Genomic DNA, 144,179 nt, shown 5'->3' on the forward strand with positions numbered 1-144,179 from the left:
TGGGCCTCTGACTATCAACACGATCAATGCCTCTCATCATCTTATACACCTCTGTCAGGTCACCTCTCATCCTCTCTCATTCCAAGGACAAAAGGCTGAGTTCACTCAACCTATTCTCATAAGGCCTGCTCCCCAATCCAGACAATATCCTTGTAAATCTCCTCTGCACCCTTTCTATGGTTTTCACATCCTTCCTGTAGTGATGCGACCAAAACTGAGCACAGTACTTCAAGTGGGGTCTTACCATGGTCCTATATAGCTGCAACATTACCTCCCAGCTCCTAAACTCAATCCCACGATTGATGAAGGCTAATACACCATATGCCTTCTTAACCGCAGAGTCAACCTGTGAAGCAGCTTTGAGAGCCCTATGGACTCAGACCCCAAGATCCCTCTGATCCTCCACACTGCAAAGAGTCTTAACATTAATACTATATTCTGTCATCATATTTGACCCACCAAAATTAACCACTTCACAATTATCTGGATTGAAGATCTGCCACTTCTCAGCCCAGTTTTGCATCCTATCAATGTCCTGCTGTAACCTCTGACAGCCCTCCACACTATCCACAACACCCCCAACCTTTGTGTCATCAGCAAACTTACTAAACCATCCCTCCACTTCTTCATCCAAGTCATTTATAAAAATCACGAAGGGTAGGGGTCACAAAACAGATCCCTGAGGCACTGCACTGGGGACCAACCTCCAAGCAGAATATGACCTGTTTACAACCACTCTTTGCCTTCTGTGGGCAAGCCAGTTCTGGATCCACAAAGCAATGTCCCCTTGGATCACATGCCTCCTTACTTTCTCAGTAAGCCTTGCATGGGGTACCTTATCAAATGCCTTGCTGAAATCCATATACACTACATCTGCTGTTCCACCTTCATCAATGTGTTTAGTGAATCCTAAAAAAATCAGGCCCGTAAGGCACGAGTTATGCTGTGACTGAAGGTTGTCAGGGGATTTCTCCCATCTGCTTCTCAAAGACTTCACTGCAACATGTTCTTTGGTCATACAAATTCGAGAGAGACCAGTCATCTCATCTATATCCGGATTTCCATCAAAGCACGGCTGATCCAACTGAAATGTCAACTCTGTATTTTTGCTCTTTGTGAAGTAATCTTTCAAGCCCCGCCCTCACGCCGCTTATCAGTGATCTTCCTGTTTTCGAAATATTGAAAGACTCTCCTTCCAGCGCCATTTGTAAAGAGATTTCAAAAACTAAAATCTCAGGAGAAACAGCTCATTAACCTCAGTTCTTCTGTTTTACATTCTCACGAGAGAATAATCTCTCCACGTTAAACTTGGCAAAATTCCTCTGGCTCTTAAATGCTTCTGTCGAGTCCGTCTTGGTCTCTTATCTGTCTTTCTCTCGATTCCAGTCTCTTCATCTCCATCTCTATCCGTATCTGCTTCCGTCTCTCTCCCTGCATCTCGCCATTTCTCTCTTTCCAGTCTGTTCCTGAGCTGCATTTTGTATTTTAAAAATGAACTCTATTCATAATAAAGCATGTACAAAAGACAAAACATGGTGGAAAAATTGTTTTACATCATATGGTCAATATATTCAGTCATGTTAACACTATATACTATATAAAACATTACCACTCAGGTTGCCTCGTGGACAATGCACCGAGTGCAGTACGGAAAGAGTCTCGACTGTGGTCCTTCCCCACAGGCTGCATTGAAATTTATGGCATCGCAAAGCTCGTCCTCCTGCAGCCTGGGATATCCTAGTCGGCAACGTTCCCTTACGAATACCTTGCTGTGCTGGAAGACCAACTGGTTTCGGGCAGACCAAAGAGCGTCTCTCACTGAGTTGATGATCTTCCAGCAGCAGTGTCGGTGCTGAATGACTCAATGACACTGATCTTCGGAAACAGGAATATCAGTACCGAGGGCGGCAGCTTACATGTCCTGTTTTGATAGGGAGGCTAAAATATTGCAATCCTGGCCTTACTTGAGGGTCCTGCATTCAGTAATATTCCATGTTGTGGAAGAAGTGAGTTGGGTTCAGAGTTGTACAGGTGAGGAGGGGTAGAGGGAATCGGAAGGGTGGACGGAGAGAACATCGGAGTGTTGGGAGGGCGTCCTGTACAAAGTTGGAAGAGGTTGGATCAGACGGGTCACGAGGAGCTCGTCATGGATTATGCGGGCATGTCACATGAATGGCAGCAATAGACAATAGGTGCAGAAGTAGACCATTCGGCCCCTCGAGTCTGCACCGCCATTCTGAGATCATGGCTGATCATTCACTATCAATACCCAGTCCCTGCCTTGTCCACATATCCCTTGATTCCCCTATCCATCAGATATCTATCTAGTACCTTCTTGAAAGCATCCAGAGAATTGGCCTCCACCGTCTTCCGAGGCAGTGCATTCCACACCTCCACAACTCTCTGGGAGAAGAAGTTTTTCCTCAACTCTGTTTTAAATAACTGACCTCTTATTCTCAATCCATGCCCTCTGGTACTGGACTCTCCCAACATCTGGAACATATTTCCTGCCTCAATCCTATCAAATCCTTTAATTATCTTAAACGTTTCAATCAGATCCTCTCTCAATCTCCTCAATTCCAGTGTGTACAAGCCCAATCTCTCTGCGTAAGACAGCCCTGCCATCCCAGGAATCAACCTAGTGAATCTACGCTGCACTTCCTCAATTGCCAGAATGTCCTTCCTTAAACCTGGAGACCAAAACTGTGCACAATATTCCAGGTGTGGTCTCACCAGGGCCCTGTACAAATGCAAAAGGACATCCTTGCTCTTGTACTCAATTCCCCTTGTAATAAAGGCCAACATTCCATTTGCCCTCTTCACTGCCTGTTGCACTTGCTCATTCACCTTCATTGACTGATGAACTAGAACTCCTAGGTCTCTTTGCATTTCTCCCTTACCTAACTCTACACTGTTCAGACAATACTCTGCCCTCTTGTTCCTGCTTCCAAAGTGGATAACTTCACATTTATTCACATTGAATGACATCTGCCAAGTATCTGCCCACTCACCCAGCCTATCCAAATCTCCCTGTATTCTCCTAACGTCCTCTTCGCATGTCACACTGCCACCCAGTTAGTATCGTCAGCAAACTTGCTGATATAGTTTTCAATGACCTCATCTAAATCATTGACATAAATCGTAAAGAGCTGTGGTCCCAATACAGAGCCCTGTGGTACCCCACTAGTCACCTCCAGCCAGTCCGAGAAACACCCATTCACTGCTACCCATTGCTTTCTATCTGCCAACCAGTTTTCTATCCATGTTGAAACCCTGTCCCCAATGCCATGAGCTCTGATTTTACTCACCAATCTCCTATGTGGCACCTTATCGAATGCCTTCTGAAAATCTAGGTACACTACATCCACTGGCTTACCCTCGTCTAACATCCTTGTTACACCCTCAAAAAACTCCAACAGATTAGTCAAGCATGATTTGCCCTTGGTAAATCCATGCTGGCTCGGCCTAATCCAATTACTGCCATCAAGATATGCCATTATTTCGTCCTTAATAATGGACTCAAGCATCTTCCCCACGATTGACGTTAGGCTAACAGGGCGATAGTTCTCCATTTTCTCCTTCCCTCCATTCTTGAAAAGTGGGATAACATTAGCCATTCTCCAATCTTCAGGAACTGATCCTGAATCTAAGGAAAATTGGAAAATGATTACCAATGCATCCGCAATTTCCTGAGCCACCTCTTTTAGAGCCCTCGGATGCAGACCATCTGGACCCAGGGATTTATTAGCCTTCAGTCCTATCAGTCTACTCATCACAGTTTCTTTCCTAATGTCAATCTGTCTCAATTCCTCTGATATCTTATGACCCTGGCCCATCCATACATCTGGGAGATTGCTTGTGTCCTCCCTGGCGAAGACAGATCTAAAGTACACATTAAATTCTGTTGCCATTTCCCTGTTTCCCATAACAATTTCTCCCAATTCATTCTTCAAGGGGCCAACATTGTTCTGAACTATCTTCTTTCTCTTCACATAGCTAAAAAAGCTTTTGCTATCCCCTTTTATATTCCTGGCTAGACTGAGCTCATACCTAATTTTTTCTCTCCGTATTGCTTTTTTAGTTAAGATCTGCTGTTCCTTAAAATTTTCCCAATCATCTGTATTCCCACTTATCTTAGCCCTGTCATACTTCTTTTTCTTTAATGCTATACAATCTCTGACTTCCTTTGTCAACCACTGTGGCAGCAGTTCCAGAACAGTCTGGGAAACATTGACCATGTCTGTACGGAATGGAAAGGCATGGACTGGTTTGTCCTTGTAAATTATATTATTACGAATAGATTATCGTCTGTTAATAATAAAAAATAAGCGGGAGACTGCGCCCCACACCACTCAGCCTCGACCCGTCGTGAAAGCAGCCGCTGTTGTGGAACCCCCCTGATGATCAACTGGGCGGCAATTGGGGAAGCCTGTTCTCTGGAGATGAAGAGGTTCAAAGAATAGGCTGAGGGAAACGATGTCCACGCGTGGGCACAGTCTCGAACAAGACCGGACCTTTAATTGGGGCCGGGCCGGGCCGGGCATGGGTGAAGTCAGGAAACTGCTTCATATGATGGGCAGTAGAAATCAGGACTTCACCGAAACACCAAATGTTTTCTGCCCTGTGATGTATTATGACCAGTCCTGTGCTTTCTCCTGCAGCCACATCTCGGTCATTGCCCCCGGCATCTGTGTCCTCACAACACAATATTCTCTCAACACCCCCAGTTTCATGGAATTAACTTATTTAATAGTTGCTGTAAGACTACACTTAACCACCGTTTAACTCACTGAGTCTGAGGCTACATCCACACTACACCGGATAAATCCGTAACTGAAGCTTTCTCTCTTCGTTTTTACCCTTCGTTCACACTAAAACGGCGTTTTCATCCAATGAAACTGGTGTTTTTCAGAAACACTTTCCAGGGTGGGTATTTTTGAAAACGCTGCTCGGGCAGATCAGTGTGGACGGGGTAACCGGAGACTTCTGAAAATGCTATCTGATGGCAGCGCGCTGTTTCATTGTTTTCTTGAATGCAACCTGACAATTTCAGAACTGCCAGCAATGAGCTGAAGACAGAAGAGTTAGAAATGTACTCACCAAATACTTTAACCCATAGTTTACTGAATAAATAAGTATATTTTACCATTTTCTGTCCTTGCTCGTATGAAGCTGGTTTACCTATTTATGCAAGTACTTCTCTGATGCAGACATTAAAGCATTTATACATTTAACAAGGTTCTTGATTAATGCAACAGAGTTAGTCAGTTTTTCAATGTTCGTCGTCAGCTGGGTCAACCTGTCCGTGAACTCCCTGTTGGTTACTGCCGCACGCTCTAGTATTTGTTTTTTTTACTTATAAGTTCTCCTGCGCGAGAGTCAACAGCTGTCTGTCGTTTTAAATTTTTCTCGTCTGTAACTACACAACCACGCACTTTCACAGTGAGATTCAACACCAAACATGTCACTTGTTTTCGGTAGATGTGTCCTGCACATGCCCAGTAGGAGGAGATTCGCCAAAGTCTCCGTTTCAATGTGGATAGAGATATTTTTAGAAATGCATAGTGTGGACGCCTAACGTTTTTACGCAAAACCGGCATTTTCAAAATTATCCGGTCTAGTGTGGATGTAGCCTGACTCTCCTTGGTCCTGTTAAAAATTAACAGAAGGCAAACAGCGGGTCAGGCAGGACCTTCGGAGGGAAATCGACAGCCAACGATTCTGGTCGAGATCCTTCATCTGAAAACTGCCTCGTTTTTCACGAATTGTCCCTTTGAGACCTGTCTTACAAAGAGCCAGCCTCTTCTGTTTCTTTTACATTCTGACTTGTTCGCTGTGTTTCTGATCCCACCTGGATGTAGAAATGGCTCCGATTCCTTCACCTTGAACACTTGCACCAACATGATGTTTGTTCAAAATAGAACCATAATAGAACTGAAATAGAACACACAAAATAGAACCATAGAACTCCGCGGCACAGTACAGGCCCTTCAGCCCTCCATGTTGTGCCGACCCATATAATCCTTTAAAAAAAGTACTAAACCCACACTACCCCATAACCCTCCATTTTTACTTTTTTACTTATTATTTCTGTTTTTATAATATTGCAATATTTCTACACTATTCTTGCTTGGTGTGACTGTAACGAAACCCAATTTCCCACAGGGTCAATAAATTATGTCTGTCTATCTGTCTGTTTTCTTTCATCCATGTGCCTGTCCAAGAGGCTCTTAAATACCCCTAATGTTTTAGCCTCCACCACCATCCCTGGCAAGTCATTCCAGGCACTCACAACCCTCTGCGTAAAAAAACTTACTCCTGTTGTCTCCCCTAAACTTCCCTCCCTTAATTTTGTACATATGTGTTTGCTATTGGTGCCCTGGGAAACAGGTACTGACTATCCACCCTATCTGTGCCTCTCATAATCTTGTAGACCTCTATCAAGTCCCTCTCATTCTTCTACGCTCCAAAGAGAAAAGTCCCTGCTCTGCTAAGCTTGCTTCATGTGATGGAGGAACTCGGCGGGCCAGGGAGCATCTATGGAGAAGAGTACCGTGGGCATTTCGGGCCGAGCTGCTCCAGCGGGACCGTTCATCACTGACCCGGCGCCTCTAGTGGACAGTGTCGGAACTGCAGGGATTCAGCAGCTCCCCGGAAGTGAAAGCAGTCTGAATCTGGAAGTTACCGGGAGTTAACATGGCTTCGAAAGAACAGGCTGAGAGTTTAACCGAGGAGGTAATTTGTCCCATCTGCCTGGATTTCTTCACTGAACCTGTCACCCTGGATTGTGGACACAACTTCTGCCGCTCCTGTATCACACGGTGTTGGGAAAGGCAGGAGAAAATCTGCCCGGAATGTAGATAGGAGATTGCAGACCGCACCCTCAGGGTCAATCGGGCCTTAGCAAATCTGTCTGAGAAAACTCGGAAACTAAACCTGAATCCGAAAGAGAAGGGAAGTAAACGTTACTGCGAGGAACACGAGGAAGAACTGAAGCTGTTTTGTGAGACGGACAAGACTCTGATCTGCCTGATCTGTGCGACTGCACGGGAACACAAGTCTCACAACTTCATGCCGGTTAAGGAAGCCGTTCAAGTCTACAAGGTAAAAACAAACCACTTTCGCTCGTCTGTTTCTGTTGTGCCATGTATTGTGTCTAATACATTCAGTCTAATTCCCAGGATCGGGTTAAATCTTCCTTCGACTCTCTCACAAAAAGCAAAGCAGACTTTGAGGAAATGGAGCAGCAACAGAAGGAGAAGATTTCCGTAGTTCGGGTAAGGCTTCCTGAGCTGAATTTACAATCCTGTTGTGTAGGTTTGTTCCTTTAGAGTAGAATAGCTGAATATCGCTGCTCCCAATGACCTGGGTTCAGTCTGACATCTGGTGCCGTCTGTGTGCAGTTTGCATGTTCTCCCTGTGACCACATAGTTTCAGTCACGTCCCAGGGATAAGTTGTTTGAATGGTTAATTGTTTCCTGTAATTAACCGTGTTGACTTCTTCAAAGATGGTACCAGTGAACCTCAGCAATGTTCTGCGGGCTGCTGACAAAACTTATGAATGTATTTCTTCTAAATGTACTCCCACAGCAAACTGTAGTCTGTAATTTCCTTTTAAACATCGCACTTTTCAAACGTTTTAATTAATTTGCAATTTTTTAATCTTCTGAAGCACTCTGCAGATAAAGCTGTCAAACATGTAATTATGGAACGTTTAATTGGACGAAGGTTCAATTTCTCACTTTTCACCCAGAAGCCATGACTTCTAGTTGTATTCCGACCCAACCTCAGTGGCAAGAGCCTCCTTGCACTGACTCTACCTATACCTCTCGTAATTTAATTATGAGACGTTTAATCTTTCCTGTAGATAGGTGACTGAAATTGCACGCAATACTCCGAATTATGCCGCAAAAATGTCTTCTAATCTTCAGCATAACATCCCATCTCCTCTACTCAGTTCATTAATTTATGAAGGTGAATGTGTCAAAAGCTTCCATTGGACCATATCTACCTGGGACACTACTTTCAACGAATTATGGGGTTGTATTCCCAGATCCCTTTGTTCTACCAGACCCCTCAGTGTCCTACATTCACCACGTAGGACCTATGCTGGTTGGTCCTACTGAAGTGTAAAACCTTGTACTTGTCTGCATTAGATTTCATCTGCCATTTTTCAGCCTATTTCCCAGCTGACGCAGGTCCCTCTACAAGTCATGATAGCTGTCCTCACTGTCCACTCCCAATCTTGGGGTCATCTGCACAGTTGCTGATCCAGTTAACCACATTATCATCCAGATCATTGAAATAGAAGACAAACAACCATAAGACCCAGCACCAATCCCTGCGGCACACCACTGGTCACAGGCCTCCAGTCAGAAAGGCGACACTCTACTACCATGCTCTGGCTTCTCTCACAAAGCCAGTGTTTAACCCAATGTATTACTCATCATGAATGCTGAGTGACTGAACCTTCTTGATCAACCTCCCATGTGTGACCTTGTCAAGTGCCTGACTAAAATCCATGTCAACAATTTACACTGCCTCACCTTCGTCCACTTTCCTGGTTAGTTCCCGGAAAAAGTTTGGCTAACCATGACCTACCACACAAGGAGGCATGTCAATGTCCTTTACGAGTCCATGTCAATCCAAATACCTATATCAGGTTCATTAGAAAACATTCTAGGGGCTTTTCCACAACTGATGTCAGACTCACCGGCCTATCATTTCCTGGTTTCTGTTCAGAGCCGTTTATAAATAGTGGGACAACATTGGATATTCTCTAAACTTCTGTTACCTCTTCTGACACTAATGATGTTCTAATAACCCCTCTGCTGGGATCCTGGCAGTTTCGGCAGTAGCTTCCTGTCGGGTCCAGGGCAATCCTTTTGCTCTCAACAAACCTGTAGATTCCCTTGGGTTCACCTTCACCTTGTCTGCCAGAGCAATTTCATCCCTGCTTTTTGCCTTCCTGATTTATTTTTAATGTTCTCTTGCATTTCTTGCATCCATTCACACCTCAGTTGTTCCTGTTTGCTTATAGCTGCTATGCACCTCCTCTTTTTGAAAACCTCCCACTTTCTAAGTACAGTTTTGCTGGAAAACAGGGTGTCCGTATCCACATTTGTTGCTCATTCTGATGCCATCAAAACTGGCATTTTTCCAATTTTGAATCTGATCCTGTAGACCAGACATATCTTTTTGCATATTTACTTTGAAACTAAAGGATTTGTAGTCAAATGATCCAAAGTGTTCCCCTTGTCTGTCCATGGCCTCCTCTACCGTCAAAATGCGGCCGCACGCAGGTCGATGGAGCAATACCTTATCTCCCGCCTTGGTAGCCTCCTACCTGCCGGCATGAACATTCAACTCACAGACCTCCGTTGATACCCCTGCCTCCCCTTACCCCATCCCTATCTATTATTTTAGTCTGGTTCTCTTTCTCTTTTTTCCCCAATTTCATCAATATCAAAATTGATGAAATAAGTTGGCCAAGACTATGCCTTAACAGTATGACAAATACAATAAATGTCCGACTTAGATTAGTACAAATTTTTACAATTATATATTACACCACAAAAAATAAATAGATTGAACTCAAATTTATCTGATCAATGTTTTCGATACAATCATGAAATTGGTACTTTTTTACATTCTACTTGGTCATGTTTATAAATTCAACCTTTTTGGATAAATTTAAGAGTTTTCTTGGAACAAATCATTGGAATACAACTTCCACATAACCCAATATTATTTTTACTAGGTGATATTGAAGGGATAAAACCGAAACTTAAATTGAACAATTATCAGAAAAAAAGTTATGAAAATTGCATTGGCAGTAGCCAAAAAGGCTATTGCAGTTACTTGGAAATCAGATTCATACTTAACTATGGACCATTGGAATAATGAAATTTTTAGCTGCAATCCACTTGGAAAAATTACTTATAATTTAAGAAATGAATATGATATATTTCTGAAAATTTGGCATCCTTATTTACAAAAGATAGGATTAAATATATAGGCCCTTTGAAGATAAAGTTATTAGCTATTTGGGGAAATAATATATATATTAAAGTTATTTTCATGGAGCATGTGGCAGACTTTCTTTCTGTCTTTCTTCTTTCTTTTTCTTTCTTTTTTTTTCAGATGGGGTTGTTAAGTGGGGAAGGGTTGGGGGGGGGAGAGCTGATATTATACTCTGTTATTCTAATGTACTATTCATACTATGTAATTATCTTAAAAATTGAATAAAAAAAATTTTAAAAACCACGGAGTCAACCTGCACAGCAGCTTTGAGTGTCTTCTGGGCTCGGACCCCAAGATCCCTCTGATCTTCCACACTGCCAAGAGTCTTACCGTTAATACCATATTCTGTCATCATATCTAACCTACCAAAATGAACCACCTTACACTTATCTGGATTGAACTCCATTTGCCCCTTCTCAGCCCAGTTTTGCATCCTATCAATGTCCCATTGTAACCTGTGACAGCCCTCTACACTATCCACAACACCACCAACTTTGTGTCATCAGCAAAGTTTCTAATCCTTCCTTTTCTTTTTCAATCTTTTTATTAATTTTTATTTAAAAAAACATAACATAATATTACATTAAATAGGTTATGAATACATTAGATTTGGAATTAAATTAGTAACAAGATAACAATATCTTATTAAACTATCAGCAAGAAAAAGATCGTGCAATAATCAATCTAATCTATATTGATTATACATGAAAAAGATTAAAAATAATCATCAAAAGAAAAAAAAAGTATAAAATACAAGAAAAAATGTATATTTAAAGAAATAAAAAATAAGCCTAAACTAACATGGGCAGTAATAATAGTTTATATGTATATGATAGTGTCAAAAACTCTGGAACACCATACCAGAACAAGAGTAAAAAGAGAAAAGGTCTGGAAGAAGCCAAATTAATTCATATGAAAGTGTCGAATGAAGTTTCTTCAAATTTAATTGATGAATCAAAAATAGTACTTCTAATTTTTTCTAAACTTAAAACAAGAAATAGTTTGAGAGAACCATTGAAATGTGGTAGGAGGATTTACTTCTTTCCGATTGGTTGGTCGGATCAATGCTGTTAAAATGATGATTTTACCGAAATTTTTATATTTATTTCAAGCCTTACCAATTTTTGTTCCCAAGTCTTTTTTTGATAGCATTGATTCAAAAATTTCCTCATTTGTGTGGCAAAATAAAAACCCCAGATTAAGTAAAAGACAGTTACAGAAATCTAAAAAAGATGGTGGTTTAGCTTTACCTAATTTTAGATTTTACTATTGGGCGAATAATATTCAAAATTTAATATACTGGAAACTACCATTGTGCCCACAGTGGGTAAATTTAGAATGTAATGATGCACAAGGATATTCTTTATTTTCTGTTCTTGGTTCCTCTCTCCCTGTTGATTTAGTTAAACTTAATAAACAGATATCTAACCCTATTGTTAAACATACATTACGAATTTGGTTTCAATTTCGTAAATTTTTTACTCTAAAAAACTTCGTTCTTGATGGCCCTATCTTACTTAATTTTTTCTTTAAACCTTCTTTAACAGATCAAGCCTTTAGCATATGGAAAAGGAAAGGTATAATATGTTTTCGCGATCTTTTTTCTGAAGGTAGTTTGATGTCTTTTGATCAACTTTCTAACAAATTTAAGTTACCTAAATCTAATTTTTTTAGATATTTACAAATTAGTTTTTTGTATAAAGTTTCTAATCCTTCCACTTCCTCATCCAGGTCATTTATAAAAATCTCATAAAGAGTCAGGTCTCAGAATAGATCCCCAAGGCACAGCACTGGTCACAAGGCCTCCATGCAGCATATGACCCATCAATAACCACTCTTTGTCATTATGTGGGCATCCAGAGCTGACCCAAATGCAAGACACAGACACTGAAGTACTAGGGACAGGACTAGGCGTGTCAAGCAAGCAAGGGAAGTGGGGAAGAAACAACTCTGGACAAGACACAGGCCCTGGATGGGATTATGATACAGGTCCTGGGCTAGGAATAAACTAGGAAAGCGGGACCTGGATGAGGAACTAGGAACTTGGAACCTGGACAAGGACTCCGAGCCAGAGACTGGACAGGGACCCGGAATCTGGGTCCTGACTCGGGCTCGGACTCCAGATCTAGGTGAGGACAAGATGTGGCAAGGCAACAGGGCTGGACATGGGGGCAGGACGTAGGACTCCTGGGCTGGATGAGGACATGAAGCTCAGACTCAGACTTGGGAGACTGGAACACACAACCTTGGTCTTGGGAGACAGGAATGCAGAACACAGAGCCTTTGTCTTGGGAGACAGGAGCACAGAACACAGAGCCTTGGTCTTGGGAGACAGGCACGCGGAACGCAGAGCCTTGGTCTTGGGAGACAGGAACACAGAATGACAATGCCTTGGTCTTGGGAGACAGGAATGTGGAACACAGAGCCTTGGTCTTGGGAGACAGGAATGCAGAACACAGAGCCTTGGTCTTGGGAGACAGGAATGCAGAACACAGAGCCTTGGTCTTGGGAGACAGGAACACAGAACACAGAGCCTTGGTCTTGGGAGACAGGAACACAGAACACAGAGCCTTGGTCTTGGGAGACAGGAATGCAGAACACAGAGCCTTGGTCTTGGGAGACAGGAACGCAGAATGACAATGCCTTGGTCTTGGGAGACAGGAATGCAAAACACAGAGCCTTGGTCTTGGGAGACAGGAACACAGAACACAGAGCCTTGGTCTTGGGAGCTGGGACCCCTCCTTGGGAACAAGACGTAGGGCCGGGACTCATACACAGAAAGCTGAACACGACAAGACAGTTCCCCAACACAAGGTAGTAGCAAATGGCCAGACCTACCTAGCAAAGGCAAGGACACAAAGAGACAGTTCCAAACAACGAAAGATGGTTCCTTATCTAGACACAGCAAGGCTCCGGTCTTGCTCTGGTGGTAGAACTTGACTGTGAGCATAGGCGAGGACACAGGCGAGGCTCCAGGTGAAAGGTAGCAGGCAAGGCTCCAGCCAAGGGCTACAAAAAGAAGGGGAAGGGAGGGTAACAGCAAAGACCACCTGGCTTACCCAACAGAGTCAAGAACAGGATACTGACAAGACAGACCAGCACACACACTGGAATCCAGGGCCACTTAATCCCAGCCCCAAGATGAGCATCAGGTGCTATCAATAAGCCCAAATGAAACAAGGGACAGCCGGAAGACCTGGAGTCCGGAGCCCACGGACCGCACTGTGAACAGGAATGCAGACTTCACGGACTAGTCCATGATACTCTTTGCCTTCTGTGGGCAAGCCAGTTCTGGATCCACAAAGCAATTTCCCCTTGGTTCCCATGCCTCCTTACTTTCTCAATAAGCCTTGCATGGGGTACTTTATGAAATGCCTTGCTGAAATCCATAGACACTACATGTGTGGCTCTACCTTCATCAAAGTGCTTAGTCACATCCTCAAAAAATTCAATCAGGTTCGTAAGGCACGACCTGCCCTTCAGAAAGCCATGCTGACTATTCCTAATCTTATTATGCCTCTCCAAATATTCATAAATCCTGCCTCTCAGGATCTTCTCCATCAATTTATCAACCACTGAAGTAAGACTCACTGGCCTATAATTTCTTGGGCTATCCCTGCTCCCTTTCTTGAATAAGGGAACAACATCCAACAGCCTCCAATGTTCCAGAACCTCTCATTGATTATGCACAGAGGCTCAGCAATCTCCTCCCTCGCTTCCCACAGTAGCCTGGGGTACATCTCATCCGGTCACGATGACTTATCCAACTTGATGGTTTCCAAAAGTTCCAGCACAGTCTCTTTCTTAATATCTACATTCTCTAGCTTTTCAGTCCACTGCAAGTCATCCCTGCAATCGCCAAGATCCTTTACCGTAGTGAATACCGATGTGTTCCATTAAGTACCTCCACTGGTTCCATACACACTTTTCCACTGTCACAGTTGATTGTTCCTATTCTCTCACATCTTATCCTCTTGCTCTTCACAAACTTGTAGAATGCCTTGGGGTTTTCCTTAATCCTGTCCACCAAAGCCTTCTCATGGCCCCTTCTGGCTCTCCTAATTTCATTCTTATGTTCCTTCCTGCTAGCTTTATAACGTTCTAGATTCATATTATTACCTAGTTTTTTGAAACTTTTGTAAGTGTTTCTTCTTGATTAAATATACAACAGCCTTTGCGCATCAAGGATCTTGAACCCTACCATCCTTTACATGTCTCACTGGAATATACCTATGCAGAACCCCACGCAAATATCCCCTGAACATTTGCCACATTTCTTCAGTACCTTTCCATGAGAACATCTGTTTTTAAGTTATGCTTCCAAGCTCCTGCCTGATAGCCTCATATTTCCCTTTACTCCAATTAAACATTGCCCTAACTTGGCTGTTCCTATCCCTCTCCAATGCTATGGTAAAGGAGATAGAATTGTGATCACTATCTCCAAAATGCTCTCCCACTGAGAGATCTGACACCTGACCAGGTTCAGTTCCCAATACCGGATCAAGTACAGCCTCTCCTCTTGTAGGCTTATCTACATATTTTGTCAAGAAACCTTCCTGAACACACCTAACAAACTCCACGCCATCTAAACACCTCACACCATAGAGATGCCAGTCAACATTTGGGAAATTAAAATCTCCCACCACAACAACCCTGTAATTATGAATCATTCCCAGAATCTGTCTCCCTCTCTGCTCTTGGGTCCCTGTTGCTATTGGGTGGTCTATAAAAAACACCCAGTCGATTTATCAACCTCTTCCTGTTCCTAACTTCCACCCACAGGCTCCGTAGACAACCCCTTGATGACTTCCTCCTTTTCTGCAGCTGTGATACATCTTGATCAACAATGCCCTGCCCCCACTTCTTTTGCTTCCTTTCCTATCCTTTCTGAAACATCTAAAGCCTGGCATTTGAAGTAGCCATTCTTGCCCCTGCACCTTCCAAGTCTCTGTAATGGCCACAACATCATAGATCCAAATGCTGATTCATGCTCTAAGCTCATCCGCCTTATTCATAATACTCGCGTTAAAATAGACACATCTCAAACCATCGGACTGAGCGTGACCCTTCTCTATCACCTGCCTATCCTCTCCTTCGCACTGTCTCCAAGCTTTCTCTATTTGTGAGCCAACCCCCCTTTCCTCTGTCACTTCAGTTTGGTTCCCACGCGCCCCCCCCCCCCCCCCCCCCACCACCAGCAATTCTAGTTTAAACTCTCTCCAATAGCCTTTGCAAACTTCCCTGCCAGGATATTGGTCATCCTCGGATTCAAGTGCAACCTGTCCTTCTTGTACAGGTCACAACTGCCCCGGAAGAGGTCCCAATGATCCAGAAATCTGAATCCCTGCCCCCCTCGTCAGCCACACATTTATCCTCCACTTCATTCTATTCCTATACTCACTGTCATATGGCACAGGCAGTAATCCCGAGATTACTACCTTTGAGGTGCTGCTTCTCAGTTTCTTTCCTGTAGTCTTTTTTCAGGACCTCCTCCCTTTTCCTACCCATGTTGTTGGTACCAATATGTACCACAACCTCTGGCTGTTCTCCTTACCCCCTCAAGATATCATGAACGCAATTCGAAACTTCCTGGACCCTGGCAGCTGGGAGGCAAACTACAATCCGTATTTCTTTCCTGCGTCCACAGAATCGTTTGTCTGACCCCCTGAATATAGAGTCCCCTATCACTGCTACCATCGTCTTCCTTTCCCTACCATCTGAGCCACAGGGCCAGACTGTGTGCCAGAGGTACAACCACTGTTGCTTCCCCCAGGTAGGCCATCCCCCGCCAATAGTACTTAAGCAGGAATACTTACTGTTAAGGGGAACAGCCACTGGGGTACTCTCTAGTACCTGCTTGCCCTTCCCTTTCCTGACTGTTACCCACTTCTCAGTCTCCTGTGGTCACAGAGTGACTACCTGCCTATGGCTCCTCTCTATCACCACCTCACTCTCCCTGACCAGACAAAGGTCATTGAGCTGCATCTCCAGTTCCCTAACGCAGTCTCTAAGGAGTTGCAGATCGACACACCTGGTGCAGATGTGGTCGTCTGGGAGTCCGGGAGTCTCTAGGACCTTCCATATCTGACATGGAGCACAGAAAACTGGCCTCGCACACATACTCTCTGTCTTTATTTTAAACAGATAACCTACCTGGCCTCGACCCATTATCACTGGAGCCCCATTGAGTCAAAGCCTTCCTACACTATCTCTCACTACTCTGTTGTCTGCTCCTCCGACTCCTGTCCTACCTATCACCCCTTCACCCTCCCAAAGGATCCACAATTAACGACAGCCTATTCTGAGGACTTCCCTTGGGGACTTCATTTAGTCTTTTGTGAAGAAGACTCTGCCTGATTATCATTAACATATCACTTACAGCCCCAGTGGTCTGAACACTCTTGCCCACTGTCACACTACGATGAGGAAATCTTACCATTCGAGGCCTGGACTGCATTTCGGAAAATTCTATCACTTGACCTCCTCTGACCTGCATCCAGGCAGAGGGTAAAGAGCAAGATTCCAGAGATAAGGACAACACTGAGGTACTTGTGGGAGGCTGAGGAGTGGCTGCAGGATTGCTAAAGTCGGTAGACTGGGCCTTGTTCAAAGACTCAACAGACAATCTGAATGAGTAAATCACAGCTATCGCAGACCTTATAAAAACAATTGTATATTAGTTGTCCCTACAAAATAATTCAGAATTTTCCCTACCCGGAAACCTGGATGTATCAGATCAGCAACATTCTGGTCTGGTAAGTTACAAGTTTCAGTGACTGAGATGGGAGAGACTACACATACAACAACTGTTGCCCGGGTGCTTCACCGGTCACAGCTTTATGGGAGAGGGGCAAAGTAAAAGCCACTGTGGGGAAAAAAACTCAGATGAAATCTCCCCTTGAGTTTGCCAGAAGGTATGTGGGAGACTCTGAAGTCAGCTGGAAGAAGGTTCTCTGGTCTGATGAAACTAAAATTGAGCTCTTTGGCCATCAGACTAAATGCTATGTTTGGTGTAAGCCGAATACCGCCCATCATCAAAAACACACCATCCCTACTGTGAAGCGTGGTGGTGGCTGTGGGGATGCTTCACTGCAGTAGGCCCTGGAAGGCTTGTGAAGGTTGAGGGTAAACTGAATGCAGCAAAATGCCAGGAAATCCACCCAGGGGGAAATCCTGATGCAGTCTGCAAGAAAACTGCAACTTGGGAGAAGTGTTGTTTTCTAGTGAGAGTATGGCCCCAAGCATACACAGGAACGGCTTAAAAACAACAAAGTTAATGTCCAGGATTGGCCCGGTCAGAGTCCAGACATCAATCCAACTGAGAATTTATGGCTGGACTTGAATAGGACTGTTCCCTCACAAACTTCATGCAATTTGTCAGAGCTTGAGTAGTTTTGTAAAGAAGACTGGGGAAGAAATGGAATGTGTCCAGATGTGCAAGGCTGGTAGAGGCCTATGCACACAGACTCGAGGCTGCAATTGCTGCCAATGTTACACCTCCTAAATACTGACTTGAAGGGGGTGGATACGTATGCAATCAATGATTTTGTGTTCTATATATAATTAATTTAGACCACTTTGTATGGATCTGTCTACACTTTGACACGAAGGAGTCTTTTTCTGTTGCATAGTCAGAAAAAACAAATTAAATCCACTGTGATTCAATTTTGAAAAACAATAAACCATGAAGTTCTTCCAAGGGGGATGAATAACTTTTATCGGCAGTGTACGTGAGAATGCTCTTCACTGCCTACAGCTCGGCCCCTCAAAACTAATCGATAAAATTCATGTTCTGGCTCTCAATGCCTCCTTGTGCAACTGGATCTTCAATTTTCAGACCCCAGTCAATTCAGATTGGTAAAAAACATCTCCACCATTTCCCTCAGTGCAGGAACACCACAACGTTATGTATTAGCCCCCTGCTCTACTCAGATTATGACTGGGAGGCAAAGTACAACTCCAATGCCATAGTTAAGTTTGCTGATAACACCACAGTCGCTGGCCAAATGAAGGGTGCTGACAAACCAAGTTATTGGAGGGACATGGAAAGTATGGCTTAGTGGTGTCTTAACAACAACCTCTCACTCAATATCAGCAAGACCAAGGAAAACATTGATTTCAGCAGGAAGAATCCAGAGTTACAGAAGCTATTCCTCATTGGCATATCAGAGGAGGAGAGGGTCAGCAACGTTAAATTCCTTGGTGTTACTATTTTTTCAGAGGATCTATTCTGGGCCTAGCATGTAAGTGCCATTACAAAGAAAGCACGTCAACACCTCTGGTTTCTTAGAAGTTTGTGAATATTCTTCATGACGTCTAGAACTGTGACCAATTTCTATAGGTGTGTGGTACAGACTGCAGTTGGCCCTCCTTATCCGTGGATTCCGTAAGCGCGGATTCAACCAACCACGGGTCAGGAAAACCCGGAAGTTCTCTCTCCAGCACTCGTTGCTTGAGCATGTACAGACTAATTTTTCTTGTCTGAAAAATCTGAAAAATTCCTCAGATTTTGGTCCACTAATCTGAGGAAGGACATTCTTGCCATAGAGGGAGTACAAAGAAGGTTCACCAGATTGATTCCTGGGATGGCAGGACTTTCTTATGAAGAAAGACTGGATTGACTAGGCTTATACTCACTAGAATTTAGAAGATTGAGGGGGGATCTTATTGAAACTTATAAAATTCTAAAGGGATTGGACAGGCTAGATGCAGGAAGATTGTTTCCGATGTTGGGGAAGTCCAGAACGAGGGGTTACAGTTTAAGGATAAAGGGGAAGCCTTTTAGGACCGAGATGAGGAAAAACTTCTTCACACAGAGAGTGGTGAATCTGTGGAATTCTCTGCCACAGGAAACAGTTGAGTCCGGTTCATTGGCTATATTTAAGAGGAAGTTAGATATGGCCCTTGTGGCTAAAGGGGTCAGAGGGTATGGAGAGAAAGCAGGTACAGGGTTCTGAGTTGGATGATCAGCCATGATCATACTGAATGGTGGTGCAGGCTCGAAGGGCCGAATGGCCTACTCCTGCACCTATTTTCTATGTTTCTATGTTTGTCATTATTCCCTAAACAATACAGCATAACAGCTATTTATATAGCATTTACCTTGTATTAGGTATTATAAGTAATCTAGAAATGACTTAAAAGTACAGGCAGTCCCCGGGTTATGAATGAGTTCTGTTCTTGAGTCTGTCTTTAAGTTGGATTTGAAGTTGGAACAGGGACATCTGGTATTATTTAGCATCAGTTAGTCAAACATTTTCCTTATTATATAGTACGTATTTTACCTTTCTATGCGTATAAAACACTTAAGAAGCATACGTATTTCAATAATTTAACCACTGTGTTGCTTAGTAATAATTGTAGCTTTCATTGGGGCAGGGCCTTTCATATGCTCCATTAAAATTGTCCTGATCGTTGACCAACTGTAGCCTAACGGTTTTCCAATGACCGATGGCATTTCACCTCTTTCCGATCGCTTTATTACTTACACTTTATTTTCAATCGCGATCGTGATTATTTTCGTCAACAGAAACACTGCAGATTCAGAGCTGCGACACCAGGTCTTAATGTCCACTGCACGGAGACACGTTAAATAAAGTCCAGGGTTCCACTGGGTCCTAAAGACCATCGCACTGATTCATGTTAAATAAGCGACTTGAGCATCCGCGAATTTTGGTTTCCACAGGGGGTCCCGGATCCAATCCCCTGCGGATAAGGAGGGCCGACTATATTGACAAGTTGCATCGTAGCCTGTTATGTAAATACCAGTACTGTTGTACAGTAAAACCTACAAAAATGTAGTGGATTTGACCCAGTCTATCACGGGTAAATCCCTCTCCACCATTGAACGCATCTACTTGGAGCTTTTTGGCAGGAAAACGGCATCCTTCATCATGGTCCCAAACCGTCCAGGCCATGCTCTCTTCTCACAGCTGCCCTCAGGATCTAGGTACAGGAACTTCAGAACCATTACCACCAGGTTCAGGAACAGTTATTACCACTGAAGCATCAGGCTCTTGAACTAGTGGGGATAACTTCACTCATCCCAACACTGAACTGGGCTCAAGATCAAAGTCTCTTCAATTCATGTTCTCTGTATTTATTGTTTGTTTATTCATTTATTATTATGGATTTTTTTTCTTACTACTTGTACTTGGACATTTGTTGCTTTTTCTTTGCACATTCATATTGTCCACCCCATTGGGTACAGTCCTTCATTGTGTTTCTTGTATTTAACGTAACTACCTGCAAGAAAAGGAATCTCAGGGTTATACATGGTGACACGTCTGTACTTTGATAATAATTTTGTATTGAACTTTGAGCTTAAGATGCGGTATGTGACTCAGGTCGGAGTTAGTGGGCACGTGAGGGAGAAATGGGTTCAGGACAACTTGAGGAAATGGGATTAATGGGATTGCTCTGAGAACCAATATAGGTTTGATGATTTGAACTAACACCTCCCATGACAGAAGGAAATACATCAAAGGGATATAGTAAATTAATCTTCACCTTTCACTTGACAGAAACAGTCACACATCCTTCAGTCCCACGTCACATCGCAGTTTGCTGAACTGCACCAGATTCTCACAGAGAAAGAGCAGCGTATACTCAGAGATCTCAGGGAAGAAGAGGAGAGGATTCTGAATCCAATGGAGAAAAATCTTCGAGAGATTCAAAAGAATTTAAATTCTATTCAGGAGGAGATCTCAAGGTTACAGGAACAGATGGATCAAAAAGAGAGTGTGATATTTCTCAAGGTGAGAGATTATATTTCTTTTTGCTTTTGTAAAAGTAGACAAAATTGGAATCAATGTATTCGAAGTAACTGTGACATTTACAAATGGTTGTAAACTGAATATGGACAGAAAGGTGTTTAGGAAGTTCAGGACTGTTGATGTCCCAAAACTGGACTTCCATAATATTGGTATGTCACTGGACCATCTGCAATCTTCTTGTAAATGAGTTGCTCTGAACATGACACTGAACTGGTGATCGTTTCCTCAATTCCCATATCAAATATCCCAGAAACTCACATTAATATCCAGTCCCAGTCACATGCTGTGAGTGTGTCTGGTGCCGTGGGTGAGACGGTCTCTCTGTCAATCAGTGAGAGCAAAGGATCAATTCCAGAATGTGACCCACACATCAAATTTATCATCAATAGGCGCTTTCCATTAGATTAGAGAATTGAGGGAAACCTACACTGTTTATTTATATTTTCAGAAATATTCCCTGTCATTTACCAAGTCGTTCTGTGTTGTGTAACTGTAGGAATGCGAATTTACAACATCTTGTAATGATTTCAGTGAAAATCAGGATGAGGACTGGAAGTCTCAGTGTATTCAGATTTGTGTTTTATTTATTTCAGGAGGAAGCTTGTCAGAAGAGGAGGTAAGGTCAACGATTTAGATGAGGGTATTGAAAACTATATCAGCAAGTTTGCTGATGATACTAAACTGGGTGGCAGTGTGACATGCGAAGAGGATGTTAGGAGAATACAGGGAGACTTGGATAGGCTGGGTGAGTGGGCAGATACTTGGCAGATGTCATTCAATGTGAATAAATGTGAAGTTATCCACTTTGGAAGCAGGAACAAGAGGGCAGAGTATTGTCTGAACGGTGTAGAGTTAGGTAAGGAAGAAATGCAGAGACCTAGGAGTCCTAGTTTACCAGTCAATGAAGGTGAATGAGCAAGTGCAACAGGCAGTGAAGAGGGCAAATGGAATGTTGGCCTTTGTTACAAGGGGAATTGAGTACAAGAGCATGGATGTCCTTTTGCATTTGTACAGGGCCCTGGTGAGACCACACCTGGAATATTGTGTACAGTTTTGGTCTTCAGGTTTAAGGAAGGACATTCTGGCAATTGAGGAAGTGCAGCATAGATTCACTAGGTTGATTCCTGGGATGGCAGGGCTGTCTTACGCAGGGAGATTGGAGAGATTGGGCTTGTACACGCTGGAATTGAGGAGATTGAGAGGGGATCTGATTGAAACGTTTAAGATAATTAAAGGATTTGATAGGATTGAGGCAGGAAATATGTTCCAGATGTTGGGAGAGTCCAGTACCAGAGGGCATGGATTGAGAATAAGAGGTCAGTTATTTAAAACAGAGTTGAGGAAGAGCTTCTTCTCCCAGAGAGTTGTGGAGGTGTGGAATGCACTGCCTCGGAAGACGGTGGAGGCCAATTCTCTGGATGCTTTCAAGAAGGAGCTAGATAGATATCTGATGGATAGGGGAATCAAGGGATATGGGGACAAGGCAGGGACTGGGTATTGATAGTGAATGATCAGCCATGATCTCAGAATGGCGGTGCAGACTCGAGGGGCCGAATGGTCTACTTCTGCACCTATTGTCTATTGTAAGATATGATCTTTGCTGAACCTCTGTATGGATTTGTAAACTTGCTCACCATTGCAGTTTATAACCAACAGTTTTATATTTGCAGAACTAGTGATGACTTCCAGCAAATGTCAGTGACAGACGGTGTTTTTCCAGTTGAAAAATTTGATCATTTCTATTTGTTGAACTCAGCGTTGAGAGAAACACTTGATGACATTAATCGAGGTAAAGCTTACACTGATTCATTTGTCCTTGTTCATGAGATACAATTAATTAGAATTTGAAGTAGAGATTGTCTGTAACAATGGGCTGAAGGGGAACTGTAGTTCTATTCCAGTTTCAGTTCCACCTGCTGGGAAACATCACTGTCACATAGTCAGCTGGAGATATCGGACCCCTGAACACACCGACACAGGGGCACAATGCAACCAGTACACGGGACTGTTAGTTGTCCCACTGTATCCTGGTCCCATCCAGACTCTACAAACCCGAGACAGGACACGAGTGTGAATCTGACCACATAAAATGGGGAATTAATATTCATTTAATGACATTATAGGGAATAAAGGGCAGGCACTGTAATGTAGTGGTTAGTGCAAAGTTATTCCAGCTCTGGGTGTCAGATTCCGAGTTCAATGTATGTAAGAATCTGTACGTTCTCCCCTTGACTGCATGGGTTTCCTCTGAGTGCTCTGGTTTCCTCCCATAGTCTAAAGGTGTAGCATTTGGTAAGTTAGTTGGGCATTGAAAGTTGTCCTGTGGCCTTCGTTGGTCGTGGTCGACCATGGGTACTGCACCTCTGGTAGTCACTGACAGTGGCTCCTCCAGGGTGCAAGCCAGGGCAGAGCTGATATGGAGATCCGTCTGTTGCCCATGCGGTGGGACCCCCCCCCCCCCCACCCCATACTGGTGACAGATCCAAAGGAACGCAGGAGTTGCCGTGCCGGTGCTGAGAACAGCAGTCAGCCGCCTTCGGGACTCCGACTCCGGATTTTTCCTCAGGGTTTACTCCCAGCGCCTTTCCCGTGAGCGGGTATAGCCGCAAGGCAGCGGAGGTTTGAAATCAGAATTTTCCCTCTTCTAGATGAGCTACCATCCATGGTTAATGAGCCCCATCTGTCCTGTGATTAGACCAGTGGCAAATAGTTGGGTTGCTGCTCAGTGCGGCTCGTTGGGCCTGTTCCGTACTGTATCCCTAGATGAAATAAAACAAAGCTTGTATCAGTGTGGTGTCCAGTATTGTCAGAAAGACCGGTCTGTGACTGCAGACTCAGGTCTGCCCCCTGCTGGACTTGCTTGTCTCTCTGTTGTAATCAAACCACCAGATTGAATCATCATCAGCCTGAGCCCAGACACACCAACTTGCATTGACCAGCACCTCCTTTTGTAATGTGATATATTCCAAAATGTCATTTCCTGAACATATTTTCCTGAATTCCTTGGTTTCCGTGTCCTTCTCCCTGTGAAATACAGATGAGAAATATTAATTTAAAACCACTTCCCTTTGCATGGCTCCAGATTGTTCCTAAAGAAACCAATTATTTCCCGAGTTACTCTTTCATTTAATATACACATAGAACCCCTTAAAATTGTCATTTACCTCAATGCTTGAGTGGTCATGTGTTCACTTTCTGCCCTTAAATTTCCCTCTTCCGTATACTCCTCTGTTTCTGAAACTCCTCGGGTCAGAGAGCTGTGACCAGGTGTTTCTCAGAGTTCAATCCTCCCTTGTTTACTCTTTGTGACCGGAGCTTCCATGATGTATTTTCTCTGTTTCCTCAGTAACCTGGTCACACTGTGTCTGTGCTGACCATGAGACCAAATTAAACTAATTCCACCTGCCTGCCCACGTTCTATATCTCTCCATTGCTGTCTGTTCATCTCTCTGTCTGCCCACGTTCTACATCCCTCCATTCCCTGTCTGTTCATCTCTCTGTCTGCCCACGTTCTACATCCCTCCATTCCCTGCCTGTTCATCTCTCTGTCAGCCCACGTTCTACATCCCTCCATTCCCTCTGTTCATCTCTCTGTCTGCCCACGTTCTACATCCCTCCATTCCCTGCCTGTTCATCTCTCTGTCTGCCCACGTTCTACATCCCTCCATTCCCTGTCTGTTCATCTCTCTGTCTGCCCACGTTCTACATCCCTCCATTCCCTGCCTGTTCATCTCTCTGTCTGCCCACGTTCTACATCCCTCCATTCCCTGTCTGTTCATCTCTCTGTCTGCCCACGTTCTACATCCCTCCATTCCCTGCCTGTTCATCTCTCTGTCTGCCCACGTTCTACATCCCTCCATTCCCTGTCTGTTCACGTGTCTGTTGGATCACCTCTGAAAATTGCTGTTGTATCCATTTCCTCAATACTCCTATTTATTTAACCTGGTGTTTAACTGACACGTTTCATGTCTCCACTTTATCCCATTGTGAAACATTTTGAGTTACATCATTTGTACAAAAAGTGCTCTGTAAATTAATTCTTCATGTACGTCTATTTTTCTCTCAGCTCAAGCTGGTAAAGCCTGAGGTACGGGCACAGCCAAGCACACTAATTTCTCAATTGCGAGGAACTTCCAGACTATTCTAGTGGTGTTTAGTATTGTGGCCTTCCGAGGATTTACAGAAATATTCCTGTGTAGGCCTAATTTCCTAATGCTATTACGTGGTGACTTTGGGATGATACCAGTTGTAGACATTATTATTGGGACAATGTATTTATTATTATTATCATTAATACCACAAAGCCAAAAGCAAGCAGTTGAAGGACCTCAGCAGGTCAGGAAGAGTCTGCAGAAACAAATAGATGGTCAAAGTTTCAGGTGGAGACCCTGCCTTTCTAGTCTCTTGTGAGACCAAGTGAGACTTCACCAAAGTTTCTGTGGCTGCAACAGGTCTTGCCAACTTTCACACTCAATGCATGGTCAACCTGGTAGTCACTGGGAGTGACTTCTCCAGGGTGCAAGCCAGGGCAGATTTGATATGGAGATCTTTCTGTTGCCCATGCAGTGGGACCCCCACCCCCCCCACGCTGATGACGGGTCCAAAGGAAAGTCGATACAGTTTGGTGCCAGCAGCTTCGCAGGAGTTGCCGTGCCAGTGTTGGGTACAGCAGTCAGCCGCCTCCTCAGGGTTTACTCCCAAAGCCTTTCCCGTGAGCGGGTATAGCCGCAAGACAGTGGAGGTTTGAAATCAGAATTTTCCCTCTCCTAGGTGAGCTACCATCAGTGGTTAACGAGCCCCATCTGCCCAGAGCAACTGGTTTTAAGGCGCCAGTGGTCTGCATTAGCCCCTTCTCCTGTCAATGAGAACAGCTCCACCGGGCATGAGAACTATGCCACACATGAAGGCCAGGAGTTGGACTTGGCTGTCAGAGGCTGTTTGAAACACACACCATGAAGAGCATTTGTTTAGCAGTGGGAGCTCGTCCCCACCACCATCCTTCGGCTATGACTACCCTTGTAGGCTTATCTACATATTGTATTAAGAAACCTTCCTGAACGCACCTCACAAACTCCACCCCATTTTAACCCCTTCAATATTTGGGAATTTAAAATCTCCCACCACAACAACCCTGTTGATTGCCTAAATGATTTATATAATTTACATAAATTTAGAACCCTATGTGATTTACAGGGAGGTAGCTCGTTCAGTTTTATTTTGATGGGATGACCTACAGCTCAAGACACTTCAAATCTGTAGTGGAGCATTCCAGACCACATCATGAGATGCACTTGGGGTTGAACTAGGAGAGATGGCTCTTGACCAGCAGAGTGAAAATTTGAGCCTTGCAAAGGGGACTTTCATAGTAAGGTGTGGGACATCCCATTTCATGAATGTTTTTAATGGATTGCTGGGAATATACTAACCGAGATGGTAAGTATTTTGTGTGGACAATTAGGGAATAGGTGTAGGGGTATGTTCTTGTCAATTTGCAAACTAGCCCAACAGTGGCCTGGCCAGCAGTACAAATTTGGAATTTCCAGACGTGGAAATAGATTTGTCATTACTGTGAGATACACAGGGTCTTGTGGATGGTGAGAGGGTGTCTGGTCACTTACGGCATCAGTATTTTCCCCTTTTGCCTATTTTCACAGGTTGTTCTACTGACCCAGTTAGTAATGGGTGGGCTCTGCAATAAATATCCCCTGGATTAATGTTGAGATAGGGAAAAAGCTGACAGGTGGATTATCTGTCAATACAGCAGAATTTATGGCCATTATCATTAGTTTGCAATGGGTAGAACAAGTTAAACCAAAAAGAGTTGTGATCTGCTCAGACGCTGCTTCGGAACTGCAGAGTTTGGAAACGAAGCATTGAGGTAGACCTGATCTGTTGATGGAAGTGTACTACAATTGATATGTTCTGGGGAGAGTGGGAATAGTAGTACAGTTTTGTTGGTTCCCAGCACATCTGGGTGTATCAGGACAGATGTTAGAGCAAAACAGGGACTTACTAAGTCAGAGGTAGATAATATGGTCAATATAGGGAAGTATGGAGCTAAATCTTGTATTAGGTTGACTGGGATGAGTAAAGGCAGAATTTGTGGGATAGCAGTGGGACTGGGAGGTGACATTATAATTTGGTTCAGTCAGTCCAGGGGAGGTTTCTGAAGTTGTCGTAGATGGGGGTGGTGGTGGGGATAAGCTCCCACTACTTATAAAGTGCTCCAAATGGGGTGCGTCTCTAACAGCCTCTGACAACCAAGTCCAACTCTTGGCCTTCACGTGTGGCTTAGCTACTAGGCCAAGCGGAACTGTTTCCAATGCCGAAGGAAGGGGAAAATGCGGACCACTAGCTCCTCAAAACCAGTTGCTTCAGGCAGATGGGGCCTGTCAGCATCAGACAGCCAGGAGAAGGAAAACTCTGATTTTTAACCTCCGCTGCCTTGAGGCCGTACCCACCCAATGGGGAGGCTTCGGGAGTAAACCCCGAGGAAGAAATCCACAACCGGGTCCCTAAGGCAGTTTGATGTTGTTTACAACTTCACTCTGGCAACCTCTATGACGACACTGGTGCCGAGCTGTATCGGTACTTGCCCTTCCCTTGGACAACATCAATGACGTGGAGAGGGGAACCCACTGCATGGGCAACATCCGGTTCTTCAAATCTTCCCACCCAGGCTTGCACCCTGGAAAGGACACAGTCCACCAGAGATGCAAACCCATGATCCCCTGGAAAGGACACAGTCCACCAGAGATGCAAACCCATGATCCCCTGGGACACAGTCCACCAGAGATGCAAACCCATGATCCCCTGGGACACAGTCCACCAGAGATGCAAACCCATGATCCCCTGGGACACAGTCCACCAGAGGTGCAAACCCATCATCCCCTGGGACACAGTCCACCAGAGGTGCAAACCCATGATCCCCTGGAAAGGACACAGTCCACCAGAGATGCAAACCCATGATCCCCTGGGACACAGTCCACCAGAGATGCAAACCCATGATCCCCTGGGACACAGTCCATCAGAGGTGCAAACCCATCATCCCCTGGGACACAGTCCACCAGAGGTGCAAACCCATGATCCCCTGGAAAGGACACAGTCCACCAGAGATGCAAACCCATGATCCCCTGGAAAGGACACAGTCCACCAGAGATGCAAACCCATGATCCCCTGGGACACAGTCCACCAGAGATGCAAACCCATGATCCCCTGGGACACAGTCCACCAGAGATGCAAACCCATGATCCCCTGGGACACAGTCCACCAGAGATGCAAACCCATGATCCCCTGGGACACAGTCCACCAGAGGTGCAAACCCATGATCCCCTGGAAAGGACACAGTCCACCAGAGATGCAAACCCATGATCCCCTGGAAAGGACACAGTCCACCAGAGATGCAAACCCATGATCCCCTGGAAAGGACACAGTCCACCAGAGATGCAAACCCATGATCCCCTGGGACACAGTCCACCAGAGATGCAAACCCATGATCCCCTGGAAAGGACACAGTCCACCAGAGATGCAAACCCATGATCCCCTGGGACTGACGGCTGCTTACGAGTTCAGAGGAGGCGCCATTTGGGAAGGAATAAGAGGAAAGATGCGTGGTTGGCGAGATTGAGGTTCGGACACACAGATCTCCACTCCACTTTGGCACTAGTTGGTAAGCATGGGAATGAGTTGTAAGATTTTTTTAAGGTACCAGAGACAGTGGAACATGCAATCATGGTGTGCCACAGATATTTGGTATAATGAGGAAGCTGTTTAATCAATATATGGGTAAATCTGTGGTGCCTAGGCTGCAGGATATTCTGGCACCTGAAGTAGGGATGGATAAGTCATGTAGGCCCTGGTGAACTTTTTACTTAAAACAGGTTTGGTGGGCAGGACCTGATCCTTGTGACAGCTCCAATCATATTCCAGTCCAGTAGGTGGTGGTAATGCACCTTCCTGATAGGTGCGAGCTGCCATTAGCACAATGGTCAGTGGAAGAAGAAGATTCGGTGCATAGTTGTCAGCTGGACTCTGGATTCTCGTCTCAGTCTGATATCGTGTATCGAGTCTAGATTTCGCACTCCAGCACTTGGGTCCTTACCATTCTCGCCTCGGACTCTTGTCACAATATGTGTATCATCAGTAGCTATAGGTGAGGGGCCAGAAGACTGGAGGGTAACTATTGTTGAACCTTCATTCAAGATAGACTGTTGGGCAAACACTGGGAAGTACAGACCAATGAGCCTAACGTTGGTGGAGGGTACATTAATGGAAGGGAATCTGAGAGACAGGATCTCCAATCATTTGGAAGGGCAAGGACTAATCCGGGATAACCAGCTTGGCTTTCTCAATGAATGATGGAAATGCAGTAGACATTGTCTACATGGACTTTAGCGAGATATTTGACAAGGTACCTTATGGTAGAATATTCCAGAAAGTTAGATCGCATGGGCTAGATTAAGATCTGGCCAATAGGATACAGAATTGCCTGGGTTGTGGCCTCTGTCCAGTGGTGTTCTGCAGTGATGGGTGCTGGGTCCACTTTTTTTCACAATTCATATGAATGATTTGGAAGTGGAAGTAGGTGACATGTTTTGTATGTTTGTGGAGGACACTAAAATTGTTGGACATTGAGGACTGGAGGACTTGGGTTATAAGGAGAGGCTAGATAGGCTAGGAACTTTCCCTAGAGCTTAGGTGGCTGCCAGAGGAAGTGTAGAGGTGGGTACAATATTTTTAAAGACATTTGAACTGGTCTGTGGGTAGGAAAGAATTAAAGGAGTAATGGGCAAATGGGACAAGCTCGCTGAAAAAAGATGGTCAGCACGAGTGAATTCAGCTATAAAGCCTGCCTTGCCTCTTTGAATGCTTCCAGTGTTTACTCACCCCATCCTCTTCTGGATCCAGTTGTTGCTCCACCCCTTCCTCACACCCGTTTCCACTGGCTATCTCCCGTCTTTCTTAAATGGTGAAAGATTGCAGCATGCTGCTGTGCAGAGGGACGTGGGAGTGCTTGTTCATGAATCACAGGTACAACAGGTTATTAAGAAGGCAAACAGAATGTTGGCTTTCATTGCTAGAGGGATTGAATTCAAGAGCAGGGAGATCATGCTGCAACTATACAGGGTCCTGGTGAGGCCGCACCTGGAGTACTGTGTGCAGTTCTGGTCTCCATACTTGAGGAAGGATATACTGGCTTTGGAGGTGGTGCAGAGGAGGTTCACCACGTTGATTCCAGAGAAGAAGGGGTTAACCTATGAGGAGAGATTGAGTCGCCTGGGACTATGCTCTCTGGAATTCAAAAGAATGGGAGGGGTTCTTATAGAAGCATACAAAATATTGAAGAGATAGGTAAGATAGAAGTAGGAAAGTTGTTTCCATTGGTAGGTGAGACTAGAACTAGGGGACATTGCCTCAAGATTCAGGGAGAAGATTTAGAACCTAAGTGAGGAGAAACCGTTTTTTTCCAGAGAATGGTAAATCTGTGGAATTCTCTGCCCAGGGAAGCAGTTGAGGCTTCTTCACTAAATATATTTAAGATGCAGTTAGATAGAGTTTTACATAGCAGGGGAATTAAGGGTTATGGGGAAAAGGCAGGTAGATGGAACTGAGTTTACAGACAGATCAGCCATGATCTTATTGAAAGGCAGGACAGGCTCGATGGGCCGGATATCCTACTCCTGCTCCTATTTCTTATGTTATTATGTGAAATATCCACAGTCCATCTCCCTCCGCATATGCTGCTTAAACCACTGAGTTTCTTCAGAATTCTGTGTGTTTTGACTAGGAAAACTCCGCTGTCCATCCCAGAGGAAAAACCTCGGGAACATTGCAGTTAACAACACACACAAAATGCTGGTAGAACACAGCAGACCAGGCAGCATCTATAGGGAGAAGTGCCGTCAACGTTTTGGGCCAAGACCCTTCGTCAGAACTAACCGACAGGAAAGATAGTAAGAGATTTGAAAGTAGTAGGGGGGAGGGGGAAATGTGAAATGATAGAAGACCGGAGGGGGTGGGATGAAGCTAAGAGCTGGAAAGGTGATTGGCGAAAGTGATACAGAGCTGGAGAAGGGAAAGGATCATGGGACGGGAGGCCTCAGGAGAAAGAAAGGAGGTGGGGGAGCCCCAGAGGGAGATGGAGAACAGGCAAACAACTAAATATGTCAGGGATGGGATAAGAAGGGGAGGAGGGGCATTAACGGAAGTTAGAGAAGTCAATGTTCATGCCATCAGGTTGGAGGCTACCCAGCCTGTATATAAGGTGTTGTTCCTCCAACCTGAGTTTGGATTCATTTTAGAGGAGGCCATGGATAGACATATTAGAATGGGAATGAGACGTGGAATTAAAATGTGTGGCCACTGGGAGATCCTGCTTTTTCTGACGGACTGAGCGTAGGTGTTCAGCGAAACGGACTCCCTGTCTGCATCGGGTCTCACCAATATATAAAAGGCCACACTGGGAGCACCTGACGCAGTATACCACACCAGCTGACTCACAGGTGAAGTGTCGCCTCACCTGGAAGGACTGTCTGGGACCCCGAATGGTGGTGAGGGAGGAAATGTAAGGGCAGGTGTAGCACTTGTTTCGTTTACAAGGATAAGTGCCAGGAGGGAGATCGGTGGGAAGGGATGGGGGGGACGAGTGGACAAGGGAGCCGCGTAGGGAGCGAACCCTGCGAAAAGCAGAAGGGGGGGAGGGGAAAATGTGTTAGGTAGTGGGATCCCGTTGGAGGTGGCGGAAGTTACGGAGAGTTATACGTTGGACCTGGAGGCTGGTGGGGTGGTAGGTAAGGACAAGGGGAACCCTACCCCGAGTGGGGTGGCGGGTTGATGGGGTGAGGGCAGATGTGCGGGAAATGGGAGAGATGCGTTTGAGAGCAGAGTTGATGGTGGAAGAAGGGAAGCCCCTTTGTTTAAAAAAGGAAGACATCTCCTTTGTCCTGGAATGAAAAGCCTCATCCTGAGAGCAGATGCGGCTGAGATGGAGGAATTGTGAGAAGCGGGTAGTATTTTTGCAAGATAGGCAGGGTGGGAAGAGGAATAGTCCAGGTAGCTGTGAGAGTCTGTAGGCTTATAGTAGATATCAGTAGATAGGCTGTCTCCAGAGATCTGTCTCCATCCACGTGCTGGAGTATTCTAGCACTCCTGCTCAGTGCTCTGTCCAATCATGTCCTGGCACTTCATTGCACGTGATAACACCACATTTTCCTTTCCTTAAAAAGAAAAACAATTAACAACGTTAATCAAAGCAAACATATAATTCAGCAAGTCTCTATCAGTCTCTGTGTGGTTTTACAAACAGGGGTAGACCTAAGTGGTATACACAGAATTTGTGCTTCCTTGTTATTATTTAAATGTTTTGCCTTGTCAGTGTCAGGTAACTGAATCTCTGAAGTTGGCTCTTTCTTGAGGTCTTTGCGATTTCTTCTTAGCACCACTCCTTCTTCCGCTTGGACTGTATCTTTCTTAACTCCTTCCACTTCCATTTGTAATGAAATACAAATCTTCTTTTCTTGATCTAGTTCATTCATTAACTGTGTAATTTATCTTCTTTATGCTGAGACTTCATCATTTCAATAAAACTTCTCAATTCCCTCACTTGTGCTTTCACTTCCTCAGTTGGATCCTGATTCTTGTCACTCATTGGCTTCAGATCAGTTTTGTACTGTAGCGGCAAGTTTGCTTTTGGTGGCAATGCTTTGTCAGATGCTGGTGACAAGGGGATGGGTATGGGATCTTTCTTTATGACTTCTTTTAATTTTGCCACATTGGAATCAAATTCTGTTCTGTCTTGCTCTTTCATGAAGTCATATTCTGACTCTGTGTCACTACCCAGGACTAAAATTATATTCACCAAATTAAGTCTTTCGCAGGCTGATAAACCCAGAATTGACTCTACAGTTTTTTTGGCACGATCACAAATGAAAGCGTGTGCACAATATTTTTGTGTGAACCCTTTGCCACACATGTTCCTTTAACTGGAATGTCTGAACCTGAATACCCAGTCACTTTTATATTTGTCTGATGTAACTTAAATCTTGGCTTTAAAGCATTAAACTCAGATTCTGCAAGAACATTTATTTGCGCTCCAGTATCAAGTTTAAACAGAATATTGTTTTGATTCACTTGCAATGGAATAGTCCAGAATTCTTACTTTGTTTATTTTCACAAAGCACATTGATATAAAATTCCTCACGTTCATCTTCAATCACAGCATTTACTTGTTTCATTTTATTTTCCTTCTTTCTACTTTTACAACAGTGTGAAAAATGACTAATCTTACTGTAGACATTGCAAATTTTGCCATACACTGATTTGGTCGATGTTCCTGCGCACAGTGATCACATGACTTTTCTCTTTCAAATGCCGTCTTGCTCTCTGTCAGTTTTGTCGAAGTATTATTATATTTCTTGATATATTCCAACTTTCTAACAACGGTTACATTGCAGTTTTCGACTAAAAGCTCTTCAGCCTGCAACGTCATGGTCTCAGAAGCTTTGCAGAGTGCCAAAGCTTTTTCAAAATTTAAATCTTGCTCTCTCAACAGCCTTTCTCTCAGAGCATTATGTCGAATGCCGCAAACAATTCTACCTTTAATGAGAGAGTCCGTGAGCAATCCAAACTCGCATGTTCTACTATGCTTTCTTACATACAGATCAATTGTTTCAGCAGCTCTTTGTGCACATGTGAAGAATTACTATCGCTCATACATTAAATTACACTTAAGTCTACAAAATACTTAAAATCTGTCCATTATTGACTTTAAATTGAAATTATCTCCATCTTCGAAGAAAAAAATTGTTATATATCTCTACTGCGTTATTCCCGATTACATGGAGCAGAAATGCAGATTTGGTTTTTTTATGATTCTCTTCATAATTGATCGCCGATAAGTACAGTTCAAACTATTGCTTGAATATCCTCCAATTCTCAGCTATATTGCCAGTCAGTGGGTGGTAAACCTTTCATTATACATTTTAAATTTGGAATTTTTTCTTTATTTTTCCCTTCGATTCGCGATTCTCCTGTATTATTCTTCCAGAACCACTCCTGAAACCATGTTATGTTACTTCTGTTTAAATATATCGTGGGTTAACAGTAAAGAATCATATTCTGGAAGAATTAGAGAACTTTCATTTACAGTAATGAATAAGCACGTCTTAACCCAGCCATGAGCTGGAACATTCTAGCTCAGTGCTCTGTCCAGTCACTTACTGGCACATCATTGCACATGATATCACCACAGGGGACTCTCTAATTCTCTGCTTCTACCCCCAGTCTCTGTCACCCTGGATGTGGAAACAGCAACTTTGTGTCTTGAGGTGTCTGAGGATCGGAAGAGTGTGAGACGGACCGGAACCCAGAGGAATCTCCCTGACACCAGGAAGAGGTTTGCATACTGGATTTGTGTGCTGGGATCGGAGGGATTCACATCGGGGAGACATTACTGGGAGGTGGAGGTGACGGGGAATCAGTGCTGGGATCTGGGAGTCGCCACAGAGTCTGTGGAGAGGAAGGAACGGGTCAGACCGAGTCCGGAGACCGGATTTTGGATCATTGCGTGGAAAGATAACACGATGAAGGTTCTCACCTCCCCTGAGTCCCATCTCCCTGCCGGTCCCATCCCCGGGAGGGTGGGAGTTTATCTCAGTTACGAGTCCGGGACAGTTTCATTTTACAACGCAGAGACCAAGTCCCATCTCCACACCTTCACTGGGAATAAATTCACGGAGAAACTTTATCCTTTATTCGCGACTGCATATGAAAACGAGTGGCTGAGAATCTGTTCCGGTTCCGCTCCGGGTCTGTAAACGGGTCGGGTCCGGGACCGGCGTCAGGAGTAAATCACTTTAAATATAAATGTGCGGAGAGTGAAATAAACATGATGTGAGAATTATCAAACCATTAATTTTAACTGATTCACCTCATCCGTCAACGGAACAGAAACCCTGCGGATTCAGCAGCAGCCGCGGGTGGTGGGTCCTGAGCTCCCCGGCTGCTAAAGTCCACGGGGACTGACAGAGTAACTGGTGGTGCTGACTGGGGGCGAGAAGTCACAGTGAACATTGGTAAGATAGGACATGTAGTGGTGGTAACACACAAAGCGCCAGAGATTCCCATCGTGTCAGCTGTTATGAATGCACCACAGCTCTGAGGGGCCGAAGGGGCGGGAGCCCCCTCCTTTGTGAGAATCGCAAGAGCACTAGTTGAGGGGGGGTCAGTAGACCCAGGAAATGGGAGAGAGAGACATGCTGAATAGACCCAGGAAATGGGAGAGAGAGACGTGCTGAATACCTCGTTCCACCGCGAAGCAAAATAATGCAACATTGACCATTGTCTCCTGGAGACCACGTTTGTGGATTGGGAACTATGCTACGTGCAAGCCTCGGGCAAAGTAGGCTGGTTGAGAGAGAGATTGCATCATCCCAACCTGATTGACATCTGAGACCCCGTGAGGAAGTATAAAAGAGAGTCTGGGGGAGCACCCCCTTGAGACGCACCAGAAGAAATGTTAACGATCCCGCAGTAGCGGGAAGCCATTTGAAGGAAGCCACGTGCGTTGGATTCCATGCCTGGAATCACGGAAAACCGCTTTTAGCTAACAACGGGGAAGCCCGCTCCCCTGATTCAACGGATTTGCTTCATAAAGACCCGGGCAAGTTTTCTTTTCTCACCGATCTCTCTCTCTCTCTCCAACAAGTGAAAACCCAGCGGTCCGTCCCCCCCGAAAGCCAGAAGCCTGCAGGAATTTGAGTGACTTATATTTCCATCGGACAATATATTATCCCCTAGACAAACGATTGAGCTGTTTCTTATTGATGGTTATTATTAGACCCACGCTTTTAGATTGAGTAGTGACTACGTATATTATCGGAATGTTTGTATTAATCTTATTTTTGTGCCCCTTTCATAAATAAAGACTTTTAAAAATAGTACCATCAGATTTCAATGGACCTCTCTATCTTTGCTGGTAAGTGATCCAGTTACGGGATTCGTAACACAGCGAACATCTCAACCGCAGGTATTTCACTTTGGATACTGTTGGGGGGATGATCTGGCAGAGGAAAGTCACCGCATAGGGTCTCTGGCACTGAGTCTGCCTCTGTGACTCAGAAAGGAAACCGGGAGAAGAGCTGTGCTGTGTGATGGGGGTTCATCAGTTAGGGGAACATAAAGGAGGTTCTGTGGGCAAGAACAAGAATCCCGATGGTCTGTTGCCTCCCGGTGCCAGGGACCAGGACATCTCGCATCGAGTTGTCAGCATTCTTCAGTTAGATGGTGAACAGCCAGATGTCGTGGTCCATGTAGGTACCATTGACAGGTTCTGCACAGGAAGTTCTGGGAGTTTGGTACCAAGTTAAAGGGCAGGACCTTCAGGCCTGTGATCTCAGGATTGCTACCTGTGCCACATGCTAGTGAGGCCAGAACTAGGAGGATTATACAGTTTAACTCGTGACTATGGTTTAGGGGGGAGGGCATAAAACTTTTGAATCGTTGGGCTCTCTTACAGGGGAGGTGGGACCTGTACAGCAGGGACTGTTTGCACCTGAACTAGAAGGGGATTCATATGCTTGTGAGAAAGTTTGTTAATGCTGCATGGTGGGGTTTAAACTAGAGTTGTAGGGGGATGGGAATTAGAGTGCCAGAACAGTTAGTGGAGAAGTTGTTGAGATCGATGTTGGTAAGTCTGTAGACCAAGTCAGGAATCAAAAGGCTGAGCATGGTGTGACTAGTATCTGAGCTGCGTAAATATCAATGCAAGGAGTATCGTAGGAAGGGGGGATGAGCTCAGGGCTTGGATCAACACCTGGAGTTATGATATTGTAGTGTACTGGGAGGGGTGTGGTCGACTGCTGCTGAGAAATAAGAAAGGTCTTACTACATTAATGGGATTATATTACAGACCACCCAACAGACCTAGGGTTTTAGAGGAACAAATTTGTGAAGAGATCACAGACTGTAGCAACAAACATAAGATTGTTATAGTAGGTTTTTTTATTATTAAGTGTGTAGCATCCGTGACCCCAATTTACCCCCCCCCCCCAGCCTAGGGTGAACCACCGTCATCCCGCCAATAGTTCAATACATCGGTGTAAATATGGTGTAATGCCCCCCCAGTACATGCCCAGTACAAATACCAGACAACACACCAAAACCAAGTAAATAATTGCAACTTTATAGTTTTTTCTTAGTGATGGATTAGTAGAAACAGATAACCTAAAGGTGCCAATTCAGTAAGTTTATCAATTTGTGCACATAATATTTTAATACGTAGGAGCTCACACCTCCGGTTCCATCCACAACGACCTTCCGAGCGTTTGGCCACCATCCGAACCGCCGACATTCAGCATCTGCAGTGATAACCCTAACATTCCAGACACGGAAACCCATTACAGCATCACAGAGAAGCCATTTCATTATAAAAATACAGAGAAGCCATTTTGTTAGCCTGAACAGTGAACACCACAGTTACTGGTGCTGAGAGCCCTACAGTTTACCCCCACCAAATTTCCTCATGCCCTCATGACGCTCAGATAATTGGCCAATGCTTCCTGCAAAACACAAAGCCCAACCCAGGTGCAGAAAGCAGTGACATAACTCCCCAAAACAGTGGAGATCACACCCTGTTCCCCAGGTGCTACATAGGCCAACCTATCTGAGAGGGCGCCAACTTCTCTGCGATCTGCGCATTCCCTTTTCTAACTCCTCCACCTCGGAGGAGTGGAAACTATGAGGCGAACCCTCCTGCGAGCGGTCACCGCGGAACCCTCTATCGCTTGCTCAGGCCCCACATACTCCCCGCCGACGCCCTGTGGTACTCCTGACGGCCCATCACTATCCCCCCTTACCCCCTCTAACAGTGGGGGAAGGGCCAGGATCCTCCCCCTCCATCACGGGGGCGTCAGCGAACGGCAGCATGTACCAATCATGCGAGTCAGTATCTCTCACAGGGTCTGGGCTTGGGTCCGTCTCTCCCGGTGTGGGCTCTTCCTCCACCCTGAGTGGACGCAAAGTCCTGGTACTACGTGCGGCTGGCACCTCGGGCTCCCGCTGTACCCGTACATCTCACCCCAGAGGCAACAGGTGATTCCGATGGAGAATCTTGACGGGCCCCTTCCCATCCTCGGGCCGCACTCGGAAAACCGGTAAGTTGGGCAACTGACTCTCCACCACAGAGGATGTGCCCGACCAGCGATCAGCCAGCTTCTGCTTCCCAGGTAATCCCAAATTCCTTGTGAGGACTCGGTCTCCCGGCAGGAGTTGGGAGAACTTCACGTTCTGGTCATACCTCTTATTTCCCCGATTCTGCTTGGCGGCCGCCTCCCCAGACAACTCAAAAGCCCTTTGCAGCTCCTTCTGCATATCAGCCACGTACTTCAAGTAAGGCTTCGGCGATACTTCACCCGCGGCCGTCCCGAAACAGAGGTCAATGGGCAAGCTTGCCTCGCGCCCGAACATCAGATAATAGGGCGAGTACCCAGTAGTGTCATTGCGTGTACAGTTGTAACAGTGAACCAGATGTCCAATATGTTGACTCCATTGACTCTTTTTGCTGATCTCCAGAGTCCCGAGCATATCCAGCAGGGTCCGATTAAACCTCTCCGGCTGGGGGTCGCCCTGCAGGTGATAGGGCGTGGTCCTCGATTTCTCAATTCCCAGCATGCCCAGTAACTCATAGATGAGCTTACTCTCGAAATCCCGTCCCTGGTCACTATGTATCTGTCGGGGAAGGCCATAATGCACAAAATACTTCTCCCATAGCACTTTTGCCACTGTAGTTGCCCTCTGATCCTTGGTGGGGAACGCTTGAGCAAACCTGGTGTAGTGGTCCGTGATGACTAAGACATTCGCCGTGTTGCTGGCATCGGGTTCTATGGCCAGGAAATCCATACACACGAGGTCCAAAGGCCCCGCACTCTGCAAGTGGGACAACGGAGCACCCTGCCCGGGCAGTGTCTTCTGGCGTATGCAACATATGCAGGACTTGCAATACTCGTCGACCTCTGACCTCATTCAGGACTAATAGAACCGGTCCTTGAGCAACTCATTGGTCTTCTCCACCCCCAAGTGTCCAGAGTCGTCATGCAGTGACTTCATCGCAACCCTCCGATACTTCTCAGACAGGACCAGCTGGCAACACTTGAGTTCAGTCCGGGGGTGACGTTACCCTGTATAACATTTCGTTCTTCAACCTCAACCAAGGCCACTCGCTCAGTAACAGAAACACTGAGCTGTGTTGTGTCTTCTCCATCTGGGCCACGTCCCCCTTCTCAACTGTGTCCCAAATAGTGCCAATGCCAGGGTCATCATGCTGAGCAGCTGCAATTTCCCCAGGACTCTACTCTGGCAGCTGCGGGGTCTTCAGAGCAGTCATGTCACAGTAAACTAGGGGTAGGGCGTCAATAGATGCCCCCAATTGTTCCACCGCACGATCTGGCCTCTCCTTTTCCTCAGCCTGCGCGGTGATAGCAAACTGACACATGGCCTTCACCCTGGATGCAGGAACGCTCTCCCGCTCCTCGTCCCCCTCCAGGTCCTCATGCCTCTGTTGAGACAAAGCATCCGCACCGACATTATGGCTCCCCAGCCGGTACTTCAGGCTAAAATCATATGCAGACAGGGTGGCCAACCAACGATGACCGGTGGCGTCCAGTTTCGCCGAGGTCAGGATGTAGGTGAGCGGGTTGTTCGTTCTCACCTCAGACTTGGCCCCGTAGAGATAGCCGCTCAGCTTATCCACCACTGCCCAAGTCAACGCCAGAAAGTCCAACTTGTGGTGGGGAAGTTCCTCTCGGACGGTGACAAATGCTACCAGCCTCAGCCCAGCCCCCTGATCCTAGTACAAGACGGCCCCTAACCCCTCCGGACTGGCATCGGTGTGTAGCAGAAAGGGCAATCGGGGGTCTGCAAAAGCCAGCACCGGCGCCTGAGTCAGCATCTCCTTCAACTGCTTCACATTGGTCATCCCATCTCTGTCCAAAGGGCCCTGCGGAGCTCAAATATGCTCCAGCCTCCCTTCCTCTTCTCCCTTTCTCTTTCTGTTCCAAGGGTCGGGTGTAGCCACGTAGAAGCTGGTTCAAGGGACGGCTCACCTTGGCGTATCCCTTCACGAATCTCCGGTAGTATCCACGGAACCCCAAAAACGAGCGCAGAGCGCTCACAGTCCGGGGCCTCGGCCAGGTGGTCACCGCTTCGATCGTAGCTACTCCATTCCACGAGATTATATGTCCAGCATAGCTAACAGACGTCTGGCAAACTGGCACTTGTCCAGGGAAAGTTTTAACCCTTCATCCTTCAGCCGGTTGAGCACCTTCATTAGCCTCGCTTCATGTTCTTCCAAGGTGGATCCAAATACGATCAGGCCGTCCAAATATACCAGAACTTCAAGCAGGTTCATATCCCCCACGGTCTTCTTCATGATCCTCTGGAAGGTGGCAGGGGTCTCCGATTTGCCTTGGGGCATCCTTTCGAACTGGTAAAACCCCAGAGGGCATAGAAAGGCCGTTTTCTCCTTATCCGCCTCACTCATCGGGATGTGGTAATATCTACTCCTCAAATCCAACACACTGAACCACTCCGCCCCTCTCAGACAGGCCAGCGCGTCTTCGACCCTGGGGACTGTATACTGGTCAGGGATGGTGCGCCCATTCACAGTCCTATAGTCCATACACATACGAATCTTCCCATTTTTCTTCCTGGCCACGACTATCGGGGAGGCATGAGGGTTGCGGGACTCCGAAATGATCCCAGCTTCCTACAACTTACACAAGTACTGCCGTACATCCTTCACGTCTGCAGGGGTCAGTAGCCGTGACCTTTCTCAGAACGGGCTGTCATCAGTCACCCGGATGGTGTGGCGAGTGCTCCTGGAACAGCCCACGTCAAACTTGTCTAGGGAAAAAACATCTTTCAGCATCAACGTCTTCTCCACCATCCTCCGCTTCCAACTCTCCAGCACAGGCGAGGCCCCAAAGTTAAACGCCCCAACGGACAACTTATCGCTGTTTTCCAATGGTTCTCACCCCGCGAGCCTCACAGGGGCACTATGCATCACCGTCACCGGGAACTAATGCGCCAGGGGCATCCCTCCTTTAAAAGTGACCTCCCGTTGCTCGTTATTCCTGATGTTCACCTGTCTGTATCACCGAGAGATTCTGCAGCTCGGGTCTCACCACCACCCGGCTCGGGTCTCACGAGCACCCGGCGTGTCTGTACCACCGAGAGATTCTGCAGCTCGGGTCTCACCACCACCCAACTCGGGTCTCACCACCACCCGGCGTGTCCGTACCACCGAGAGATTCTGCAGCTCGGGTCTCACCAGCACCCGGCGTGTCTGTACCACCGAGAGATTCTGCAGCTCGGGTCTCACCAGCACCCGGCATGTCTGTACCACCGAGAGCTTCTGGGGTCTCACCACCACCCGGCGTGTCCGTATCACCGAGAGATTCTGCATCTCGGGTCTCACCAGCACCCGGCGTATCCGTACCACCGAGAGCTTCTGCAAATATGTCTCACTGTCGTGATTTCCGGTTCCTCTTTTGACTTGCTTTTCTTTTTTGAGAACATGACTTCGCTACAGTAGGATTAACCTTTTATACATTGTATAATTTACTTATTGAAAATGGGTAAGACTACTAATTTTGTTTCATGGAATACTAATGGTTTGAACATTCAATTAAATGGAAATTTATAAAAAATATTTAATAGACTGAAAGCTCAAATTATTTTTGCACAGGAGACTCACATGAGGAAGGACAATCAGCGTTTTTTTTTAGATTTTGGAGGGGCATGCTGTTTCATTCTAACTTATCCACAAAGGTGAAAGGTGTTTCTATATTTATTGATTCTTCGATTCCATTCTTTCATTATGAGACAATTTCAGTCCCAACTGGTAGATTTTTGTTGATCGCTGGTTTACTTTATAATAAAAAAGTTGTTGTGGGTAATATTTATGCACCAAATGTCGATTATCCTGAATTTTTAAAGAAATTATTTGCATTACTCCCTAACTTAAATGATTATAAGTTGATAATGGGTGGAGCCTTTAACTGCTATTTGAATCCTTTGATGGATAGGTCTTCAGTTAAACAAATCCTACCAAATAAATCTGCATTTTTTATTAATTCTTTTAGTAGACTCTAGAATATCAGACATTTGGCTGCTTCTACAACCTAATGATGAAGTGTTTCCTTTTTTCTCTCATGATTATCACAATTATTCTAGAATTGATTACATTTTTATTGGTTCCTGATTAGTACCATCAGTTATTGCTTGTGATTATGATGAAATTACTATTTATGATCATGCACCTCTGAAATTATCAATTAAATGAGCTGATGTAAGTTTAGAACTAGAAAATGGCAGTTCAACTCGACCTTACTTCAAGACTTAAAGTTTGTTAGTTTCATTAAAGAACAGATCATTTTTTTTCTTTTCAACTAACTCTACTGATGGAATTTCCAGCGGAATATTATGGGAAACTTTTAAAGCATATATTCGTGGACAAATTATTCCATACTCTGCTGGTTTAAAAAAGCGAACCAATAACGAAATGTCCATATTGGTTTATAAGATAAAAGAAATTGATAAAGAACATTCAGTTACTCCCAATTTGGAGCTTTATGAAAAGAGGGTTGAACTTCAGATGTAACATAGTTTGTTATTAACATCTCCCATTGAAAACCGGTTACTTAAAACTAAATCTCAATTTTACGTACATGGTGATAAATCGGGGAAATTATTGGCCAATCAATTGAAAATTGTTTCAGTTAAATGCCAGATTATTAAAGGTTGTAAATAGGATGGCAATTTTACAGTCAACCATGATGAGAGAAATAAATCCTTTCAAGAATTCTGTACCTCTTCATCTCAATCAGAATTCCCTGACGATACTACTACAATGCATGAATTCTTAGGGAAATTGAATATCCCCAAACTATCATCTGATGAATGTTTACTATTAGATACACTGATTACAGAGGAAGAAATACAGAAAGCAATTTCTTTAATGAACTCCGGTAAAGCCCCTGGTATGGGTGGATTTACTGTAGAATTTTTAAAATATATTTTTCTGATTTACTTTCTACTTGGTTAAGTAGAACTTTTAAAGATGCCTTATTGATAGGAAAACTACCACAATCCTTTTATGAAGCATCCATTTCCTTAATTCTTAAAAAAGATAAAGACCCGACTGCATGTGCTTCATACAGACCAATATCTTTGTTAAATGCAGATTTTTAAAAAAAATTTCTAAAATAATGGCAAATTAGATTGGAAAACATGTTGCCCAAAATTGTTTCAGAAGATCAGTCAGGACTAAGGTAGGAGGTGTTGTGGATAATGAGGTGAGTTTTCAAAGCTTGCAGGGAGATTTATGCCGGTTAGAAGAATGGGCTGAACGTTGGCAGATGGGGCTTAATGCTGAGAAGTGTGAGGTTCTACATTTTGGCAGGAATAATCCAAATAGAACATACAGGGTAAATGGTAGGGCATTGAGGAATGCAGAGGAACAGAGAGATCTAGGAATAACAGTGCATAGTTCCCTGAAGGTGGAGTCTCATGTAGATAGGGTGGTGAAGAAGGCTTTTGGAACGCTGGCCTTTATAAATCAAAGCATTGAGTACAGAAGTTGGGATGTAATGTTAAAATGGTACAAGGCATTGGTAAGGCCAAATTTGGAATGTTGTGCGCAGTTCTGGTCACCGAATTATAGGAAAGATATCAATAAATTAGAGAGAGTGCAGAGACGATTTACTAGGATGTTACCTGGGTTTCAGCACTTAAGTTACAGAGAAAGGTTGAACAAGTTAGGTCTCTATTCATTGGAGCGTAGAAGGTTGAGGGGGGATTTGATCGAGGTATTTAAAATTTTGAGAGGGATAGATAGAGTTGACGTGAATAGGCTGTTTCCATTGAGAGTAGGGGAAATTCAAACGAGAGGACATGATTTGAGAGTTGGGGGCAGAAGTTTAAGGGAAACACGAGGGGGTATTTCTTTACTCAGAGAGTGATAGCTGTGTGGAATGAGCTTCCTGTAGAAGTAGTAGTGGCCAGTTCAGTTGTGTCATTTAAGGTAAAATTGGATAGGTATATGGACAGGAAAGGAGTGGAGGGTTATGGGCTGAGAGCGGGTAGGTGGGACTAGGTGAGATTAAGAGTTCGGCACGGACTAGGAGGGCCGAGATGGCCTGTTTCCGTGCTGTGATTGTTATATGGTTATATTTATAAAAAATCGTTACTCATACTTTAATGTTAGGAGATTATTGAATATTATATATACTTCCACACCTAAAATTCCAAAATGTATTATTTCATTGGATGCCGAGAAGACATTTGACAGAATTGAATGGAAATATTTGTTTTATGCTATTGAGAAATTTAATTTTAGTCCGAAGTTTATATCTTGGATTAAATTGATATATCACATTCCTTTGGCCTCTGTAGTTACAAACAGTCAGAGATTTCCCTTTTTTAGGCTTTTCTAAAGGCAGGGTTGCCCTTTAAGTCCTTTACTATTTGACATTGCTTTAGAACCCCTGGCAATTGCTTTTAGAGATTCGCCAAATATATTTGGCATTATGTGGGGCAATGAAACACATAAGGTATCATTATATGCAGATGACTTGTTATTACATATTTCTAATCCAGGGAAATCCATTCCTTCAGATGTATCGTTACTTGCTCAATTTAGTAGCTTTTTTGGTTATAAATTAAATTTTGGTAAGAGTGAGTTATTCCCATTAAATACGCAAACTTTAACTTACAGAATTTTTCCATTTAGATTGGCTACAGATTACTTTATGTATTTAGGGGTTAAAATTACTCAGAAGCATCAGGAAATATTTAAGGCTAATTTCTTACCTTTAATTGATCATATTAAACAATTATTAACTAAATGGTCTCCAATGTCCTTATCATTAGTTGGCCAAATCACTGTTATTAAGATGATAGTTTTACCTAAGTTTCTTTATTTATTTCAGGTAGTACCAATATTTATTCCTAAATCTTTTTATGATATTATTGATTCCAAAATTTCTTCATATGTATGGCAGGGTAAGAATCCAAGGTTGAGTAAGAAATATTTACAGAAATCAAAAAAGGGTGGTTGTTTGGCGATGCCGAACTTTAGATTTTATTATTCGGCAATTAATATCCGAAATTTAACCTTATGGACCCAAAAGTTAGATAAGACCCAAAGTCGAAGGTGGCTGAATCTTGAATGTGAGTCTGTGCAAGGATTTTCATTGGCGTCTAATTTAGGGGCTTCGCTCCCCTTCGCATTTACTAAATTGAATAAACAAATTACCAGCCCAAAAATTTCATAAATTTTTTGATTTGAATAAATTTACCCTTACTAGCCCTTTTTAATTTAATTTTTTTCAACCATCCCGAATTGATCAAGCTTTTCATCTTTGGAAAATGAAAGGAATAAACTGTTTTCGTGATTTATTTACAGATAACTGTTTTATGTCTTTTGAACAGTTTTATAATAAATACAATTTACCTATATCACACTTTTTTAGTTATCTACAGATTAGAAATTGTTTGTATGTTATTTTGCCTACCCATCCAATGGTATATCAAGCTGAAATTACGGGAAAAAAGTTTAAGATTAAATTCCTTACAAAAGAGTGCAATACAAATTATCTACAATTTGATCATGAAAATCTCTTCAGGTATATCTGATAAAGTAAAGAACCATAGAACCATAGAACACTACAGCACAGTACAGGCCCTTCAGCCCTCCATGTTGTGCCGACCCATATAATCCTTAAAAAAAGTACTAAACCCACACTACCCCATAACCCTCTATTTTTCTTATATCCATGTGCCTGTGCAAGAGGCTCTTAAATACCCCTAATGTTTTAGCCTCCTCCACCATCCCTGGCAAGTCATTCCAGGCACTCACATCCCTCTGTGTAAAAAACTTACCCCTGATGTCTCCCCTAAACTTCCCTCCCTTAATTTTGTACATATGCATTCTGGTGTTTGCTATTGGTGCCGTGTGAAACAGGTACTGACTATCCACCCTATCTATGCCTCTCATAATCTTGTAGACCTCTATCAAGTCCCTCTCATTCTTCTACGCTCCAAAGAGAAAAGTCCCAGCTCTGCAAACCTTGGTTCATATGCCGTGTTCTCCAAACCAGGCAACATCCTGGTAAATCTCCTCTGCACCCTCTCCACAGCTTCCACATCCTTCCTATAATGAGGTGACCAGAATTGAACACAATACTAAATGCGGTCTCACCAGAGATTTGCAGAGAATGAATGGGTACGGGAACTTAAAGTAAGCATATCCATAGAAGAATGGGAAAAGATTCTTAAATTAGTTAATACTTCTTCAATGTGTGCTAGACGTACTTCAGTACAATTTAAAGTGATTCATAGAACATATATGTCAAAAGACAAACTAGCCCGTTTTTATTCTGATATAAATCCTATGTGTGACAAATGTAAGTCTGAGGTTGCTTCTTTAACCCATATGTTTTGGTCCTGCTCTCTTTTGAAAAAATATTGGAAAGACATCCTTGATATTGTTTCAGCAGTTTTACATATTGATTTACAACTCCATCCTATTACTGCAATTTTTGGATTACCAATGACTGATTCTAGTTATCATTTTCAGCCTGCTGTTTGATAGCATTTGTTACACCGATAGCCAGAAGATCCATTTTATTTAAATGGAAAGATTCTGATCCTCCAACTACACTTAAATGGTTCTCTCAAACTATAGCTTATTTCAACCTTGAAAAAAATTGGGGTGGCATGTTTAATTCTTTGATTAAGTTCGAGGAAACTTGGGAGACTTTTATTCAATATTTCTATACACATGACTTAAGTTGATTTTTTTTTCTTTTTTTTTGAATCCTTTTTCCTAATACTTAACCATTTATGGAAGGAGGAACAGAGTCAAGGACAGAATAATTTTAATTAACGACTCATGCCAGCCCAGTTTTTCTTTCTTTTATTTGTTTTTTTTCTGCTTAGTTTAGTGGATTTTTGTGTTTGTTTTCTTATTTTTTTTTCTTCTGAACAAATCTTTTGAACTTCTCCCTGCTTCAATTATTAACAGATCGTGTGGGCATCTCTGGATGTGATATTTCGAATGCATGTTTATATGTGTTATAGTATTGTAATATTGTAATCCTGTTCTCTTGATATTGTTATTGATATGTTAACTTAACTGATTATAATGCAATAAAAAGATTTGAAAAGAAAGAAAATATTGCAACCTGCAGGAGCCGCGGCCTGACTTGAGAGCCCCGCCTTCTGTAATATCTCACTGTTGTGGAGGGAAGGAGTTGTGTTTACAGTTGTGTGTGTGTGCGTGGAGGGGTGATCCGTTGGAAGAACTGAGAGATTATGGGGTGTTGGGGGGGTTTACACACATGATTGAAAGAGGTCGGATCAGACAGGTCACTGGGCCTGACTAATCTGCAGAAACAGAATCAGAATCGGGTTAATTATCTCTGTTTATATGATGTGAAATGTGTTGCTTTGAGCAGCAGTGCAGTGCAGAGTCATAACATCACTATGAATTATAAAATAAATAGTGCAAGTGAAGGAATAATGGGGGAATCAGTGGGAATCTTTGTGTCATCCCTGGCACAAAGAAGATGGTTGTGGTGTTTGGAGCCGATCATCTCAGCCACAGGACATCTCTGCAGGAACTCCTCAGGACAGAGTCCTCGGCCCAAACACCCTCAGCTGCTTCCTCAACGACCTTCTGTCCATCGTAAGGTCAGAGGTCGGGATGGTCACCGATGACGACACAATGTTCAGCACCATCTGCCACCCCTCAGGTAATGAAGCAGCCCACAACACAAATGCAGCAAGACCCGGACAATATCCAGGCCTGGGCTGATAGGTGACAAATGACAATCACACCACACAGTGTCAGGCAGTGATGTCTGAGGGAGGGATCTCTGGGAATCATGAGAACTGGGGAAATAGCTAAATATTCAAACTAGCTGCCCTACAATCTGGGGAATGATGGTAAAATTAATTAGACCAAGGGAGAAGGTGACTGAGAGGTGACGATATGACAGTCAGGTCAGTGATTAGACTGGGGACGTGTTCAGTCAGCAAGGTGAAGCTCACTGGATCAAAGGTAAACAGGTGGAGGTCGGATTGCAGACCACGGCAGGAGAGTTTATCATCAGATAAGGAGAGTCACGGCAGGAAAACAGGGTCAGAAATGGAAACAGTGAATTACAGAGAGCATTGGGACTGTCAGTGAGATAGAGAGAGACCACAGACAAATAATTTGAGATCAAATACTACAGAGAAATACAGAATTTTTATGAAATCCACATGTCACCATTGTATAACAGCAACCCGTACGATTATTGACTCAGTGGAGAATCTTTGTGATCACACTAGAAGTGTTCCCCGATGTTCACTGTAACCGGGTCTGAATAAACTGCCTTGTTCCCGAAACTCTACACTGCTGTCTGGCAGGTTCTTTCTGTGCTGTTCCATCTGAACCGTATTTAAGTGGGAGACTGGTCCCCACACCCACAACCCAACCCCCAGTCCCTCTGTCCCTCGAGCTGCTGTTGTGGACGCTGCCTGATGAAAACTGTCAGACTCAGCGAGGTGGAGATTGCAGAGCAACACACTCAAAATACTGGAGGAACTCAGGGGGTCAGGCAGCAGCTGTGGAGAGGATAACAGTCGTCATTTCAGACCGAGACCCTTGAACCTGTTTATTCCTCTCCATATGCTGCCTGACCGGCTGAGTTCCTCCAGGATATTGTGTGTTTTGCTCTGGAATTCCAGCATCTGCAGAATCTCTTGTGTTTCTGAGTGGAGATTCCAGCCCAGTGCCCCTGCTCTCCGGTGCTGACGGGGTTAAGAAGACGGGGATGGGGGGAATCATTTCCACACCTGGGCCCTGTTCAGAACAAGTGAGACCAGATCTTTGGAGCCGGTCCGGGTCATGCAGGGAAATGGAAATCAGGAGTTGAATGTTTTCCACACAGGAATCCTGTGGTGATTCCTGCAGCCACATCTTTGTCATCGCCACAGCATCAGTCTCCTCACAGCAGATTCCCTCCACATCCCGTGTTCCATACCATTCACTGATTTAATAGTTATAAATTTACATTAATCACCGTTTTTACACCTCAGTCTGACTCCTTTGATCCTCAAACTAAATAAACGAGGTTTTTGAAGAAAACCGAGGGTTAGGCAGCATCTGTGGAGGGAAATGGACATTTGATAATTCGATTCGACCACCTTCATCTGGACTGTCTCAACTCGGATTATCTTCTATTTGCCTCCACAAATGCTGTCTGACCAGCTGAGTTTCTCCAGTAGATCTCTTTTCCTTCCAGATTCTTGCATTTACAGTCTCTGTGTCTCTCTTTTCAGGACTTGCCCCGTCAGTTCTGCCGTAGACTGAACCAAGCTCTTCTCTCCGGCTTTATCTATGTTAGTCTTGTTTAATGTGTTTCTGATCGTGGCTGTGGAAATGAACACAATTCCTGCTTCACTGAAAAGCAACATTCATTCCCGGGACTGCAGCGCCCCTAGTGGACAGCCGCGGTACCGCAGGCGTTCAGCAGCTCCCGAACGTGAAAGGATCCTGAACCCGGAAGTACCGGGAGTTAACATGGCTTCGAAAGGACAGGTCGAGAGTTTAACCGAGGAGGTAATTTGTCCCATCTGCCTGGATTTCTTCACCAATCCGGTGTCACTGGAGTGTGGTCACTATTTCTGCCGCTCCTGCATCACACGGTGTTGGGAAAGGGAGGAGAGAAACTCCTGCCCGGAATGTAGAGAGGAGTTTGCAGACCGCACCCTTAGGGCCAGTCGGGCCTTAGCAAATCTGTCTGAAAAAGCTCGAAAACTAAACCTGAATCCGAAAGAGGAGGAAAGTAAACTTCACTGCGAGAAACATGAGGAAGAACTGAAGCTGTTTTGTGAGACGGACAAGACACTGATCTGCCTGATCTGTGCGACTGCGCGGGAACACAAGTCTCACAACTTCATGCCGGTTAACGAAGCCGTTGAAATCTACAAGGTAAAACTAACCAGGTTTTGATCAGCTGTTTACTTAGTTGCATATTTTGGTCTAATGTCTTCACTCTCTGATTCCCAGGGTCGAGTTAAATCTTCCTTAGACTCTCTCACTAAAAAGAAATCGGTCTTCGAGGAAATGGAGCAACAACAGAAAGAGAAGATTTCTGGAGTTCGGGTGAGGCTCCTGAGCAGAATTTACAAATTCGCTGTGTAGTTTTGTTCCCGTTAATGCAGAATAGCAGAGTATCGCAGCTCCAGTAACCTGGGATCGATCCTGACCCCTGGAGCTGTCTGCGTGGAGTTTGCATGTTCTCCCCATATCCAGTACCTTCCTTTAGCCGACATTGCATGGTTAAACGGTAAATTGGCGACTGTAATTAACCTTGTGACATTGGGTGGTCTGTGAATCAGGTCGGAGTTAGTGGGTCAGAGATGGAGTATATGTTTCAGGGAGACGTGGGGGAATGTGATGGAGGGGATTGTTCTGAGAACCAGCAGAGGCGTTAATGGGCTGAATGGTTAACTTCCACGTTAGAAGGAAATACAAAAAAATAGCCTCAAATATTAAACTGGCCTCTCCTTTCATTGACAGGAACAGTCACACAGCCTTCAGTCCCAGATCACATCCCATTTTGATGAACTGCGCCGGGTTCTCACTGAGAAAGAGCAGCGTGCACTCCGAGATCTCAGGGAGGAAGGGGAGAGGATTCTGAATCCAATGGAGAAAAATCTTCGAGAGATTCAAGATAATTTAAATTCTATCCAGGAGGAAATCTCAAAGTTACAGGAACGGATGAATCAACAAGACAATATCACATTCCTCATGGTGAGAGATTTTAATTTGGTTCTGTAAAAGTGCCCAGTCACAAAGTGCTGTATTATATCTCAAATACTGTAGTTGTAAACTGATTTCCAGCACGGAAATGTCTTGACTGTAAAGGTTTGTCATTCTCCCAAACCAGCTTCCCACAACATCTGTACATCACAGGACAGTCTGCAACCTTCTCGAGAATGAGTTACTCTGATCAGAGCCCTGAGCTGGTGGTTGTTTCTGTGATTCCCACGTATAATATCCCCTGAGACTCAGATAACATCTAGTTACAGTCACAGGCTGTGAGTGTGGTTCTGATACTCTTCTCACCACATTTCTTGTGGGATTTATTAACAAACAAATGATATTTTATCTTTGACTTTTGGGCTCATAAATACAGAAATATTTTCTCCACTTCCACCCAATCAAATCCATTTGCAATGTTAAATTCCGGCATCCGATTCTCCCTGACATCGTATCCAGATAAAAATGCACGAACTATCCAGTCTCTCCTGTTAAGTTTCACCTCTCAGTTATGGTATAATTTCCTTAAACATGGTTCTGTGTCCCTCTTTCTCCATGTGTGTCAGTGGGAGTGAGTTTAGTGGGAGATTTCAAAGTTTTGAAGGTACACTTAATGTCAGAGAAATGTATTCAAATTACATCCTGAAATTCTTTTTCTTCACAAACGTCCACGAAAATGAAGGATTGCCCCAAAGAACGAATGACAGTTAAATGTTAAAACCCCCAAGCCCCCCAGCTCCCCCCCACACATAATCATCAGCAGACAACGACCCCCACCCCCACCAGAAAAAAAATCAGCACTCTCCACCGAGCACTCAAACATGCAGCAAAGCATCAATAAAGACACAGACATGCAGTAGCAAAGACTACTCATTCACCCGGTAATTCAACATAACACAGGCTCTCTCTTCCTAAAAAGGGAAAAAGAGGTGACCCGTTTCACAGCGAGAGGGGACATGTAACAAACAACTCACTGATTTACATTGTTGAAAGTCTGTTGCATTGTCTTTCTCAAGCTCTGTTCCAAACCAACTCGGGTCTCGGGTCGCACAGCCAACAGCAGCTTGTTGTCTTCGATCCTCCATCTCCCACGACACACCCACAATTCCCAGCAGAGGCACCGACCTCGAGTCCTGGAACTCTGAAGGTGTTTTAGTCTTCTAGGCCGCGTCCTCGATATATTGAACAGTGGCCAGTTGTGAGACCCCGAGAGTGGGTCTCATTCCCACAAAGAACCGAAGGCAGTGTGTAACTGCAGGTCAGGGTCTTCAAAAGAACCCTGAAAGGGAAGAATAGAGATACTAAAGATAGAAATAGAGCTGTTTCCGAAGACTCTAGCAAAGCAGTCGCCATTAGACGCCATCGTCCTCCTAAGCTCCCGGCAGCTTTTAATAACCTGTCTCAGATTCCTGTTATTGGGACGCCGATGGTCAGTGTCAGTCAGCTGAGATCTGTGTTTGATTTATTTCAGGAGGAAGCTCGTCGGAAGAGGAGGTAGGACATGGTCTTTATTGAAACTCTGTATGGATTTGTAAAATAGTTCAAATATCACTGACGCTCAGTTTATAACCAGCTGTATGATATTTACAGGAGCTGTGATGATGCCCAGACATTGTCAGTGACAGACGGTGCCCTACTGGCTGAAAAATTCTATCACCCCTATTTGTTCGACACGGCATTGGGAGAAGCATTTGACGGCATTAAGCAAGGTAAAACATACAGATTCATTTGTTCTTGTTTCAGACACAATTAATAATTAGACACAACATTTGGCTGTAATAATAGGCTGAAGGGGAAGTGGTTTATTCTGGCCCTAACCCCACCCACAGGGAGGCATCACTGTCACATGATCATCTGGCGATGTCAGACCCCTGAACACACCAACACTGGGGCAAAATATAACCAATTCACGGGACTGTCAGATGAACCACTGCATCTGATCCCATTCATACTGGAAAAATATGTCAATGAATGTGCTTGAATCCTGCCACAGTAGCTCTGGAATTAATATTCCATTAATGACATTAAAGGGGATAAAATCTGGTATCACTGTGGTGACAGGGATTGTCAGAATAATACACCAGTTCTTCGAGCCCCTCCCCCTGTCTGACCTGTCCGTGACCGCAGTCTGATTGACTCAGCTCTGCCCCCTGCTGGACTCGCCAGTCTCACTGTTGTGATCAAACCACCACATTGAGACTGAGCCCAGACACACCAATCAGCATTGATCTCGGTGAACGACGGGAGAAGCCCACACAGCATAACTGGTCTGGCAAATCTCCCTCACACACATCCACAGGAAGGATTGGCAGACTGTCGTCAGAGCCTCAGCATCGCACATTGTTCGTCCCCTCAGTGACATGGAAACTATTCTCTCTTCACACACAGTGAATGTTTTTCACTTGAACAATTCACACACATGTGACACATTGCCAACACACACTGGACATGTGAAGACACGCTGTAACACAATACTTCAATGTGACTCTCACCTTCAATGTGAACACACACTCACTGATATTTACTCACACACAGTGACAGATATCCAAATGCACAATCAGAGTGGGACACATCGCCAGAGAAACAGACACATTTCTGTATGCTTCTCCCATATTCCTCTAACCATTTCCTATCTGTGTACCTGTCTAATATATTTTAAAATATTTTAATTATACCTGTTTCTACGGCTTCCCCGGCAGCAAATTCCACATATACTCACATCCGTCACAGATCGCTTAAAAACTTTGTCTTGAATCTCTGCTCTCTGCTTTTGGACTCTGGTATTCTGTGGAAAGAGACCATGTGTATACACTTTACATCTGCCCTCATGATTTTATATACCTCGAAAAGGGTTCCCCCCTCAACATCCAATGCTCCAGGGAAATACCCCCAGCTTATCCAGTCTCTCCTTTTACCCCAGGCCCTCCAGTCCTGGTAACATTCTCCTGTAATGACATCCTTCCCAGACTCGGGGACCCAGAAATGCACCAAATACACCATGTGTGGTCTATGATCAACATCATATGCCCTGGTGAAGTTCATGTGGACAATGTCTACCACCCTGTCCTGGTCAATCCTCTCTGTCACCTCTCCGACAAACTGGAATTTGTGAGACGTGATTTTCCATGCACAACACCGTGCTGACTGTCCCTGATCAATCCTCGTCATTCCAAATGTTGTTCGATCCTGTCTCTCAGAAACTTTCCCACCACTGACTTTCGGCTTATGGACTGAACTTCCCTGGTACGTTCTCCCCGTGACCATGTGTGTTTCCTCTATGTGCTCCAGTTCCTCCCACAATCCAATTATCCCATTGTCAGGCTCGGATTAAATCAAGGGTTGCTGGGTGGTGGGGGTCATTGTAACGTCCCATGGTCAGGCTCGGATTAAATCGGGGGTTGCTGGGTGGTGGGGGTCATTGTAACTTGTCCCATGGTCAGGCTCGGATTAAATCGGGGGTTTCTGGGTGGTGGGGGTCATTGTAACATCCCATGGTCAGGCTCGGATTAAATCAGGGGTTTCTGGGTGGTGGGGGTCATTGTAACTTGTCCCATGGTCAGGCTCGGATTAAATCGGGGGTTGCTGAGTGGTGAGGGTCATTGTAACTTGTCCCATGGTCAGGCTCAGATTAAATCGGGGGATGCTGGGTGGTGGGTGTCATTGTAACTTGTCCCATGGTCAGGCTCGAATTAAATCAGGGGTTGCTGAGTGGTGAGGGTCATTGTAACTTGTCCCATGGTCAGGCTCGGATTAAATCGGGGGATGCTGGGTGGTGGGGGTCATTGTAACGTCCCATGGTCAGGCTCGGATTAAATCGGGTTTCTGGGTGGTGGGGGTCATTGTAACTTGTCCCATGGTCAGGCTCGGATTAAATCAGGGGTTGCTGGGTGGTGGGGGTCATTGTAACTTGTCCGATGGTCAGGCTCGGATTAAATCGGGTTTCTGGGTGGTGGGGGTCATTGTAACTTGTCCCATGGTCAGGCTCAGATTAAATCGGGGGTTGCTGGGTGGTGGGGGTCATTGTAACTTGTCCGATGGTCAGGCTCGGATTAAATCGGGTTTCTGGGTGGTGGGGGTCATTGTAACTTGTCCCATGGTCAGGCTCGGATTAAATCGGGTTTCTGGGTGGTGGGGGTCATTGTAACTTGTCCCATGGTCAGGCTCGGATTAAATCGGGGGTTGCTGGGTGGTGGGGGTCATTGTAACGTCCCATGGTCAGGCTCGGATTAAATCAGGGGTTTCTGGGTGGTGGGGGTCATTGTAACTTGTCCCATGGTCAGGCTCGGATTAAATCAGGGGTTTCTGGGTGGTGGGGGTCATTGTAACTTGTCCCATGGTCAGGCTCAGATTAAATCCGGGGTTTCTGGGTGGTGGGGGTCATTGTAACTTGTCCCATGGTCAGGCTCGGATTAAATCGGGTTTCTGGGTGGTGGGGGTCATTGTAACTTGTCCCATGGTCAGGCTCGGATTAAATCAGGGGTTTCTGGGTGGTGGGGGTCATTGTAACTTGTCCCATGGTCAGGCTCGGATTAAATCAGGGGTTGCTGAGTGGTGGGGGTCATTGTAACTTGTCCCATGGTCAGGCTCAGATTAAATCCGGGGTTTCTGGGTGGTGGGGGTCATTGTAACTTGTCCCATGGTCAGGCTCGGATTAAATCGGGTTTCTGGGTGGTGGGTGTCATTGTAAATTGTCCCATGGTCAGGCTCGGATTAAATCCGGGGTTTCTGGGTGGTGGGGGTCATTGTAACTTGTCCCATGGTCAGGCTCGGATTAAATCAGGGGTTGCTGAGTGGTGGGGCTCATTGTAACTTGTCCCATGGTCAGGCTCAGATTAAATCCGGGGTTTCTGGGTGGTGGGGGTCATTGTAACTTGTCCCATGGTCAGGCTCGGATTAAATCGGGTTTCTGGGTGGTGAGGGTCATTGTAACTTGTCCCATGGTCAGGCTCAGATTAAATCGGGGGTTTCTGGGTGGTGGGGGTCATTGTAACTTGTCCCATGGTCAGGCTCAGATTAAATCCAGGGTTTCTGGGTGGTGGGGGTCATTGTAACTTGTCCCATGGTCAGGCTCGGATTAAATCGGGTTTCTGGGTGGTGAGGGTCATTGTAACTTGTCCCATGGTCAGGCTCGGATTAAATCAGGGGTTTCTGGGTGGTGGGGGTCATTGTAACTTGTCCCATGGTCAGGCTCGGATTAAATCGGGTTTCTGGGTGGTGGGGGTCATTGTAACTTGTCCCATGGTCAGGCTCAGATTAAATCCGGGGTTGCTGGGTGGTGGGGGTCATTGTAACTTGTCCCATGGTCAGGCTCGGATTAAATCGGGTTTCTGGGTGGTGGGGGTCGTTGTAACTTGTCCCATGGTCAGGCTCGGATTAAATCAGGGGTTTCTGGGTGGTGGGGGTCATTGTAACTTGTCCCATGGTCAGGCTCGGATTAAATCAGGGGTTGCTGGGTGCTGGGGGTCATTGTAACTTGTCCCATGGTCAGGCTCGGATTAAATCAGGGGTTTCTGGGTGGTGGGGGTCATTGTAACTTGTCCCATGGTCAGGCTCGGATTAAATCGGGTTTCTGGGTGGTGGGGGTCATTGTAACGTCCCATGGTCAGGCTCGGATTAAATCAGGGGTTTCTGGGTGGTGGGGGTCATTGTAACTTGTCCCATGGTCAGGCTCGGATTAAATCGGGGGATGCTGGGTGGTGGGGGTTATTGTAACTTGTCCCATGGTCAGGCTCAGATTAAATCAGGGGTTTCTGGGTGGTGGGGGTCATTGTAACTTGTCCCATGGTCAGGCTCAGATTAAATCGGGTTTCTGGGTGGTGGGGGTTATTGTAACTTGTCCCATGGTCAGGCTCAGATTAAATCGGGTTTCTGGGTGGTGGGGGGTCATTGTAACTTGTCCCATGGTCAGGCTCGGATTAAATCCGGGGTTTCTGGGTGGTGGGGGTCATTGTAACTTGTCCCATGGTCAGGCTCAGATTAAATCCGGGGTTTCTGGGTGGTGGGGGTCATTGTAACTTGTCCCATGGTCAGGCTCGGATTAAATCAGGGGTTGCTGGGTGGTGGGGGTTATTGTAACTTGTCCCATGGTCAGGCTCAGATTAAATCGGGTTTCTGGGTGGTGGGGAGTCATTGTAACTTGTCCCATTGTCAGGCTCGGAATAAATCGGGTTTCTGGGTGGTGGGGAGTCATTGTAACTTGTCCCATTGTCAGGCTCGGAATAAATCGGGTTTCTGGGTGGTGGGGGTTATTGTAACTTGTCCCATGGTCAGGCTCGGATTAAATCAGGGGTTGCTGGGTGGTGGGGGTCATTGTAACTTGTCCCATGGTCAGGCTCGGATTAAGTCAGGGGTTTCTGGGTGGTGGGGGTCATTGTAACTTGTCCCATTGTCAGGCTCGGATTAAATCGGGTTTCTGGGTGGTGTGGGTCAAAGGGCCGGGAGGGCCTATTCCGTGCTGTATCTCAATAAATAAATTACAGCTGATGAAAGTGCAGTAGACATCGTCTCCATGGAGTTTAGCGAGGGATTTGACAAGGTCGCAGAGAGTTAGATCACATGGGATACAGTACTATCTGGAATAGGATGCAGAGTTGTCTGGGTGGAGTCCTGTGACCAGTGGTTGTTCTGCAGGGATCGGTGCTGGGTCCACTGTTTTTCATCATCCATATGAATGATTTGGAGAGAATGTAGGTGACGTGTTTAGTAGGTTTGTGAAGGACTCTAAAATTGGTGATTTCATGGACAGTGAAGAGGTTATTTATTTATTTAGAGACAGTGTGAAACAGGCCATCCCAGACCAACGACCCGCTCCACCCAGCACCCCAACTATTTAAAACCAGCCTGATCACGGGGCAACGTACAATGACCATTTAACCTACTACACTAGCTCTTCAACACTAGTCTAACCACAGGACATTTTATAATGACCAATTAACTAAATAACCACTTTGTCTTTGTATTAGGGTCAGAAGAGGATAGAAAAGTACAGAACTGAAACAGGCCCTTTGGCCCATCTAGTTTATGCCGTCACATTTAAACTGCCTACTCCCTTCAACCTGCACCATGACCACCTCTGCAATCCATGTATCTGTCCAAACTTCTGTTAAACATTGAAATTGAGTTTACACTTGCACAGGTACCTCATTCCAGACCTTTCACAATCCTCTGAGTGAAATTTCCCCTCATGTTCCCCTTAAACTTTTCACCTTTCACCCTCACGCATGACCTCCAGTTGTAGTCTTACCCCCATTTGCATTTACTCTCCTCGTAATTTTGTATACCTCTCTTATTTCCCCTCAGTCATCTATGTTACAAGGAACAAAGTCTTAACCTGTTCAATCTTTCCTTATAACTCAGAGCCTCCAGTCTGAGCAACGTCCCTGTGAATGTTCTCTGTTCTCTTTCATCCTTATTTACATCTTTCTTGCAGGTAGGTGACCAAAACTGCACACAACACTCCAAATTATGCCTCACCAACATCTCAGACAACTTCAGCATAACATCCCATCTCCTGTACTCAATACTTTCATTTATATAATTAAACAAGAGAAAATATGCAGATGATGGAAATCCAAGCAACACACACAAAATGTTGGAGGAACTCAGCAGGTCAGCCAGCATCTATGGAAATGAATTAACCATTGATGTTTCGGTTTGAGATTTTGTGTGTGTTGTTTTGGAGTTCCAGCATCCACACTCTTGTTTGTCTTTATGATTTGGATCACGCTGTACAGTGCTGGTGATCTTTCTACAGGAAGAATGTCATTAAACTGAGAGGGTATAAAACGGATTTACAAGGATGTTACTGGGACTGGAGAGTTGGGTTATAAGGAGAGGCTGGATATTCTGGGTCTTTTTCCTGGAGCTCAGGAGGCTGCAAAGCAAACCGTGGAGGTGGGTACAGTTACAATGATTTAAAAGACATCGGGACAGGAAAGGCCTCAAAGCTCTCCATTTTTTCTGCACACCGGAACTAACCAGTTCCCCTCCACCACTACTCTCCTCCGCTTAGTGGAATGTCCTCAATCTCAATAATTTTTCCTTTGGCTCCTCCCACTTCATTTTGTCAAAAGGTGAAGTCATGGGCACTCACGTGGGTCCCAGCTGTTCCTATCTGGAACAGTCTATGTTCCAAGCACACACTGATGACCACCCACACTTTTCCTGCACTATGTTGATGACTACATTGGTGCTGCTTCCTGCCCTCATGCTAAACTCGTCAACTTCATCCACTTTGCCTCCACCCCTGGTCCATTTCCAATACATCGCTTCCCTTTCTTGATCTGGTGACAGCTTATGCACCAGTGTGTATTATCAACCAATGGTCTCTCACAGCTACCTGGACTATACCTCATCCCAGCCTGGTACTTGTAAAATCACCATCCCCTTCTCTCAATTCCTCTGTCACCTCCGATTCTGCTCTCCGGATGAGGCTTTTCATTCTACAACAAAGGACATGTCCTCCTTTTTCAAAGAAAGGGGCTTCCTTTCCTCCACCGTCAACACTACCCTCAACCGCATCGCTTCCATTTCACGCACGTCTGCTCTTACCCCATCCTTCACCACCCTACCAGGGATAGGGTTCCTCTTGTCCTCATCTACCATTCCACCAGCCTCCACATCTGGCAAATAATTCTTCAAAACTTCTACCACTTCAAAATGAGATCCCACCACCAAGCCAATCTTTCCCTCCCGCCCCACGCAACTCCCTTGTCTGTTCATCCCTCCCCACAGATCTCCATCTTGGCACTGATCCTTGCAAGGGTAATGTGCTACACTTGCCTCTACACATTCTCTCGCACTACCATCCAGGGCCCTAAACAGTCCTTCCAGCTGAGGGGACACTTGATCTGTGAGTCTGCTGGGGTCATACACTGTGTGGCCTCCTTTGTATCGGTGAGACCCAACATAGTTTGGGAGACCGCTTCACCGAGCATCTACGATCCGTCCGCCAGAACAAGATCTCCCAGTGTCCACTTCCCATTCCCATTCTCATATGTCCTCCACTTTCGGGATAAGGCCACACTTGGTTTGCAGTGTTACGAATGTGCCACAACTCTGAGGGGCCGAAGGGTACAAAGTAGCCCCCTCCTTTTTGAGAGTCGCAAGATCGCTATTAATTCAGGTCTGGGGACCCAGGAAATGAGAGAGAATCCTCACAGGTTTGGAATGTAGTCCTGCCCTTTAGATGCACCAGGAGAAATGCTAGAAATCCCGTGACAGTGTTTAATAGCGACAGCCTGTGGGGCCCGCGTGCGTCCTTTCCCGTTGCCTGGGATTGGCGGGACTTACCACGGAAGAATGGCTTTAGCTAAAAGGAGAAACCACCACCAATGACATTTCGAAGGATCGACATCATAAAAAGAAAAAAACTGGCAAGTTCTAAAAATCCATCTCTCTTTCTCTCCAACCAAAAGCTGCAGCCTGAATGAACTTGAGTGACTTTTATATTTCCATCGGACAATACATTATCCCCCGAGACAACGATAGAGCTATTTCTTATTGATTATTATTATACCCGCAATTTTGGATCTAGTATTGACGACATATAGTATTTGTATGTTTGCATTGATATTATTTTTGTGTATTTTTACCAATAAATACTGTTAAAGTAGTAGCATCAGACTTCAACGGACCTCTCTATCTTCGCTGGCAAGTGACCCAGTTACGGGGTTCGTAACAGCAGAATGAACACCTTAAATTCCATTTGGGGAGCCTCCAACCTGATGGCAAGAACATCATTCTTAAACTTCCAGTAATGCCCCCAAACCGCCCCTCCCCTTCTCCATTTCCCATCCCTTTTCCCTCTCTCAGCTCATCTTGCCAATCAACTACCCAGCTCGTTACTTCATCCCACCCCCTCCAGGTTTCACCTGCATCTGGTGGTTCTCTCTCCCTCCCACACTCATCTTTTAAATCTACTCCTCAGCCTTTTCTCTCCAGTCCTGCCAAAATGTTGACTTTACTTTTTCCCTGGATGCTGCCTGGACTGCTGGGTTCCTCCGGCATTTTGTATTTGTTGCTTGGACAGGTACGTGGGTAGGAAAGGTTTGAAGGAGTAATGGCAGATACAGGCAAATGGAACTAGACCAATAGAATAAGTTGGTCAGCACGAATGAATTCAGCCTCACCTCCATTTCAAATGTTCATTCACCTCATCCTCATCAGCTGTTGCTCCATCCATTCCTCACATCTATCTACTGTTATCCGCCGCTTTTCTTTCCATTTTTGAGGAAATATCTCGGGTTGAAACATGGACTGTACATCTCCATTAACACATGCCGCTTGACCCGCTGAGATCCTCCAGAATTTTGTGTTTGCTGGTCAGGAAAAACCTCGGGAAGATGCCGGTTGTCCATCCGCTGTGTTTGGGTAAAACCCCGGGAAAGGGTCTTGTCGCCCACCCGACTGCACCTGAGGCCCAGCGGCCTCTCCCCGATCCCGGGGGCCGCGCTGTCCGAGTCTCCCCCGATCCCGGGGCCGCGCTGCCCGAGTCTCCCCCCGATCCCGGGGACGCGCTGCCCGAGTCTCCCCCCCGATCCCGGGGCCGCGCTGCCCGAGTCTCCCCCCGGTCCCCGGGGCCGCGCTGCCCGAGTCTCCCCCGATCCCGGGGGCCGCGCTGTCCGAGTCTCCCCCCGGTCCCCGGGGCCGCGCTGCCCGAGTCTCCCCCGATCCCGGGGGCCGCGCTGTCCGAGTCTCCCCCCGATCCCCGGGGGCCGCGCTGCCCGAGTCTCCCCCCCCCCCCGGTCCCGGGGCCGCGCTGCCCGAGTCTCCCCCCGATCCCCGGGGCCGCGCTGCCCGAGTCTCCCCCCGATCCCCGGGGGCCGCGCTGCCCGAGTCACCCCCCGATCCCGGGGCCGCGCTGCCCGAGTCTCCCCCCGGTCCACGGGGTCGCGCTGCCCGAGTCTCCCCCCCGATCCCGGGGCCGCGCTGCCCGAGTCTCCCCCCCGATCCCGGGGCCGCGCTGCCCGAGTCTCCCCCCGATCCCGGGGCCGCGCTGTCCGAGTCTCCCCCCGATCCCCTGGGACGCGCTGCCCGAGTCCCCCCCCCGATCCCGGGGCCGCGCTGCCCGAGTCTCCCCCCCGATCCCGGGGCCGCGCTGTCCGAGTCTCCCCCCGATCCCCGGGGCCGCGCTGCCCCAGTCTCCCCCCCGATCCCGGGGCCGCGCTGCCCGAGTCTCCCCCCGATCCCCGGGGTCGCGCTGCCCGAGTCTCCGAGTCTCCCCCCGATCCCCGGGGCCGCGCTGCCCGTCTCCCCCCGGTCCCGGGGCCGCGCTGCCCGAGTCTCCCCCCGATTCCCGGGGCCGCGCTGCCCGAGTCTCCCCCGATCCCCGGGGCCGCGCTGCCCGAGTCTCCCCCCGATCCCAGGGACGCGCTGCCCGAGTCTCCCCCCGATCCCGGGGCCGCGCTGCCCGAGTCTCCCCCGATCCCCGGGGCCGCGCTGCCCGAGTCTCCCCCCGATCCCAGGGACGCGCTGCCCGAGTCTCCCCCCGATCCCGGGGCCGCGCTGCCCGAGTCTCCCCCCGATCCCCGGGGACTCTCTAATTCTCTGCTTCTCCCCCCAGTCTCTGTCACCCTGGATGTGGAAACGGCGAATCCGCGGCTCGAGGTGTCTGAGGATCGGAAGAGTGTGAGATTGACCGGGACCCGGAGGAATCTCCCTGACACCGGGAAGAGGTTCACATACTGGGCTTGTGTACTGGGATCGGAGGGATTCACATCGGGGAGACATTACTGGGAGGTGGAGGTGATGGGGAATCGGTGGTGGAGTCTGGGAGTCGCCGCAGAGTCTGTGAAGAGGAAGGGAGGGGTCGGACTGAGTCCGGAGACCGGATTCTGGACCATCGGGCGGGTTGATGACGAGATGTGGGTTTACACCTCCTCTGTGTCCCGTCTCCCTGCCGGTCCCATCCCCGGGAGGGTGGGAGTTTATCTCAGTTACGAGTCCGGAACAGTTTCATTTTACAACACGGAGACCAAGTCCCATCTCCACACCTTCACTGGGAATAAATTCACGGAGAAACTTTATCCTTTCTTCTGGACTGGAAATGAAAACCAGTGGCTGAGAATCTGCTCCGGTTCCACTCCGGGTCTGTAAACGGGTCGGGTCCTGGACCGGTGTCAGGAGTCAGTCAGTGTAAATATAAATGTGCAGAGAGTGAAATAAACACGATGTGAGAATCATCGGTCCATTAATTTTACCTCGTTCACCGCATCCGTCGTCCTGAGCTCCCCGGCTCCCCCGGGTGCTAAAGTCCCCCGGGACTGACAGGGTAACTGGGGCAAGTGGTGGTGGTGCTGACTGGGAGAGGGAGGTCAAGGTGAAATTTGGGAAAACGGGACGTGTAGTGGTGGTAACACACAAAGGGTATGGGTCTCCCAGCGTGTCAGGCAACATCTATGGAGGGAAATGGGCAGGTGAGGGGTGGATCAGGTGAGGGGTAATAGATGAGGAAGGGGTGGCGTGTGGAACACAGGAGGGGAAAGTGGAGCCTGGAATAAAGGGAGGATGGGGAGGAGTGTGTGGGGGATGGGCAGATGGAGAGGGTGGGGGAGGAGTGTGTGGGTGATGGGCAGATGGAGAAGGTGGGGAGGAGTGTGTGGGTGATGGGCAGATGGAGAGGGTGGGGAGGAGTGTGTGGGTGATCGACAGATGGAGAGGGTGGGGAGGAGTGTGTGGGGGATGGGCAGATGGAGAGGGTGGGGAGGAGTGTGTGGGTGATGGGCAGATGGAGAGGGTGGGGAGGAGTGTGTGGGTGATGGGCAGATGGAGAGGGTGTGGAGGAGTGTGTGGGTGATGGGCAGATGGAGAGGGTGGGGAGGAGTGTGTGGGTGATGGGCAGATGGAGAGGGTGTGGAGGAGTGTGTGGGTGATGGGCAGATGGAGAGGTTGGGGAGGAGTGTGTGGGTGATGGGCAGATGGAGAGGGTCGGGAGGAGTGTGTGGGTGATGGGCAGCTGGAGAGGGTGGGGAGGAGTGTGTGGGTGATGGGCAGATGGAGAGGTTGGGGAGGGGTGTGTGGGTGATGGGCAGATGGAGAGAGTGGGGGAGGAGTGTGTGGGTGATGGGCAGCTGGAGAGGGTGGGGAGGAGTGTGTGGGAGATGGGCAGATGGAGAGGGTGGGGAGGAGTGTGTGGGTGATGGGCAGATGGAGACCGTGGGGAGGAGTGTGTGGGTGATAGTCAGATGGAGAGGGTGGGGAGGAGTGTGTGGGTGATGGGCAGCTGGAGAGGGTCGGGAGGAGTGTGTGGGTGATGGGCAGATGGAGAGGGTCGGGAGGAGTGTGTGGGTGATGGGCAGATGGAGAGGGTCGGGAGGAGTGTGTGGGTGATGGGCAGCTGGAGAGGGTCGGGAGGAGTGTGTGGGTGATGGGCAGATGGAGAGAGTGGGGGAGGAGTGTGTGGGTGATGGGCAGATGGAGAGGGTGGGGAGGAGTGTGTGGGTGATGAGCAGATGGAGAGGGTGGGGAGGAGTGTGTGGGTGATGAGCAGATGGAGAGGGTCGGGAGGAGTGTGTGGGTGATGGGCAGATGGAGAGGGTCGGGAGGAGTGTGTGGGTGATGGGCAGCTGGAGAGGGTGGGGAGGAGTGTGTGGGTGATGGGCAGATGGAGAGGTTGGGGAGGGGTGTGTGGGTGATGGGCAGATGGAGAGAGTGGGGGAGGAGTATGTGGGTGATGGGCAGCTGGAGAGGGTTGGGGAGGAGTGTGTGGGGGATGGGCAGATGGAGAGGTTGGGGAGGAGTGTGTGGGGGATGGGCAGATGGAGAGGTTGTGGAGGGGTGTGTGGGTGATGGGCAGATGGAGAGAGTGGGGGAGGAGTGTGTGGGTGATGGGCAGATGGAGAGGGTCGGGAGGAGTGTGTAAGGAGGAGGGGAAAGAGCTAAGGTGATGGGTCTGATGGATCAGGAGGAGGGAGACGATTAAACAGGAAAAGTGACAGAGGGAGCGACTACCAGAAGTTTGAGAAATCGATGTTGATGCCGTCAGGTTTCCGGCCACCCTGGTGGGACATGAGGAGCCATTCCTCTAATTTACGAGACAAATAGAACAGGGGTCTCTGCATTGAATCAGATATTCAGTTTAAGACCAGACAATATAGAAGCAGAAGTCGGCATTCAGCACATTGAGTGTTCTGCCATTCAATCATGGGCTGCTCTGATTCTTCCTGTCATCTCCATACCCTGCCTTCTCCCGATACCCTTTGACGCAGCTAAGGGTTTCTGATGTTCTTCAGAGCAGTGCACAGACTGACCAGAGGGAGGATAGAAGGTCTGGGGAATAAATAGAGGTGTAAAACAGGAGGGTGACAACGTGATTAAATATCAATTATTTAACTTGTCAGGCAAATGTCTTTGACACTGAAATGGGGGATCTTGGTACGGCAGAAGATTGTGAGGTGTTGGATACACCGGGATTACTCAAACACGGATGCAGGAAAACTTCCTGACTTCCCCCCTGTACAGCCCTGCTCTGATGTGAGGTCCCACTCTTCCGAATGAGACTAATGGAGGTGACAGCACACACACCGGCCCTTCGACGTAACATGTCCCTGACAACCAAGCTGGCTTCCTCAGCACGTCCCATTTGACCAGCATTCCTCTAAACGGTTTCAATCCAAATGTCCTAAAAATGTTTCAATTCTATCGGCCTCTACCATTTCCTCCGGCAGCTCATCCCATTTATCGACCACCGACTGTGTGGAAAATTTGCCACTCAGGTCCCCTGATAATCTTTACCCTCTGAGCTTAAGTCTATATCCTCTAGTTTTAGACTCCCCTCCCCTGAGGAAAGACTGTGACCATCGACCTCATCACTGCCCTGCAGGATTTCATCAATCACAATAATGTCAGCCCTCAGTCTCCTTTCCTTCAGGAAAACAGTCCAGGTCGATCCAGATTCTCCTGAAGCCCTTGAGCCCCGGTAACATTCCTGTGAATCTTGTCTGCACACATTCCAGCTGAACGTCATCCTTTCTACAGCTCGGTGACCAGAACTGCACCCAGTACTCTGAGTGTGGTCTCCCCAATGTCTTGTACAGCTGTAACACGACAAACCATCTCAAGTACTTAATCCCCGATCGATGAAGGCCAGCGTACCAGACCCCTTCTTCACTACACTGTCTACCTGTGTCTCTACTCTCAGGAACTGTGTACTTGTTCCCCTGGGTATTTCTATTCTACAACACTCCCCAGGGCCCTGACATCCACTGTACTTTCTGTCCAGGTTTTAACTACTAAAAATGTGTCACTTTTCACATTTCTGTGTTGAATTCTTTCTGCCAGCTGATTGAGGTCCTGTTGTAACTTCAGACAATCTTCACTATCCACCACGTCATCAGTTTCAGTGTCATTCAGTTTACTCCTCATGTCACCTTCATTCTTCATGAAAAACACACAAAGATACAATTATGTGATTCATTACTGGCTGAATATAATTTCAGTAAGGTATCTATCAATTCCACTTGCGATAAATACCCACAGTCTCTCAACCCTCCCAATTCTTTCTCTGTGTTTCAGTTTGAAAGCTCAGTCTGAAGGCATGAACTACATTTGGTCACCCAGATGTGAACGAATCTGGGGTGTTCCATGTGTGGTCTCATCGCGACTCCCACATACAAAATGATTTCCCTTCGAATAAACTCAACTGTTTTAAAGTTAACTGGTTGATTATTAAGCAAATGCGAGGAAATCTGCAGATACTGGAAATTCAAGCAACACACACAAAACGCTGGTAGAACACAGCAGGCCAGGCAGCATCTATAGGGACAAGCACTGTCGACGTTTCGGGCCGAGACACTTCATCAGGACTAACTGAAAGAAAAGATAGTAAGAGTTGCTACACCTGCCCTTACATTTCCTCCCTCACCACCATTCGGGGTCCCAGACAGTCCTTCCAGGTGAGGCGACACTTCACCTGTGAGTCGGCTGGTGTGGTATACTGCGTCCGGTACTCCTGGTGTGGCCTTTTATATATTGGTGAGACCCGACGCAGACTGGGAGACCGTTTCACTGAACACCTACGCTCTGTCCGCCAGAGAAAGCTGGATCTCCCAGTGGCCACACATCTTAATTCCATATCCCATTCCCATTCTGATATGTCTATCCATGGCCTCTTCTACTTTCAAGATGAAGCCACACTCAGGTTGGAGGAACAACACCTTTTATCCTGTCTGTATAGCCTCCAACCCGATGGCATGAACATTGACTTCTCTAACTTCTGTTAATGCCCCTCCTCCCCTTCTTACCCCATCCCTGATTGGCTTATTTTCCCCCCTCCCCTTTTTGTTCTCTCTCTGCCCTTCATTTTGCCTGTTCTCCATCTCCCTCTGGTTCTCCCCTCCTTTCTTTCTCCTTAGGCCTCCTGTTCCATGATCCTTTCCCTTCTCCAGCTCTGTATCCCTTTTGCCAATCACCTTTCCAGCTCTTAGCTTCATCCCACCCCCACTGGTCTTCTCCTATCATTTTGCATTTCCCTCTCCCCCTCCTACTTTCAAATCTCTTACTATCTTTCCTTTAAGTTAGTCCTGAAGAAGGGTCTTGGCCTGAAACATCGACAGTTCTTCTCCTTATAGATGCTGCCTGGCCTGCTGTATTCCACCAACATTTTGTGTGTGCAGCTGATTATTGCCTGATTTTTTTTTGAAATGTTAATCTTCATTGGTGTTAATTCAGTAGAAAATTCAGACTGTACAAATAAAACACATTCCTATCCCATTATTTATACCAGCTGGTGTTGCAATATTTTAATTTCTATCCTTGGGTCCAGACTGTGCCCTGCACACAGAACACAATCCATCACAATTGGGAGACCATGATGTCCCAGTTTCCCAAGTGACTGATGGAGAGTGACAGATTGATTCTGTTTAGTTTGTGTTGAGATGTACAGCATGGGAACAGGCCCTTCGGCCCCACTTCTTCAAACTAACCAAGATGCTGTTCTGTCCATTGGTCTGGATTTGGCCTGATCCCTGTAAACCTGAGGTCTATGGCATCTAAACCTTTCCTATCCATGTACTGTCGATGTATCTATTAAATGTTGTCATCGTACCTGCCGCTACCTCCTTCTCTGACAGCTCGTTCGATACACACCCACTGCCTTTGTGTCAGAGTGTTACCCTTCAGTTCCCCGTCAAATATTCTCTTGCACACTGACTAACAATGTCACTTACATTGTCATCCAAACATTAATATAAATCACAAACAACGATGGACACAGCACTGAACTCACGGCTCAGCACTGGTCACAGGCCTCCAATCAGCAAAACTACCCTCCACTTCCACCCTCGGCGTCCTACCACAAACTAATGTAGTATCGAGGTGGGCAGCTCACCTGGGACCTCGTCCAGACAGCCTGTTCCTGTGAATCTGAATCAGAATTTGGTTTAATACCACTGGCACATGTTGTGAAATCTGTTATTTTGTTATCAGTACCTTACAATACACAGTAATAAAACATGTACATTACTGTAAGAAGTTTCTATATAAAAAAAGAAATAAATTGTGCAAAAAGTGAGGGGGAGAAAGACACTGAGGAAGTGTACATGGGTTCATCGTCCATTCAGAAATCTGATGGTGGAGGGGAAGAAGTTGCTCGTGAAATGTCGACTGCGTACCCTCAGGCTCCGTGCCTTCTCCCTGATGCTAACAATGAGAAGAGGGCATGCCATCGGTGCTAGGGGTCCTTAATGATGGATGCCACCTTTTTGAGGCATTGCCTTTTGAAGGTGTTCTGGATGTTGGGGAGCCGCATGTGAATCTGACTTCAATGTTGGGAAAGTTGTGGGAGAACATCCTGAGAGGCAGGATTTATGAACATTTGGAGAGACACAATCTGATTAGGGATAGTCATGACTTTGTCAAGGGCAGGTCTTGCTTTACGAGCCTGATTGAGTAAGGTTTGTGTAATTAGTGGAACAGGGAATGATTGGAAATTAGACGAGGGGATTGAGGCCCAATTACTGAGGTAATAGCAAGGTGGGGAATTGCCAGACAGGACCATGACACAGTTATCTGCATTCTCCCTACTGATTCTCACTGACATTTGGGATCCTATAGTACAATCCCAACAAAGTGACCATCTCCATATTTCTAACTCCTACCAATAAACTCTCACTGGCCGTTCCCCACAAGGATCTCTCTATAAGTGTTGTGGTGATGTTCTCCCTAATCAACATCACAACTCCCCTCCTCTCTCACCCCCACTTCTGTCACACCTTTGCATCTGTAGCACAGTGAGGTGGTTTTGATCTTATTCAATGGGAGAGCAGGTGTGACGGGCTGAACAGCCTCCTCGCTGCTATTTCTGATGTTCAGATCAGTGAAAAGACTGAACTGAGGGAGGATTGAAGGGGTCGGGGAATGAATGGAGGTGTAGAACAGGAGGATGTTCCCCAGTAAACAGACATCTGGCAAGTGAGCGGCTTTAAAACTGAGTAGGAAGGGTTCAGGATCAGCCTGTCCCTGTCAGAGTGAAGGGCAAGAGGGAACCCTGGCTGACGAGGGTCACTGAGGCTCTGGTCAGGATGGAGCTGTGTGTCAGGTGAAAGCAGCTGGGATCAGGTGAATATATCGAGGAGTCGAGGGGATGAAGAGGGGGAAATCAGGAGACCAAATGGAGGTGTGAGATAGCTACAGCAGATAAGATAGAGGAGATTCTACAAAAGATTCTGTAAAAAGTCTACAGTACGGTACAGGCCCTTCGGCCCACAAAGCTGTGCTGAACATACCCATAGCCCTCTATTTTTCTGAGCTGCATGCATCCATCCAGGAGTCTCTTAAAATACCCTATCGCTTCCACCTCCACCACCAGCAACCCAGTCCATGCACTCACCGCTCTCTGCGTAAAAAAACTACCCCTGACATCTCATGAAATAAATACTTTTCATCTGTATTTACTGTGGAGAAGGTGACGTAAGCTGGGGAACTCAGGGAGGGAAATAATGTCCTGAAACACGCTGACATTACAAAGGAGTCTGACCAGCTTAAACACATAAAGCTGAATGAACCTGGGGGTCTGACCCAGTGTCCTGTCTGACACGGTGGGAATCCAGGGAGGAAATTGCTGGGCCCCTGGCTGTGATATTTCGAACACTGAACATGGCTGTACTAGCCATTCTGTACAGGCCATTCTGCCCAACCTGTACTGTTCTTCTAATTATAAGACTGGCCAGTCAGTGTCATCTCTCTGAGGACACCACGTGAAGGGTAAAGTTTCAAAATGGAATCGGGATGTCGAAGGAATGTTTCCTGACACAATGAGTGGTTTGTTCCTGGAATGACGACCGGGATAGGGAGTGGTGGAAACAGACACAATCGGGATGTTGAAGAGGTTCAAAGATTCTTTTTATTATCAAAGTTTACAGCTCTGAAATTCTTCAGTTCAAACAGGCATTTAAACAGGGAGATGAACAGGCAGGGAATGGAGGGTATGGATCATTTACAGGAAAATGTAATTTCATTAATTTGACATTCAGAAACAGAAAGAGATTGACTGTCTTCTATCATGTCTGTGTCAGTTGTTGTTGACTGTTTCCTCGACAGCTGCTGAAATAACCATAGTAGGACTATTTCCTAAGATAAGAATAAAGTAAATTATAAATACAGTGGATTCTGTTTAATTAGGTCATTGGTTAATCATGATGGCCATTTATTTGAAGCCACTCTTCAAGGACAAAAACTAATTGAGAAAATAGCCAGGATTGCCTTTGTTTGTTTGCGAGACTGCAGCTTTATCAGTTCAGGAGACTGTTGCTAAATAGCCTCAGTCACACATACCTGAGTGGCCATTAGACACTATATCGTGCTTGGAGTGAACAGTTTTTAAATGATATCAATTCCATGTGTTTGTTCAAAAGCAGTATTTTTTCTTACTGGTAATTGGCAAGAAAGAGGTAGTAAGACAATTGTGTGGCTCACTGTGGTTTCAAGCATTCAGGCATGGAAGTGCCAGTAACGGCTAGAGTGAAAATGAAATGATTTCAGCAGGTTAGGAACTATGATGAAGGTGTTGGCAATCATCTTGATCTTTACAATGAAAATTAAGACCTTGACAATGCAATTGTTGGTAGCTCTAAGTGTTTGCACTGATCTTGTTCATTACATACCTAGGTGAATTCCTCTGTCGATAACTATTACAAACTTGTACAGTTTTATAGTACTGTAGTAGTACTAGTAATATTAACATTTGTTCTGCATTCTGTTTAAATGTGTAATTTGTTACTCATTTTGTTTTTTTTAACATCTTATTGACTATTTCCATGAATTTGGCTAATTGGGTCAACTGCATAATTGGGCCAAAATGTACTTGTCCCAATGTGTCCCACTGTATATAGGTAAAGATCCTGTTCTAATGGTATTAAGAGCAAGAGGAGATGCGAAGGGATTTAGAGAGAGTGGATTGGGTCAAGTTGTTTTATGGGAAGGATGTAATAGAGAAATGGAGATCATTTAAGGGTGAAATTATGAGGGTACAGAATCTTTATGTTCCTGTTAGGTTGAAAGGAAAGGTTAAAGGTTTGAAAGCACCATGGTTTTCAAGGGATATTAGAAACTTGTTTCAGAAAAAGAGGGATGTCTACAATAGATATAGGCAGCATGGAGTAAAGGAATTGCTCAAGGAGTGTAAAGAATGTAAAAGGAATCTTAAGGAAGAGATTAGAAAAGCTAAAAGAAGATATGAGCTTGGTTTGGCAAATAAGGTGAAAGTAAATCCGAAAGGTACCTACAGTTATATTAAAAGCAAGAGGATAGTGAGGGATAAAATTGGTCCCTTAGAGAATCAAGGTGGTCAGCTTTGTGTGGAGCCGAGGGAGATGGGAGAGATTTTGAATGATTTCTTCTCTTCAGTATTCACTAAGGAAAAGGATATTGAATTGTGTAAGGTGTGGGAAACAAGTAAGGAAGTTATGGAACCTATGACAATTAAAGAGGTGGAAGTACTGGCGCTTTTAAGAAATTTAAGAGTGGATAATTCTCCGGGTCCTGACAGGATATTCCCCAGGACCTCGAGGGAAGTTTGTGTAGAGATAGCAGGAGCTCCGACGGAGATCTTTCAGATGTCATTAGAAACGGGGATTGTGCCGGAGGATTGGCGTATTGCTCATGTGGTTCCATTGTTTAAAAAGGATTCTAGAAGTAAACCTAGCAATTATAGACCTGTCAGTTTGAATTCAGTGGTGGGTAAATTAATGGAAAGTATTCTTAGAGATAGTATTTATAATTAGCTGGGTAGACAGGATCTGATTAGGAGTAGCCAGCATGGATTTGTGCGTGGAATGTCATGTTTGACAAACCTTATTGAATTTTTAGAAGAAGTTACAAGGAATGTTGACGAGGGTAAGGCAGTAGATGTAGTCTATATGGACTTCAGCAAGGCCTTTGACAAAGTTCCACATGGAAGGTTAGTTAAGAAGGTTCAGTCGTTAGGTATTAATGCTGGAGTAATAAAATGGATTCAACAGTGGCTAGATGGGAGATGCCGGAGAGTAGTGGTGGATAATTGTTTATCGGGCACGGACTAGGAGGGCCAAGATGGCCTGTTTCCGTGCTGTGATTGTTATATGGTTATATGGGATGGAGGCCACTGACTAGCGGGGTGCCTCAGGGATCTGTTTTGGGCCCAATGTTGTTTGTAATATACATAAATGATCTGGATGATGGGGTGGTAAATTGGATTAGTAAGTATGCTGATGATACTAAGGTAGGAGGTGTTGTGGATAATGAGATGGGTTTTCAAAGCTTGCAGGGAGATTTGTGCCGGTTGGAAGAATGGGCTGAATGTTGGCAGATGGAGTTTAATGCAGAGAGGTGTGAGGTTCTACATTTTGACCAACCTTCATAGTTTTTCAACTGTTAACCACTACACTCTCCAGTTGGCAATTCAGCAATGGTGACCAGGTTACTGCCCAACTGCTCCCGACTTCCAGCTCAACTCCTCTCACCCGTTCCATATCCAGCAAGAGGCTCTTTCTGCTTCCTCCCCCATCCTGTGAGCTGCTTTGTTCTTGCTCTTTTCACTCGAGGCCCGGAGCAGACAGCAACCTCCGTGCCGACCTTTCCGGGAACTCTCTACAGCTGATCTCCACGGGGAGTAGCCATGTCTGCCTTCCTTTGTCCCTGCACTGCTATCCTTGCGTCCTTCCTCCCTGGGTACTGCGAGCTCCGTCACGATGATTTTCTTGTCTTCGGTGGATCACAATAAGATGTTTGGTTGAAATGCGAACTTCAGTTTCCTCCCCACATCATCCCTCATCTCCTACGATTTGGCTGTTGTTGTAGATAAGATTTTGGCCTCTTTGATATGATTGGTGTGGCCCTCTCCTTGATAAAAATAACTGCCCTGTTTGCCCTCTGACAGCTGGTCCCTTTTTACACCTTTCCTGCCTCAGTGTGTTTGTAAGGGATAGAGGACCTTGTCGTGGTGTCACCTATACTGTCCTTGTGTTAAAGCTGTTTTGCACGTTCTTTCTGTTGTATTTGCCTATCCTTGTGGGCAATAAGGTTTCTGTACAGATTTGGAGCATAGGCAGGGGAGTTCAAATTCTGCTGTTGTAAAACATTGCAATGCGTCTAGCAGTTTGGAGGCAAGCATCCCAAACCCTCCATAGGAGCTAGTTTAATTTTTTTTAGGAAGGAGTACTTTCAACCCACTTTGATATTGATGCAGTTCCATTTGCACATTGATCTTTAATGTCGGAGCAACAAAATGGTAGCAAAATATCAGGTAAAAGGGCAGTAGGAATTTTGCTTTTATTTTAAAATATAGTCATGTATGTTTGGTTTTGATGTTATTCTGTGTACTGTTATTTTGCTCTATAGAACTGAATGATAATGATGAGTGATCTAGGAATAATGGTGCATAGTTCCCTGAAGGTGGAATCTCATGTGGATAGGGTAGTGAAGAAAGCTTTTGGTATGGTGGCCTTTGTAAATCAGAGCATTGAGTATAGGAGCTGGGATGTAATGTTAAAATTGTACAAGGCATTGGTAAGGCCGAATTTGGAGTATTGTGTACAGTTCTGGTCACCGAATTATAGGAAAGATATCAACAAAATAGAGAGAGTACAGAGAAGATTTACTAGAATGTTACCTGGGTTCCAGCACCTAAGTTACAGGGAAAGGTTGAACAAGTTAGGTCTTTATTCTTTGGAGCATAGAAGGTTGGGGGGGTGGGGGCGGACTTGATAGAGGTATAAAAATTATGAGAGGGATAGAGTTGACGTGGATAGGCTTTTTCCATTGAGAGTAGGGATATTCAAACAAGAGGACATAAGTTGAGAGAGTTGGGGGCAAAAAGTTTAAGGGTAACATGAGGGGGAACTTCTTTACTCAGAGAGTGGTAGCTGTGTGGAACGAGCTTCCAGTAGAAGTGGTAGAGGCAGGTTTGGTATTGTCATTTAAAGTAAAATTGGATAGGTATATGGACAGGAAAGGAGTGGAGGGTTATGGGCTGAGTGCGGGTAGGTGGGACTAGGTGAGATTAAGAGTTCGGCACGGACCAGAGGGCCAAGATGGCCTGTTTCCGTGCTGTAATTGTTATATGGTTAACCGTGTTCCCGGACCTTGTAATCCCATCACAGTGCTCCCTCCCTGATAAGGAGACGGGGGCGTGTACCAGAGTAATTCCCCACAACTCCTGCTGGACAGTGGGGAGTGGCGAGTGTGCACTTGGCATCTGTTGACACACTCCGTCCCGACTGGGTGAAAGCGGAGAGTGAGAGCGAATAACTGGAGCAATTCCGCCCCCTGCTGGCCGCACAGGGTATAAAGAAAATTACATTTAAGATTCGTTCTGTGTTATTTTCTGATTCAGCTCAGGGTATTCACACATACATTGACAAACAAAGGAGATGTTGCACACGTGTTCAAGGTTGTGTACGCGCGTGTCTTTTCTCCCTGTCTTCTCTCTCCCTTTCACTATCTCTCTCCCACCCTCAGTCTCTCTGGCTCACTCTCATCACTAACTGGTGATGTAGCCTCCAGTTGCACAAAGGAAATACATCCTTTTTATACCATTTAATGTACCATCAAAGCATAACATAATTATCACCCCAGTATTTATCCACACCTTGATGGTTCCAGCTGAACCCTCTTATCTCTTATGACCTTCATCCCAGACACAGAATTTTGGAAGAAGGATACAACCTGTCTGTAAGGAGGAAAACATTCTTCATCGGTATTTCATCTTCATGATGTGCATTCAAAAGAGACAAGACATTGGTCAATGTGAGGGAAAACAGGCCGTTACCACATCCCAACCTGACTCCATTTTGCCTTTGAACTTACATTTTATTTTGGCATGGCCGAAGGAGAAAGCACAATGAACTCTATCCTTACACGTGGAAACACACCATCTTCTCCAACAGTATCTCAGCTGAGGTGACTAATGAGACTAATGTGGGAGCCACACTGTAGGCTTAGTATAAGTGGGGTTTTTTGGGAGAGAGTTGTGCAGGGATTGGAGAGACCAACAGGGAAATACTCAGGGTGTTGGGATAGGTCCATTCATATGATTGGAAAAGCTGGATCAGTCAGGTCCTTGGGAGTTTGTCAGGGGATAATGAGAGCATGTCTGGAAAGGTGGGAATGTGTTACAGCAAATGGAGATATTTGGTGATTTTTTTGGGGAGAGTCAGGTAATTGGAAAAGGGAAACAAAAGGATCATTTGTGCAGTGAGGGATGTCAGGTAGCTGACAGGTGAGACTGGAAGATTAACCAACTGTTACTAACCAGAGACCAGGTGATCGGGGGAGATGCTGGACAGATAATTGAATGGAGGCTAGAGGATATTGGCAGCAGGGAGTATGGGGCAATCAGCAAGGTTGGAAGGAGAAATTACACTACTTCTACCTTGGAGTTAAGACGAGCCTCAATCCCGTGTGGTGCAAGTCTGTCAGGATCAGTCAACAACTGTGTCACCATTAGGCAGTCCAGCAGGAGCAGGTCAATGGAGGACCCACACTATGGGTGTTACATTCCTCATTTCCATAGGATTCAATGGAACATGATGCATTTCAGACGGATGTCCAAATACCATGGAGCCTGGCTCTTCACAATAGTGTCTCCACATCCCCAGTTTCATGCCATTAAATAATTGAATACGTATATAAACGGGTATTTCACCACGGTTTCACACCACTGTCTGGAGATGACTGAGGGACCCAGCTGGTCAGTCAGCATCCATGGAGGGAAATAAACAGTCAACGGATCGCACTGAGACCCTTCATCAGGACAGGTTTAATTATCATTCAACCCTACATGAATACCCATGAATTATAATGAAGTAGGTTTTCAAAGCTTGCAGAAAGATTTCGGCCAGTTAGAAGAGTGGGCTGAACGATGGCAGATGGAGTTTAATGCTGATAAATGTGAGGTGCTACATTTTGGTAGGAATAATCAAAATAGGACATGCATGGTAAATGGTAGGGCATTGAAGAATGCAGTAGAACAGAGTGATCTAGGAATAATGGTGCATAGTTCCCTGAAGGTGGAATCTCATGTGGATAGGGTGGTGAAGAAAGCTTTTGGTATGCTGGCCTTTATAAATCAGAGCTTTGAGTATCGGAGTTGGGATGTAATGTTAAAATTGTACAAGGCATTGGTGAGGCCAAATTTGGAGTATTGTGTTCAGTTCTGGTCACTGAATTATAGGAAAGATGTGAACAAAATAGAGAGAGAGTACAGAGGAGATTTACTAGAAAGTTACCTGGGTTTCAGCACCTAAGTTACAGAGAAAGGTTGAACAAGTTAGGTCTTTATTCTTTGGAGCGTAGAACATTGAGGGGGGACTTGATAGAGGTATTTAAAATTATGAGGTGGATAGATAGAGTTGATATGGATAGGCTTTTTCCATTGAGAGTAGGGGAGATTCAAACAAGAAGACATGATTTAAGAGCTAAGGGGCAAACGTTTAGGGGTAACACGAGGGGGAACTTCTTTACTTAGAGAGTGGTAGCTGTGTGGAACGAGCTTCCAGTAGAAGTGGTAGAGGCAGGTTCGGTATTGTCATTTAAAGCAAAATTGGATAGCTATATGGACAGGAAAGGAATGGAGGGTTATGGGCTGAGTGCGGGTCAGTGGGACTAGGTGAGAGTAAAAGTTTGGCACGGACTAGAAGGGCCGAGGTGGCCTGTTTCTGTGCTGTAATTGTTATATGGTTATATGAATACAGCCAAATGAAACAGTTCCTCTGGGGTACTAACAGTCATTCACAGCAAACTTAGCACATATAAGAAAGCATTAAGCATACATTCACACATGCATACACACAGAGCCCATAGTCCCTGAATGACATGTCTTGTAAATGCAAAGTTCAAAGTATGTATATGTCACTACATACACTCTTGAGACTAGTCAATAAATCCAGGAAACATAATAGAATCAATGAAAGACCACACCCAACAGGACGGACAGCAGCCAGTGTACAAAAGACAGCAAACCCTGCAAATACAAAAAGAAATAAAAATAATTATTGATGGTTGAAGGGTAATACCTGTTCCTCAACCTGATGATGTTGTTCCTGATGGCAGTGGATCGGATGCCCTGGGTGGTTGGGGTCCTTGATGATGGATGCTTCTTTCATGTGATAGCGCTCCCGGTATGTGCTCAGTAGTGTGAGGACTTCAGCCACAATGGTCTGGACCATAGCCACTACTTAGTGTCGGATTTGCTATTCTTGGAAGTTAGTGTTTCCATTCCAAACCATGATGTAGCTAGCCAATACATTCTGCAGAATCTATAGTAATAATGGTGCATCGGTGCTATCGGCAAGAACAAGCAGATCTCTGCAGTCTGCAGACAAATGTACACAGGCACACACACAAAATAGCTTGTCTTCCACCGAGCGAACACTGAAGGGCAGCTCTGATGGGAGGGCCAGCCTGCAACCGAACATGGACACTGCGCCACATTGCCTCTGGTGTCTCCTCTTCTGGATTTCTGCAACATGCATGCCCGCGGCTTGAGGCCTAGTCATCGCCACAGCTGAGGCCACACAGCTCCTCTGCCATCTGTCTCCCCAATAAACAAGGAAAATGACTTTGCAGTATTTTGCATTACCAATGTTTAGCAGGGTCTTGTGATCACAAGAAAACTGTTTAAGCCAACTGCTCATTGTTTGATTGCATGCCACCTTCACGCACTGACTCCTGTGCCTTTCTATAGAGGACAGTAACACCAAGTCCAGCTCGTTCATCAACGAGCAGCTCATCGATGGCGTAGACCTTTAATACTTGAAGTTCTTCATTCACCGTATTGTCTTGTATCGTAAAAGAGGTGTTAAAAAAAAAACAAAAACACCTTTTGTTGTCTCTGGGATGGCTGCTGTATCCAATCTTGGCAGCATCATACAGGAGGCTCAGAAGGGGCGACATTCAGAATAAGGATTGAAGCTGTGCTGGAGCCTGGTGGTACATGCTTTCAGGCTTTCTATATCTCCTGCCCGAGGGGAATCGGGTGAAGACAGAATGTCCAGGGAGTGCTGGGGCTTTGATTACTGAGGCAGTGAGAAGTGTAGACAGAGTCCATGGAGGAGAGGATGCTCTCTGAGATGTGCTGAACTGTGTCCATAACTCCCTGCAGTCTCAGGCAGGACAGTTCCTGTATCAAGCCAAGACACATCCTGTTTGACCCTGATCTGATAAACATCTGATCAATCTTGATGGGCTGAATAGTCTCCTCAAAGTACTCTCATTCTGTCTCTGGTTTGTGTGGTTTAATGTTTGACACTTTACTGCCCGACCATGTGGAAAATAGTTTGAATTTTTGCTGGTCATCCCTCACTGAAAGTGACTTGAACTCATTTGAACTTTTATTTTGTGAGATCAGCTGCAGGTGGGATTTTGAATATTGTGGTCCTCTGGGCGCCTTGCTTGGATTGGCTGACAAAGTCAGCGAGAATTCTGCCTTTTTCCTTTCACGTCCTCAGTTGAGCCAAGAAACGGCATAAAAGTTGAAACTGTGGTCAGAGGGTATCTCTGAGATGGTTGTGGGTTCATCTCGGAGTTCTACTCACATCATTGCTTTGTTGGGATGGTAAATATGTCTCAATCTGAAGCAGGAAACCCCACAAAATAGCAACTCCGCACACACTCCCCCTCCTCACATCCAAGTAAGAATTCATCTACTTCCTGATTATCCACCACCTCTGTCCAAAGGCTGATTTTGCTTGGTACCAGGTTCACCCCTGCTTACCCAATCTTATCCTGCTGTGGAACCAACTCCTGGAGCTGTGGATGACTTTCTGGTAAAGGTGAGTGCCAAAGAGCAGGAACACATGTTACAAACATGAGGTGTTCTGGTTGCACGGTCGTATAACAGCCACCGTAATGCTACACAGCACTAACCATCATGGTGTAAATCCTGGTACTGTCTGTGCAGACTTCATACAGTCTCGTGTGGCCACAAGTTTCCTTCAGGTACTCCGGTTTCCTCCCAGCATCTGCACACGTGCAGGTCAGGGTCACTATACTATGTGAGCTCCATAGCATGGCAACACTTGCGGGCTGCCCCCAGTACATCCTCGGACTGTGTTGGTTGTGTACGGAAGCAATGCATTTCAAAGTGTGTTTCAATTTCAGCAATAAAGCTGCTCTTATCTTCACTTGAAACAAGGCAGAGTTGATTTTGTAGATGGAGAGCAAATTCAGAAATCAGAGGTGCCAAGGGACCCGAGAGTCCTTGTGCAGATTTCCCTAAAGATAACTTGGAGGTTGAGTCGGTAGTTAGGAAGGCAAATGCAATGTTGGCATTCATTTTCAGAGGATTGGAATATAAAATTGAGGATCTACTGTAATGCTGAGCCTAAGTAAGTTATTGGTTCAACAGAATTTGGAGTACTAGCAGTTTTGGACGTTAAATTTAAGAAAGGGCGTGCTAGCATTGGAGAGGGTCCAGAGGAGCTTCAGAAAATTGATCCGGGGATGAAAGGATTAATATATGAGAAGCATTTGACAATTCTGGTCCTATACTCCCTGGACTTGAGAGGAATGGGTGGGCGGAGGGAGGGGAATCTCACCGAAACCTTCCGAATATTGAAAGGTAGAGAGAGTGAATGGCAAGAGGATGTTTCCAATAGTGGGAGAGTCTATGACTGGAGGAATTTATTGCCACTGATGCCAAGCCATTGGTTATATTTTGAGTGCAGGTTGAAAGGTTAGCGAGGTTGGCAAACATTACAGTGAGAGACATATGAACAGGGTTTGACAGGGAACGTAAATCAGCCATTATCAAGGTCAACTTTATCGTTACCAAAGTTACACAAGCAAACGAAACAATGTTCCTCCGGACCATGGAGCACCTAGAAAACATATCAGACACAACAAAAACAAAATATTATCAAAAAACCAAAATATTGCCACAAATAAGTAACAAACTAATGAAAAGGCGTGTGAGGTGTGTTGCGCAGGCAAACTGTCACCGGGTTCTGATATGGCCAAGTGTGGATTGAGAGACACTGAAGCTGGTCAATATTTCAGACTTTAATGCGAAGTATGTTAAAGGGAAAAAGAAAACAATGAACACTAGACCAAACCGGGCCGTTGAGTAAAACACTCAAATGGAAAACGAAGCCGACACTGCGGCTGAAAAGAGCAACTGAGAATAAAACGAATCCCGCTCGTCTTCAGAGTCAGTTGACCCGACAGTTAATCCGGGAACTCTTTCAAGAATAAAACAGACACGGAATCTGAACTTATCAAAATAAACAAAATAAACTTAAACTTAAACAGAAAGCACCAGGACACCGCATTACAAAGATGAGTCGCTTGAGAAAAACACACGGAACTCTAAAACCATTCATAGCTGTTAAGTACAAATTAACCAGTTCAGGTGCTCTGAAAATTCCAGAGCCCAAAAGCTCTGATGCCCTGCACAGGCCTGGAGAACTACAGAACACCTCTCCCTGCTTGAGTGAGGCATGGGAACCCCAACAGACTGAGAGACCAGGGAATCCCGAGGGGCCTGGGTACCTGAACAGACGGAGATCAAGAAACATCGGGCGGGGACGAGTGGGAGCTTTGGGAGTCCGAGATGGAGGACATTGAAAAACCTTAAACACATTAAGCCTTGGAAGCGATCGGAAAAAAGTAAACCCAGGGAACATAGAGGAAACTCCTTGGGAAACCTTGAAACCTAGAGAAGGGACCTTTTCAAATCTTGATGAGTGTTCTATCTTTCACAGTTTCCCCCGGAGACAGTTAGGATATACTTCTAGTTTTACAGATCAAGTCGGCAGAGACAGCTTTCTTTCATCGCTAAGCCACGTGGCTCTCTGTCGATCTGTTTAATTTGCTACATGAAAGTTCAATTTTTCCAGTCTGTATCATGACTTCCACCAAGGGGTTAAAATACTCCTGATAGGGTACTTTCCTTGTGTGCTTGCCCACTCCAGCCAGGAATCAGCTTTTAGAGTAGGGCTCTTCCAGAACCCACACTCGCGATTTTGAATCAGTTGATAAACTTGCCTGAAGCGCTCATTTGTTATGCAGAACTGAGTCACGGGACCGCAAAGCTGGGAATCTGAGTACTTATGACTTGCAAAGCTTGGAATGGATACCGGAGAAACTCAACGCAGACCAGAGAAGCTCTGTCTGGAGACTTGGAAGTGTCGGAATGTAGAGGCAGGACATGCACTGAGAACAAAGACACCCTCTCCTCAAGCCACCAATATCAAAACGCCACTGTTCAAACTTAACTGGGTCCATTACTTGGCAAGAACCTTCTGTCAGACTGGCGACAGAGGCAAGAGTTCATAGATAGGAACACTGTTGCCTGGACCAATCACTCTGGCCAATGACCAAGATCAGCTGCTCTCTCTCCGCTGGCTTCATCTTTGCGTGACTTGCTGTCACCAGGTTCGGTTATGGCCCAAGTGTGGAGTGAGAGACACTGACGCCGGTCGATAGTTCACAGAGTTCAATGCGAACAATCTTAAAGGGGGAAAAGAAAACAATAACCGCTAGGCCATACAGGGACGTCGAGTAAAACACTCAAATGGAAAACGAAGCCGCTAAAAAGAGCAACAAAGAATAAACCGAAAGCCGCTCGTCTCCAGAATCAGTTGACTCGACAATCCAATTTACGAAGCAAGGAGGTATGCAGATAACGAGGCGTAGCTGTGTCCAAGTCTCGACGCTTACTACCTCAGAATGAATGGAGTTAAATACTATCACAATGAAAAATAATTAGCTGACGCGTGCATATTTACGGGTGCAATTGCCGAATCCGTGCTTGTGACACAAACAGTTCGCTGCCCTAGTTACAAGGCCCGAGTGTAGAAATTGTTACCCAGTCTGGCAGTTCTGGTCCTCCTGGTGACAGTGAGTCAAACAGATTGTGGGATAGAACACAGAACATATAAATTTACAGCACATTGCAGGCCTTTCGGCCCACAACGTTGTGCCTACGATGTAACCAACTCTATTAACTGCCTAGAACTTCCCTGGTGCATAGCCCGCTATTTTGCTAAGCTCCATGTACCTGTCTAAGAGGCTCTTAAAAGACCCTATTGTATCCGCTTCCACCACCGCCACTGGCAGCCCTTTCCACTCGCCCGGCACTCTGCGTAAAAAAAACTTACCCCTGATTTCTCCCCTGTACTTATTTGCAAGCACCTTAAAACTATGCTGCCTCGTTGTATCCGTTCAGCCCTGGGGAAAAGCCTCTGGCCATCAACACAATCAATGCCCCTCATCATCTTATACACCTCTTATCCTCCGTCACTCCAAGGAGGAAGGGCCAAGTGCATTCAATCTATTCTTATAAGGTACGCCCTCCAATTCAGGCAGCATCCTTGTAAACCTCCTCTTCACTCTCTCTATAGCATCCACATATTTCCTGTAGCGAGGTGACCAGAACTGAAAGCAGGATTCTAAGTGGGATCTGACCGAGCTCTTTTATAGACGTTAGAACACCTCACACCTCTAGAACTCAATCCCACGTCTAATCAATGCCAACACACAATACACCTTTTAAGAACACGTCAACCTGCGCAGCAGCTTTGTGTGTCCAATTCACATGGATCCCACGATCTCTCAGATCCTCCACACTGCCAAGAGTCTTACCATTTATATTATATTCGTTCTTCAGATTGGACCTACCAAAATGAACCACTTCACACTTATTTGGGTTGAAGTCCATCTGCCACTTCTCAGTGCAGTTCTGCATCCCATCTATGTCCCGCTGTAACCTCCAACAACCCTCCAGACAATCCACAACACCCCCAACCTTTGTGTCATCAGCAAACTTACTAACTCAACCTTCTACCACTACTTCACCAGGTTATTTATAAAAATCACAAAGAGGAGGGGTCCCAAAACAGATCCCTGTGGAACACCCTGCGGACCTCCATGCAGAATATGAACCATCTACAACCACTCTTTGCCTTCTGTGGGCAAGCCAATTCTGGATCTATAAAGCAAGATCTCCTTGGAGTCCATACCTCCTTACTCTCTGAAGGAGCCTAGAATGGGGAACCTTATCAAATGCCTCACTGAAATCTAATACACTACATACACTGCTCTACTGCCATCAATGTGTTTTGTTACATCCTCAAAAAATTCAATCAGGCTCATAAGGGACGATCTGCCCTTGACAAAACCATGTTGACTATCCCTAATCAGATCATGTAACTCCAAATGCATAGAAGTCCTGCCTCTCAGGACACTCCTCCACAACTTGCCCACCACTGAAGTCAGGCTCATTGGGCTATAATTTTCTAGGTTATCTCTACTCCATTTCTTGAATATGGGAACATTTGCAACCCTCCAATTGTTCGGTCCTATTTCCATCCCTACTGATGATGCAAAGATTATTGCAAGAGGCGCAACAGTCTCCTTCCTCGCTTCCCATAGTAGCCTGGGGTATATCTCACCTGGTCCTGGTGACATATTTAACTTAGCAGAGCAGCAATGGCTGGAGTTTCTGTGGAAAATGAGGAAAGTGCCAGACAGATATATTCCGAATAAGAAGAAATTTTCAAAGGGAAGAGGGACATTACCTTGGCTGACAAGTGAAGTCAGAGCCAAAGTAAAGGCAAAAGAAAGCCAAAAATAGTGGGAAGACAGAGGATTAGGGAGCTTTTAAAAACTTGCAGAAAGAAGCTGAGAAGGTCATTCAGAAGGAAAAGATGAATTATGAGAGGAAGCTGGTGACTAATATCAAAGAAGATACGAAAAGCGTTTCTAAGTATATAAAAGAGAGTTGAGGGTAGATATAGGATCAATAGAAAATGATGCTGGAGATTTTGTAATGAGAAATGCAGAGATGGCAGAGGAACTGAATGAGTATTTTACATCAGTCTTCACAGTGGAAGATATCTGCAGTATACCGGATATTCAAGAGTGTCAGGGAAGTGAAGTTTGTGCGGTGAAAATTACAACTGAGAAGGTGCTCAGGAAGCTCAATGGTCTGAGGGTGGATAAATCTCCTGGACCTGATGGAATGCTGTCTCTGCTTCTGAAGGAAGTAGCTGGAGAGATTGTGAAGGCAATGATCTTTCAAGAATTGGGTAGATTCTGACATTGTACCAGATGACTGGAAAATTGCAAATGTTACTCTGCTATTTAAGAAGCGTGGAGGGTGGCTGAAAGGAAATGAGAGACATGTTAGCCTGATGTCAGTGGTTGTGAATTTGTTGGAATTGGTTGGCAGGGATGAGATTACAGAATACCTGGAGGCACATGACAAGATAGACAAAAACCAGCATGGTTTCCTGAAAGGAAAATCCTATCTGATGAATCTACTGCAATTCTTTGAGGAAATTACAAGCAGGGTAGACAAAGGAGATGCAGTAGGCATGGTGAACTATGCTTTTCAGAAGGCCTTTGACAAGGTGCCGCACAGGAGCCTGCTTAGCAAGGTAAAAGCCCATGTTATTACCAGGAAGTTACTAGCATGGGTGGAGCATCGGCTGATTGACGGAAATCAGAGAGGGGGAATAAAGGGAACCTATTCTGGCTGGCTGCCGGTTACCAGTGGAGTTCCACAGGGGTCGGTGTTGGGACCGCTGCTTCTTACAATGAATATCAATGATTTAGACTGCAGTATTAATAAATTTCTGGTTAAATTTGCCAATGATACAAAGATAGGTGGAGGAGCCAGTAGTGTTGAGGAAACAGGTAGTCTGCAGACAGACTTAGATAGTCTAGGGGAATGGGTAAAGACGTGGCAAATGATATATAATGCTGGAAAGTGTATGGTCATAAACTTTGGTGGAAGCAATAAATGGGAAGATTATCATTTAGATGGAGAGAGAATTCTAAATGCAGAGATGCAAAGGGACTTTGGAGTCCTTGTGCAAATACCCTGAAAGTTAAGCTCAGTTTGAGTTGGTTGTGAAGAAGGCAAATACAATGTGGGCATTCATTTCTAGAGGTATAGAATATAAGAGCAGGAATGACAAAGTTATTTCCCATGTTAGAAGATTCTAGGACAAGTAGGCATGACCAGGTTTGAGGGACGTCCTTTTAGAAGAGATGCTAAATTACTTTAGTTAAAGGTTGGTAAATCTGTGGAATTTGTTGCCACAAGCAGCTGTGGAGGCCAAGTCATTGGGTGTATTTAAGGCAGAGATAGATAGGTTTTTGATTAGCCAGGGCATCAAAGGGTATGGGGTGAAAGCAGGGGAGTGGGGATGACTAGAATTGGATCAGCCCATGATTGAATGGTGGAGCAGACTCGATGGGCTGAATGGGCTACTTCTGCCCCTTTATCTTATGCTCTTATTGTCTTATGTTTCATGTGCATACATTTATCAAAAGGTCTTTTAAATGGTGTAGTTACCTGCCAGTATCACCTCCTTTGGCAGCTCGTTCGATACACCCACCACCTTTTCTGTGTAAACATTACCCTCAGGGCCCCTTTCATTTTTTCCCCCCTTGCCTCACTTCCACAAACTTACTAATCACGCTCCTACAATCTCATCAAATTCACTAACATGAATAACAAACAGAATGGAGGCAGCAACGATGCCCGTGGTTCAGCGCTGGTCACCGACATCCAGTGTGAAAAACAACCCTCCACTACCACCCTCTGCCTCCAACCACAAACCAGTTTTGTATCAGCTCACCCAGGACCTCATGCCACAGGGGCTGTTGGTGTGGGGTAAAGTTCAGTATTTGATGTTCAAATTATCTCAGCAAAGCCCCAGCAACTTCTTCCTTGGTTTCCCCACAAGGTCCGAGGACAGACTTGATGAGCCCCAGGAGTTCATCCAGCTTTATGTGTTTAAGGCTTCCAGCATCACCTCTTGTTTGTCGTGTTTCAGGACAATACTATTTATTCTCTTCCCTAAATTTCCCAGCTTCCATTCCCTTCTCCACAGTAACCACAGAGGAGGGGAACCAGACCTCACTCGTCTCTCTTTGCTCCACACACAGACACTGAAGGGAACTTTTCTCTCCCTATTTCTCTTCAGATCAATGGACAGACTGAACTGAGGGAGGATAGAAAGGGCCGGGGGTAAGAGGAGTGGAACAGGAGGGTGTTCCCAAGTAAATAGTCATCTTGTGAGTGAGGATCCTGAAGAGAGTTTGGAGGGGTTCGGGATCAGCATGTCCCTGTTGGAGTGAAGGTCAACACTGATGGGATGAGGGAACCCTGGCTGACGAGGGTTATCCAGACTCTGATCAGGAAAATGATGGAGTTGTTTGTCAGGTGAAAGTAACTGGGATGAAGTGATTACCTTGTGAAAATGAAGGAATGTAGGAGTACACTGAAGAGAGGAATCGGGAGGGCAAAAAGAAGACACAAGATTATTTAGCAGATTCTGTGAATCTGTTGGAAGAAAAAGAGTAATTAGTGATGCATCCCTTGACGGATCAGTTTGAAGCTGGGGGTTTCAGTGAGGAGAATAGTAATGTCCTGAAACATAACACCCTGTTTCAACTTTGACCCTCTCACTTTAAAGCTTTATCCTCTACTAGTGTCCTCAGAGAGACACTGTCTCAAAGTTAGAAAAATAAGAGGTGGTGTGAGTGAGGCAGACACAGTCTCTCAGGGTATTGACAAAGCAGAGGCAGGAATGATGTTTCACCCGCCTGGCGTGTAGAATCAGAGTCACGGACTCAGAATAACAGGACTGAGATGAGAAATTTCCTCACCCAGAATGCAGTGAAACTCTGGAATTCTCTTCACAAGGTTTCTGGATTTCTGGGGCTCCGTGATGATGGGGATGGTGCAGGAAAGTGGCTCTGAGGTCAAAGGTCAGATGTTCTGAGTGAAGGACAGGACAGACACAAAGGGCCAAATAGCCACATCTGCTGCTATTTCTTAATACACGTATCTACACTTGTGCCGTTTAATATTTTGGACTTCAGGCTGTTGGATTACACAGGGGTAACCAATGCACTCTGTGTAGAACATCCTCTATCCCCCATGTTCACTGTATTCAGTCCAAAATTCAAAGTAAATTTATTATCAAACCACATATATGTCACCATATACAAACCTGAGATTCATTTTCTTGTGGGCATACTCAATAAATCCAACAATCACAATAGAATCAATGAAAGATTGCACAAACAGGGCAGACAACCAGTGTGTATCAGCTGTGTTACATGTAACAGGATGCAGAGTTTGTTGTATTCATTGTTTTTGTATCCAGTGAGAAACACGTCTCTGTAAGCACCCGGGAAACTTTACTGCATTTACACAGCGACTGTACCTAAATACTGGTTGTTGTTGTTGACTGCTGCATCCACAACTGCTGAACATAGAACATTGGACAATACAGCACAGGAACAGGCCATTCGGCCCACAAGTCTGTGCTGAACATTGTGCCAATTCAATCTCATCCCATCTGCCTGTACGTGGTCCACAACCCTCCATTCCCTGTCTGTTCATGTGTCTGTCTAAATGCCACTGAAATGTTGTTGTTGTATCTGCTTCCACCACCTCCTGACAACATAGGCACCTACACTGACCATTCTCTGTGTAAAAAATAAACTCGCCTCATCAATCTGCTTTAAACCTTCTCCTCTCACCTTATATTTACTCCCTGTACTATCTGACTTACCCACGCTGAGGATAAAGAGACTCTGACTGTCTGTAATGCCTGTGTCAGCTGTTACTGACTTTTCCCTCGACAGCTGCTGAGTCACCGTGTTCCCAGACTTCTGTACCTTGTGTAACGCCCTGGGTCACGTTTTTCCTGTTCTGCGGTAGGTATTTCATTCAGCAGCTCTGTGAGATCCGTCTGTTCTGCTCTCAGCCTGTTCGGCTCATTGTTCAAGATAAGGGATGGTGAGGAATGTGTGTCATCCAGTCAGGATGGTGGAACTAGGGGAGGTTTCTCTGGTGAGGGACACTGAAGTTGGGCTTGGGGCTTTTGTTCGGCGGTAGATGAAGAGAGAAGATGCTGGAGAGATCAGGTCGTGAGATTCGATCCGGTGCGGGACCGTGATTCGATGGTCCGGTGCCGAGACCGATTGAGGATCGGTGAATATGGTGAAACGTTGAGCACAAACTTGTGAACATTTGACTGCCATTTGGAAAACAAAAAGAGAAGGGCTATTTTAATTAGTTTTTCTTTACTAACCCTTTAGTTAAGATAAGATTCATCAATATATCTCCTTTATTCGAATGCAGTGTACTGTCTGTTACTCCATGGCACTAATATCTAACAGGGCAGCAAATTACACAGCATCCACACAAACCCGGGTTTGGGGTGGGAGACTCGACTCAATCTCACAAGTTTGACGGGAGCAGACAGTATCTTCCCGAGACTTACTGTTATGAGTGATGAACAGACCTGATGAATAATGGGGTGCAGAGTTAACCATCCTCCTCCCTGAGAACCATGAACTATTTCTGTTGCTATGCTCCTCATAGGAGAGAGAGAGACGAAACACAGGCAAAAACATCTGTTACAGATAAGAGAGAGGGTAGCTGCTGATTTATTGTATTGTGACTCTTCCTGGATTGTTTACCTTTCCGCTACAAGGACATTATTTTGCTCGTTAACATTCCTCAGGAGACTGCAGGAGTGGCCTGATTTGATGGACACAGTCATTCAGAGTTGATGGATAGCTGGGACTCCATTAGTAGAGATAAAAGACAGGTCTGGAGAGACACCCCTCAGCCACACCAGTGGACCCTGACTGAGGGTTGTGAACCCACAGAAAGGTGGGGGCTTCGGAGACCAAACCAGGAGATCGGTCAGTAAAACTCTTAGTGTAACGGCAGGACCGGTGGGGACTTATGTGTGTGTCCACTCATGCCAGAGTGACGAGTCCACCACAGAAGAACGGTCTAGCTGAAAGACGGAGGGGTCATAACCAAATGACCACAACGGTACAACGGAATCAAAAAGCCACAGAAAGGTTTGCCTGCTGCAGCTGTTACATCTCGCTCGCTCTCTCTCTCCAACGATTACCACACAACTATACCTTCCTCAGTGCATGAACTGAACTGAACTTTATACTTTTTTATGACAATTCATTTACCCCTAGACATCGATAGAGCTTGTTTATTATAACTTATTATTATTCCTACACTTTTAGGTTTATCATTGCTAACTGGTGTTATATGTATATTTGCATTATTGGTATTGTTTTGCTTACTTTACTAATAAACACTTTTGAATATAGTACCACTAGACTCCAACGGATACTTCTATCTTTGCTGGTCTGACACCCAGTTACGGGTTACGTAGCATTACACAGCCAAGGAAATAAGAGGGTTTCGATTGTGATACCCTCAGTCTGTGATTCTCCCTCCCTGGTAAGGACCAGTGGGTGGGGGGGGGGGGTACCAGAGTAAATCCCCACAACTCCTGCTGGACAGTGGGGAGCGGCGAGTGTGCACTTGGCATCTGTTGACACACTCGGTCCCGACTGGGTGAAAGCAGAGAGTGAGAGCGAATAACTGGAGCAATCCCGCCACCTGCTGGCCGCGCAGGGTAAAAAGAAAATGATATTTAAGATTCAGTCTGTGTCATTTTCTGATTCAACTCAGGGTATTCACATATGCATTCACAGATAAAGCAGAAGCTGCACACGTGTTCAAGGCCACAAGAAAACACCTCATTAGAGCCAACACAAATACAATACGGATAGAAAAATCAAAAGTCTGCAGTAGTTGCAGAACAGAAACAAATAATTCTTATCATTCAACACACACAAAATTTAGGAAGAAGGCCCTGTTCAGAACAAGCGAGACTGGACGTTTAGAGTTTAGTGGTGAAGTCAAGAAGGGAAATGGAAATCAGGAGTTGAATGTTTTCCACACTGTGACGTACAATGTCCAGTCCTGTGGTGATTCCTGCAGCCACATCTTTGTCATCAGCACAGCATCAGTCTCCTCACAGCAGATTCTCTCCACATCCCGTGTTTCATACTATTAACTGATTTAATAGTTGCTATAAATTTACCTTTCACCGCCGTTTTAACACCTCTGACTATCTTCAGTCCTCAAACTAAACAAAACGAGCTTTTGGAGGAACACCAAGGGGCAGCCTAATGCAGCATCTGTACAGAGAAATGGACAATCGACATTTCGGTTTGAGATCCATCACCTGAACTGCCTCAACCCGGAATATCTTCTGTCCATTTTTCTCCTCAAATGCTGTCTGACCCTCTGAGTTCCGTCCAGATTCCTGCATCTACAGTCTCTGTGTCTCTCTCTTCATGAGAACGTAAGGAATCAGAGCAGGAGGAGGCCATTCTGCCCATCGAGTCTGCCCCACCATTCAATAAGATCATGGCTAATCTGTCCATAAACTCAGCTCCATCTACCTGCCTTTCCCCCATAACCTCGACTTCCTTAACCTTAATTCCTTTGCTGTGTAAAAACCTACCTAACTCCATCCTAAATATATTTAGTGAAGAAGCCTCAACTGCTTCCTGGTCAGAGAATTCCACAGATTCACCACTCTCTGGGAAAAACAGTTTCTCCTCATCTCTGTCCTAAATCTTCTCCCTGAATCTTGAGGCAATGCCCCCTAGTTCTAGTCTCACCTACCAATGAAAACAACTTTCCTACTTCTATCTTATCTATCCCTTTCAAAATTTTGAATGTTTTGAAGATTTTTGAAATTTTGAAGATTTTCTCTTATTCTTCTGAACTCCAGAGAATATAGTCCCAGGTGACTCAATCTCTCCTCATAGGTTAACCCCTTCATCCCCAGAATCAACCTGGTGAACCCCCTCTGCACTGGTTCCGAAGACAGTATATCCTTCCTCAAGTATGGTGACCTGGACTGCACACAGTACTCCAGGTGCATCCTCTCCAGGACCCTGTATAATTGCAGCATGATCTCACTGCTCTTGAATCCAATCCCTCTGGCAATGAAGGCCAACATTCTGTTTGCCTTCTAAATAACCTGTTGTACCTGCAAGCCAACTTTTTGCGATTCATGAACAAGCACTCCCAAGTCCCTCTGCACAGCAGCATGCTGCAATCTTTCACCATTTAAATAATAATCTGCTCTTCTATTATTCCTTCCAAAGTGGATGATCTCGCATTTACCAACATTGTATTCAATATGCCAGACTTTGGCACACTCACATAACCTATCTATATCCCTCTGCAGATTCTCCACGTCCTCTGTACAGTGTGCTTTTCCACTCAGTTTAGTGTCATTGGCAAATTTTGCTACACTACACTGTCCTTTTTTCCAAATCATCAATGTAAACAGCTGTGGGCCCAGCACTGACCCCTGTGGCACCCCACTCACCACTGACTGCCAACCGGAGAAATACCCATTTATACCAACTCTCTGCCTTCTATTTGTTAACCAATCCACTATTCACGCCAATACACTTCCTCCGACTCCAAGCATCCATACCTTATTTATAAGTCTCTTGTGCGGCACCTTATCGAACGCGTTCTGGAAATCCAAGTGTGCGACATCCATCTGTTCCCCTCTATCCATTGCACTCATTATGTCCTCAAAGAACTCCAATAAGTTTGTCAAGCAGGACCTGCCCTTCCTGAATCCATGCTGTGTCTGTCTAATGGAACCTCTCCTTTCTAAATGTTTTGCTACTTCTTCCTTAATGACAGTTTCAAGCATTTTCTCGACTACAGATGTTAAGCTAACTGACCTACAGTTGCCCATCTTTTGCCTACATCCTTCTTTAAAAAGTGGCATGACATTTGCTGTCTTCCAGTCCACCAGGACCTGCCCAGAGTCTAGAGAGTTTTGATAAATGATTGCCAACGCGTCTACTATAACCTCCGTCAATTCCTTAAGCACCCTGGGATGCATCCCATCAGGACCAGGGGACTTACCTACCTTCAGACCCTCTGAATCATTATCTCCTTAGTGAAGGTGATTTTATTGAGGTCCTCACCACCCACTTCGTCAATAACATCCGTCTTTGGCATATTAGATGTGACCCCCACCATGAAGAGTGACACAAAATAGTCGTCCAATGCCTCAGCCGTTTCCTCATCACCCAATATCAATTTCCCGTTCTCATCTTCCAAGGGACGCATGAGCATTTAATTTGATACTATCTTTTATTTCCTCAGTTATCCAAGGCTGGCTCTCCCCACGCTTACTGTTCTTACTTTTGATTGGAATATACTTTTGTTGAGCACTGTGAAAAAATCTATTTGGAAGAATTCCACTGTTCCATAGCTGTCCTACCAAATAGACTGTGCTCCCAAACCACATTAGCCAACTCCTCCCTCATCCCGTTGTAGTCTCCCTTGTTAAAGCATAATGCACTAGCTTTAGATCTAACTATTTCATCCTCCATTTGAATGCGAAATTCAATCACACTATGATCACTCTTTCCAAGAGGATCCCTGCCTACAAGATCGTTAATCTTACCTGTCTCACTGCACAGGACTAGATCTAAGAAAACATTTACCCTTGTAGGTTCGCTAACATGCTGCTCAAGAAAGCCATCACGGATGAATTTTATGAAGTCCTCTTCAAGACTTCCTTGACCAACCTGATTCACCCAATCTATGTGGAAGTTAAAACCTCCCATGACAACTGCCGTTCAGTTCTTACAAGCCTCAGTTACTTCTTGATTAATCAACTCTGCCACTGCCAATTGACAACACCATGATTTTTTTCCCTTCAACGATCTGCTCCGAAGATCTTATATCGTCTCTCACAATCGCCCTGATCTCATCCCTAATCAAGAGCGCCACCCCACCTCCTCTGCCTTCCTGCCTATCTGTCCGTAATACCTGATACCCTTGGATATTTAATTCCCAGACATCTCCACCTTGCAACCAGGTTTCTGTAGTGGCCACTAAAACATATTTTCAGGACTTGTCCCTTCAGTTCTGCCGTAGACTGAACCAAGCTCTTCTCTGCGGCTTTATCTATGTTAGACTTGTTTAATGTGTTTCTGATCGCTGCTGTGGAAATGAACACGATTCCTGCTTCACTGAAAAGCAACATTCATTCCCGAGACTGCAGCGCCCCTAGTGGACAGCGGCGGTACCGCAGGCGTTCAGCAGCTCCCCGAAAGTGAAAGGATCCTGAACCCGGAAGTACCGGGAGTTAACATGGCTTCGAAAGGACAGGTCGAGAGTTGGACCGAGGAGGTAATTTGTCCCGTCTGCCTGGATTTCTTCACCGATCCGGTGTCACTGGAGTGTGGTCATTACTTCTGCCGCTCCTGTATCACACGGTGTTGGGAAAGGGAGGAGAGAAACTCCTGCCCGGAATGTAGAGAGGAGTTTGCAGACCGCACCCTCAGGGCCAGTCGGGCCTTGGCAAATCTGTCTGAGAAAGCTCGAAAACTAAACCTGAATCCGAAAGAGAAGGAAAGTAAACTTAACTGCGAGAAACATGAGGAGCAACTGAAGCTGTTTTGTGAGACGGACAAGACACTGATCTGCCTGATCTGTGCGACTGCACGGGAACACAAGTCTCACAACTTCATGCCGGTTAACGAAGCCGCTGAAATCTACAAGGTAAAACTAACCAGGTTTTGATCAGCTGTTTACTTAGTTGAATATTTTGGTCTTTCTTTTTCAATACTTTTATTAATATCTACATAAAAGAATACAGGGTACAGTAAGATATATGATATATATCGATTACAATATACTGAAATCATAGATTATGTGTAATTGCTCTATATCCATATGGATTAAATTTAAACATAAAATTGAAAAGAAATAATTTCATTATACAAAAAATCTAAACCGACTACCAGAAAAAAACAGCTGTTTGCTTAAAAGAAACAAAAGGAAAAAGCCTTAACATATAGTGAAACATATTATTAGCCAACATCTGCACTTAATAACAAATCAAAGATTTTGAAAGTAATTTAAAAAAGGTCCCCAGAGTTTTAAAAAAAATCTTGTCCAGGTTCAGAAATTGAACAACGAATCTTCTCTAAATTTAAGCAAGACATAACATCATGTAACCAATGAGTATGAGTAGGCAGAGTGGCATCCTTCCACATAAGCAACAATGCCCTCCCGGCTATTAGAGAAATAAAGGCCAAAATATACAAATCATGTGTCTCCAAGATAACATAATTTCCTCCAACAATACCAAATAAGGCAGTCAAAGGATTACGTTTAAAATTTACTTTAAAAAGCACCGAAAAAGTTTGAAATACTTCCTTCAATATTTTTTAAGACTCGGACAAGTCCAAAACATATTGATTAGTCAAGCGTCTCCATTATTACATCTATCACAATAGGGAGATATATCCGAATAAAAATGAGACAGCTAATCGTTAGACATATGGGCTCTATGAACCACTTTAAATTGTAGAAGAGAATAACGGGCATATAAAGATGAGGTATTAACCAACTTAAAAAATTTCATTCCAAGTGTCCTCAGAAATTGAAATCTGCAAATCTTGTTCCCAAAGGTTTTTAATTTTATCTAAAGGAATATTTTGGTCTAATTTCTTTACTTTCTCATTCCCAGGGTCGGGTTAAATCTTCCTTAGACTCTCTCACAAAAAAGAAATCAAACTTCGAGGAAATGGAGCAACAACAGAAAGAGAAGATTTCTGGAGTTCGGGTGAGGCTTCCAAAGCAGAATTCACAAATTTGTTGTGTAGTTTTGTTCCCTTTAATGTAGAATAGCAGAGTATCGCAGCTTCAGTAACCTGGGATTGATCCTGACCCCTGGAGCTGTCTGCGTGGAGTTTGCATGTTCTCCCCATATCCAGTACCTCCTTTTAGCCGACATTGCATGGTTAAACCGTAAATTGGCGACTGTAATTAACCTTGTGACGTTGGGTGGTCTGTGAATCAGGTCGGGGTTAGTGGGTCAGAGATGGAGTATATGTTTCAGGGAGACGTGGGGGAATGTGATGGAGTGGATTGTTCTGAGAACCAGCAGAGGCGTTAATGGGCTGAATGGTTACCTTCCATGTCAGAAGGAAATACAAAAAATAGCATCAAATAGTAAACTAGCCTCTCCTTTCATTGACAGGAACAGTCACACAGCCTTCAGTCCCAGATCACATCCCATTTTGCTGAACTGCGCCGGGTTCTCACTGAGAAAGAGCAGCGTGCACTCCGAGATCTCAGAGAAGAAGAGGAGAGGATTCTGAATCCAATGGAGAAAAATCTTCGAGAGATTCAAGAGAATTTAAATTCTATCCAGGAGGAAATCTCAAAGTTACAGGAACGGATGGATCAACAAGAAAATATCACATTCCTCATGGTGAGAGATTTCAATTTGTTTCTGTAAAAGTGCCCAGTCACAAAATGATGCATTTTATCTCAAATACTGTAGTTGGAAACTGATTTCCACCATGTGGACATCCTGACTGTTCAGCATTGTCGTTGTCCCAAACCCCATCCCACAACATCTGTACATCACAGGACAGTCTGCAACCTTCTCGGGAATGAGTTACTCTGATCAGAGCACTGAGCTGGTGGTTGTTTCTGTGATTCCCACGTATAATATCTCCTGAGACTCAGAGTAACACCGAGTTACAGTCACAGACTGTGAGTGTGGTTCTGATACTCTCCTCACCACATTTTTGTGGCATTATTAACAACCAGCTGATGTTTTGTCTTTGACTTTTGGTCTGACACAAGCAGAAATGTTTTCTCCATTCCACCCCATCAAATCCATTTGGAATGTAAAATTCCCTCATCTGATCCTTCCTGCCATTGTATCCAGATAAAAATACACAACCTGTCCAGTCTCTCCTGTAAGTTCCATCTCTCAGTTATGGTATAAATTTCATAAACATTCCTTTGACTATCTCCCATGGTTCAGTCTCCCTCTTTCTCCATGTGTGTCAGTGGGAGTAAGTGAGAATTTTCAGCAGCTTGTAATAACTTGTCTCAGATTCCTGCTGTTTGGATGCTGATGGTCAGTCTCAGACAATTGAGATCTGTGTTTTATTTATTTCAGGAGGAAGCTCGTCGGAAAAGGAGGTAGGAGATGGTCTTGACTGAAACTCTGTATGGATTTGTAAAATAGTTCAAATATCACTGATGTTCAGTTTATAACCACCTGTATAATATTTACAGGATCACTGAGGAAGACAAGACATTGTCAGTGACAGACGGTGCCCTACTGGTTGAAAAATTCTATCACCCCTATTTGTTCGACACAGCATTGGGAGAACACTTGGACAGCATTAAACGAGGTAAAACATACAGATTCATTCCGGCACCACCCCCACCTGCTGGGACTCATCACTGCCACATGGTCAGCTGGAGATGTCAGACCCTTGAACACACCAAACCAGGGGCAATATACAAACAATTCACTGGTCTGTTAGGTGAATCACTGCATCCTGATCCCATTTGCACTGGACAAACAAGCCAATGCACGAGTTTGAATCCTGACATCGTAGTTCTGGAATTAATACTCCAATAATGACATTAAAGAGGATAAAATCTGGTATCACTGCGGTGACTGGGATTGTCAGAATAATACACCAGTCCTTCGAGCCCCTCCCCCTGTCTGACCTGTCCGTGACCGCAGTCTGATTGACTCAGCTCTGCCCCCTGCTGGACTCTCCAGTTTCACTGTTGTGATCAAACCATCACATTGAGACTGAGCCCAGACACACCAATCAGCATTTACACTGGTGGACACAGCATGACCGGTCTGGCAAATCTCCCTCACACACATTCACAAGAAGGCTCAGCAGATTGTAGTCAGAGCCTCAGCATTGCACATTGTTAGTCCCCTCAGTAACCTGGAAACTATTCTCTTCAGACACAGTGAATGGTTTCTATTTGAACAATTCACACCCGTGTCACACATTGTCAACACACACTGGACATGTGAAGACACACTGTAACATACAAATAGTTCAATGTGTACACTTACCTTCATTGTGTACACACACTCACTGATATTTACCCCCCCCCCCACACACACACCCACACACAAACACACACACACACACACACACACACACACACACACACACACACACACACACACACACACACACACACACACATACACACTGTCCAAATGCACCATCAGTGTGGGACACATAGTTAAGAACAGACACATTTCTGTGTGTTTGTCCCATATCCTTCTAACCATTGCCTATTGTTGTACCTGCCTAAAGTGATTTTATAATATTTTAATTATACCTTTGGCAGCAAATTCCACATATACCCATTTCCGTCAAAGTGAGAAAGACTGTTTTGGGCTGTGATCTTTCTTCAGGACTAAAATTGAAGAGGGGAGATGCCAGAATAAAAAGGTGGGGAGAGGGGAGAGAGGCTGGCTGGAAGGTGATAGGTGAAGCTGGGGGTGGGGGGGAAAGTTAAAGGGCTGGAGAAGGAGGAATCTGATCGGAGAGGAAGGTTTGCTAGTGCTATTGGGGAGGATTTAAACTAGATTTGCAGGAGGATGGGAACCAGAGTTCCAGAGCAGATAGTGGGGTGGGGGTGAAAATAAGTTATATTAAAAGTTCATGCAAAGTCAGAAATTGAAGGGTTGTGTGTGGTGGTAATAATCTTCGGAGGTGTGTCTATTTCAATGCGAGGAGTATTGTGGGGAAGGCAGACGAGCTGAGGACGTGGATTGACACATGGAATTATGACATTATAGCCATTAGGGGCAGGACTGGCATCTTAATGTTTCAGGGTTCCCATGTTTCAGACGTGATAGAGGCAAAAGGATGGGGGGGGGTGGCACTGCTAGTCAGGGAAAATATTAAAATGTTACAGCAGTGCTCAGGCAGGACAGATTAGAGGGCTTGTCTACCGAGGTCGTATGGGTGGAGCTGAGAAACAGGAAAGGTATAACACTATTAATGGGGTTGTGTTACAGACCACCCAATAGTCAGGGAGAATTGGAGGAGAAAATCTGCAGAGAGATAGCAGACAACTGCAGGAAACATAAAGTTGTAATAGTAGGGGATTTTAATTTTCCACATATTGATTGGGACTCCCATACTGTTAAAGGTCTAGACGAGTTAGAGTTTGTAAAATATATTCAGGAAAGTTTTCTAAATCAATAAATAGAGGTACCAACTAGAGAGGATGCAATATTAGATCTCCTATTAGGGTACAAGTTAGGAGAAGTGACAGAAGTGTGTGTATTTTTAACACTTTGGGTCTAGTGATCATAACGCCATTAGTTTCAACTTGGTCATGGATAAAGATAGATCTGGTCCTCTGGTTGAGGTGCTAAACTGGAAAAAGGCCAAATTTGAAGAAATGAGAAAGGATCTAAAAAGCATGGATTGGGACAGGTTGTTCTTTGGCAAGGATGTGATAGAAAAGTGAGAGGCCTTCAAAGGAGACATTTTGAGAGTTCAGAGTTTGTATGTTCCTGTCAGGATTAAAGGCAAAGTGAATAAGAATAAGGAACCTTGGTTTTTGAGGGATATTGAAATCTGATAAAGAAGAGAGAGTTTTATGACAGGTATAGGCAACAAGCAGCAAATAAGGTGCTTGAGGAGTATAAAATGTGCAAGAAAATACTTTTCTCTTTTTACAATATTTTTATTCAAAAGAAAAAAACCAAGATTTACACAGTGCAACACATAGATACATCTCAACATAACTTGTGTACATTCATATATTGTAATAAAATTGATCAAAATGTTATAGCATAACGCATAAAGGTATACCACTCTGTAATCAAAAATTTAAAGATAAGTCATACATCATAAAATAATTTTTTTATATAAAAAAAGTCGACCCCCGATCAATTACCAAAGAAAAAAGCTGATGGATGACAATGGATAATTAGGGAAAAAAAAGACATATTCACTTAAGAAGAGAAGATAAAAATATACATAAAAGTCTGTGTGCTGTTAAACTTTATAAATTGGAAAAGTAATTTAGGAAAGGTCCACAAGAAAAAGCTTAAGAAAGAAATCAGGAGGGCTAAAAGAAGACATGGGGTTGCTTTGGCAGTCAGGGTGAAGGATAATCCTAAGAGCTTCTACAGGTATATTAAGAGCAAAAGGATAGTAAGGGATAAAATTGGTCTTCTTGAAGATCAGAGTGGTATGGAGCCAAAAGAAATGGTGGAGATCTTAAATGGGGTTTTTTGTATCTGTATTTATTAAGTGTAACCCCCTGGGTCGCCTCAGGCTCGCCAAGCTCATTTCCGTCCAGGGGACGCAGCCTTCGGCCCCGCCAAACTGGGTAATCAGCTGGTGTGGATGCTGTGTGATGTCCTCACCCCACCAAATAACAGACAGTACACCATATGCAACTAAATGATTACACTTTATAGATCTTACTGGAGCTATGTACTTAATAGAGACACAATATGAAAGAAAAAATAAAAGGCGCCAAACTTATCAAAGTCCAACCACTTCGTGCACAACCCATTGGAGCTCAGTTAACAAAGCCTCCTTGCCACCATTCGATCCCCTCGACCTCCTCGACCCGCTGCCTGGGACCAACAACGGTGGTTGACCAGACGCTCCACACGAATCTGTCCTCGTCTCCTCTCCTCGCCAAAAACCCTGGGCCTCAGACCCCCTCTCGGGGCTGTTCCATTGCCCAGTTTACATAATTGTGTCTTCTCCTTCTAACCCCCTTGCGCCGTCTCCTTAAAAGCCCACTCAAAACTAGCTTACAAACCCACAAGAAAGTATAACCTCTATCCCAATTGGTAAACAAACGAATACAATTCTCGTTATCAGTAATTATAGCCCAAACAAACTTCAAGAGAAAGCACTCTCTCACCAGTTAGCATAACAAAGAAGCATTTGTACTTTTAACAAACAAGAAGCCATTTTGATTAACACACGCAGTAACATAAAGAAAGAAGAAACCCTCTTACATAAGGAAACTGGCAATGAGTCTATGGAACTAAGGCAAACAAGTAGTCAGCTCATGGAACCTATACAGATTAAAGAGGAGGAGGTGCTTGATGTCTTGAGGCAAATCAGAGTAGATAAATCCCCAGGACCTGACAGGGTATTCCCTTGGGCCCTGAAGGAGACTAGCGTTGAAATTGCAGGGGGCTCTGGCAGATATATTTAAAATGTCAGTATCCATGGGTGTGGTGCCGGAGGATTGGAGGATAGCTCATGTTGTTCATTGTTTAAAAAAGGCTCTAAAAGTAATCTGGGAAATTATATGCCAGTAAATTTGACATCAGTAGTAGGTAATTTATTGGAAGGAGTTAGGATCTACAAGTATTTGGATAGACAGGGACTTATTAGGGAGAGTCAACTTGGATTTGTGCGTGGTAGGTCATGTTTAACTAATCTATTAGAGTTTTTCAAAGAGGTTACCAGGAAAGTGGATGAAGAGAAGGCAGTGGATGTTGTCTACATGGACTTCAGTAAGGCCTTTGACAAGGTCCCGCATGGGAGGTTAGTTAGGAAGATTCAGTCGCTCGGTATACCTGGTGAGGTAGTAAACTGGATTAAACATTGGCTCAATGGGAGAAGTCAGAGAGTGGTAGTGGAGGATTGCTACTCTGAGTGGAGGCCTGTGACTAGTGGTGTGCCACAGGGATCAGTGCTGGGTCCATTGTTATTTATCATCTATATCAATGATCTGGATGATAATCTGGTAAATTGGATCAGCAGATTTGCTGATGATACAAAGATTAGAGGTGTAGTGGACAGTGAGGAAGGTTTTCAAATCTTGCAGAGGGACTTTGACCAGCTGGAAAAATGGGCTGACAAATGGCAGATAGAGTTTAATGCAGACAAGTGTGGAGTATTGCAATTTGGAAGGACAAACCAAGGTAGAACATACAAGGTAAATGGTTGGACACTGAGGAGTGCAGTAGAACAGAGGGATCTGGGAATGCAGATTCATAATTCCCTAACAGTGGCGTCACAGGTAGATAGGGTTGTAAAGAGAGCTTTTGGTACATTGGCCTTTATAAATCAAAGTATTGAGAATAAGAGTTGGAATGTTATGGTGAGGTTGTATAAGACATTGTTGAAGCCAAATTTGGAGTATTGTGTGCAGTTTTGGTCACCGAATTACAGGATTCAAGACAGTTAGTCCTGACAAAGGGTCTCGGCCCAAAACGTCAACTGTACTTTTTCCTATAGATGCTGCCTAGCCTGCTGCGTTTCACCAGCATTTTGTGTGTGTTGCTTGAAAGAGTGCAGAGAAGGTTTACAAGGATGTTGCCGGGACTTGAAAAACTGAATTACAGAGAAAGGTTGAATAGGTTAAGACTTTATTCCCTGGAGCGTCGAAGAATGAGGGGTGATTTGATAGAGGTGTATAAAATTATGATGGTATAGATAGAGTGAATGCAAGCAGACTTTTTCCACTGAGGCTAGTGGAGGAAAAAAAAACAGGGCATGGGTTAAGGGTGGAGGGGGAAAGTTTAAAGGGAACATTGTGGGGGGGCTTCTTCACACAGAGAGTGGTGGGAGTGTGGAATGAGCTGCCAGTTGAAGTGATGAACGCAGGCTCACTTTTAATATTTAAGAAAAACTTGGACAGATACATGGATGAGAGGGGTATGGAAGGATATTATCTGGGTGCAGCTCAGTGGGACTAGGCAGAAAAATGGTTTGGCACAGCCAAGAAGGGCCAAAAGGCCTGTTTCTGTGCTGTAATGTTCTATGGAGAGTGGACCATAAGAGAAAGGGAAGGAGGAGGGGACCCGGGGAGTAGTGATAGGGAGGTAGGAAGAGGTTGAAGGCCAGAGTGGGGAATAGAAGAAGAGGGGAGGGGATGAGAAAAATTTTACCTGAAGAGGAAATCAATATTCATGCCATCAGGTCAGAGGCTACCCAGGCAGAATATAAGGTGTTCTCCTCCATCCTGAGGATGGCCTCATCTTGGCGCAAGAGGCGGCCATGGACCGACATTTTGGAATGGGAATTAAAATGTTTGGCCACTGGGAAGTTCCCCTTTGGGCGGATAGAGTGGAACCTCCTTTACTGATCAGATTCCAGCACAGGTTGGCCCTTGTGCTCCTGTTTCTCACCCTCCCACAGCTGTCTCCCACCTTCCCATCTCCCAACCTTCCCCGCAACCCCGCTCCGACTAGCGATCAAAACTTTCACTGTGTTGGTCTCCACCTGTCATTCACTTCCCACTGTCTCCCAACTCCACAGTCCACACTCCCCACCCTTCCGCTACCTGGAGCATCGTGCCTGCCATCCTTCACCAATCTTCAGTCCACAGTCACTTCAGACTCCAGTCTCATCACTCCCCTTCTCCTCTGCTCAATCTACACCCCTCATAACCTTATATATTTCTGTCAGATCACCTCCCAGTCCATTTACCTGCATTTGGCCCATATCCTTCTCAACCTCCCTGTCATCATTTCTCTATCCCTGGTCTCAATTCCTCTTCTGTGCCAGTTCCACAGGGCGCTCAATTCCCCCGTGTTACAGAAGATGATCAACCTCATTTTCTACCACATTACAGAAGCAAATGTGCTGCAGGTCCTAAAATGCAGAAAGGTCGATAAATCCCCAGGTCTTGATCAAGTGTGTCCCAGGAAATTGTGGGAAGCTCAGGAGGAGAGTGTGGAGTCCATTTTGGAGATATGTGTGTCATCGATAGCTGTGAGTGAGGGTACAGAAGACTGGAGGGTGACTAATGTTGGACATTTATTGAAGATCGACTGTCGGCAAAAGCCAGGGAAGTACAGACCGGTGAGCCTAACGTCAGTGGAGGGAACATTAATGGAGGGGATTCTGAGAGACAGGATCTACATTCATTTGGAAAGGTGAGGACTAATCAGGGAGACCCAGCTTGTCTTTATGATTTGGATCACACTGTCCAGTGCTGGTGATCTTTCTACAGGAAGGATGATATTAAACTGAGAGGGTGTAAAACAGATTTACAAGGATGTTACTGGGACTGGAGAGTTTGGGTTATAAGGAGAGGCTGAATATTCTGGGTCGTTTTCCTGGAGCTCAGGAGGCTGCCAAAGGAAACAATAGAGGTGGATACAGTTACAGTGATTGAAAAGACATCGGGACAGGAAAGGCCTCAAAGATCTCCATTTTTTTTCTGGGCACCAGAACTAACCAGTTCCCCTCCACCACTACTCTCCTCCGCATAGTGGAACTTGTCCTCAATCTCAATAATTTTTCCATTGGCTCCTCCCGCTTCACTTAGACAGAAGGTGTAGCCATGGACACTCACGTGGGTCCCAGTGATACCCACCTGTTTGTTGGCTACATGGAACAGTTTATGTTGCAGTCCTACGCTGGTGACTTTTCCTATGCTACATCAATAACTGTATTGGTGTTGCTTCGCACCTGTGCTGAACATGTTGATTTCATCCACTTTGCCTCCAACTTCCACCCTGCTCTCAAATTCACCTGGTACATTTCCAATACATCCCTTCCCTTTCTTGATCTCATTGTTTCTATCTCTGGTGACAGCTTATCCACAAATGTCTAATATAAATGGATTCTCACAGCTACCTGGACTATACCTCATGCCACCCTGCTACTTGTAAAAATGCAAATCCAATCTCTCAATTCCTCTGTCGCCTCCGATTCTGCTCTCAGGATGAGGCTTTTTATTCTAGAATAAAGGGGATGTCCTCCTTTTTCAAAGAAAGGGGCTTCCCTTCCTCCACCATCAACACTACCGTCAACCGCATCTCTTCCATTTCACACATGTCTGCTCTTACCCCATCCTCCGCCACCTTGCCAGGGATAGGATTCCTCTTGTCCTCACCTACCATCCCACCAGCTTCCACATCCGGCAAATAATTCTCTGAAACTTCTGCCACTTCCAATGGGATCCCACCACCAAGCCAATCTTTCCCTCCTGCCCCACGCAACTCCCTTCTATGCTCGTCCCTCCCCACAGATCTCCATCCTGGCACTGATCCTTGCAAGGGTAACGTGCTTCACTTGCCTCTACACATTCTCTCGCACTACCATCCAGGGCCCTAAACAGTCCTTCCATCTGAGCGGACACTTGATCTGTGAGTCTACTGGGGTCATACACTGTGTCCGGTGTGGCCTCCTTTGTATCGGTGAGACCGGACGTAGTTTGGGAGACCGCTTCACCGAGCATCTACACTCCATCCGCCAGAACAAGATCTCCCAGTGTCTACTCCCGATTCCCAATCTGTCAGAATAAGGCCACACTTGGGTTGGAGGAACAACACCTTATATTCCATTTGGGGAGCCTCCAACCTGATGGCAAGAACTTCATTCTTAAACTTCCAGTAATGCCCCCAAACCACCCCTCCCCCTTCTCCATTTCCCATTCCCTTTTCCCTCTCTCAGCTCATCTTGCCAATCAACTTACCAACTTGTTACTTCATCCCTCCTCCTCCAGGTTTCACCCACATCTCCTCCATTTCCTGCACTTCAACCCTCACCCCATCCTCCCGTCACCACAACAGGGACCGAGTTCCCCTTGTCCACACCTACCACTCCACCAGCCTCCGGATCCAGCATATTATCCTCTGCAACTTCCATCACCTTCGACAGGACCCCACCACTAAGCACATCTTTCCCTCTCTACCCCTCTTCACTTTTCACAGAGATTGTTCCCTTCGTGACTGCCTGGTCCACACGTCCCTCCCCACAGACCTCCACCGGGTACTTATCCCTGCAACACTTGCTCTCTTACCACCATTCAGGCACCAAAACAGTCCTTCCAGGTGAGGCAATACTTCACCTGTGAGTCTGTTGGGGCAATCTATTGCATCCGGTGCACCTGGTGCGGCCTCCTCTACATCGGTGAGACCCGACACAGATTGGGGGATCGCTTCGTCGAGCACCTCCGCTCCGTCCGCCACAACAGACAGGATCTCCCGGTTGCCACCCACTTCAACTCTGCTTCACATTCCCATTCGGATATGTCTATACATGGCCTCCTCTACTGCCATGATGAGGCCAAACTTAGGGTGGAGAAGCAACATCTCATATACCGTCTAGGTAGTCTCCAGCCCCTTGGTATGAACATTGAATTCTCCAGCTGCCTATCACCTCTCTCCTGATTCTGTCTTCTTCTACTACCCGCAGTGCTTTCCCCTTACATTCCTTCTTCACCCCTCTGGCCTATCCCCTCCCTGCTTCCCCTGCCCCCCCTCGATCTTTCCCCTTACTGGCTTTTCACCTGGCACCTACCAGCCTTCTCCTTCCCACCCTCCCCCCCACCTTCTTTATGGGGCCCTGCCCCCTCCCTCTTCAGTCCTGATAAAGGGTCTCAGCCCAAAATGTTGACTGCTCGTTTCCATGGATGCTGCCTGACCTGCTGAGTTTCTCCAGCGTGTTGTGCGTGCTCCTTTGACCACAACATCTCCTGTACCTGGTGCTTCTCTCCCTCGCCAGCTCCACCTTTTAAATCTACTCCTCAGCATTTTCTCTCCAGTCCTGCCAAAGTGTTTCAGCCCAAAACGTTGACTTTACTTTTTTCCATGGATGCTGCCTGGACTGCTGGGTTCCTTCAGCATTTTGTATTTGTTGCTTCGACAGGTACGTGGGTAGGAAAGGTTTGAAGGAGTAATGGCAGATACAGGCAAATGGAACTAGACCAATAGAATAAGTTGGTCAGCACGAATGAATTGGGCCTCACCTCCATTTCAAATGTTCATTCACCTCATCCTCATCAGCTGTTGCTCCATCCATTCCTCACATCTATCTACTGTTATCCACCGCTTTTCTTTCCATTTTTGAGGAAATACCTTGAAACAGCAACTGTATACCTCACTTAACATATGCTGCTTGACCCACTGAGCTCCTCCAGAATTCTGTGTGTGTTGATCGGGAAAAATCCGCTCCCCATGTCAAATAAGTTCTCAGGAATATGCTGGTTGTCCATCCTCTGTGGTAGGGCAAACATCAGGAAAGGCTTCTGTTAGCCACCTGTCTGTGCTTGAAGCCCAGCATCCTATCCCCTGGTCCTGGGGGCACTCTGCCTTAGTCTCCCCCCGATCCCCGGGGACTCTCTAATTCTCTGTCTCTCCCCCCAGTCTCTGTCACCCTGGATGTGGAAACGGCGCATCCGCGGCTCGAGGTGTCTGAGGATCGGAAGAGTGTGAGATACATCGAGACCCGGAGGGATCTCCCTGACACCGGGAAGAGGTTCACACACTGGCTTTGTGTGCTGGGATCGGAGGGATTCACATCAGGGAGACATTACTGGGAGGTGGAGGTGACGGGGAATCGGCGCTGGAGTCTGGGAGTCGCTGCAGAGTCTGTGAAGAGGAAGGGAGAGTTCACAGTGAGTCCTGAGATCGGATTCTGGATCATCTGGCGGATGAATGATGAGATGTGGGTTCTCACCTCCCCTGTGTCCCGTCTCCCTGCCGATCCCATCCCCGGGAGGGTGGGAGTTGATCTCAGTTACGAGTCCGGGACAGTTTCATTTTACAACGCGGAGACCAAGTCCCATCTCCACACCTTCACTGGGAATAAATTCACGGAGAAACTTTATCCTTTGTTCTGGACTTGGGATAAAAACCAGTGGCTGAGAATCTGCTCCGGTTCTGCTCCGGGTCTGTAAATGGGTCGGGTCCCGGGACCGGAGTCAGGAGTCAGTCAGTGTAAATATAAATGTGCGGAAAGTGAAATAAACATGATGTGGAAATTATCGAACCATTAATTTTAACTCGTTCACCGCATCCGTCAACAGAACAGAAACACTGCGGATTCAGCAGCAGCCGCGGGCGGCGGGTCCTGAGTTCCCCCGGGTCCTAAAGTCCACCGCACAAGTACAGAGCAACTGAGACAAGTGGTGGTAACATGCAAAGCACCGGTGTCTCCCAGCGTGTCAGTTAACATCTATGGAGGGAAATGGGCAGGTGATGGCTCGATCCAGGTGGGGGGGGGGGTGACAGGTAGATGAGGGAGGGGCAGAAATGTGTCAGATACTGGGAGGTGAGAGGTGTCAGTGACAACGGGCTGAAGATTTTGGAATCTGACAGGAGGGGAAATTGGAGCCTGGAATAAAGGGAGGGAGATGGAGAGGAGAGTGAGGATGATGGGCAGATAGAGAGGGTGGGTGTGTGTGTGATGGGCAGATGGAGAGGGTGGGGAGGAGTGTGTGAGTGATGGGCAGATGGAGAGGGTGGGGAGGAGTGTGTGGGTGATGGGCAGATGGAGAGGGTGGGGAGAAGTGTGTGGGGGATGGTCAGATGGAGAGGGTGGGGGAGGAGTGTGGGTGATGGGCAGATGGAGACGGAGGCGGAGGAGTGTGTGGGTGATGGGCAGATGGAGAGGTTGGGGAAGGAGGGGAAAGAGATAGGGTGATGGGGCTGTTGGATCAGGAGGAGAGAGATGATTAAACAGGAAAAGTGACGGAGAGGGAGCGACCACCGGAAGTTTGAGAATTCAATGTTGATGCCACCAGGTTGCAGGCTGCCCAGGCAGAACACGGGAAGCTGTTATGAGACAGATAGAACCAGGATCTCGGCTTTGAATCAGATAGACCATGACATAGGAGCAGATTTAGGCCATCTGGCCCATCGAGTCTGCTCCCCCACTCAATCATGGTGTCCCTTTTCTTTTGTCTCCGGAACCCCAGTTCCCAGCCTTCTCCCCGTAATCTTTGATGCTGTGCCCAATCAAGAACCTATCAATCTCTGCCATAAATAAACCCAATGACCTGGCCTCCATAGCTGCATGTGGCAACAAATTTCACAAATTCACCACCCTGTAGCTAAAGAGATTTCTTAACATTTCTGTTTTGAAAAGGCGCCCTTCTATCCTGAGACTGTGCCCTCTTATCCTAGATTCCCCCACCATGGGGGCATCCTTTCCACATCTACTCTGTCTAGGCCTTTCAACATTCAAAATGTTTCAATGAAATCACCCCCCCCCACCCATCCTTTTGAATTCCAATGAGTACAGACCCAGAGCCATCAAACGTTCCTCGTATGATAACCCTTTCATTCCTGGAATCATCCTTGTGAACCTCCTCTCCTCCTCTGGACCCCTCCAATACCACCGCATCTTTTCTATGATGAGGGGCCCAAAACTGTTCACAGTATTCAAGGTGAACCCTCACCAGTGCCTTATAAAGCCTCAGCATCACATCCCTGCTCTTGTATACTAGACCTCTTGAAATGAATGCTAACGTGGCATTTGCCTTCCTCACCACTGACTCAACCTGCAAGGTAACCTTCAGGGTGTTCTCCACAAGGACTTCCAAGTCCCTTTGCATCTCAGATTTTATGATTTTTTTCCCATTTACAACTCATTTATTTCTACTACCAAAATGCATGAGCATGCATTTTCCAACATTGTGTTTCATTTGCCACTTTCATGCCCATTCTCCTAATCTGTCTAGGTCCTTCTGCATCCTACCTGTTTCCTCAACGCTACCTGCCCCTTCACCAGTCTTCATTTCATCTGCAAACTTGGCAACAAAGCCATCTATTCCATCATCTAAATCGTTTATATACAGCATAAAAGAAGTGGTCTCAACACCGACCCCCGCAGAACACCACTAGTCACTGGCAGCCAACCAGAAAAGGATCCTTTTATTCCCACTTGCTGCCCCCTACTAATCAGCCAATGCTCTAACCATGTTAGTAACTTTCCTTTAATACCATGGGCTGTAATTTGGTAAGCAGCTTCTTGTGTAGCACCTTGTCAAAGGCCTTCTGAAAGTCCAACATCCACTGCATCCCTTTATCTATCCTACTTGTAATCTCCTCAAAGAATTCCAACAGGTTTGTCAGGCAGGATTTTCCCTGAAGGAAACCATGCTGACTTTGTCCTATCTTGACCTGTGTCACTAAGTATTCCATCACCTCATCCTTAACAATTGGCTGTAACATCTACCCTACCACTGAGGTCAGGCTAACCGGTCTATAATTTCCCTTCTACTACCTTCCTCCTTTCTTTAAGAGTGGAGTGACATTTGCAATTTTCCAGTCCTCCGGCACCATGCCAGAGTCTAATGATTTTTGAAAGATCATTTCTAACGCCACCACAATCTCTAACCTACCTCTTTCAGAATCCTAGGGTGCAGTTCCTCTGGTCTGGGTGACTCATGTACCTTTAGGTCTCTTCAACTTTCACCTTCTCTCTCATTTCATTTATCAGCCAGCTCCTTGACCCCCATCATTATTTTTCCTGCCTCACTTTCTAGCGGTCCTATATCCACTCTTATTTTTTTCTTTTATTTTCAACAAACTTGAAAAAACTTTTCCTATCTACTTTGACATTATTTGCTAGCTTGCTTTCATATTCAATCGTTTTCCTTCCAATGATTTTTTCAGTTGCACTTTGTAGGCTTTGGAAACTTCCCAATTCTCTACATTCCCACTAATTTTTGCTTTCTTGTGTGCCCTTTCTTTTGCTTTTACAATAGCTTTGACTTCCCTTGTCGGCCATGGATGTACTATTTTACCATTTGAGTGGAGGGGAACCAGAGTGTTAGAGCAGATGGTGAGGAGGATAAAGGTCATATGAGGACTTCTTGTGTGGACAGAAATCCAAGGTTTGTATGTGATAGAAATGTTCTCAGGTGCCAAACTGAGGAGTCTGGGGAAGAGGCATCTGGCTCTCAAATAGAGAAAGATAGGAGACAGCGTGTGAGGGAGGATAGGCAGGTGTTAGAGAAGGGAAGCGCTTAGACTGAAGGCTTAAGATGTGTCTATTTTAACGCAAGGAGTGTTGTGAACAAAGCGGATGAGCTTAGAGCGTGGATCAGTACTTGGAGATATGATGTGGTGGCCATTACAGAGACTTGGATGGCTCAGCAACAGGAATGGTTACTTCAAGTGCTGGGTTTTAGATGTTTCAGAAAGGACAGGGAGGGAGGTAAAAGAGGTGGGGTGTGGCACTGTTGATCAGCGATAGTGTCATGGCTGCAGGAAAGGTGGATGTCAAGGAGATATTGTCTACAAAGTCTCTGTGGGAAGAGGTTAGGAACAGGAAAGGGTCAATAACTTTACTGGCTGTTTTTATAGGCCGCCCATAGTATTAGGGATATCGAGGAGCAGATAGGGAAACAGATCCTGGAAAGGTGTAATAATAACAGAGTTGTCATGATGGGAGATTTTAATTTCCCAAATATAGATTGGCATCTCCCTAGAGCAAGGGGTTTAGATGGGGTGGAGTTTGTTAGGTGTGTTCAGTAAGGTTTCCTGACACAATATGTAGATAAGCCTACAAATGGAGAGGCAGTACTTGATTTGGTATTGGGAAATGAATCTGGTCAGGTGTCAGATCTCTCAGTGGGATAGTGACCATAATTCTCTCTCCTTTACCATAGCATTGGAGAGAGATAGGAACAGACAAGTTAGAAAAGCATTTAATTGGATTAAGAGGAATTATGAGGCTATCAGGCGGAAAATTGGAATCTTAAATTGGAAACAGATGTTCTCAAGGAAAAGCACAGAAGAAATGTGGCAAATGTTCAGGGAATATTTGTATTTTTATTTCAGGTACATTCCAATGAGATCAGGAAGTTATGGTAGGGCGCAGGAACCGTGGTGTACAAAGGCCGTAATAAATCTGGTCAAGAGGAAAAGAAAAGCTTACAAAAGTTTCAGAGAGCTAGGTAATGTTAGAGATCTAGAAGATTATAAGGCTACTAGGAAGGAGCTGAAGAAGGAAATTAGGGGAGCCAGAAGGGACCATGAGAAGGCCTGGATGAGATGTAATCCAGGCTATTTTGGGAGGTGAGGGAGGAGATTGGTGAGCCTTTGGCGATGATCTTTGCATCATCAATAGGGACGGGACAGGTTCCAGAGGATTGGAGGGTTGCAGATGTTGTTCCTTTATTCAAGAAAGGGAGTAGAGATAGACCAGGAAATTATAGACCAGCGACTCTTACCTCAGTGGTTGGTAAGTTGATGGGAAGATCCTGAGAGGCAGGATTTATGAACATTTGGAGAGGTATAATGTGATTAGGAATAGTCAGCATGGCTTTGTCAAAAGCAGGTCATGCCTTACGAGCCTGATTGAATTTTTTGAGGATGTGACTAAACATATTGATGAGGGAAGAGCCGTAGATGTAGTGTATATGGCATTTGACAAGGCATTTGATAAGGTACCCCATGCAAGGCTTATTGAGAAAGTAAGGAGGCATGGGATCCAAGGGGACATTGCTTTGTGAATCGAGAACTGGCTTGCCGAAAGAAGGCAAAGAGTGTTTCTAGATGGGTCATGTTCTGCATGGAGGTTGGTGACCAGTGGTGTGCTTCAGGAATCTGTTCTGGGACCCTTACTCTTCCGGATTTTTGAAAATGACCGGGATGAGGAAGTGGAGGGATGGGTTCGTAAGTTTGCTGATGACACTAAGGTTGGAGGTGTTGTGGATAGTGTGGAGGGCTGTCAGACGTTACAGCAGGACATCAATTGAATGCAAAACTGGGCTGAGAAGTGGCAGATGGAGTTCAACCCAGATAAGTGTGAAGTGGTTCATTTTGGCAGAATATATTATTAATGGTAAGACTTTTGGCTGCGTAGAGGATCAAAGGGATCTTGGGGTCCGAGTCCATAGGACACTCAAAGCAGCTGCACAGGTTGACTCTGTTGTTAAGAAGGCGTACAGTGTATTGGCCTTCATCAATCTTGGAATTGAATTTAGAAGCCTAGAGGTAATGTTGCAGCTATATAGGACCCTGGTCAGACCCCACTTGGAGTACTGTGCTCAGTTCTGGTCGCCTCACTACAGGAAGGATGTGGAAGCCACAGAACATGTGCAGAGGAAATTTACAAGAATGTTGCCTGGATTGGGGAGCATGCCTTATGAAAACAGGTTGAGTGAACTCGGCCTTTTCTCCTTGGAGTGACAGAGGATGAGAGGTGACCTGATAGAGGTGTATAAGTTGTTGAGGGGCATTGATCGTGTGGATAGTCAGAGGCTTTTTCCCAGGGCTGAAATGGTTGCCACAAGAGGACACAGGTTTAAGTTGCTGGGGAGTAGGTACAGAGGAGATGTCAGGGGTAGGTTTTTTACACAGAGAGTGGTGAGTGCGTGGAATGGGCTGCCGGCAAAGGTGGTGGAGGCGGATACGATAGGGTCTTTAAGAGGCTTTTAGATAGATACATGGAGCTTAGTAAAACAGGCTATAGGTAAGCCTAGTCATTTCTAGGGTTGGGACATGTTCGGCGCAACTTTGTGCTGTAGGTTTTCTATGTTTCTATTTGAGTATTTCTTCTTTTTTGGAATATACATGCCCTGCACCTTCTTAATTTTTCCTAGAAACACACACCATTGCTGCTCTGCTGACATCCCTGCCAGCAGCTCTTTCCAATTTACTTTGGCCAACTCCTCTGTCATACCACTGTAATTTGCCTTACTCCACTGAAATACTGCTACATCTGACTTTACTTTATCCCTATCAATTTTCATACTGGAGCTCAATCATACTGTGATCACTGCCAGTAGGTGGATTAGATTCTTTCCAGTACAGCAAGATACTAGTCAATAATTCATCTATCTGCACACGCCATACCTTAATTCAATTTAAGTTAGTAACATATCTTTGGCCCATATGTCCAAAGATAAATTGGCATATATTTTTACTAATATTATCCCTATTTGTGACAGATGTAATGCAGAAGTGGCTACTCTAACTCATATATTTTGGTCATGTGTAAGCTTAAACCATTTTTGAAGGGATGTGTTTGGAATATTATCTAAAGTTATAGATGTGGATGTTCAACCCAATTCACTTACAGCAATTTTTGGGATTATTCCAGAGGAAGCAAGCAAAGTGTCTGCCTCCGCTCAACATGTGATAGCGTTTTCAACTTTACTGGCTAGGACAGCTTGTTGTTTCTTAACTCCACCCACAAGGATTCAACATCTTCTGATCCAATGTCACATCGTTCTACTGATTTGATGCCATTCTTTACCAGTGGAGCCACACCACCCCCTCTGCCTACCTTCCTATCCCTCCGATATAATGTATAACCTTGGACATTCAGATCCCAACTACAACCATCCTTCACCCATGATTCAGTGACGGCCACAACATCATACCTGGCAATCTGTAATATGCAACAAGATCATCCACCTTATTTCTTGTGCTACGCGCATTTAGATACAACACCTTGCTTATCATATTTGCTGTCCTTTCTGATTCTGCATCCCTAATGATTTGATACTCAGCCTGTTGGCTGCAACTGACTTCCATCACCTGCCTGCCCTTCCTGACAGTCTGACTGCAGGCTATCATTACCATTTTTACCATCCGTGCTATCCTGAGTCCCTTCACTCCAGTTCCCACCCCCCTACAAAATTAGCTTAAACCCTCCCCAACAGCTCTAACAAACCTGCCCACAGGAATATTGGTCCCCCTCGGGTTCAGGTGCAACCCATCACTTCTGATCAGGTCATACCTCCCCCAGAAGAGATCCCAATGATCCAAGAACCTGAAGTCTGCCCCCTGCACCAGCTTCTCAGCCACACATTTACCTGCCAGATCACCCTGTTTCTACCCTCACTGGCACGTGGCACAGACAGCAATCCAGAAATTACTACCTGGGCAGTCTTGTTTCTCAGCTTTCTACCCAGCTCCCTAAATTTTCTTTTCAGGACTCTCTCCAAAATGTTGACACGATATGTGATATCCCTGACCCTGGGTCCTGAAGGCAACCTACCATCTGGGTGTCCTGTTCACGTCCACAGGATCTCCTGCCTGTTCCCCTCACTATCGAGTCCCCTATCACTTCCGCACCCTTCTTCTCTCTCTTTCCCTTCTGCACCACAGACCCATGCTCAGTGCCTGTAACCCGGTCGCTGTGGCATTCTCCCAGGAGGTCATCCGCCACAAGAGTATCAAAAACGGTATTCTTGTTTTTGAGGGGGTGCTCACTCTAACTGCCTATTCCATAACCGCACATTCAGTTTTGGACCCACTTTTGGATGCATGAGAATCACAACAGGTCAGTCAGGATCTGTGGAGAGATGAATAGAGTTTGCGTTCCACGTTGATGTCCAGGAATTGATTCAAACTTTGCCAATTCTGCTGCAGATTTCAAGTATTTTCAGTCTTGTTTTGTTTCTTCCAGCATCTTATTCAAAATGCAATGGGTGTGCAGTCTAATTTCCTTCTGACGGGGGATTAAGAAGAAGGAATCTGATTGGAAAGGAGAGTGGGCCATTAGAGAAATCAATGTTCTGTTTGGACATGCTATTTTGGTGTCAGAGTGTGGCAACACATGCAGGCTGATCCCAGCACAATCCTCAGACAGACTGTGTTGGTCATTGATACAAAACAACACCTTTCATTGAATGTTTCCATCTGTTATGTACAGTTGACGAATAGAGCTAAGCCTTTTACATTTTTTCTTTCTCTTTTTCACTGTTATTAATGCCCCGAATCCAAGTGTTGAAGGCAAGGTTGAGAACGGAGTCTGTGGCCTAATGACAGAGCATGAGTTATTTGCTGATGTCGCTGATAAAACTATCAAGCAAGATTGAAATTGTCAAGGACAAGAGCGGAAGGCCAGTGGGTGTTCAGCGCTGTCTGCCTGCACTTGACTGGTCTCCCTCTCCCTCTTGCTAGCTGATGAGGGATATTGATCATGTGGATAGCCAGAGGCTTTTCCCCAGGGCTGAAAAGGGGACATAGTTTTAAGGTGCTTGTAAGTGGGTACTGAGAGAATGTTAGGGGTAAGTTTTTTCACATGAGAGTGGTGGGTGTGTGGAATACACTGCTGGTGGCGGTGGTGGAGGTGGATAGAATAGGGTCTTTTAAGGGCCTCTTAGACAGGTACATGGAGCTCAGAAAAATAGAGGGCTATGCGCCAGGGAAATTCGAGAGTAATTCTTGGCATTCTCTCAAGTAGGTTAAAAGGTCAACACAGCATTTTGGGCCATAGGGCCTGTAATGTGCTGTAAGTTTCTATGTTTTATGAAGCTGCAGAATCATGTGTCTTAGGTATTGTTTGATTGATGTAGCTTGTTGATTGGTCTCATTTATAGAGGACTCTAGCATTCATGTTCCATGTGTTTCTGGTTTTTAGTTCCTCCTTTTTTAAAAATTGATATTTTGAGCAATTTAATCCAGGGCATTTTGATGTGGACTGTCTCTGTGGCCTGCAGTCAATGATGGCAGTGTGCTAAATTGAACGGCAAGGAATTACACCAAACATTCCTAGACCATTTGAAGGACTCTGCAGTTTGATGCTTAATATTCTGTGTGTTATTTGATCATTTTTTGCTGTTTCTACAATTTGTTTGTTTCGCACTTTGGTTGTTTGTTTTCTTTGAACATATTTCATGGTGTTGTTTAGTTTCCTGGCTGCCTGTGGGAAGTTGGACCCCAGGGTCGTACACTGCAACATACTTTGATAAGAAATGTACTTTGATGCTGGAATCCAGGAATGCGGCCTAATTTCTCCCTGAATCATGATCTTGGCCACCTCCTTGTCTCCACTGCTACTGCCTGACCCACAGAGATGTCCCAGAAATTTAATTTTTGCTCCTATCCTGGAATCCAGAAGATTCCACTAACTGCAGTGTGACACCGAGCATTTCCAACTGAGACAGGAATACTGTCCGTGAGTGCGGTGTGAGACAACCATCTCTCCCACCCAATCGGGAAGTTACCGATTACTCAGTTACAGTCCCCAGCTTGTTCCCCGCATCCCTTTTATTTGCCCACAGCCCCACAAGAGCTACCTGATCAGATCCCATCGACAGAGTTCCATCTGACCGAGAATTACAGGTGCAGAAACCATTTATTTTGCTACCACCGTCATCATCTCATTAAACCGTTTACTGCCTGATTTTCTACTGGAAACTATCCTCCGTTAAACCGTTCATGATGTGAAACTCCTCTGTTCACTCTCCCCTCATCCTTTCGAGAACACTTTCTTCACTGCCGTGTATAATTTTTGTAGGATTTAAGTTTTATGCCGTTGTCTGCATCAGTAATGCTGCTGCAGGTAAGTTTTCCATTGCAATACCTGAGCTGCTGGAGAGGTGTTGGTGGGCGACAGCATTTGGTCAGGCAGCATCTATGGAGGGAGATGGACAATCAACATTTCCCCTCAAGACCCTTCCTCTGAACAGAACTGGACTGTCTGTTTCCCTCCACAGATACTGCCTGCCCCGTTGACTTTCCTCCAGCATTTTGTGTGTTGCTCTGTATTCCTGCGTCTGCAGTCTCTCGTGTCTCGAGACTGTAATGGTGCCTTTTACACACGACAATAAATTGGGTACAACTTCACTTGAACTTTCTTTGCTTGGAGGACAGCGCTCTTCCCTCCCATCTCTCCCCCCCCCCACCCCAGTCTTTATACACAATCACAATCCCTCACTCATGCCACCTTCTACAGATGTACCACAGACAGCGTTCATAATCGTTGCATCACTGTCTGGTTTGGATGTGTCAATGTATGTGTTGTCAGATTTCTGAATGAACCATCAACAGTCCCAAACTATCCTGTAACACCTATTTATTTTCTTACTATAATGTAAAATTACTTACTGTACTGTCCTGCTACCGCAGAACAATAAATTTCACAACAAATGTCAGTGATAATAAACCTGATTCTGATTGTAATTCTTGACCCACACTAGGAAATCCTGTCTTCCGAAAGTGCGGTCCCTAGAATCGGAGCCAAGTCTCTGTCGCTCAACTGCAGAGATGTTCCTGTAATTTGTAATCTCCCCTCCAGGGGGGCGACCTGCCATAGGTTCTGTTTTTCTCTCAGCTGTGCTTCCTTATTCGCTAGTAGTCTCTTTCAGAAGAGATATGACTCACCAGTCTCCCCCACCCCCACGCATAGTGTTAATCTATTTTTCTCTTGTTCTCTGTCTCACCCAATAACCTGGCATTCCATTTGTTAATCATTGCAGCGCCTTGTGTGGGTTAAGTCTGGTAACACACGACTGTAATTCTATCCCGTTGCCTTCTCATTCTGAAACTTGACTTCCTCCAAAACCTGTTGACCTAAATTTGCAAGTACATGTATATATTTTAAGGCTATATATACGTGACATTTGAAGTCAGCTGTGATTATGTTTGAACCCTTGCATCTGGATTAATTGACCAGACCTGTTTTTCCTAAGGAATGGGGACTAAAGAACTGATCGATCTGAAGTTGGAGGGGAGAGATCTAACAGGATTCTGAGGGATAAATAGTTCGCAATGAGGGTGGTCAGCATAATCCATAGAAAGAATTTCCCAGGGCAGCAATGGCTAATACGAGGTGGTATCATTTTAAGGAGATTGTCGAAAAGTCTAGGGGGGGGATGTCAGATGAAGATTTTTACACAGAGATTGGTGGTTGCATGAAATATTCTGTAAGGGTGGTGGTAGAGATATATATATTGGGGCATTTAATATACTCAGACAAGAACGGGGATGGAAAAAATGGAGAGCAATGTGAAAGGGAAGGGTTATATTTATCATAGAGCAGGTTAAAAGGTCAGCACTGCATCATTGGCTGATATGTTTGACCATAAGATATTGGAGCAGCAGTAGGCCATTTGGCCATCGAGTGTGCTCTGCCATTCAGTCATGGGCTGATCCACCTCATCCAGTCATCCCCCTCCCCTGCCTTCTCCCGTACCCTTTGATGCCCTGGCTAATCAAGAACCTATCTATCTCTGCCTCAAATACACCCAATGACTTGGCCTCCACAGCTGCTCGTGGCAACAAATTCCACAGATTTACCATCCTCTGACTAAAGTAATTTCTCTGCATCTCAGTTCCAAAAGAACATCTGTCAATCCTGAAGTCCTGCCCTCTTATCATAGAATCCCCTACCATGGGAAACAACTTTGCCATATCTAATCTGTTTAGGCCTTTTAACATTTGCAATGTTTCTATGAGATCCCCCTTCATTCTGCTGAACTCCGGGGTATACAGCCCAAGAGCTGCCAGACTTTCCTCATTCCTGGAATCATTCTCGTGAATCTTCTCTGTACACTTTCCAATGTCAGTATATCCTTTCTAAAATAAGGAGCCCAAAACTGCACACAGTACTCCAAGTGTGGTCTCACGAATGCCTTATAGAGCCTCAACATCACATCCTTGCTCTTATATTCTATACCTCTAGAAATGAATGCCAACATTGCATTCACCTTCTTTGCAAATGGCTCAACCTGAAGGTTAACCTTTAGGGTATCTTGTACAAGTACTCTCAAGTCTCTTTGCATCTTTTAGATCTCCCTATCTAAATAATAGTCTGCCGGCTTATTTCTTCCACCAAAGTGCATGACCATACACTTTCCAGCATTGTATTTCATTTGCCACTTCTTTACCCATTCTCCTAAACCATTTAAGTCTCTCTGCAGGCTCCCTGTTTCCTCAACACAACACATTCCATCACCGATCTTAGTAGCATCGGCAGATTTAGCCACAAATTCATTAATAGTCCAAATCATTGACATCGATCGTAAAATGCAATGGTCCAGACATCAACTCCTGTGGAACTCCACTTGTTACCAGCAGCCAGACAGAATAGGATCCCTTTATTCCCACTCTCTGTTTTCTGCTGTCCAGCCTATTCTCCACTCACGCTAGTAACTTCCCTGTAATTCCATGTGCTCTTATCTTGCTAAGCAGCCTCATGTGCAGCACCTTGTTAAAGGCCTTCTGAAAATCCAAGTACACCACGTCTACTACATCTCCTTTGTCTATCCTGCTTGTAATTCCCTCAAAGAATTGCTGTAGGTTTGTCAGGCAGGATTTTCCTTTCAGGAAACCATGCTGGCTTTGGCCTATCTTGTCATGTCCCTCCAGGTACTCCGTAATCTCATCCCTAACAATCGATTCCAACAACTTCCCAACCACTGATGTCAGGCTAACAGGTCTATAGTTTCCTTTCAGCTGCCCTCCACTCTTCTTAAATGGCAGAGTAACATTTGCAATTTTCCAGTCATCTGGTACAATACCAGAATCTATCGATTCTTGAAAGATCATCGTTAATGCCTCTGCCATCTTTCCAACTGCTTCCTTCAGAACCTGAGGGTGCATTCCATCAGATCCAACATTTTTCCACCCTCAGACCATTAAGCTTCCTGAGCACCTTCTCAGTCTTAATTTTCACTCACAAACTTCACTTCCCTGACACTCTTGAATATCCGGTATACTGCAGATGTCTTCCACTGTGAAGACTGATGCAAAATACACATTCAGTTCCTCTGCCATCTCTGCATCTCTCATTACAATATCTCCAGCATTATTTTGTATTGGTCCTATATCTACGCTCAACTCTGCTTTACCCTTTATATACTTAAAAAAGCTTTTAGTATCTTCTTTGATATTAATTGCCAGCTTCCTCTCATCATTCATCTTTTCCTTCCGAATGACCTTCTGCAAGTTTTTAAAGCTCCCCAATCCTCCACCTTCCTTCTAGCTCTGGCTTCCGTGTATGCCCTCTCTTTTGCTTTTACTTTGGCTCTGACTTCACTTGTCAGCCACGGTGGTGTCATGGATGGTCTGGTCCGCGAAATCCGCATTCCGGTTCACAGTCCGGTCCATGTTCCTTATTCCAGGTTTTCCAGTTTTCCCCAGTTTCTGTTGAGGCAGCTGATTTCTGTTTGGGCTGGTCTCATAAATAGCTTCAGGGTTCAGCCTCTGGCTGCTGGATTGTTCCTGTCCAAACCCCTTGTCTGTATCCCTTCCCTTCACCTTCCTCCTGGAGCCTTGCCTTCACTGCTATCAAGTTCAACCACCGGAGCAAGATAAAGAACTGTCTTTCGCTGTTTTGAACTGTCTCCATGTCCACACCTTCGCTAGGTAGGTCTGGCCGTCTGCCACTACCTTGTGTTAGGAACAGTCTCACTGTATTCTGCATTCTGTGTAATGAGTCCCGGCCCTACTTCCTGTACTCAAGGAAGGGTCCCAGCTCTATGTTCTGTGTAACGAGTCCCGGCTCTTCGTCCTGTTTCCAAGGAAGGGTCCTGGCTCTGTGTTCCATGTTCCTGTCTCTCCCTCGACCAAGGCTCTGCGTTCTTGTCTCTTCCTCGACCAAGTCAAGGCTTCGGGGTCACGTCCTGTCCTCGCCACGTCCAAGATCCTTGTCCAGTCCAAGCCATGCCTTTGTGTTTATATTTTGTGCCAATTTACTTTCATACTCTATCTTCCCTTTCTTTATATCTTGTTTGGTAATCTCTGTTGCTTTTAAAAGATTTCCCAGTCCTCCAGTCTCCCACTACTTTGTGTCTTTGTACACATGAGCTTTTAATTTGATACTATCTTTTATTTCCTTAGTTGTCGAAGGCTGGCTCTCCCCACACTTACTGTCCTTACTTTTGACTGGAATATACTTTTGTTGAGCACTGTGAAAAATCGCTGTAAGTATTCCACTGTTTCTCAACTGTCCGACCAAATAGCTTGTGCCCCCATCCACATTAGCCAACATCTCCCTCATCCATTGTAGTCTCCTTTGTTCAAGCCTAATACACTAGCTTTAGATCTAACTATTTCATCCTCCATCTGAATGTGAAATTCAATCACACTATGATCACTCTTTCCAAGAGGTTCCCTAACTACAAGGTTGTTAATCTTACCTGTCTCATCATATAGGACAAGATTTAAGATAGCATTTACCCTTGTAGGTTCACTAACATGCTGCTCAAGAAAGCCATCATGGATGCATTTTATAAAGTCCTCTTCAAGACTTCCTTGAACAACCTGATTCACCCAATCTTTGTGGAAGTTAAAATCCCCCATGACAACTGCCGTTCCGTTCATACAAGCCTCAGTTATTTCTTGGTTCATCTCTTCTGCCACTGTGATATATTTATTAGTTGGCCTATAGACAGCTCCCACCAGTGATGTTTTCCCTTTACTATTCTTAAACTCTACTCAGACTAAGGCTGATGTTAATGGGATCAGACAGGAACTTGGTGATTGATGGGTTGAGGCTGGTTTATGGTAGGAGGTAGAGGGTGCTGCCTGGGCCGACTGCCTGTCCCTTTTCTGATGATACTTTTATGCCCGGCTGTCCTTGGAGAGCGAGCACACGGGTGTGATGGGTACAGTGGGGGGACTTCTGAGAGTGGTGGGCCCTCCAGGGTATTGACTGTTTTATAGACAGGAGTAGCCATATTTTAATCTGAGTATACTTTCTGTCTTGTAAATATTGAATATCTGTACCTTCTGTATATGTGCTGTAGATAAACTTCTACAGTTTTGTAAAAAAAAAAGCATGGAGGGTTGCTTTGCTGATTGGAGTCTGCGACCAGTGCTGAGCCGTGACTTGTTTGTGATATCTATTAATGATCTGGATGATAATGTAGGTGGCATTGTTAGTCAGTGTGCAAGAGATTATTTAATAGGGAACTGAAGTGCAACACTCTCACACAAAGGCAGTGGATGTGTATCAAACGAGGTGTCAGAGTAGTAGGTAGTGGCAGGTACAATGACAACATTTAATAGATATATCAACGGTACATGGATAGGAAAGGTTTAGAGCAGGGGTTCACAACCATTTTAATGCCATAGACCTCAGGATGGGAACCCCTGGTTTCCAGGGATCAAGCAAAATACAGACCAATGTCCAGAACAGCATCTTGGTTAGTTTGAAGAAGTGGGGCTGAAGGGCCTGTTCCCATGCTGTACATCTCAGACACAAACAAACAGAATCAATCTGTCACTCACCATCAGACACTTGGGAAACTGGGACATCAGTCACCTCAATAAGGACAGCAAGGTCCCCAAGCCTATTTCTTTGGCAAGAACACCCCACCCTGCACCGATGACTCTTTCTCCCATCTTCAGTCCTCCTCCTCTTCCTGGACACCCTGCCCTGGTCTCTGCCTGCTCTGGAACTTTTCATTGCCAACTGCCGACAGGACATGAACTGTCTGGACTTCAACACTCCTGTTCCAACCTCACTCCTTCCAAACGCTCAGCTTTCCACTCCCTCCACACTAAACCTAATCTCACCATCAAACCTGCAGATAAGGGAGCTGCTGTAGTGGTCTGGCATACTGAACTCTATCTTGCTGAGTCTCAGCACCAACTGTCAGACAACTCCTCTTACTTACCCCTTGAACAGGACCCCTCCAGGCCATTGTCTCCCACACCACAGAACATAGAATAGTACAGCACATTACAGGCCCTTCAGCCCACAATGTTGTGCTGACCCTCAAACCTCGCCTCCCGTATAACCCCCACCTTAAATGCCTCCATATACCTGTCTAGTAGTCTCTTAAACTTCACTAGTGTATCTGCCTCCACCACTGACTCAGGCAGTGCATTCCATGCAACAACCACTCTCTGAGTGAAAAACCTTCCTCTGATATCCCCCTTGAACTTCCCTCCCCTTACCTTAAAGCCGTGTCCTCTTGTACTGAGCAGTGATGCCCTGGGGAAGAGGCACTGGCTGTCCACTCTGTCTGTTCCTCTTAATATCTTGTACACCTCTATCATGTCTGCTCTCACCCTCCATCTCTCCAAAGAGTAAAGCCCTAGCTCCCTTAATCTCTGATCATAATCCATACTCTCTAAACCAGGCAGCATCCTGGTAAATCTCCTCTGTACCCTTTCCAATGCTTTCACATCGTTCTGATAGTGAGGCGACCAGAACTGGACACAGTACTCCAAGTGTGGCCTAACTAGAGTTTTATAGAGCTGCATCATTACATTGCAACTCTTAAACTCTATCCCTCGTCTTATGAAAACTAACACACCATAAGCTTTCTTAACTACCCTATCTACCTGTGAGGCATCTTTCAGGGATCTGTGGACATGTACCCCCAGATCCCTCTGCTCCTCCACACTACCAAGTATCCTGTTATTTACTTTGTACTCTGCCTTGGAGTTTGTCCTTCCAAAGTGTACCGCCTCACACTTCTCCAGGTTGAACTCCATCTGCCACTTCTCAGCCCACTTCTCCTATCAATGTCTCTCTGCAATCTTCGACAATCCTCTACACAATCTACAACACCACCAACCTTTGTGTCATCTGCAAACTTGCCAACCCACCCTTCTACTTCCACATCCAGGTCGTTAATAAAAATCATGAAAAGTCGAAGGCCCAGAACAGACCTTTGTGGGACACCACTAGTCACAACCCTCCAATCTGAATGTACTCCCTCCACCATGACCCTCTGCCTTCTGCAGGCAAGCCAATTCTGAATCCACCTGGCCAAACTTCCCTGGATCCCACGCCTTCTGACTTTCTGAATAAGCCTACCGTGTGGAACCTTGTCAAATGCCTTACAAAAATCCATGTAGATCACATCCACTGCACTACCCTCATCAGGTCAGCTCCTCAAGAACCCTATCAGGCTTGTTAGACACGATCTACCCTTCACAAAGCAATGCTGACTGTTCCTGATCAGACCATGATTCTCTAAATGCCCATAGATTCGATCTCTAAGAATCTTTCTCAACAGCTTTTCCACCACAGATGTAAGGCTCACTGGTTTATAATTACCCGGACTATCCCTACTACCTTTTTTGAACAAGGGGACAACTTTCGCCTCCCTCCAATCCTCCAGTACCATTTCCGTGGACAATGAGGACATAAAGATCCTAGCCAGTGGCTCAGCAATCTCTTCCCTCGCCGCGTGGAGCAGCCTGGGGAATATTCCATCAGGCCCTGGGGACTTATCCATCCGAATGTACTTTAACAACTCCAACACCTCCTCTCCCTTAATATGAACATGCTCCTCACTTAACATCAAACTCACTCATATTGTCCTCACCATCATCAAGTTCCCTCTCATTGGTGAATACCGAAGATAAGTATTCATTGAGGACCTCGCTCACTTCCACAGCCTCCAGGCACATCTTCACACTTTTATCTCTAATCGGTCCTACCTTCACTCCTGTCATCCTTTTCTTCTTCACATAGTTGAAGAATTCCTTGGGGTTTTCCTTTACCCTACTTGCTAAGGCCTCATGCCCCCTTCTTGCTGTTCTCAGCCCCTTTTTAAGCTCCTTTCTTGCTACCCTACATTCCTCAATAGACCCATCTGATCCTTGCTTCCTAAACCTCATGTATGCTGCCTTCTTCCACCTGACTAGATTTTCAACCTCACTTGTCACCCATGGTTTCTTCACCCTACCATTCTTTATCTTCCTCACTAGGACAAACTTATCCATAACATCCTGCAAGAGATCCTTAAACATCAAGCACATGTCCATAGTACATTTCCCTGCAAAAACATCATCCTAATTCACACCTGCAAGTTCTAGCCTTATAGCCTCATAATTTGTCCTTCCCCAATTAAAAAAATTCCTGTCCTCTCTGATTCTATCCTTTTCCATGATAATGCTAAAGGCCGGGGAGTGGTGTTCACTGTCCCCCAGATGCTCACCCACTGACAGATCTGTGACCTGACCCGGTTCATTACCTAATACTAGATCTAGTATGGCATTCCCCCTTGTCGGCCAGTCAACATACTGTGACAGGAATCCATCCTGGACACACTTAACAAACTCTGCCCCATCTAAACCATTGGAACTAATCAGGTGCCAATCAATATTAGGGAAGTTAAAGTCACCCATGATAACAACCCTGTAATTTTTGCACCTTTCCAAAATTTGCCTCCCATTCTGCTCCTCTGCTGCTACCAGGGGGCCTATAGAATACCCCCATTAGAGTAACTGCTCCCATCCTGTTCCTGACTTCTACCCATACTGACCAAAAAGAGGATCCTACTACATTACCCACCCTTTCTGTAGCTGTAGTAATATCCCTGACCAGTAATGTCACCCCTCCTCCCCTTTCCCCCCCTCTCTATCCCTTTTAAAGCACTGAAATCCAGAAATATTGAGAATCTATTCCTGCCCTGGTGCCAGCCAAGTCTCCGTAATGGCCATTACATCATAATTCCATGTATGTATCCAAGCTCTCAGTTCATCACCTTTGTTCCTGATGCTTCTTGCATTGAAGTACACATACTTTAGCCCTTCTACCTTACTACCTTTACACCCTTTATTCTGCTTCTCTTTCCTCAAAGCTTCTCTATATGTTAGATCTGGCTTTACTCCATGTACTTCTTTCACTGCTCTATCTCTTCGCGTCCCATCCCCCTTGCAGATTAGTTTAAATCATCCTGAACCATGCTAGCAAACCTACCTGCAAGGATATTGCTCCCCCTCGAGTTCAGGTGCAACCCATTCAATCTGTACAGGTCCCACCTTCCCCAGAAGAGATCCCAAAGGTCCAAAAATCTAAAACCCTGCCCCGTGCACCAACTCCTCGGCCACGCAGTCAACTGCCATCTCCTCCAATTGTTACCATCACTATCACGTAGCACTGGCAGCAATCCTGAGAATGCCACCCTTGAGGTCCTGTTCTTCAGCCTTCTGCCTAGTTTCTGAAACTCACACTTCAGGGCCTCATCCCTCTTCCTGCCTATGTCGTTGGTACTGTTATGTCTGAAGCCAAGCAGAACTGCAGAATGGTTGCTGCTAATAAGAGAGAGGTAAAGGAGAGCCATCCAAAATGCTAATAAGACAGAGATAACGAGAGTTAGAGACGCATAATTCAGTATTTTGGCATCTGCAGTGATACTGCCATGGACATTTTGCTTTGAACATGAATTGCTCGTTAACACCCCTGCTGAGACAACAGGTAATGAAGTTTGATGGACAGGTGATACCCCATCAGGAGGGGATAAAATAGAGGGTTTGCTAAGACACAGAGGACACGCCATGAGACCCTGGAGAGAGCATTGTGCCCCCACATGTTAGTGGGTGTTTGGAGGACCGATTTGTGGGAATCGGTCAGAGGCTCACAGGGTATAAAGATATGACTGGTGGGGACATGTTGTGTGTCCACCCTTTGCTGGGTGATGAGTTCACCATGGAAGAACGGTCGCATCTGGAACGGAGGGGTCACAGTCGGTGACCACAACGGGAGGTTTGCCTGAAATTTCAGCTCTCTCTCTCTATCTCTCTCCCTCTCCCCCTCCCTCCCTCCCACCCACCACAACTACCTGGAACCACACTAAACTGAACTGAACTCTGCTTCACTGGAAGACTGATCATTTACTCCTAGACTTTGATAGAGCTTGGCGGATTCCTGTTCCCATACTTCTCTGTATATGTGTATATTATCATTGCTAACCTGTTACATTTATATTCTTGCATTTAGTGTACTATATTATGTAATTTACTAATAAATGTTATTAGTTTCTAGTAATTACAGACGACTGTTTCCATTTCTGCGGTTTTGACAACTCAGTTAAAGGGTACGTAACATAAGTGGGGCCTCTGTCCGGGATTTTGAACGCCAAAATTGGGACTGGTTGAATTGATTGGGTTAAATTCCCGTATCTGATTTGGTCGTGGAAAAAATACAAAAAGGGCAAACAGCAGAAATGAAGATTGAGGAATTTCTAAAGACGCCAACCTTGGAGGCATTAGAGGATGCCAAGAAATTAGACTTGGTGAATGTTGCAAAACGGTTGAATCTTTTGAAGGGGAAGCAGGCAATGAGGAGATCGGAGATACAAAGAACCATCGTTGAGTTTTATGTATTTAAGGATGTGTTTCCTGGAGGTAGTGTCAGAGAGCAAACCTGGTGGGGCTGCGATTCAGCTGCAGATGGAAAAATTCAGGCTCGAGCATGAGTTACGAGTAAAGGAGCTAGAAAGAGAGGAGAGAGAGAAGGAGCGAGAAAGGGAGGAAAGAGAGAGAGAAGGAGCGAGAAAGGGATGAAAGAGAGAGAGAGAGAAGGAGCGAGAAAGGGAGTTTGAGCTGGAGAAGTTAAAGATAATGCGAGAGGGCGGCCGAATGCCAGACCTAGGTGGAGGGTTCAACGCGACCCAGGAGGTTAAGTTGGTTCCCCCATTTGAGGAGACCGATGTTGATCGGTACTTCCTACATTTCGAAAAGGTCGCTATAAGTCAGGACTGGCCGAGGGATAAGTCGGCTGTTTTACTCCAGAGTGTGCGTAAGGGGAAGGCCCAGCAAGCTTACGTAGCGTTGTCAGCAGAAGATGCGAAGAAGTACGGTGTGGTAAAAGAGGCTATACTCAGGATCTATGAGGTGGTCCCGGAGGCATACCGGCAAAGGTTCCGGAACGTGAGGAAGCAGTGGGACCGCACGTATTTAGAGTTTGCCCGTGAGATGCAAATGTATTGTGAGCGTTGCCGCGCCTCGAAAGGGGTCACTGGGGATTATAACAAACTGCTACAGCTACTGCTGATTGAGCAGTTTCAAGGTTGTGTCCCTGAAGGTATGCGGACCTATCTAGATGAGAAAGAGGCAGAAACCTTAGCCGCGATTGCTAATTGAGTACGCGTTAACCACACAAAGCAAAGTTTACCCCGAGTAAGAGCTAACAGAGGGGTAGTAGAGAGGGCGGAGAAAGTCCGCCGGCTAAGCCAGAAAGTAAGCCGGGGACTAGTGAGCAGGGTAAGGAAGACCGGGAGACAGACTGGCAGGAGGTCTCCTAGTTTTGTGTGGTTTAATTGCGGGAAAGCCGGTCATATTGCATCGAGGTGCTTTGCTCCAAAGAAGGAGACATAGAAAGGAAAGGCGACCGCGCCGACGGGCTGTGTTAAGCCGATTGAAATGTCGTTAAAAGAGGAGGAGCTAAACCGAGTTCAGGAGGGGTGTGAGAAATTCCTTTCAACCGGGTTGGTATCTGTGAAGGAGGGGTCACCCCCAGTGCCAGTAAGAATCTGGAGAGACACTGATGCACCATCAATAACTCTGAGACGTGGGTTAAGGTAGGCTTTTATTGGCTGGCAGAAAGCACAAGCAGCAAGTGACCATCACACAACATCCTGGAGACTCAGGAAGGGTCTGTGGCTCCAATCGCCTTTATACCGGGGTCTGTGGGAGGAGCCACAGGAGCAGTCGGCGTGTCCAGACAGGTATATGTAGTTCACCACAGACACTTTTGGTTTTCAGTCCTTAGTCCCAAACAGGGTGTTGGAATTCATTAGTGAGACAGATACTGGTGACGTGAACGTGATAGAAGAGGTTGGAAAAGGGGCCGAGGCCGTACCGTTACATAAAGTATTTTTGACGTGTGATTTGGTATTGGATTTGGTAGTCACAATAGGGGTACGGCCTACACTCCCGATACCCGATGTAGATGTCTTGCTCGGGAACGACTTGGCAGGTGGGGGATGTGTATCCAGCAGTGAAGCTGACCAGCAAGCCCGCCAGGACTCAGGACACGCCCATAGTTTCTGAACCCCATAGTTTCCTGCGCAGGAACTCCAAGCATAGCCAGAAAAGCGGCAGGGATAGGCACCAGTTTAAATGAGTCCAGCGTTGATTTAGTTGAGGCGTTTTTACCAGCCCTGTACCAGGAGGGGGTTAGAGGGTGGTAAAACGGAGAATAGTGGAGCTAAGGAAAGTAAGAGAGACGAGGCAAATTTAGGGTTGTCAAGGAACGAGATTTTGAGCCTCATCCATAAGCTACCCTTATGTGGACATTTTGGAGTGAGGAAGGAATTTATGGAGGCACAGAGCCAAGATGAGAAACATGTGGCAGCTGGAAGGTCCAGGGTTGGACACGGATGATCTATCTAGCTTGACAGAGCTGTTTGCAGTTGAAGAAGTTAACTGTGTTCCCAAAGATGTGAGGGCAGTCCTAGATGAAAAGGGATGAAAAACTTGAGGGAGTCTGCTGGGTTAGCAGACGAGGTTGTCTTAACCCGCAAGGTTGAGTTTACCCCGGAGGGGAGTTGCCCAGAGAGTACCTGGGAAGATCAGGGGAACTTGGAATTTGAAAGGGGGACTGGTATTGAAAACCTAGGAGAGGCAGATGTCTCGTTGGCCTGTGTGCAGGTTGAGGAAGTACCTGTGGATGCACAGGGTACTGAACCTAGTGTTGAAGTTCAGGAAAAGACTGAGGGGTCTGACTTAGTTGAAAAGGAATGCAGTCCTTTTGGGTCAGATGGACTTGGTTCAGTGAAGAAAGGGTTAACCCTGGCACCAGCAGAAAGTGAGGATTCTCAGTCACTTGTGTTTAAAAATTAGCGACGAGATGAAAGTGGTGAGATGGATATTATTGAAGATATCGAGGGAAGAAGTGTTACTGGACTTTTGAATAAAGAAAATTTAAAGTCGGATTTGGTTCCATGACTGTTGATCAAAGTGACCGTTAACTGAACAATGGTTTGTTAACAAGATGCCTGCTAGTCAATTACAGTTTATCTTGAAAAATAAAGATAAACGACGTGGTGATGTTGATCAAGTATGTGATTTGGAGAGGAAAAACTTGGTGTTGTTTTGAGACCTGCCAGTGTCATTAAGGAAACTAATCAAATTAAAGATCCTGAAGATAAGATTAATGACTTGCTTGAAGTTAATGGGTTGTTTGGAAGTTCAGCAAATGGGTTTAGTCTGGAGAACATTGGTGATAAACTAACACCTGTGAAGGGGGTCTCTGAAAGCTGTATCCAAGCTGATAAGCGAGCTGACCACACAAGGGTTAAATGTTCTGTTTCAAAGTGGAAAAGAGGCCAAGGGTGAGCAAACACCATTGCTGAATAGCATGATCTGATTTTGCAGGAATTTGACTTTATTATTTGTAACAAAGCATGTGAAAGATAAAAACATCATGGAAGATTGACTGTTTGAATTAGGTTTAAAACTAAACTGGAGATTAGAGTTTGCATACACTTCTGTAAGGTACCACATTATAATCACACATGTATTGGTTCACACTGTGCAATATACACCTCAGATAAGAATTACTCCACTGTAGGAAAAGAATTACTGTCATTTATTCGGGTGTTACAACATTTTGAGGTTTATATTTGTCCGGCACGGGAGCCACTGATAGTTTACACGGATCACAACCCATTAGTGTTTTTGAGCCCCATGAAGGATAAAAACAGACGCTTGTTAAGTTGGAGTCTGATATTACAGGATTTTGATATAAAGATAAAACATGTAAAAGGAACCGAAAATGTGATTGCTGATTGTCTATCCAGGTGTTAAATTTAAAGTTCTCTGTATTAGCCAAATAGCTGATGACTACCTGTACATTAGTGTATTTTGTAATGTGCATTCAAGTCCTTAATTTTTACCCCCGGTAAAAAGATAAGGGAGAGCCATTCAAATGCTAATGAGAGAGATATAATGAGAGAGACACACATAATTCAGTATTTTGGCGTCTGCAGTGATACTGCCACGGACAGTTGCTTTGAACGTGAACTGCTCGTTAACACTCCTGCTAAGTCAACAGCAAGTGGTGAAGTTTGATGGACAGGTGATACCCCATCAGGAGGGGATAAAATAGCGGGTTTGCTACGACACAGGAGACACGCCACGAGACCCTGAAGAGAGCATTGTGCCCCCACAAGTTGGTGGGAATTTGGAGGACCGATTCGTTGGAATCGGTCAGAGGCTCACAGAGTGTAAAGGTACGACCGGTGGGGACCTGTTGTGTGTCCACCCTTGGCTGGATGACGGGTTCATCACGGAAGAACGGTCGCATCTGGAACGGAGAGGTCACAGTCGGTGACCACAACGGGAGGTTTGCCTGAAATTTCAGCTGTCTCTCACTCTCTCTCTCTCACCAACGGTCCACCTCAACTACCTCGAACTACACAAAACTGATCTAAACTCTTCTTCACGTGAAGACTGATCATTTACCCCGAGACTTTGATAGAGCTTGGCAGCTTCCTATTCCCATATTTCTGTGTATATTATCATTGCTAACCTGTTACATTTATATCCTTGCATTTAGTGTACTATATTATTTAATTTACTAATAAACTTTATCAGTTCCTAGTATTAACAGACTCCAACGAGTGTTTCTGCTGTTTTGACAACTCAGTTTCAGGGTACGTAACAGTACCAACATGTATCACGACTTCTGATTGCTTTCCCTCTCGTACCAGGATGTCATCTCTGTCCTTATTGACTTCGGGTATCTCCCATCCACCACCACGAACCTCACAGTTCCTGCAGCCCACGCCTCCCACTTCTATCTCCTACCCAAACTTTGCAAACCCACTTCTGCATAGTTTCAGCTTGTTCCTGCTCCACTGAACTCATATCTGCAAACCTTGACTCTGTTTTATCCCCCGGTTCAGTCCCTTCCCACCTACATCTGCAACACCTCACATGCGCTGGATCTTTCAGGTTCCCTGGCTCCCATCATCTTATCTTTACTATGGATGTCCAGTTCCTATACACCTCCATCCCCCAACAGGAAGGCCTCAAAGTGCTCCACGTCTTTCTGGACACCAGACCCAATCAGACCTTCATCATCACTCTCCTCTGCCTAGCAGAACTTGTCCTCACTCTTAATAATTTCTTGTTTGGCTCCCCTCACTTCCTTCAAAGAAAAATGGTAGCCATGCCTGCCTGTTTGTCAGTTACGTGGAACAGCCTATGTTCCAAGCTTACACTGGTGACCGTCCCGCACTCTTCCTGCTTCCTGCACCCGTGCTGAGCTCGTCAATCTCATCCACTTTACATCCAACTTCCACCCTGCCCTCAAATTCACTGGTCCACTTCCAACATCTCTCTTCCCTTTCTCAACCTCACTGTGGATAAGCTATCTTCGGAGACAGCTTATCCACCGATCTCTATTATAAACCAACATACTCTCACTGCTACCTGGAGAAAAACCTCATCCCACCGTGCTACTTGTAAAAACGCCATCCCCTTCTCTCAATTCCTGTGCCTCCTCCACATCTGCTCTCAGGATGAGGCTTTCCACTCTATAATGGTGATGTCATCCCTTTCACCATCAACGCCACCCTCAACCGCATCTCTTTCATTTCATGCACAGCTGCTCTTACCCCATCCTTCCGCCACCCTACCAGGGATAGTGTTCCTCTTGTCCTCACCTACAACTCCACCAGCCTCTGCGTCCAGCACATAATCCTCCAAACTTCCACCACCAAACACATGTACCCTCTCCCCCACTTCCTACTTTCCACAGGGATCGCTTCCTACGCGACTCCCTTGTCTGTTCATTCCTCTCCACTGATCTCCCTCCTGGCACTTATCCTTGCAAGCAGAACAAGTGCTACCACTCAGGGCCTCAAACAGTCCTTCCAGGTGAGGCAGCATTTCACCTGTGTTGGGGGTCATATACTGTGTTTGATCTCCTGGTGTGGCTTCCTGTGTATCGATGAGACTCGACGTAGATGGGAGACCGCTTTGCCAGGCTTCTATGCCCAATCCACCAGAACATGTGAGATCTTGCAGTGCCACCCATTTTAATTCCACTCGCTATTCCCATTCCAATATGTCTATCCATGGCCTTCTCCACTATCATGATAAGGCCACATTTTGGCCGGATGAACAACACCTTGTATTCCGTTTGGGTAGCCTCCAACCTGATGGCATGAACGTCGATTTCTCAAACTTCCAGTAATGTCTCCTCCCCCCTTCACCATTTCCCATCCCCTTTCCCTCTCTCACGTTGCCTCCTTGCCCACCCATCACATCCCTCTGGTGCTTCTCCCTCCCGTCTTTCTTCATAGCCTTCTGTTTCTTTCACCAATCAAGTTCCCAGCTTTTGCTTCATTCCCACCCCTTCCAAATTTCACCTGTTGCCTGGTGTTTCTCTCTCCCCTCCCCCCACCTTTCACTTCTACTCCTCAGCCTTTTTCTCCAGTCCTGCCAAGGGATTTCAGCCTGAAACATCGACTGTTTATTTCCACACAGATCCTGCCTGGCCTGCTGAGTTCCTCCATCACTGTGTGTGAAGCATGGGCTGCCAAGTGTGATAGTTCGTGCTTTGTGTGCAAGGCATGATCTGGACCCAGGGATGGAAACTAAAATATTGTAACACCAGCTGGTTTAACTATTGGGATAGGGGTGAGTTTTACATGTAAACAGTCTGAGTTTTCTACTGAAATAACATCAATGAAGATTAAGAAAATTAGGCAAAAATCAGTCTGCTAACTTTAACGCAGTTGAATTTAATCCAAGGAAAATCATCTCATACATGGGTGTCCCAATGAGACAACACACAGAACACCTGACACAAAGTGAATGAATGTAATTCAGGCATTCAGAATGAGATTTCAAACTGAAACTCAGAGTAATAATTGGGAAGTTTGAGAGTCTGTGGGTAGTTTTTGCAAGTGGAATTGATAGATACCTTACTGAAATTATATTCAGCCAGTAATAAATCACATAATTGTATCTTTGTGTCTTTTTCACTGAGAATTCTGGTGACATGAGGAGTAAACTGCGAATGACACTGAAATTGGTGATGTGGTGGATAGTGAAGATTGTCTAAAGTTACAACAGGTCTTCAATCAACTAGGAATGGGGGCAAATGAATGGCAGAATAACTTTAACTCAGTCATGTGCGAAGAGTTGTACTTTGCAAAGTTAAAACCATGGCCGAATATACACAGGGAGTGTTAGGACCCTGGGATGTGTTGTAGAATAGAAATACCCAGGGGAACAATTACATAGTTCCTGAGAGTAGAGACACAGTTAGACAGTGTAGTGAATAGATACAATAGACAATAGGTGCAGAAGTAGATCATTCGGCCCTTCGAGCCTGCCCCACCATTTTGAGATCATGGCTGATCAATTACTATCAATACCCTGTTCCTGCCTTGTCCCCATATCCCTTGATTCCCCTATCCATAAGATACTGATCTAGTTCCTTCTTGAAAGCATCCAGAGAATTGGCCACCACTATCTTCAGAGGCAGTGCATTCCAGACCCCCAAAGCTCTCTGGGAGAAGAAGTTTTTCCTTAACTCTGTCCTAAATGACCTACCCCTTATTCTTAAACCATGCCCTCTGGTACTGGACTCTCCCAGCATCTAGAACATATTTCCTGCCTCTATATTGTCCAATCTCTTAATAATCTTAAATGTTTCAATCAGATCCCCTCTAAATCTCCTTAATTCCAGCATGTACAAGCCCAGTCTCTCTAACCTCTCTGCGTAAGACAGTCCAGACATCCCAGGAATTAACCTCGTGAATCTACGCTGCACTTCCTCTACAGCCAGGATGTCCTTCCTTAACCCTGGAGACCAAAACTGTACACAATACTCCAGGTGTGGTTTCACCAGGGCTCTGTCCAAATACAAGAGGATTTCCTTGCTCTTGTACTCAATTCCCTTTGTAATAAAGGCCAACATTCCATTAGCCTTCTTCACTGTCTGCTGCACTTGCTCATTCACCTTCAGTGACTGATGAACAAGGACTCTGAGATCTCTTTGTATTTCTCCCTTACCCAACTCTACACCGTTCAGATAATAATCTGTCTTCCTTTTCTTACTCCCAAAGTGGATAACCTCACACTTATTCACATTAAACGTCATCTGCCAAGTATCTGCCCACTCACCCAGCCTATCCAAGTCACCCTGAATTCTCCTAACATCCTCATCACATGTCACACTGCCACCCAGCTTAGTATCATCAGCAAATTTGCTGATGTTACTTTCTATGCCTTCATCCAAATCGTTAACGTAAATGGTAAACAGCTGTGGTCCCAATACCGAGCCCTGTGGCACCCCACCAGTCACCACCTGCTATTCCGAGAAACACCCATTCACCGCTACCCTTTGCTTTCTATCTGCCAACCAGTTTTCTATTCATGTCAATATCTTCCCCCCCAATGCCATGAGCTTTGATTTTACTCACCAATCTTCTATGTGGGACCTTATCAAATGCCTTCTGAAAATCGAGGTACACTACGTCCACTGGATCTTCCCCGTCTAACTTCCTGGTTACATCCTCGAAAAACTCCAACAGATTAGTCAAGCCCTTGGTAAATCCATGCTGGCTCGGCCCAATCCTATCACTGCTATCTAGATATGCCATAATTTCATCCTTAATAATGGACTCTAGCATCTTTCCCACCACCGATGTCAGGCTGACGGGTCGATAGATCTCTGCTTTCTCCCTCCCTCCTTTTTTTAAAAAGTGGGATAACATTAGCCATTCTCCAATCCTCAAGAACTGATCCTGAATCTAAGGGACATTGGAAAATGATTACCAATGCATCCGCAATTTCCAGGGCCACCTCCTTTAGTATCCTAGGGTGCAGACCATCTGGACCTGGGGATTTGTCAGCCTTCAGTCCCATCAATCTTCTCATCACTGTTCCCTTCCAAATGTCAATCTGTTTCATTTCCTCTGTTACCCTATGTCCTTGGCCCATCCATACATCTGGGAGATTGCTTGTGTCTTCCTTAGTGAAAACAGATCTAAAGTACTCATTAAATTCTTCTGCCGTTTCTCTGTTTCCCATAATAATTTTACCCAATTCATTCTTCAAGGGCCCAACATTGCTCTTAACTATCTTCTTTCTCTTCACATACATAAAAAAGCTTTTGCTATCTTCCTTTATATTCCTGGCTAGCTTGCATCCGTACCTCATTTTTTCTCCCCGTATTGTCTTTTTAGTTCAGTTCTGTTGTTCCTTACAAACTTCCCAATCATCTGTCCTCCCATTCACCTTAGCTCTATCATATTTCCTTTTTTTTTAATGCTATGCAATCTCTGACTTCCTTTGTCAACCACTGTGGCCCCTTTCCCCCCTTTGAATCCTTCCTTCTCTGGGGGATGAACTGATTTTGCACCTTGTGTATTATTCCCAAGAATACCTGCCATTGCTGTTCCATTGTCTTTTCTGCTAGGCTATCCGTCCAGTCAACTTTGGCCAGCTCCTCCCTCATGGCTCCATAGTTTCCCCTGTTCATCTGCAACACTGACACCTCCGAGCTGCCCTTATCCTTCTCAAATTGCAGATAAAAGCTTATCATATTGTGATCACTACCTCCTAATGGCTCCTTTACTGCGAGATCGCTTATCAAATCCTGTTCATTACATAACACTAAATCCAGAATAGTCTTGTCCCTGGTCGGCTCTCGTACAAGCTGTTCCAAGAATGCATCCCGTAGGCACTCTACAAACTCCCTATCCTGTGGTCCAGCATCAACCTGATTCTCCCAGTTTACCTGCATGTTGAAATCCCCCATAACTACAGCGACATTACCTTTACCACATGCCAATGTTAACTCTCTATTCAACTTGCACCCAATATCCATGCTACTGTTTGGTGACCTGCAGACAACACCCATTTGGGTCCTTTTGCCCTTACTGTTCCTCAGTTCTATCCACACAGATTCTACTTCTCCTGACCCTATGTCCCCCCTTGCAAAGGACTGAATCTCATTCCTCACCAACAGGGACACCCCACCCCCTCTGCCCACATTTCTGTTCCTACGATAGCACGTATACCCTTGTACATTCATTTCCCAGGTCTGATCTCCCTGCAGCCATGTCCCCGTTATCCCAACAACATCATAGTTACCCATTCGCACCTGGGCTTCAAGCTCATCTGCCTTATTTCTGGCACTTCGTGCATTCAGATATAGAATTTTTAACCCATTTCTCCTCTCTATGTTTGAATCGCTGCCTATTGTGCTTAACCCAGCTCCCCGAACTCCCATCGGTCTATACGCCCCTAGAATTTTGTTGTCCTTCCTAAATTTACTTATTCTTTCAACACATTTAACTCCATGTTCCGTCAGAACATCCCTCTGTACATGAGTGTAGTGACAAAGGGGTATGGTACACTGGCCTTCATCGATCGGGGATTAAGTACATGAGATGGTTTGTCGTGTTACAGCTGTACAAGACATTGGGGAGACCACACTCAGAGTACTGGGTGCAGTTCTGGTCACCGAGCTGTAGAAAGGATGACATTCAGCTGGAATGTGTGCAGACAAGATTCACAGGAATGTTACCGGGGCTCAAGGGCTTCAGGAGAATCTGGATCGACCTGGACTGTTTTCCTGAAGCAAAGGAGACTGAGGGTTGACATTATTGATTGATGAAATCCTGCAGGGCAGTGAAAAGGTTGATAGTCACAGTCTTTTCCCTGGGGAGGGGAGTCTAAACCAGGAGGATATAGATTTACGCTCAAAGGGTAAAGATTATCAGGGGACCTGAGTGACAAATTTTCCACCAGACGGTGATCGGCAAATGGGATGAGCTGCCGGAGGAAATGGTAGAGGCAGATAGAATGGAAATATTTTTAAGACACTTAGACAAGTTCTTCATTGAAATGTTTAAATGAATGTGGACCAAATGCCATCAAATGGGACGTGCTGAGGAAGCCACCTTGGTTGTCAGGGACGTGTTACGTCGAAGGGCCGGTGTGTGTGCTGTCACCTCCCTAAGTTTAATTAGGAAGAGTGGAACCTCACATCAGAGCAGGGCTGTACAGGGGGGAAGTCAGGAAGTTTTCCTCCATCCATGTTTGAGTAATCCCAGTGTATCCAACACCTCACAATCTTCTGCTGCATCAAGATCCCCCATTTCAGTGTCAAAGATATTTGACTGACAATTTAAATAATTGATATTTAATCATCTTTACACCTCTGTTTATTCCCCAGACCCTTCTACCCTCCCTCAGGTCAGTCTGTGCACTGCTCTGAAGAACATCAGAAACAGAAGCAAGGAGGCCATTCAGCCCCTCAAACCTGCTCTCCCATTAGACATGATCAATACCACTTCCCTATGCTCATGCTGTTTCTACTGATTCACTTTGTATCCAAAACTCTATCCACGTCTTTCCTCAACATAGTTAATGTGTAAATGTGCAGAGCCCTGTTAGATTGTGAGCTGTGTAAATACATTTATTCACCTCTGAATGGTCGTCCCCTCACTGTGTCTCCTCATCCTGACACTCCCGTTACCAGAAACATCATCCCTGCATCTACCTGGGGAGCCTGGAGCAAGTCTCAGACTCTCTCTCTGTCTCCACCAGACACAAATACACACGGAGAACTCAGACATTTGCCTCTTCTTCACTTCCACTCAGCCTCACCTGGAACTCTCTCCTCATCGGTGTGTTTCCTATCCTTCAGGATTTCCCCTGTTGCTCATCCTCAGTCTACTCTTCCTCAGACATCTCACCTCCAACACTTCCACACCCCTCTATTTACTGGACCCTGCTTGCTACTTGGCACTCTCCAGCCGAGACCTCTCCTTTCCATCATTGGCCTCTCTGCCTCCGCACTACTCCTTCCCTCTCTCTATATCCTATGGTCTATGGTAGGTGGAGCTAAGTAGTGAATGAGTTGTGAACCAGAGGGCACAGCCTCAGAATAGTGGGATGTCCCTTTAGAACAGAAGTGAGGAGGAATTAATGAACCAGAAGATGGTGAATCTGTGGAACTCATGTCCACAGACAGCTGTGGTGCTGAGTCATCCAACAGTAGAATATCCCAGTTCTGCTATCCTATACCTTATGGTGTTGTGGTCCATGGCCAGATCAGACATGATCATATTGAATGGCAAAATAGAATTGACGGCCAGAAGCCCAAATCCTGCTGTTATTTCTTATGTTCTTATGTTTGTCCTGACTCTCATCAGTGATGTGCCTCCGCCGGGAATCTTTATAAGACAGTGTGAAGATTATGTTCTGGGCTGTTTGCTGAGTTCCTGACGACATCAATGATGTTGCCGTTGAAAGGGTTGAGAGCTCCCAGTTACCGGGAATGAACATCAAAATAGCCTCTCTTGTTCCTACCACTTGGGCATCATGACCATGAAACCCTCCACTTTCTCAGGAGGGTAAAGTAATTGGGCATGTTCCCTTTGCCCCTCATCGATTTTGAAGATGCACAAGAGAAAGAATTCTGCCCAGAAGCATCACGTCTTGGCTGCATTTTGCCTGAAATCACAAGAACCTGCAGATATTTGTGGAAACAGCTCAATACATCACGGAAACCAAAATCCTCTCCTGGTCGCTTTCTACACTTCCCACTGCCTCGGTAAAGTGGCCAACATAATCAAAGACATCCCAGACATTTTCTCATCTCCCCTTCCCATCAGACAGTAGATACAAACACCGAAAGCACATATCTCCAGGCTCAGGAAGTTTCTATCCTACTGTTGAACAGTGCCCAAGTACATCAAGATGGACGTTTGACTTCATAAGCTACCCGATTATGGTCTTGCACCTTATTGTCAGCCTGCGCTTTCTCTGTAACTGGAACATTGCTTTCTGCATTCTGTAATTGTTTTCCCTCAAGCCACCTGAATGCTCTCTTGTAAAGAACTGATCTTCTATATAGATGGCATGCAAGTTAGTGAGAGAGAGAGAGCCTGAGGGATGTCGAACTGTTGAAGTGAACAATTAGTTTTTGATCTACTGTAGACCATGGTCTGTCTTTGGGGGCTTTGCTGTTGCTCGCCTGGTTGGAGCTGAGTATGCTGATGTGCTAGAGTGTGGGGCAGGGGAGAGTAGAGAGTAAATGCTGCTTGTGCAAGGGAGGGGGAGGAGCTTTTGAGTTCTTACTTTTTTTCTTTCAATCACTCTTGAGGTTTTTTTATGTTTTGAGGATATCTGTGGAGAGTAAGAAATTCAGGTTGTATATTGTATACATTCTCTGATATTAAGTGGAACCATTGAACCAATGAAGAGGTCATTCAAGAGTCTGATCGAAGCTGTTGGTTTGTGCTTTCAGGCTTCTGATAAGAGAGGGTAGGAGATGAGTGTTTGATGGCTCCAGGCCTGTAAGTACTGAAATTTAGAAGAAAAATGGGGAATCTCATAGATGCCTATCAAATGTTGAAAAGCCTTGATAGAGTGGATTGGAGAGGATGTTTTCTATAATGGGGGAATCGAAAATCAGAGTGCAGGACATCAGAATAGAGGGATGTCCATTTAGAATGGGGTTGAAAGGGAAATGAATCAACGATTATCAAATGGTAGAGCAGACTAGCTGGGATGAATGGCCTAATTCTGCTCCAAAGTCTCATGGAAGAAGAGGGAATACCTGGGATGAGTAGGGTCTGTGATTATTCTGGCTGCTTTACTGAAGTAAGGACATAGTCTGTGGAGGGGTGGGGGCTGTTTTTTTGCGATGTGCTGAATCCTGTCCACAGCTCTCTGCGGTTCCTTGCTGTCACGTGCAGAGCAGTTGCCGTACAAAGCTGTTGTGTATCCAGACAGAATGCTTCCTATGGTGCACTGATAAAAACAGGTAGGAATCGACGAGGCCGTGCCCAGTTTTGCTGCCCTCCTGAGGAAGTAGAGATGTTGGTGAGCTTTCTTGTCGGTGACATCAATGTCGATGAATCAGGACAGGCTGGTGATGTTCACACTCGGACCATAAAGCTCCCAACCCTCTCAACCCCAATAAGACAGATCATTTCCTCTTTTTATTTCAGGAATAAACTTTACGCATTAAAAGCTATGATAGAAATAAAACAGTGCAAGATTCTATATTAATGATAATGCACTGTCTGTTTATTCAGAATGGTGTCAGGTCTGTGGTGTCATCACTAATACAGCCCATGTACAAAGTACCAATATCACTCATGTTTCCTCTTTTAACAATAAACCCTTCAAACATTTGCCCAGCAGCAATGAGATCTCGGTGACTAGGCACACCATAAACAAAAATTTGCCGATTACAGATCTGTTACAGTCAGAACCTTAGATGGTGAAGAGGAGGCGTACAGGAGTGAGATGGATCAGCTGTTTCAGTTTTGGTCACAACAACAATCTTACACCAAATGTCAGTACGACCATGGAATTGATTGTGGGCTTCAAGAAGGGAAAATCATGGAAACACACACCAGTACCCATTGAGAGATCAGTAGGCAGGGTGAGCAGTTTCCAGTTCCTGGGTATCAACATCTCGGAAGATCTATCTTGGCCCAACATATTGATGAAATTATGACGAGCATGCCAGAAATTGTATTTCATCAGGAGTTGAAGATTATTTGGCTTGTCGTCAGAGACATGTCAAATTTCGACGGATATCTGACTGGTTGCACCACCGCCTGGTATGGAGGCTCCAGTGTGTAGGATCAGAAAACTCTGCAGAGGGTTGTGAACTCAGCCAGCTCCATCAAAGACACGAGTCTCCCCACCAGAGAATACATCTTCAACAGGTGATGCCACAAGAAGGTGGCCTCCATCTTGAAAGACCTCATCATCCAGAACATGCCATCTTCTCATTACTACCATCAGAGAGGAGGTACAGGAGCCTGAAGACACACACTCAACATTTTAGCAACCACTTCTTCTCTGCCATGAGATTCCTGAACAGCCCATGAACTCATGAACACTATCTCTCTGATTTACTTGCTTATTGCAATACTTACTGACTTTTATTGTATTTCATATCCCTCAGTGATTTCTCTGTATTACACTGTACAGCAGCAGCAAAGAAACAAAATTCACAACATGTTCAAGATAATAAACCTGATTCTAAATCCGGAACATCCTGTACCTGGAAACATATCCTTTTTGATCAAGGCTCCTCCCACCACTCCCCCAACTCCCTGATGCTGCTCGACCCCATGACTATAGTACAACACATAAAAATAACTAGAAGTTGTTCTAATTGTCTTGGCAAAGCCCCAGCAATTTCTTCAACCAACACACACAAAATGCTGGTGGTACACAGCAGGCCAGGCAGCATCTATTCTGATGTCAGTCCTGACGAAGGGTCTCGGCACGAAACGTCGACAGTGCTTTTTCCTATAGATGCTGCCTGGCCTGCTGCGTTCCACCAGCAGTTTGTGTGTGCCACTGGCTTCCTGCTCTGTTTGACAAAACAGCAATGGCAGCTAGCCACAGCAGAACCACATTTCCTTCTAGGTTCCGTGTGCTGTAAACTGATACTTGCTCATGTTCAAGGGTTGGTTCATTGCCATCTATGAAAAGGTTGCATTTCATTGACTTGGACAGTTACTCATATTGCTGATTTGTCATGCACAATAACGTCCATGTAAGCTACACCATGGTACTTGGTGTACTGTGACTGGGTACCTCGCAGAAGCGTTATCATCAAAATTGCTGGTTATCCAATCTATCCAATGATGACAGAAAACCCGTGCAGGAGAGATTTTAAAGTGGAAAGCTGTTGCGCTGAGGTCGTTCCGTTCTCTCACCCTTGGAAGTCTGGGTCCAGTGGTACGAGTATTTGTTGCAGACTGGAGTCTTCCTTGGTTCCAGTGGATGACCATGACTTCTTTCATGCCTTGTCAAACCCTTCGCTCTCCACGGAGCATTGCAGATCCATCTTCAAAGTTCTGAGTACAAAGTTCAAATTAAAACTTATTATCAGTGTACACATATGTCACCACATACAACCCTGAGATTATTTCTTGTGTGGGCATACTCAGCGAATCCATAGAAGAGTCACTAGAAACAGGATCAGTGAAAGATGAAGTAGAGCACACAAGACCACAAACTGTGCAAATGAAAATATCAATAAATAGCAATAAATAACGAGAGAATGAAATATAAGATAAGGAGTCCTTAAAATGAGATCATTGGTTGTGGGAACATCTCAACTGATGAGTGTAGTCATCCTCTTTTGTTCAAGAACCTGCTTCTTGAGCGGCGGTAACTGTTCTTGATCCTGTTGGAGTGAGTCCCGAGGCACTTGTTCCTTCTACCAGATGGCAGCACGAGAAAAGGGCGTGGCCCGGGTGCTGAGGATATTTGATGATGGCTGCTGCTTTCCTAGGAGAGCGTTTCATGCGGATGTGTTCAATGGTTGTGATGTATCGGGCTGAATTCACTACTTTTGTAGGATTTTCTGTTCTAAGACATTAGTGTTCATGGCCATTGGATCTCACCATTGATCTCATTCACCAAGTTAGACAGAGTTGATTTCACAAGCATGTCCCTCTCTCACTGGGGTACGAGATCCACCAGCTACCCTACGTTGGTTTAGACCGGCTGTTGATGTTTTACACCATGGTGTAGCTGCTGTCACATGCAAACACCATCTTGGAGCCATAGTTGAGAGCAAAGTGTCTAGTGAGGTCCCGAAGGTGAGCGAGCTGCCCCAGAATGGACAGAGCAAGCCCTTTACCAGAGGTGCTACCCCTCACTGGACACCCCACACGTGCCATTGTCAAAATTACTTGATGGGGAAATACATTCTTCTTTCCCCCAGGCCATCAGAATCCTCAATACCCAGAGCCTGGACTGACAGAAACTTACTGCCCTTTTGCCTTGTTTATTATTTATTGTAATGCCTGCACTGTTTTGTGAACTTTATGCAGTCCTGGATAGGTCTGTAGTCTAGTGTAGTTTGTTTTCTGTGTTGTTTTTACGTAGTTCAGTAGTTTTTGTACTGTTTCTTGTAGCACCATGGTCCTGAAAAACGTTGTCTTGTTTTTACTGTGTACTGTACTAGCAGTTATGGTCAAAGTGACAATAAAAAATGACTTGACTTGACTTTATGAAAATATAAGGGCAGAAGACTCTTGGTTGGATATTACAGTGAAGCTGGAAAGTCCAAATGAAGGGCGAAGATTTGATGGCAAGATTGTAAACACACAAAGAAGCGAGAGGGATGTCCTGTGTTCAGTAACACCAAGTATTTGACTGTAGACTTCAGGAAGGGGAATTCCAGGAATCATTGAGGAATCAGCAGAAGAAAGAGTGAGCAGTTTTCAAGTTCCTGGGTGTCAACATCTCTGATCATCTACCCGAGGACCAACCTATTGATGCAAATACGAAGAAGGCACAACTGTGGCTGTATTTCGTTAGGAGTTGGGGAAACTTGGTCTATCACTAAATTTCTACAGATGTACTGTGGAGAGCATTCTAACTGGATACATCACTGTCTGGTATGGAGGGGCCGCTGCACAGGATCAGAGTCAGCCAGCTCCATCATGGGCACAGATCTCCCCACCACCGAGGACATTTCCAAAAGGTGATGCCTCAACAAGGTGACATTAAGGACCACCATCACCCAGGACATCACACACAAAATGCTGGAGAAACTCAGCAGGCCAGGCAGTGTCTATGGGAAAAAAGCCAATGTTTCGGGCTGAAGCTCTTCGGCAGGATTCGAGAAAAAAGCGGAGGCGTAGATTTAAAAGGTGTGGCGAGGGGAGAGAAAACCACAAGGTGATAGACGAAACCTGGGGGGAGGAATGAAGTGAGGAGCTGGGACGTTGATTGGTGAAAGAGACAGAAGGTCATGGAAAAAAGAAAAGGGAGGGGGGGAGAAGCACCAGAGGGAGGCTTCTAATCTTCCCAATCAACTACCCAGCTCCTTGCTTCATTCCCCACTCCCCCCAGGTTTCACCTATCACCTGGAGGTTTTCTCTCCCCTCCCCCTCCAGGTTTCACCTATCACCTGGAGGTTCTCTCTCCCCTCCCCCTCCAGGTTTCACCTATCACCTGGAGGTTCTCTCTCCCCTCCCCCTCCAGGTTTCACCTATCACCTGGAGGTTCTCTCTCCCCTCCCCCTCCAGGTTTCACCTCTCACCTGGAGGTTCTCTCTCTCTCCCCTCCCCCTCCAGGTTTCACCTATCACCTGGAGGTTCTCTCTCCCCTCCCCCTCCAGGTTTCACCTATCACCTGGAGGTTCTCTCTCCCCTCCCCCTCCAGGTTTCACCTATCACCTGGAGGTTCTCTCTCCCCTCCCCCTCCAGGTTTCACCTC

General features: G+C 45.4%; 1 protein-coding gene and 1 pseudogene across 1 annotated transcript; both read left to right on the forward strand.

Annotated features, from left to right (window-relative positions):
• The first annotated feature begins 6,667 nt into the window (after positions 1–6,667).
• On the forward strand, positions 6,668–35,725 carry LOC132394682 (zinc-binding protein A33-like; annotated as a pseudogene).
• Positions 35,726–49,164: 13,439 nt separating this feature from the next.
• Positions 49,165–106,660, forward strand: LOC132394847 (uncharacterized). Its single transcript, XM_059971254.1, has 12 exons — positions 49,165–49,833; positions 49,912–50,007; positions 50,425–50,658; positions 52,139–52,161; positions 52,258–52,376; positions 62,231–62,755; positions 93,018–93,541; positions 94,515–94,610; positions 95,028–95,261; positions 95,964–95,986; positions 96,083–96,201; positions 105,924–106,660. The coding sequence occupies exons 1-12, from the start codon at positions 49,240–49,242 to the stop codon at positions 106,454–106,456; spliced, it is 3,120 nt and encodes a 1,039-aa protein (XP_059827237.1). The 5' UTR covers positions 49,165–49,239; the 3' UTR covers positions 106,457–106,660.
• The last annotated feature ends 37,519 nt before the right edge of the window (positions 106,661–144,179 follow it).

Source organism: Hypanus sabinus, chromosome 5 (assembly GCF_030144855.1).
Source record: "Hypanus sabinus isolate sHypSab1 chromosome 5, sHypSab1.hap1, whole genome shotgun sequence".
In the NCBI taxonomy this organism is placed as follows: Eukaryota; Metazoa; Chordata; class Chondrichthyes; order Myliobatiformes; family Dasyatidae; genus Hypanus; species Hypanus sabinus.

Bases quoted from the DNA above. Each gene is read 5' to 3' on its own strand.
- LOC132394847 (XM_059971254.1), top strand. From the start codon at position 49,240: ATGTTAGTCTTGTTTAATGTGTTTCTGATCGTGGCTGTGGAAATGAAC. The intron at 52,162-52,257 runs GTAGGACATGGT...TGATATTTACAG, and splicing joins GAAGCTCGTCGGAAGAGGAG to GAGCTGTGATGATGCCCAGA. The intron at 96,202-105,923 runs GTAAAACATACA...CTCTCCCCCCAG, and splicing joins CTTGGACAGCATTAAACGAG to TCTCTGTCACCCTGGATGTG.